Source organism: Tursiops truncatus, chromosome 3, assembly GCF_011762595.2.
Source record: "Tursiops truncatus isolate mTurTru1 chromosome 3, mTurTru1.mat.Y, whole genome shotgun sequence".
Lineage (NCBI taxonomy): Eukaryota > Metazoa > Chordata > Mammalia > Artiodactyla > Delphinidae > Tursiops > Tursiops truncatus.
This window is the reverse complement of record NC_047036.1, coordinates 56,391,873-56,536,051: the sequence shown is the minus strand read 5'-3', so window position 1 is coordinate 56,536,051 and position 144,179 is coordinate 56,391,873. Positions and strand designations below refer to the sequence as shown.

The 144,179-nt window shown below is 43.3% G+C and overlaps 1 protein-coding gene and 2 long non-coding RNA genes across 5 annotated transcripts; 1 reads left to right on the top strand and 2 right to left on the bottom strand.

Annotated features, from left to right (window-relative positions):
* Positions 1-44,125: 44,125 nt before the first annotated feature.
* Positions 44,126-52,922, bottom strand: LOC141278288 (uncharacterized). Its single transcript, XR_012330726.1, has 3 exons — positions 52,787-52,922; positions 44,595-45,376; positions 44,126-44,360 (listed from the first exon to the last, which is right to left on the bottom strand). It is a non-coding gene; the product is annotated as an uncharacterized lncRNA (long non-coding RNA).
* Positions 52,923-55,182: 2,260 nt separating this feature from the next.
* ZNF366 (zinc finger protein 366) lies at positions 55,183-121,736 on the top strand. 3 transcript variants are annotated; one of them, XM_073802202.1, is made up of 6 exons: positions 55,183-55,473; positions 57,081-57,195; positions 99,842-101,199; positions 104,355-104,546; positions 114,321-114,495; positions 117,468-121,736. In XM_073802202.1, the coding sequence occupies exons 3-6, from the start codon at positions 99,856-99,858 to the stop codon at positions 117,992-117,994; spliced, it is 2,238 nt and encodes a 745-aa protein (XP_073658303.1). In that variant the 5' UTR covers positions 55,183-55,473; positions 57,081-57,195; positions 99,842-99,855; the 3' UTR covers positions 117,995-121,736. The 3 variants fall into 3 exon arrangements, with proteins under 3 accessions (XP_073658303.1, XP_073658304.1, XP_033708821.1); XM_073802203.1 differs by having other exon boundaries at positions 57,081-57,296; XM_033852930.2 differs by lacking the exon at positions 57,081-57,195 and having other exon boundaries at positions 55,185-55,473.
* LOC141278287 (uncharacterized) lies at positions 56,295-102,204 on the bottom strand. The gene is made up of 3 exons (XR_012330725.1): positions 101,852-102,204; positions 101,310-101,410; positions 56,295-56,786 (listed from the first exon to the last, which is right to left on the bottom strand). It is a non-coding gene; the product is annotated as an uncharacterized lncRNA (long non-coding RNA).
* Positions 121,737-144,179: the final 22,443 nt, after the last annotated feature.

The window sequence follows — 144,179 nt, the reverse complement described above, 5'->3', positions numbered from 1 at the left end:
GTGAGCAGGCAGGTGGGGCAGGCACCGGGGCAGCAGGCAGGTGGGGCAGGCACCGGGGCAGCAGGCAGGTGGGGCAGGCACCGGGGCAGCAGGCAGGTGGGGCAGGCACCGGGGCAGCAGGCAGGTGCAGCAAGTTCCCAAGAGCCCAGCTAAGTGCGCAGGCAGTCTGGTTAAAAACCTGGGACCAAACGAACAGAGAGCTCTTATTCCTCACACGGTAGAGTGAGGTGTTGAGAAGCCTTACCAGTCTCAGTGTCTCTTTACTCACCCCCTCAGGAAAGCGAGGCCAGTACCATGTTTCTAAAGTCTGAAAGGCCCTCACATAACAGCCTGTGCCGAAAAACACCCCCCTACGCCCCCAGCTCCCCCCCACCCCAGCCCAACATACACATATACCTCTGGGATGGGAAGTAAAGAGCTTTCATGTTTTCAGGCCCCTTGAGGAAGTTTAAACTGGGTACTCCCTCTGGAGGAGTTAAGGTTGATAGAGGATAGGTCTTGAGTCAGGGATGTAGAAGTGGCTGGACCCAAAAGGGATTGCTGAGGGAATTCCCTGAGCCTGGGAAGATGGAGAAGAAGCAGACAGGGGACCACAGCATGAGAAAGTGGACTGGATTTGCACTTGATCACGTGATCAGCCAGCCAGCCAGCCCTCCTCCCCTTACCGAGGCGTCCACATTCCATTCCTCAATAACCTTTCTCTGACCTCTCACCCAGTATTCTGTCTCCTCAATTCAGAACTTAGTGAAATGGCCATGATCTCAGGAACACAGAGGCTTAAAACAATCTTCTAACCATTGCTTTGTCCAGACTATGCAAATTCTGCTTTGGCATCTAAGTGTCAAGACCCAAGAACCCTTTTAAAAGGTAGCCATCCTTTGGAATTAAACCTCTCTTAACTTTTTAAATTGAAGATAGATTCCAGGGTCAACATAAAAAACAACCAGAGGGGCTTCCCTGGTGGCGCAGTGGTTGAGAGTCCGCCTGCCGATGCAGGGGACACGGGTTCGCACCCCGGTCCGGAAGATCCCACATGCCGCGGAGCGGCTGGGCCCGTGAGCCATGGCCGCTGAGCCTGCGCGTCTGGAGCCTGTGCTCTGCAACGGGAGAGGCCACAGCAGTGAGAGGCCCACGTACCGCAAAAAAAAAAAAAAAAACCAGAGAAAAGCCTAATCTCCATTGTTTAGCATTTTCCAAAGTTCTTTTCCTTTTTTTGCCTTTGCACTATATATGTGTGTTTATGTACCCAGAAATAGTCTACATTAAATTATGGATTAAGTTTGTTTTCAGCAATAATGCAAATGTATGAAAGTCTTCAGACTCTGCAACAGCTAACGTCTTTCTTTTTGCTATTCATACATAAAAAAGTAAATTTTACTTAATGCTGTTTTGAGTTCTCATCATAAGAACTGTCCTCTCAGTTGATTGGCTAAAGTGGAAAACTAAATGTTTGTTGATTTTCAAAGCAAGGTTTTGAGTTCGCTTTGTTCACATGTGATCCCTTGCTTGCTGTGAACTTATATCCAAAAAGAAAATCTCTACTCATTGGATTAACACTAAAAGATAATGTGTAGCCATAGTAACCTCCTAGACATCACTTTATTAGCCACAAAGCTTAGAATAATTGTTTCTGCATCTATTTATTAAGTGTACACCTCTACTTCCACAAAGGATCTGAAGCAGCCCATTGGAATATCAATAAACATCTATCTCCAGGTCACACATATAACAATAGCTCACAGTAGTACTTATATGTTTTCATTTTTAAAATATTTAATGATTAATTAAATATTAATTAAATAAAATTAATTAAAAATAAAAAATTAAAATTAAAAATAATAAATTTAATATTTAATATTTAATATATAAATATAATTATATATTATATATATAATTTATATATATATAATATATATAAATAATATAATTATATATTATATATAATATATATAATATATATAATTTATTATATATAAATAATAAATTAAATATTAAATAAATTAAATATTAAATAATAATAAATTTAATAAATTAAAAAAATAAAATTAATTAATTAAATAAAATATTTAATATTAAGGATTTTGTCAAAAGCTTAAAAATAATACATTTTTATATATTTTATATTATTTAAGATAACTGTAATTTTGTACATTTCCGTGTTCCTGAATAATGTAACCCTATGGAACTTGAAATTCACGTTATCACGAACAAGTCAACCATGGCTCAGTTATTATGTGAAGGCCAGCCAGAAGACCCAAGGTCCCCACACTTCTCCCTGTTGTCTTGGACCAGCAGCAGGTACCATACTGGTTCTCACTCATCAGTATCAAGTATTGGGGAGAATCTTATCAGTTCTCTTTTTACTCAGCTAGTTGGCATGATTCCTTCTTTAATTGAAACTCCATTATTGCATATTCTGTAAACCACCTTTCTTTCTTATCCCCCTTCCCTTTTTTGGGTATCTTCCTCAAACTTATCTTTAGCCCAACTATCTCTTTCTGTGACAAAAATGAAATTTTGTCACAGTTTTCCACCGTAGCTTCCAAGGTCATTTGAAACCTGGGTGCTAGTAACAATTACCAGTCTGCTGTCATGTTAGAGCAAAGGCAGAAATTGTAATTCATTTTATACTGGCTTTTCTCAAACTATATTCCACAGAACACCAGTTCATCCAAATGTCAATGTATGTTATGAGAAAAGGCTCCATGGTGAGTATGGTTTGTGAAACACTGGTGGTTATATCACACATTAGCATTTTAAAGACTCCAAGAAGTCCTACAGTCAAGAAATTTGCTTAATTTGACTCTTCCCACATTTACTTGCCACAGACACCCCCACTAATACCGCTTTTGTGAAATACAATTTGGGACGTAAATACTCACGGTTCTTACAGACTACTGGGGTGGACAGTAATTATCCAGGTGAGGCAGAGGAAGATATATTTACAAACTGAGATAATTACTCTTAAGACCCTGACTTAGGCTGGAGGTTGGAGAATATCTTTTCAAGGATGTCACTCTTTGCTCAAGACCTGATTGGTGAGTAGGAGCTAGCGAGGAGCCTTCCTCAGGTCATGTGGTCCATTTGTCTGTCTCAGTGGAATGGCTCCTAGGCTTCTAGGTCAGCTCAGAAGACACAGGCTGGGAAAAGATATTTCCTTCTCTGTGACATGTGGCCATCCATTTTAGTCCCTGATTGAGATTTAGTTGAGATTCCCTTAGAGAGGGAAAGGGAAAGAACAGAGAAGCCACGGAAGCTTTTTGGGGAAACAAGAACCCTCATAGGATTAGGAGACAGCTGGGATGTGGGAGTGGTAGCTGGAGGGAGGAAAGAGGGAGATGCCAAAGATAGCATCCATTTTTATAAGACTTAAGTTATTTTTACAAATGATCGTACAGACCGTTCAACTGTGGTCTGTGAAACATAGACTGTCACTCGTCAGTAGTTACAGGATATTCTGTAGTACAAACCTCAAGAGTTTAGCATATTTTCCATTGTACACTTGTTACTTGAATGCTGAAATTATCCACCTTTACCGACAAATGGACTAAATTTAGTATTTAAAGGATTGAGACCAAGTGCAGGAGGCATTCACAATTAGGGAAGCAATTATGGGTTTATTTGAAGACCATAAAGTTGAGAATTCTTTCTTTGATTTTTTTTTTTTTCAGGGAAGATGATCTGAACATTCTGCTCCCTCTGACAGGGTATCTAGTTTTGAGAAATTTGATATTCACCTATTTCTAGTCTCCCCTAAATGCAATACAGTACAGCAAGGCAGACCTTAGTGCAACGTTAAACAGATAGATGGTGGTTGCTTGTCAGGAGTAATGAGGTTCTTGATGACTGACCAACAGAGGACTATTGATACATGATTTACCTTAGCAGGTAAGTTCTGGCCTGGGAGATCAGATGGTCAGAAATCCAGGAATCTAGCAGAGAGTGACGGAGAGAAAGAGAGAGAGAGAATGAGAAGAAACAAAATACTTAGACCAAATAGGGAGTGCAAGTAGGACAGATTTTCATGAAAGGTTAGGGTCTCCAAGGGTTGAAGCTTAGGAGGGGGGCAAGAAACTAAGAGTGTTAGGAAGGGACTGTATTGCTCTCAAGCAGTACAAACCTACTGCACAACATGAGATTTAAGCCTGCCTCAATGGTGCGCACTCAGTGCTGTGAGAACTCCTCTTCTGGCAGCAAATCCAGAGCTACTAGACTGGCCCTGAGGGTTTAGGGAACAGAATCAGAACAGAACAGGGTAAAGAGTTGTGGTACCAGAGGCAGCCCTTAGAAATGAACTCTTCCAGCCGCATTTTGATTTTTGGGTTGGTGGCATTGTAAAGTTAGCATGTGACTGTGGGTAGTAAAAACACAAAGTGAGAAGCCCTCTCTACAAGCTTCCTCTGGAGGAAACCTCACCAGTTTGTAGTTGAAGTCCAGAGAAATCTGTCTGTCATTTAATTGTCAATGTTATGTGTTCTTCAGAGTGTGGGTTCTGGAATCAAACGGACTGAACCTCGAATCCTCACTTAGCCACTCAGTAACTGCTGTATCAGTCAGGGTCCCTTCAGGAAAACAGAGCCGTGCCAGTTACCAGATGAGACTTAATACAGAAAACAAATTACAAATGGAATGAAAGAAATAAAAAGCTAAACAGGAGACAATGAGAACACCCAAAGAATAGCAAAAGTAGGAGCCTAAAGAGTCAAAGGGAGGATGGGAGCTGGGAACATGGAAGAAAGGCACTCTTGTGGGATCTGGGACATGAAGAAGATGCAGTTATTGCCAGAGATGCTACCCAAAGCACGGGGAGAAAATATCCTGGCTTCTCCTTTCCTTCAGCTCTTCAATTTCTTGCCAGTGAACCTCTTTGTGAGCCAGAAGCCAGTTGGTAAGGGAACCTAGGAAATAATACAGTTGCACAGCCAGCAAAGCAGAGGAAAGCCAGGAAATAAGTATGAGAGCAAACAGGCAAATGACCAGCCCAGGAGCTATGTGATCCATCTGTTTAATGTTTATAGCCTCAGTTTCCTCATTTGTAAAATGGGAATATTATTCCTACCTCTTATGGTGTTGGGATGATTACATGACTTAACATATGTTTCGGTTGAATTTTCTTGGTTGTAAGGAATAGTCTCACACACAGAACTTCAAGTAGTTGGAGGGACAGAAGGGAGACAGCTGAAAGCTATGCATGAAAGCAGGGAAGTAGAGGTCCAAGCGCAGGGCCAAGCTTCATAGTAACCAAGGTGGAGCCAAACAAGCAGCCTCTGGGAGAAAGGGCAGAAATGACCGCAGAGCTGTGTCTCCTGGAGGCTGAAATCAGAAAGACCTTGGCAATCGCCAGCACTCCTCTGGATCTCTGTGGTGCAAGTTGTAGAATTTTGCTTTCTTTCCTACATTATCATGACTCCAAATTTCTCTATGGGTTTGGTTTCCTCTTTCAGCTATCAAGTTGCATCTTCATCTTCCACTCTAAAGCTTGTAAGTTTTGTGATCTCAGGGTTTCTACTTCCTTATGATTTTGGCTTGATGTGATCCATCAGAGCACTTTTGTCTCCTCTCTGTCTCAGGATCTTTCAGCTTTAGTTCGCACTGAAAATTGTTTACCTCTTCACGTATTTCCCAATTTAACTTCATTGAATCAAGAATCTTATAGGGCCAGTTCCTTTTCGTTTGGTGAAACTTTTCATTCCATGGCCCCTCATAGGAGCCCTATGGCTTGGATGCCTTTGGGTAAGGAGCCCACCATTGGTCCAGTCAGCAGTTTTGGAGGGAGTAGGGCAGGGTGATATGGTCCAAAATACGGCTTCCTAGCACTGTCCCTTTAGAAGGGGCTATGGATTGGTAACCAGCAGGGGGCCTCGCTTCTGTCCCTATGTTCTCAGGGGTATTTTGGTTCCTGTTATCCCACAGGAGCTAGAACTCCTGGCCACTTCTGCTCACTTATGGTTCAGACCTCAGTGGTCCCACTTTCCACTTTTTCTCCTCTGATTATAGCTCATAGAGATAATTATCTTGTTTTGGAACATGGCCATGCTTTTTTTTTTAAATTATTTATTTATTTATGGCTGTGTTGGGTCTTCGTTGCTGCACACTGGCTTTCTCTAGTTGCGTTGAGCAGGGGCTACTCATCGTTGCAGTGCATGGGTTTCTCATCAGCGTGGCTTCTCTTCTTGTGGAGCACGGGCTCTAGGCACAAGGGCTTCAGTAGTTGCAGCGTGTGGGCTCAGTAGTTGTAGATTGTGGACTTAGTTGCTCTGCGGCATGTGGGATCTTTCTGGACCAGAGCTTGAACTGTGTCCCCTGCATTGGCAGGCGGTTTCTTAACCACTGTGCCACCAGGGAAGTCCCAGCCATGCTTTTCTATTTCCTTTTTTTCTATTTTATGTATCACAACAATGCCTTTGGAGCAAAACAAAGCCTCAGATCTTGAACTTACAACACCATCTTGACTGGAGTTCATGCCAATAATTTCTAAAATTTATGACTAATACAAAGGGAAGTTATCAAAATTAAGTTCTTATGAGAAACTCTCTTAAGAAGAATGGGTGACCAAGTGGAGAAAAGAAGAAAGAGATAAAGATAATCTTAGCTCACAGATTGAGGGAACACGATGTTGATACCAGTGAAGGTACCTAAAAAACTAGAGTGTTGTGAAGAATATAACTTCAGGCATAGGCAGTTTTGGAGACTGAGGTCTCCTTATCTTAAAATCAATAACTCTCTTACATTAACAAAACAAAAACCCATAAACAACAATAACAATAAAATCAACAAACAACTGAAAGACTGGTATTGGTGAGTGGATGACTCCAGTGATAAAGGGAAAATGAGCTCAAAGACAATTTTAGAGATTGAGATGAGGGTGAGACACTTTGTCTTAAAAGCCATCAAATCCTCCTTGCCTCCTCCTAACACACTGGCCCAAAATCCCAAGCCAACCAATAAAAAATCAAGAATAGACTGGGACTTAGATAGTATATGAAACCATGTGAAAAAAGTGAATGGCACATGGGGTTTGTTGTTGAGTGAACAGAGTTTCTAGGGAGAAAAGGATTATAGCAAAGGATTTCTCAGCCCATCTCGGTTTCTGCCATACAGGTGGACAGAAAGGAGGGGAAGGCAGAACTAACCAGCTCAACTCTGTCCGCCAAACTCCAGGGTCTGTGTGGGTCCAGGGCACTGCCCTAGACTGGCTGTGAATGAGGACTCTGTGTTTCCTCAACTTCTGTATGGCCTGTCAGGACCTACACCTATTGTTTTCTTCACCAAAGCATTTGGGGGAGTCCTCTCACCTTCTGGAGTCGGGGGTAGGGCAAAAGAGGACTAAGAATGTTCTGGCCTCGGCATCTCAGGGAGAGAAAAGCAAGGCTTTCTGAGGATTAGGATGTACACTGTGGGGCTTTTCACTGCCTTTCAGACTTACAGAGTGAACCCAGGTTGATTAAGGAGTGAAAGAACTGTCTTCAGAGATGGGACACTTCCTGGTTGGAAATTTTCTGGCTGGACTTACTGATTGGAGAAAGGAAGGCTCGTTTAGTGCTGCCAGAAAAGAAAGGTCTGGCTGACAACTGCGGGGTTGTTCTTGTCTTCAGAATAGACAGGATATTGACTAGCTGCCTCCTGGATGATTGTATTGGGGCTGAAAAGTGGATCAGGCCCTGGAGAGTCAGAGGGGGTAAGTCCAAAGTGAGATGAATCTGACATGGAGGAGTGGAGGGTTAGCAGGGCAGTCGAGCGACCTGAGACCCCTTCTGGTTCCTGAGACCCTCTCACAGTGTGGCCTGGACTTTTCTTTCCTCTTCAACAAAAAGGAGGATTGCACAAGATTATTTTCAAAGTCCCTCCAGCTCTAATACTCATTCATATAGGTTGGGTAGCGGGATGAGGGCACACAGGGCATACAGAATGGTTCAGTTGGAAGCCGAGGGTACAGTTTGCCTTTAAACATCAAAATGGCAAAAATGGTAAAGAGAAGAAAGGACCCAGTTTCTCTCTTCTCAGAAAGATCAGGAGATTTTAGATTTGATTTCATCAAAGTTTTGTCTTTTTTCTCTAAAAAAAAAAAAGATCATACTGTATTTTACACATAATCCCTTCTAATGACTTCAGTACTTCACGAGCCTCTGTGTAGCTACTGGTTTTCACATTTAAGGTGGGAGATCTTCATTTAAGGATCTTAAAAGTTTGGATATGAAGCTCGCTCATGGCCACACTCTGGGAAATTACAGAGGTTGTGTCTAATGTTTTTGTTCCTTTACTGTTTATTCAGGTCCATCCCTCGCCTTTTCTTCCAGATAGAAGAGTCCAGAGGAAATGCGTCTTTAGATTCATTCACTATATATCCAATATTTGTTGAGAGCTGCTAGGTGTTGAGACCTAGCCCTGAGATAGATGCTGGTGACAAAGGAGGAAACAGACAGATGTGATCCCTGGCTTCTTGGTAGCTTCAGACAGGTGTGCATGTGGAGGGGCACAGCCTGGAAACAAGAAAGCAGAAAATAAGTTATGTGATTATGTACTGTGATGAGAGCTATGAAGTACACAAAGGGCTGAGGGAGGGGAAATGGTCGGGTGAAGGTGAAGCCATCTGGGTGTGGGGCAGGGGTAAGAGGAACTCTTCTGTATGGGCAGAGGTGTCTTTGCAGAGGTCACACTTCCTCTAAAAGTTGATAAGGAAAAGCAGTTATGCCAAGAATGCAGACCTGATTCTGGGCAGAGCAAAACTGCTGTGGACTCTGGCACGCAAGAGTGACTAGTGAAAGGAATTGATGGATCCCCAGAGCACTGGGAAGTGAATGCACCTGCTCTTTTCTACACACTATCATATATGGAATTTTAATTTGTAAGGTTTAGTTTAGCTATCAAGAATACCTTCGTAAGTTTACATATATGAAACACCGGCAAAGGTTCTTTAAGATGAGTCTGGAACTGCTCAGCCAGCCTGAACTTCTTCAGCACAGGACCTGTCAGAAGTGGGCTCAGCATGTTGTCTCTTTCCGTGTGAAGACCAAACAGGGATACCTGTTTGCAAAGTTTGGGAGTGGAAAAATCTCCACTTTTTTTTTTTTTTAAATTGTTCCATCAGTGGAAGCCCAAAGAAAGGAAAATGAATTCAAATGATAATAGTTAACCTTTATTGAACCTAATCTTTGCCAAGCTCTTAGTAATTGTTTTACATGTTTATTTTAAGCTTCATCTTTATGAGGTAAGAGTTATCATTATCCCAGTTTTACACATAAAGGCAAGTACAAAGAGGTCCATCTGACCGAAGACTCCAAGGCAGTAGGACTCCAGACCCTACTCCCTTAACCATTAGGCAACACTGCTTGAGGCATCAGTTTCCCATAAGGAATTTGGCTTACACAACATTAGAAAGGAGGTGTGGAGTTTCTCTCTGTTTCTAGAGTTCTTTAAAAGAATGTCAATTTTCCATCCAGGAGTGAGATTTGTGGAACTCAGGAATTTGTGCTTTTAGATTGTTGTCTAGTTGATTCTAAATGCTATTGGCTAATGTTTGAAAAACACACACAGGGACATTCACAAGTATGGAGCCAAGAGGCTGGATGGACTCTGAATTCCTTCAATAATAACCGTAACAGTAATAATAGTAGTAGTATTAAGCAGTAGTAGTAGTAGTAGTAGTAGTAGTAATGTCATTTCTTGAGTGCCTTCTCTGGGCCAGACATTATATGTGTTTCCATGTGTGATTTTATTTAATCCTGATAACTCTGCAAGGAGCATATGATTTTACAAATGAGGAAATCAACTCAGAGACAAGTAACTTGTCTAAAGCCATGCAGACAGTGAGTTGCAAAACTGATGTTCAAACCCCATCTGCCTGTTCATGTTCCACAGCATCATACCTGGTATCTATCATTCTGTAGGGTCATTTTTAGGATCCTGGGTGGCCAGATCAATCTCATTTTTTTTCTTGTCTCATCTCAAAGCATAGCCAAATAATTAAATGAAATCTTTCTAGATACCTGGCCTTTGGCAAATTGTTTAGCCTCTGATTACCTTATTTGCAAAATGGGAAAGAAAAAGGTAGTTCCTGCCTCATATATTTGTTGTAAGGATTAAATGAGATAGTCTATGTAAAGCATTTAAAGAAGTACCCAGCATTCAGTAAACACTCGATGAATGTAAGCTACTATTACTATTACTGCCATTATACCGACCAGATCTTCCTCAAATGAATTTGTACAGTTGTCCCATGATCAGAATTTCTGACAACCAAGATTGATTGCTGGTTTCCTCTTGACCCTCGTGAACCAGGAAAAATCAGCCTACTCCTTAAAAAGCAAAAGCAAAGAGTCCTCAGATGTCTTTGACCATCCCTCACAAGATATAAATCATGGCATAACATTTCTCAGCTCAGTGCCCTCCAGTGGAACTGGAGCTCTAGTTGTGCATCTGCAAGTTCATCTTCTTGTTCCTGCTGCTTTCCCTTTGTCAGGTAAACTTATACTTTTCACTAATCATTAACATCCTCTCCATCCATCCATCCATCCATCCATCCATCCATCCGCCAACCCATCCATCCATCCATCTAGCAAATGATTGTTGAGGACCTAATCTACACCACGCACTCACTCTTCCAGGCACTGTAGATGCAGCAGTGAACAAAACAAAGATCCCTGCCATCTTGGAGCTTACACTCTAGTGGGGGCTGAGAGATTAACATAAACAAATAAGGCAAGCATAAAATATGATAGAAGCTGATAAGTTCTATGGAGGAAACTAAAGCAGGGAAAGGGTATAAGGAATGCCAGGGGGGTGCAGTTGCTTTTTGAAGAGTGTTTTCAAGGAAGCCTTCACCAAGAAGGCATATTTCAGCAAAGGCTTAAAGGAGATGAGGGAGTGAGTCATGTGGATTTCTGGGGGAAGAACTTTCCAGGGAGAATTTCAGCAAGTGAACAGTCCTTGAGGCAAGCATATTTGAGTGGGAGAGACCGTAATGACAGTATAGTCAGAGGGGCCACGTAGAACATTTTAAGCCACTCTAAGTCTTTGGCTTTTACTCTGAGTGACAGGGGATGCCATTGGAGGGTTCTGAGCTGAGAAATATTATGATTGACGTTTTCATGGGAACACTCTAGCTCCTCCATTGAGAATAGGTTACAGAGGGCAAGGATTGAGATAGAGTGGCAATTACATGACTGCAGTAATGCAAGGTCACTTAAGGAAAAAAGAAAAATTTTATTAAAAGAATATTGGGTAGCTTATCAAATGTCTGAGAGGTCTAAAAGCCAGCTCTGTCATAGTGTAGAACTGGCCCTGTGATGTCTCTCCACTGCCAGCACTGCCGCCTCAATGTTGTAGCCTGTGCTTCAAAGGCCATTGAGGCTGGACCCGTCTGCTAAAAACCACTGCCTAATGTCATCATATGTCACTTCTGATCACTGGGCTTCTAATTCTAGGTCTGGAGGTAACCTGTGATTGGTGGGGCCTGGGTCAGGTAGCTATGCCCATGCTCTAGCTACAAGGGCAGGAAGCAAAATAAGAGTCTGACACTCTCAACTTCTATAGCGGGAGATGGCTGATTCCCAACCACAGGGACACGGATTTAAAATGTTAATTGGCCATAAACGAATGACAAGGATCCACAACTGGTGGGTTCCTTCTGTTCCTTAGCCCTTGCACTTCTGCCTGGCTGTGTACCAAACGGCAGTTTGGGGTAAGTCTTCTCATGGTTTTTCCACAACGGCAGCAGCAGTAGAATACAGTTGTTCTCATAGTTATCCACACAGCTGTCCACACCGCACCTTCACAATGTTGGTGATTCAGGTACACAATGTGAGTCATGCTGAGATGTTGCTTCCATTGTTCTATAGCATTTTACCTCTTCCCTCATTGAAGGCATATTGATCCCCTCCTCCTGCTCCCTTCATACCACTGTAATTGACAGTTCAGCCTGGTGAATACACAGGGAAATCTATTGAAAAGAGATATGTGAAGTCAGGGATGAGTAATGAACACCCTGGTATCCTCACAGCTGTCAAGATATTTATCTCAATCACTTTGTCAAAAGGTGGCTTGTGGGCTTCCCTGGTGGTGCAGTGGTTGAGAGTCCGCCTGCCGATGCAGGGGACACAGGTTCGTGCCCCGGTCTGGGAAGATCCCACATGCTGCGGAGCAGCTGGGCCCGTGAGCCATGGCCGCTGAGCCTGCACGTCTGGAGCCTGTGCTCCTCAACGGGAGAGGCCACAACAGTAACAGTGAGAGGCCCGCGTACTGCAAAAAAAAAAAAAGGTGGCTTCTTATTGAATGAACCAAACATTTGAGATAAACAGAATTTACAATCTGCCATTCCTCACTTATCTTAGACTAGACAACCAGGCATTGTGTCACATCCTGTAAAAAGACTCCTTCTCCCCCCCTGCCCATTTTCGATTTAAATTCAATATTAATAGGTACACAACGACCAAGAAGAATTCACATTTCAAACCCAGAAGCTGAAATGGCCCTAAAAGCCTAATTCATTGTCCCTATTTGCAAAATTGTTAACTCAAACGTTAATATTTGCAGATAGTTGTTAGAGACTGGGAGTATATTACCCTCCTCCACTCTTGTTTGATCTTATGCTTTCAATTTTTACTCCTTGCTTAAAACTTTCAGTGTTATTAAGTAAAACCTTGATGGGATTTTAGAAGACAGTTCCCCTGCTGAAGTAAACTGGGGAGCTGTTAAAAATGCCTATATCTGGGCTCACTCACGACTAATTAAATCAGACTCTCCAAGGCCCAGCCTCCCACCCTCCTTCATTCTGCAGCCAGCAGCTGAAAACCACTGGTCTAGGCCTTGGAAGCATTTGAATTTGAATCAAAGAACATCCAGGTGGTGGCTCAGCTGGTAACAGAACTTGACTCAGACTAGACAAGGCAGTGTAGCAGGTAGTCTAAAGATAGTGTAGGCTTTATAACAGGGAGGGATAAGGTACTAACTTAGGGCTGTGAGGGAGTAAAGTGGTGAGGTTGCAGGAAAAACTGGTGCTTCCTGCCAAGGTCACACTGTTCTATTCTTGAAGAATTTGAATTTCATCCAAGGGTAGAATCAGCCTTAACAACAAGATGGAGGAGAATGGGTTGGAGAGGGTGGGCCTTGCCAGGACCAGAGAGAGATCTTCAGGAATGATAACAGAGGGAACAAGAGACTTTGGTTTGGAAGGCATGGCTGCAGCGAAGGCGGTATCCTGAGAAGTGTAGCTCTCAGAAGCAGCGATATCAGAAGCCTTAATGAGGCACTGCAGGCTTCGGACTAGTCAAGCGATGGGGCGTGGGCATCTCCCGGGAGCACTGGTAGTGTTATTTGGGAAGCCTTCCCGGTTTCATTGCCTCCAGGCCTTCCTAGAGATTGTGGTCCTTCTGCATGTCTTAATAAACTGCTGCTGTGATTAAGGCAACTGGGGTTAGCCCGTGTTTCAATGCAGAACTCTGAATGATACACAAACATGCTTACTTAAGATTCGCTCAAATCAACAAGACAGAAGATATTATTCCTACTGAATAGAAAGAAAGTGGGAATCAGAGAAGTTAAGAAGCTTCTCCAAGGCCAGACAGCCAAAAAAAGAGCAAAACTGAAGTCAAGTTCCCATGTGATTATCGCAGAGCCATGCCTTGTGCTCTGTGCAGAGCCTGGTAAGGGGCCAATAGGCTGTTGGGGGGAAGTTTGAGTATCTTTGGCTTGGCATCCTTCTCCTTCATGGTTCAGCTGAGGGCAATGACATGGGGCTCAAGGTTGCCTAACGTTTGCTAACAATTGTTTGGCTTCTATCAAAGTTATTCAAAGAATGTGGGCTCTGACTGGATGCTTCCATGGTGTTGTGTTTTTGTACCTCATAATTTCCTAGCAAAAAGCCTTTCTGAAAAATTTCTTCCTTTTCAGCATAGAACTTACAGGAGAAGGGATTTTTCCTACCCCTCCGTCAGTATCAAAGTGGTCTCATGCGTGTGGCCTGGGGACCGCGTTTTAGAAGAGCTGGGTAGATAGTGAGTGGCCAGGAGAGAAGCCAGGAGACACTGTGGGTTCCTCTTCCTGGTGGCCACTCACAGATGCCACCCACCCGTAACCTCCAGAAACAAAACATTTGGACCCCAAACCACTGTAGCCAGAGCAGCTCTATCCGGTAAACCAACTCTAGTTCTCCTTGGGAAGTCCATGAATTTAAAAGCTGGAAGGGACCTTAACAATCTCATTTTGCACATGAGAAAACCATTCCAGAAGGATTTTCCTGAAGTCACGCAATTAGAGGCCTGTGAGGGCCATTGCTTTGTGTTGAGCACAACAGGAACTAGAGAAGCACTTTATAATCGGAAAAAAAGAAAGCTTAAGAAAGAAAGAGCATATGGCTGTTTATGTGTTTTATAATTTAACTGGGGAGACATATAACATACTGAGAGATGAATGACCGTGTGAACTGTGAAAACGCTGCAGGAATTCAGGGACGGGGGAGCCACGAAGGGCGGGGTGGGCAGACCGGCGTATGCGGAGGGGCCGCCGGGGAGCCGGGCAGCCGGCCGAGGCACGGAGAAGGGCGGAGAGCGCAGCGGCGCCTCTGCGGCCGGGTCCAGCCAGGGGAGCCCGCGCCCCCATCCAGCCCGCTCTAGCGCCCTGGGTCCCGGAGCAAAACTGGGAAAAGCCTCGGAGACGCCTCTGCAGAGTGAGTCCTCGCCTTGCCAGCGAGGGCAGAGAGCCCTCGGGTAGGGAGCGGCTTTGCCATCCCCGGCTCCCCGCGGCCTCTCCATCCGCTTCCTTGGTCGCCTGCTGCCGCTTTAAGCCGCGACGACCCACCGCGGGCGGCACAGCACACCCGGCCTTTTCCAGCTAACTGGGGTGGGGACACGTGCGGAGCCGGCGCTCCCCTCTTCTCCCCACTCCGCCTCCTGCCTCTGCCCTCGCCCTGCACTCCAAGGCCTGGGACCACATCCCTGCGCGCAGCCCCACCCGCCTCCGCTCTGCAATCCGTCCTCTTAAGAACGAGATCCCGCAACTGAAGGTGCAGCTTTCAAATCCCGGTTTCAATATATTTGTGTTTCCCGTCTACCGAATCCCACTAACTGCTAGTCATGCTTCGCGGGGGGGGGGGGGTGGGGGGGTGGTGGTGGTGGTGGGTGCTTTCATCCTTCTTCAGTGTATTTATTCACAGTAGCCATGATGTGGAAAGAACAGGCACGCAGTATAAAATCCAGGAATAGGGCTGTCAAGAGAATGGGAGCAAGACAAGCAGGTAACACAGCCACTATTCCAGAAAGCGGGAAAGACCTTGCCCTCCCTTCGCTGCCTTGGCCTCCTCTGCAAGGGAGAAGGGGAGAGGGGCTGGGGGACACCCTCCTCCACCCCATCTTTGCTTTCCTGTTTGCAAGAAAGAGTCGCAGTCAGTTGTCCAAGTTTTGGTTGATTTTGCTTTTTGGAGCCTTCGCTAAGGGCCACAAGGTCCTTCCAGGACCGATAGAAAGCTTTTTCCTCTGAAGTTTTCATTCATTCATTCCACAAATATTTACTGAGTGCCTAATACGTGCCAGGCACGGCCCCAATGAACAAACCTAACACCTTTGCCCTCATAAGAATTTACATTCTCATGGAGGAAAAAGAAAATAAAGAACATACCTAATAAATAAGTGAGTTACATGTTAGAAGATATTTTAAACACGTAAATCACAGGGGGGAATCAGAGTGTGATAGGTTCCTATATAAAATCAAGTGGCCTAGGTAAGCCCGGGTAGGACCACACGATGGAAAGGTGCCAGGAAGGAATGAGACCATCTGCAGATTTGTTACCCCTGCCCCAGGGCAGTCCCTTAGGAGTGCTTCTTTGTGTCCACAGATTTGCACTGAGCGAGACCCTTGAAGTGGGTGGCTGTCTTTCTCTTCTAGAATAGGATGGGAGGTGAAGCATCAATAATTCATATTTTAATAGAGCATTATAGCTCTGACTTCCCCAGCTTCCATTCCTAACCGCTGGAGAACTGGGAAAAGGGTTGTGATTCTTGAAAACAGGTAGGAAGCTGGGGGAGGGGAAAGATAATAAAATCCAAGGAGTTTTGTGCTCTGAGTCCTGGCAACAAGAGTCCTGTGGTTGGCTTCTGAGAAAGCTAGTGCAAGGTGGTTCCAGCTTTAGGGTAGGAAACAGCTATACGTGGCATGAAGTCAAAGGCCATATTTTAATAATAATGACAATAATTAAAATAGCTGGTGTTTATTGAGAGCTTACTATGGCATTGTGCACAGGTTTCACAGGTAGCCTCTTAGTCTCTGTCTTTTCTTCAACTGGGATGTCTTCAACTCTGCTGCGGGCCTTACAGTGAGATGCCGTGGAGGTTTTAGGCCCTTTATATTCTTCAGAGAGTGGCAAACATAATGATGTACCTTTTTATTCTTATAGTTAACTGTTCTGCAAATGACTCTAGGCCTTCTTAGAGTGCTTTTTCTTCTCTTTACCATGCTTACCACGGGTAGGGGAAGAAAAGGTGAAACGGAAGCTGTGCCCCCTAAAGAAACAGAAACTGATGGTGAAGAGGAATCCTTGAGCTTGTCTTGCAGAGCAACAGATAGGGGAACAGTTTGTTAAAACCCCTCTGCTTGTAACCTGATTAAGCTCACTTAAGTTATTTTGTTTTTCTTTGTCTTCTCTTTAACTGCATTCCCTCCCAGCTTCACATAGACCAGTAGTTTTACAGGAATACGGAATCAGCTCCTGCCCAGTGTGAGCTGGCTAAGGCTGCTTGGGGCCACCCACCCTCAAACTGGGCCTGTACAGGTGTCCAGGTGAATGGCCTTTTGACGTCAGAGGGCTGGAAAACTCCACCCTCAGATCGTGCTAAGCGTCTCCATTTTGAATAAACAGAGCATGTAACCCAGAGGTGCCTGCACACAACACCAATGACCGCGCTTTTTCCCTACCTCCCTACCTGCCCTGCTTATCCCATAAATACCCCAGCCCTCTCACCTTCACGGAGGTGGATCTGAGACCTATTCTCTCATCTTCTTGCTTGGCTGCCTTGTGGGTAAACTCATTTCTGGCTGTAAACCTCAGCTTCTCAGCATTTGGCAAGCTGCTCATCTGGCAAACAGACCAGGTTTGGTAACAAAGGGAGAGGATGGAGGGGAAAGAAAACCTTATCTTGCCATTTATCCATTACCTCATTTCGTTCTTACAACACCTATTTTACAGAAGAGGAACTGAGACAAGTACAGTAGTTACCAAGGCCTTGTGGCAAGTTAATGCCAAGGAGCTTCGGACTCCAGAGCTGTACCCTTACCTGTCACAGTAGCTGGGAGGACAGAGAACACATGTCATTATTTGGATTGTCTCCACCGTCCTGCTTACCCCACCTCCAGGGGTAGGGCGGTATTTAGGGCAGTTTCCTTGCTCTTTAAGGGACTTTAAAAGCATGCCAAATCCTTTAACAATTAATTCAAAGCAAGAGACTATGTTATTTTATTTCTTGGAACCAACAGCGAACTGGGTTGAGTTCACTATTACTTATGCTTGGCTCAGTGCTTGAAGAGTATTCGGCCTCCTCAGGATAACTTAGGAGCAGGGTTTATGTTATCACCGTTTGGCCTGTTTACCTCCTCCGAGGTTGTCAAGGAACAAGGGTCCATTAATACCTGTTATGTACTTGGTGCTAAGCAAGTCACTGAGTGGGGAGCAGCGGGAAGGATGAACATTGCAGCAGAAATCCTCCTACCCAATCTGACTGTAGTGATGCTTGACAGTTACTGTGGAAAATAATTAAAAAATGATACTACCGAAAATTTTTTATTTTAATTGTATGTATACATGTAAATTAGTAGATGCACACATGAATTCATATAAATACCTATAAATGTAAATTCACTTGCCGTCTTTTCATGTAAGGCTAAGACCTTTGCTTTGATTATGGATTGGCTGATTGGAGTTCTGTATTGTCTTTCTGGAATAAATGACACCCATGGTGAGTCACCTACCATTTCCAGTTTGGGTTTCTTTCAAGTGAATCAACAACCTAAAGACAATTTTCAGGTAAGCTGAGTACAGAACACTTCTAGAGTTTTGGGATATTTCTCCCTAATTTTTTTTTTTTTTTTTTTTTTTTTTTTTTGGCGGTACGTGGGCCTCTCACTGTTGTGGCCTCTCCCGTTGCAGAGCACAGGCTCCGGACACGCAGGCTCAGTGGCCATGGCTCACGGGCCCAGCCACTCCGTGGCATGTGGGATCTTCCCAGACCGGGGCACGAACCCGTGTCCCCTGTATCGGCAGGCGGACTCTCAACCACTGCGCCACTAGGGAAGCCCCTCCCTAATCTTTTAGACTTGTCTTTATCACAATCTAATTTGATAGTGAGGTTTCTGTGTGTGTGAGATTCAACTTTATGAGTCTTTTCAAAGCATTCAAATTAGTTTTTGTAGAAACAGTTCTTTTTTTCTCTTTTTACATGCCTTGAGTTTACCTATCAATTAATTAAATTATGTAATTATAATAATAACGCTCCTGGTATAGACGGATATGGGAACAGACATATACTTGTCAGGCTGATCTTTGGCAAACTGAGTGACATAAACGTTGGGGCTGAAGACTCCTTGAAGGTCTGTAAGTAAGCTCAGCTATAAGGAAGCAGTAACCATGAAGAAGCAGATAAAAAGTTAACTGAGGGAGGGTTAAGGAGCCTATATGCAGAGAGAAGCAGGGTCTCTGGGGATACTGTGATCCAGGAAGAGGGGGGAATAGCCAACTGCTTGAGCCATCTTACTTCCTGATGGCATTCTGGTTCTAAATTGTGTTGTGATACACATGGATTATTTCAGTACCTTCCTTTTTTTCTGGGCTCATCAGTGGATCTCTGTTCCTTGAAGCTCAAAGGACAGAAATGGAACAAGGACCCTTACTGTATTATGTACAGGTCCTGATGGCAGGAGGGTCAACAGTGAAGGTTTCCAGTCTGCTCGGCTCTTTGGGCTGCTACTGTTTTTCCTATGTTGTCTTCTGGGTTTCCCTAAGTCCCTTCTCCTCACCCTTGGGGACTCTCTTTCCTCCTGAATCATCAACATTTCTAGCTTTGCTCTGGCTTCTCTTTTTTGCCACTTGCTTCTCATTTTTCATCACGTTTTTCTGCTAATTCTGTTTTGCTCCCACTTCTGTTTTTCTCCCACTTAACTCTCCTGGGCTTTTGAGTTTTGACATTTCCGTGGCTGCCTTTTATAGCCTTCAGAGGTCCTTCTCTCCTGGGTGTGCTCTATTGTCTGGGGGAAGAACTGATTGTCTTATGTCTTCTGTAACCTTCAAGGTTTGAATCTTCCCAGAGTGCTCACTCCCAGAGGCTTTTGGAAATATTTTCAGGTTTGCAGCTGTAGTGGAGAATAGGGGGTGCCAGATGTCAGAGTAATATCAGTTGTCTCAATGCATTATTATTATTAAGAATAATAATGTTATTTTTTATTTTTTAAAATAAAATTAAAAATATTTTTAATTTTAAAATAAAATTAATTAAATTTTATTTTTTAATTAATTATTTTTAATTAATTAAAAATATTTTTAATTTATTAAAATTAATTTATTAAAATTAATTATTTTTTAATTATTCTTATTATTATTAAGAATAATAATATCAGTTGTCTCAATGCATTATTATTATTAAGAATCTTCCCTTTGGAGTCCTTTGCTTATTTTAGAGTTAGTTTGCATTCCACTGGCTCAAACTAGTTGAGCACCGGAGGGCAAATGAGCCAAGGTGTTTGTTGTGCTAAATTTCAGGAAAAAAATCAACCTGAATTAAAAACTGACCTCAGTAATGAACGCAATAAATATTGTTATATAATTAAGAACTGATGATACTGCTGATTCTAGTACTATCTAGAAAACACCTGAACATAGTAAGCAAATATCCTATCAGGAAATCTCTGAGTCCATTTTCTTAAGAGATTGGAAAACCTATCCTTTGACTAGTTTGCGAAGTCCCATGGGTCTTTTACATCTCCAATAAAGCTGGAAATAGGGATCACAGCTTGGCCTAATACCAAGAGAAAGTAAAATGATCCAACATCTTTAAAACACCACTTTCTCCTCTGCATGATTATAGAAAGAAAATACGAAACAAATTGGTTCAGAGCACCGCTTTCCCCCTTTCCCTTGTCCCACTTTAAAGGGTAGAAAAACAGATTTCTCATCCACCCTGGACCTTACTGGGGAGCATTATTACCCTGAAGTGTAAAAGCCTTCTGAGCACCAAACAAATAAACATCCAAGAATGCATCCCTTCTGAGAGTCACATGAAAGCAAAGCAAAGGGAGCTTTGGGAGGAAATACTGAAGGTGTGGCACTTTGTTTCATTCAGGGGAAAAGGTCATGGGGAGTTTCCAAGGCTCCACCCATGCCTTCATCCCTCCCTCCATCCATCCATACATGTAGTTTAGGATTAAAGTTTAGATGTAATTTTTGCCAAGGGATGTGTATTAACATATTTATTTGAAATGATAAAAATTTTAAAACACAGAAAGCCATATCTGAATGAAAGTAAATCTGACTTTGCTAATTAATTTTCAATGAAGACAGCTTTGCCAATTATGTAACATGGTGGACCATTTTCTATAAATTGTATGAGCTAAGCTTGTAGTTTTTTTTTTTTTTTTTTTTGGCAGAACAACCTGTTTATTGACAATAATGATTCTTCCAGGGAATATATTGGAATAACTAAGGTTCAAGGCAATATTCCACACATTCTAGAATGAATTCCATGGAGGAATAAATTGCATCTCACTGACTCAGAACCTATACATATTTTTCAAGTAATATCTACACAGGACGTTGAATTACAAAGAACTTTTGAAAACCACTAATCATTCACATTCTTCCCCAAATGTCACAGAGTAAAACTGACGGATCTTTTGTGACCTGATGACATTTGTCTCCATTTCTGTAGGTATTATAATGGAAATACAATCTTCTATCATCCTGCTACAGTTAGTATAAAGCCACTAGATACTTTCTGTTTCCTGCATTTTATTTATTTTAAGCTTGTAGTTTTAAAATTTTTAAAAGTTAAAATATTGATTTAAAACATGGTGGAAATTCTACTCTTTACATTTATTTAAACTGATGATAAATTTTTTAGATGCCAGCTTAAAAATGTGTGAATGGGTATAGAGTTTTCCAAAAATATTTTACCCTGGGGATATCAAAGCCAAAGAAGAGAGTACAATTGCTGTAGAGAATTGTTAAGGGAGCAATGATATTTTAGTTACAGAAGATGAAGAGAGGCGAGAATTGCTGCTGGTGTGTGTGTGGCGGGGGGATTGTTCTCAGAGAATTCAGTGCAGTTGAACAAATGTTGTAATGACTTGCCCTGCGCAGGACAAGGTGCAATGGGCACACAGAAATGAGTGAATGCTGATGACATTGCTATGTCCTTAAACTAGGTTAATTCTTATTTTAAAAAGTCTATACAGTACACCATTTGGGGAGGAAGTAGATGCCCTAATGAAATAAAAAATAGGGTATCATAACTCCAAAAATGTTGTGAACCTTGAGAGTGAACCATCTTCCTGGTAGAAAGGGTCAGAGCAACAGTAGGCAGCACTGCATCAAACTTTTAAAATATGATCTGACATGTGCAGGATGTTCATGGCAACACTCTGCATGCCATGGCAAACCTAAGTCAAACGTCCTCTCCCGTAGACTGGCTATACGCATCCTGTACGTTTAAGCAACCGAATACTTTTACAACAACCATCGAAAGAGTCAACAAACTACAACTACACACAGCAAGATCGAATCTCACAAACACAAGGTTGAGTAACAAAAATGACAGTGAAGAGGATGCAGCGTGTGACTCTTAAGTCCAGAAAAAGGCAAAACGAATCCTCATGGTCAGAAGTCAGTCAGGGTCATAGTTATCCCTGAGGAGGCAGTTGCTGAAAGGGACTTGAGGAGGCTTCTGGGTGCTGACCATGTTCTATCTCTGGACCTGGCTGGGTATAAAAGCTGACTACTTATGATCTGGGTGTTTTTGTGTATAAATGTTAGGCTTAAAAAATTAGATAAACAAACAAGAAACAATAGTAGTCTGGTGTTAAATCAGTCTTGGATTGAATGGCCAGGCTTGCTAGTCTGAAAAATTGGACCTGAAATAGGAAATAGAAATAAAGTTACCCCAGATGGTGGGCAGCCATTTGAGTGAGTTTAGGATTTGGGAGTGCACATTCAGAGTTCTGCTGGTACTGCTTCCACCCCATCAGTTGTGAACCATAGTCCTTCTCCTCCTTATTGCATGCCAGCTCAAGGCTCTCAGACCTCTGGCTCTTATTTAAACTGTAAATCGCACACAACGTGAAGCTCACCTGTTGGGTCAGAGGCCCGGCCATAGTCCAATTCTACACAAGCCTTTCCTCAGTTGTCTGCAGTACAAACATCCATTCCCTTCACTTTCCTTCAGAATCTGAATAAATCCTGAGATGGCTGGAGAGGAAGCTTCACCAGCCTGAGTGACCTGATGAGGAATCTCTCCCGTGAAACCTGATGGGAGGGACTTAGGAATTTCAGCTTCTAGACACCCAGTGGGTGATTTTACAGGTAGTAGGGGATCATCTTTGTATGATTGGCAGAGCAGGGAAAGAGGGAGAAGCCGTTCTATGCATCTCACAGGAGGGTTACAACGAGCTCTATGAATGGAACAGCTGGGCACAGGCAGGGCTGAGAATCCCTTTTGAAAAACCGTGGCTGACTTACCTAAGACCCATGCTGCTTCCCAGTATTTTGAAAACACTAGAAATCACCTTCCAGCTTTTCCAGAGGTGAAGTCACAAGCTCCCCGCTGGATGCAGCTCCACGACATCAAAGCCGTCCAGCTCGGATGGCACATGTCCCCATCCAGGCTGTCCTTGGGCGGGTCCGCTGGCTTGGAGAAAACAACACGCCTCAACGTGACAGTCCCCACATTCTGCAGACTTGAAAGGGAAATCCTCTGGATTCTGACTGGGCTCCTGGGGCTCAGCCCTGGCTCTGCCCCGAGGCTGCAAGAGGAATACGAACAAGGAAAGGGCTGCGTGTTGCTGTCATCGCTTCTCCAGGTGATCAGACACGTTTGCAGCCCGATCTTCTTTGGTCTTCACGTCCCCTCTTTGCCTCCGCTGACTGGTGCCTCAGACACCCAGCCCAGCATTTCCCCCCTTCTCCTCACTCACCCTCACCTCCCTCCCACCTACTTCCACTTTTTATTGTACATTTCAGCAGAGCGCTTCTTAAACCTCACAGTTACTCAAAGGTTTGCCCCCAGTGTCGCTGTTGTTCTACAAGAATCGATTCCTATCCCTCCCCGAAGCCATTCTTTTATGTTGTTCTCTTGCTTTCACAGATTTTCATTTTTGTGTTCTTTTCCATTTCTACAAAGGCAGGATATAGAGGAAGGCCAGCAGAGGGCAAAGAGCACCGGAGCTGAATCAGGAGAGAGATGAGCATTTTGGTTTTAGTCACTGTGTGTGTGACTTCGGGCAAACAGTACAGAGTCTTCTCTGGGCGTTAGTTTTTTCATCTGTAGATGGGGTTGGATCACCCATGGCAGAAATCCAATGCCATGTGTTGCGCCAGTATTGGTGCCACGGGAATGCAAAGAGTAAAACTCTGTCCTGGCTCTTACAAACTTACTGAATAACATTACATTTTTTCTGACACACACACACACACACACACACACACACACACACACACACACACACACACACACACACACACACACACACACACAGAGAGTTAGAGCCTGAATCATAGTAGCTCCTTGCTGTCAGGTGTAACTTAACACCACATTTTATTTTTCAAACTTTGGTGAAATGGAGACAATTCATGGCTGGTTTTCTTTTGCTGCCACAGATGTCCACATAATTGCTGAATCCTCTTAGTGGAGAAAATGGTCTTTGTCCTTACTCAAGGCAGACAAGGACATGACAGCCAAATCCAGAGAGATGGAGTAGACAAAGCAAATCAGAGCTTTATAGAGCGGAGTCTGGCAGAACCAGAAATAGAATTATACTAGGGAAGAGCACTGGCTTATATCTGAATTTTTGCAGAATCCACTTAACCCACTTCCTACTTGATTCCTTATAGCTTCCACTAACCCTCGTCCTCAAAGGGGCAATCTTCTTTTGATTAACCAAACCCAGATTCTTCCTGTATTTGCACCGACTCTGATAATGATGTGAGCGTATTTTGATTACCTTCAAATATCAAGGATTAATTAGAATAAATATTTCTCACTTTCTAAACAATTTACATGGAGGTGGGGTTTTGTTTGGGACTAGGAAATGAATGTACACGGGGATTTCTCTATGAATACTCAAAACCTAAGCCAAAGAGACTGTCAAGTTTATTCTGGACTCAATACTGCTATATGACCTAAGGATTAAATTTCTATCAGAATATGAAACATGTTGCTTTCCATTAGGAAGGAGAAGAAAATAAATATATCTCAGTGCCTGCTGCGTGCTAGGCACTTTATATTGATATATGTTAATTTATTTGATCCTGATCATAAATCTCCAAGGAGATATTTTATTCTCTTTTACAAATGAATAAACGTGAAGAGCACACACAGCAGCTATAGAGCCAAAGCCAGAATTGTAACCCACAGTCCAAAGCCACTGTTCCATGTGGTCTTGTCAAATCACATCTGCTATCTTCTTTCACCACATTCAATTTAGTTTTAATTCATTTTGTTCCCGGTACTTTGCTAGTGGTGTGGCAAATACAAAAGAACAAGATGAACCCTTTTTTGGAGAGGTTACTAATTTGAGAGAAATTAGAGCCACAGAAATGAAGTGATTAGAGCATATTATGTATATAATCAACTTGTAGGAAGATGTTGCGTTAATGAGTAAATGAAATTCAACCGAGTGAAAGTAGATGGATGTTAAATGAGGTCCTATTAGGGAATCCATCCTAGAAGAGATATAAAAGGTGTCGTGGGAGAGGTGGCACTAGGCACTGAAAGATAAAGTTGACAAGATGAGCAAGGAGGTGTGGGCTTACTGGTTTGGGTTAAGAAATTCAGTCCTCTGCAGTGTTGTGTAAGTTCTTTTTTCCTTTGGCTAGACTGTCAGAGATTGAAGGCAAGAATTGAGGCATCTTCTGTTAATTACCATAATCCAGCACTGGTCACACAGTAAGAATAATTGAATACTAGTTAGTTGGTTCACTCATGCAATGTATGAAAGTATATATACACCTGCAGGTCCTTTAAACTTAAATAAGAAGTTGAAGAAGGAAACGTAAGTCACAGGTCATCTCCACCATGACTTTCTCGCTTACTCAGATGATTTTGCAACCGTGTCAGGCTGTATAGTTTATAAAGCATCTTCAAATGTGATGCTTATTTCATCCTCACAGTAGACTTTTGAGTATAGAAGGCAGGGATTAGATCTCCATTTCACAGCTGAGGAAACCAAGGGTAAGGAATTTCCACATGGTTATAGGGTAGCATGTTGTGGAGCCAGAACTAGAGCATAGCCTTTCAAATCAATTTTCTTCCATAAAGATCTTACTACAACCAGTGCTGTGTATAAAACTGGAGTTCGGTTTAAAGTAAATTTAACATATATTCTTGAGCATTATCATCTTCCACTTTTATGACCAGCCTTAAATAAGCCCGGCAAAGTTGGCAATTTTAGCTTCTTTTGCTTAATGCTTTAGATACTGTTGTCAGCCTGCCCAGACCTCACCACTGAAGCTCTATAAGTTTCAGTTTGCCCAACTCTAAGATTGAGATAATAATTATACCTACCTCATAAGCTCTTTGCCAAGGTCGAATGAGGAAACATATAGCAAAAAATGAGCATAGTGTCTCTTTAAATATTAGCAGTATTACTTCACTACTCCTTTGTAATTTTTTCTTTTTGCCTTTCTTGGAAATCATTAGCCAGTTTTGAAACTTTATTGGCTAAGCTCTTTTTTAAAAAAAACTTTATTGAGATATAATTTACATATAATAAAATGTACCCAGCAGCAAGATGTCAGAGTTTTAGCTGCTCCATATCCTTACCAATCCTCCTCCTCTTCATTTTAGCTGTTCTAGAGGTTTTGTAATTATATCTCATCGTGGCGTTTCCCTGATGATCAGTGATGTTGAGCATCTTTTCCTGTGCTTTTTTGCCATTTGTATGTCTTTTGTGAAGTGAATGCCCAAATCTGTCTATTTTTAATTGATTACTTGTCTTATTATTGAGTTGTAAGAGTTCTCTATATATTCTGGTACTTCATCAGATATACGTATCATGAATATTTTTTCCCAGTCTGTGTCTTGTCTTTTCATTTTCTTAATGGTATTTTCCAAGGAACTTAAAGTTTTAATTTTGATGAAGTCCAATTTGATAAATTTTTCCTTTATGGTTTGTGTTTTTGTGTCCTATCTAAGAAACCTTTACTTACTCCAAGCTTGCAAAGGCTTTTGCCTAGGGATATCCAATTGTTTCACTGACATTTATTAAAAAGATTATCCTTTCCTCATCAAATTGCTGTGGCACCTTTTAAAAAAAACTACTGTCTATGTGTGGGCCTATGTCTGGACTCTCCACTGATCTATACATATGCTTATTGTTCCACTGATACCAGACAGTCTTGATTACTCTAGTGTTATAGTAAATCTTGAAATAAGGCAGTGTAAATCCTCCAGCTGTGTTCTTTTTCAAAATTCTTTTGGTTCATCTAGGTTCTTTGTATTCTCATATATGTTACAGAACCAGCTTGTCAATTTCTATCAAAAAAAAGCCTGCTGAAAGTTTGAAAGGACTTGCATTGAATCTATATATCAATTTGGGCAGAATTCACATCTTAATATCTAGTTTCTCAATATAGAGTACAGCATATTGCTACATTTATTTAGGTCTTTAATTTTTCTCAGCAATATTTTCTAGATTTCAGTGTAGGAGTATTGCAAAAACTTCGTTAAATTTACCCCATTTCGTGTTTTTAGATGAACTTATAAATTGAATTTTTAAAATTTAATTAGCTAATTCTTAATTGTAATATATGAGTATAGATGATTTTTTTTACCTTATATGGCCTTGCTAAATTCACTTATTAATTTGTAGATTTCTTAGGATTTTCTGTTTACAGCTATGTTTTCTGCAAATGAAGCCAAATTTACTTTTCCCTTGCCAATCATTTATTTATTTATTTATTTTTGCGGTACGCGGGCCTCTCACTGTTGTGGCCTCTCCCGTTGCGGAGCACAGGCTCCGGATGCGCAGGCTCAGCGGCCATGGCTCACGGGCCCAGCCGCTCCGCGGCATGTGGGATCTTCCCGGACTGGGGCACGAACCCGTGTCCCCTGCATCGGCAGGCGGACTCCCAACCACCGCACCACCAGGGAAGCCCCAATCATTTATTTTTATTGTGCGTATTTGTTTGTGTATTATGTATTGTGTAGTTTGTTCCTTTTGTTGTTGAGTATTCTATTGTATGGAAATACCTCAAGTTTTTCATCCAGTTACCTAGTAATTGATATTTGGATTATTTTCAGTTTTGAGGTATTACAAATAAAGCTACTATGATCATTGGTTTACAATTCTCAGTGTGGACATGGGCTTTAACTTCTCTTTGGTAAATACCAAGGAGTAGAATGGCTGGCTCATGTTATAGGTATACACTTACCTTTGTGACAAAATGCCAGACTACTTTCCAAAGTAATTGTACTATTTTACATTTTCACTAGCAGAAAATTCTATGAATTTCTTTATTGGTATGTGTTTCCTGTCTGGCAAGTTAAGACTCAGCTCTCATTTTGTCACTTTTTGTAATGGACATTTTCTTCCTTTTAATACATTACATCTTTAAATGCCTCTCTATGCTCCAGCCACATGGTCCCCTCTAAGGGGCTTAAACACACAGAACTACTTCCTGCCTTATAACCTCTGTACAAGTTGTTTCCTCTCCTTTGAACACTCGTCCTTTGGCTCTTCATGCATGGTCAATTTCTTGTTGTTGAGGTCTCATGTTGTCTATCACTGCCTCTGAGAGACCTTTCCTAACTGCTCTATCTAGTTAGCCTCCCATCCCACACCATTCGTCTCTATTGCTTCTTTTTTTGTAGCACTACTTGAAATTATATTATTATTTGTTTATTTACCTGGTTGTGTCTGCTTCTCTCACTAAATAATAAGTTCAGTGAGAGCAGTCTTATCTATCATATATTTGCAAGTGCCTAGATTAGAATGTAGTAAGTGCTCAATTAATGTTTGTCAAGTGAATAAATGAGCTCCTCCCCTGGGAGAACCTCAGAGTCCTTGCCATATCCATGGCCTCTGTTCTATACTTGATTGACAGGCTTTGTGCCACCTGCCACCCTTGTTGACTCACAAGGCACACTCCCATGTTGAAGGCTCTGAAAGGCCTTGGCAGAAAAAACAGATCTGTTTAACTCAGTATTTCTCAAAAGCATCTAATCATTAAACCCTTTCTTTGTGACTTATGTTTTGACCTCCTATACAAAGTGTACTCTAGAATCTTTATTTGGGAAATGCTAGTTAAATTCATAGTTAAGACCCAACTCAGTTAAGCAGAATTGAGTATATGGAATAATGGTCATCACAACTGACTTAAAAAGTTACCCTCAAAAGTTAGCTCTAGGAAAATGCCATTAAATCTGCCATATCTCTGAGGCTTTCTAGTTTTAATTGGGGAGATGGTTTAAAGAAGATGGAACTCTTTCACTATTTCTACTCCAAGTACTTGTTTTCCTTTATAATAATTAGTGGCATATGGTTTTATTAAAAAGGATTGAAACTGTACACATCACAAATAAGACTCAGTAATTGTTAATACTGGGATGCATACATGGCGTTTTGATATGGCCTAGAGAAAAAAGATTAAACTTTCAGCTTTAAAAATAATTCAGGTAATTTGTTCATTTGTCTCCAGTTTTATTCCTGAATTAATAATTAAGCTTTCTATGCTTTTTAAACCATTTTTAAAAATTAAGTCTAGTTAATTTACAGTGTTGTGTAGTTTCAGGTATACAGCAAAGTGATTCAGATATATGTGTGTGTGTGTGTATATATATATATATATATATATATATATATATATATGACTCTCCTATTAATGATTGCTGGAAGACAGTTGTTTGAAAACACAGTTTAACTTTGTGAACAGGATTAAACAAGGAAGGTTCTTATATTTCTATAAAAAAGAAGCTTAGAGAGTTTAGGAAAGGCAATCCAGTTAGAAGATTGATGCCAGGGGGGCGTGTCTTAAAGCTGCACTTGCCAGAGAGTTGACTGATTTAGGGGGATCTGAGGGAGGTGACAATGGAGATTATGGAGATGCTAAAAAAATCCTCAACTTTCGTCAGTGCCCCATATTCCCTTAATTTTCCACCCTTCTCTGGAAAAGATAGCTCTTTTTAAAAAAATTTTTATTGAGGTATAGTTAATATATTACAGTGTTGTGTTAGTTTCAAGTGTACAGCAAACTGATTCAGTTATACATATATATGTGTGTATATATATGTTCAGTTATATACATATATATGTATAACTATATGTATATAAATATATGAATGTTCTTTTTCAAGTTCTTTTCCATTATAGGTTATTACAAAATATTGAATATAGTTCCCTGTGCTATACAGTAGGTCCTTGTTTTTTATCTATTTTATATATAGTAGTGTGAATATGTTAATCCCAAACTCCTAATTTATCTCTCCCTCCAACCTCCCACCATCCCAGTGCTGCAATTTATGTCAAAGAGTGTTCTTCCTATGTTTTCCTCTAAGCGTTTTATAGTGTCTGGTCTTACATTTAGGTCTCTAATCCATTTTGAGTTTATTTTTATATGGTGTTAGGGAGTGTTCTAATTTCATTCTTTTACATGTAGCTGTCCAATTTTCCCAGCACCACTTGTTGAAGACATTTTCTTTTCTCCATTATATATCCTTGCCTCTTTGTCATAGATTAGTTGACCATAGGTGCATGGGTTTATCTCTGGGCTTTCTATCCTGTTCCATTGATCTATATTTCTGTTTTTGTGCCAGTACCATACAGTTTTGATTACTGTAGCTTTGTAGTATAGTCTGAAGTCAGGGAGTCTGATTCCTCCAACTCCGTTTTTTTCCCCCAAGATTACTTTGGCTATTCGGGGTCTTTTGTGTCTCCATACAAATTTTAAGATTTTTCTAGTTTTGTAAAAAAATGCCATTGGTAATTTGATAGGGATTGCATTGCATCTGTAGATTGCTTTGGGTAGTATAATCATTTTCACAATATTGATTCTTCCAATCCAAGAACATGGTATATCTCTCCATCTGTTTGTATCATCTTTAATTTCTTTTATCAGTGTCTTATAGTTTTCTGCATACAGATCTTTTGTCTCCCTAGGTAGGTTTATTCCTAGGTATTTTATTCTTTTTGTTGCAGTGGTAAATGGGAGTGTTTCCTTAATTTCTCTTTCATATTTTTCATCATTAGTATATAGGAATGCAAGAGATTTCTGTGCATTAATTTTGTATCCTGCTACTTTACCAAATTCATTGATTAGCTCTAGTGGTTTTCTGGTAGCATCTTTAGGATTCTCTATGTATAGTATCATGTCACCTGCAAACAGTGACAGCTTTACTTCTTCTTTTCCAATTTGTATTCCTTTTATTTCTTTTTCTTCTCTGATTGCTGTGGCTAAGACTTCCAAAACTATGCTGAATAATAGAGGTGAGAGTGGACATCCTTGTCTCATTTCTGATCTTAGAGGAAATGCTTTCAGTTTTTCACCATTGAGAATGATGTTTGCTGTGGGTTTGTTGTATATGGCCTTTATTATATTGAGGTAAGTTCCCTCTGTGCTCACTTTCTGGAGAGTTTTTTATCATTAATGCGTGTTGAATTTTGTCAAAAGTTTTTCTGCATCTATTGAGATGATCATATGGTTTTTCTTCTTCAATTTGTTAATATGGTGTATCACATTGATTGATTTGCATATAGTGAAGAATCCTTGCATCCCTGGGATAAATCCCACTTGATCATGGTGTATGATCCTTTTAATGTGTTTTTGGATTCTGTTTGCTAGTATTTTGTTGAGGATTTTTGCATCTATATTCATCAGTGATATCAGTCTGTAACTTTCTTTTTTTTGTGATATCATTGTCTGGTTTTGGTATCAGGGTGATGATTGCCTCATAGAATGAGTTTGGGAGTATTCCTTCCTCTGCAAATTTTTGGACAAGTTTATTGTAGAGCTCCTTTTTCATTTCTAATTTTATTGATTTGAGTCCTCTCCCTGTTTTTCTTGATGAGTCTGGCTAATGGTTTATCAATTTGTTTGTCTCCTCAAAGAACCAGCTTTTAGTTTTATTGATCTTTGCTATTGTTTTCTTTGTTTCTATTTCATTTATTTCTGCTCTGATCTTTATGATTTCTTTCCTTCTGCTAACTTTGGGTTTAGTTTGTTCTTCTTTCTCTAGTTCCTTTAGGTGTAAGGTTAGATTGTTTACTTGTGATTTTTCTTGTTTCTTGAGGTAGGCTTTTATTGCTATAAACTTCCCTCTTAGAACTGCTTTTGCTGCATCCCATAGGTTTTGGATCGTTTTGTTTTCACTGTAATTTGTCTCTAGGTATCTTTTGATTTCCTCTTTGATTTCTTCAGTAATCTCTTGGTTATTTAGTAACATATTGTTTAGCCTCCATGTGTTTGTGTTTTTCACGGTTTTTTCCCTGTAATTGATTCTAATCTCATAGCGTTGTTGTCAGAAAAGATACTTGATATGATTTCAATTTTCTTAAATTTACCAAGGCTTGATTTGTGAGCCAAGATGGATCTATCCTGGAGAATGTTCTGTGTGCACTTGAGAAGAAAGTGTAATCTGCTGGTTTTGGATGGAATGTCCTATAAATATCAATTAAATCTATCTTGTCTATTGTGTCATTTAAAGCTTGTGTTTCCTTATTAATTTTCTGTCTGGATGATCTGTCCATTGGTGTAAGTGAGGTGTTAAAGTCCCCCACTATTACTGTGTTACTGTTGATTTCCTCTTTTATAGCTGTTAGCAGTTGCCTTAGGTATTGAGGTGCTCCTATGTTGTGTGCATATATACTTATAATTGTTATATCTTCTTCTTGGATTGATCCCTTGATCATTATGTAGTGTCCTGCCTTGTCTCTTGTAACATTCTTTATTTTAAACTCTATTTTTTCTGATATGAGTATTGCTACTCCAGCTTTCTTTTGATTTCCATTTGCATGGAATATCTTTTTCCATCCCCTCACTTTCAGTCTGTATGTGTCCCTAGGTCTGAAATGAGTCTCTTGTAGACAACATATATATGGATCTTGTTTTTGTATCCATTCAGTGAGCCTGTGTCTTTTGGTTGGAGCATTTAATCCATTCACATTTAAGGTAATTACTGATATGTATATTCATATGACCATTTCCTTAATTTGGGGGGCTTTGTTTTTGTAGGTCCTTTTCTTCTCTTGTGTTTCTCACTTAGAGAAGTTCCTTTAGCATTTGTTGTAGAGCTGGTTTGGTGGTGCTGAATTCTCTTACCTTTTGCTTGTCTGTAAAGCTTTTGATTTCTCTATTGAATCTGAATGAGATCCTTGCTGGGTAGAATAATCTTGGTTGTAGGTTCTTCCCTTTCATCACTTTAAATATATCCTGCTACTCCCTTCTGGCTTGTAGAGTTTCTGCTGAGAAATCAACTGTTAGCCTTATGGGAGTTCCCTTGTATGTTATTTGTCATTTCTCCCTTGTTTCTTTCAATAATTTTTCTTTGTCTTTTTGTCAGTTTGATTACTATGTGTCTCGGCATATTTCTCCTTGGATTTATCCTGCCTGGGACTCTCTGTGCTTCCTGGACTTGGGTGGGTATTTCCTTTCCTGTGTTAGGAAAGTTTTGGGCTATAATTTCTTCAAATACTTTCTCACGTTCTTTCTCTCTTTTCCTTCTGGGACACCTATAATGTGAATGTTGTTGCATTTAATGTTGTCCCAGAGGTCTCTTAAACTGTCTTTATTTCTTTTCATTCTTTTTTCTTTATTCTGTTCCTTGGCAGTGAATTCCACTATTCTGTCTTCCAGGTCACTTATCCATTCCTCTGCCTCAGTTATTCTGCTAGTGATTCCTTCTAGTGTATTTTTCATTTCAGTTATTGTATTGTTCATCTCTATTTGTTTGTTCTTTAATTCTTCTAGGTGTTTGTTCTATAATTCTTCTAGGTCTTTGTTAAACATTTCTTGCATCTTCTCGATCTTTGCTTCCATTCTTTATCTGAGGTCCTGGATCATCTTCACTATCATTATTCTGAATTCTTTTTCTGGACGGTTTCCTATCTCCACTTCATTTAGTTGTTTTTCTTGGGTTTTAGCTTGTTCCTTCATCTGGTACATAGCCCTCTGCCTTTTCATCTTGTCTGTCTTTCTTTGAATGTGGTTTTTGTTCCATGGGCTGCAGGATTGTAGTTCTTCTTGCTTCTGCTGTCTGCCTTCTGGTGGATGAGGCTATCTAGGAGGCTTGTGCAAGTTTCCTGATGGGAGGGACTTGTGGTGGGTAGAACTGGGTGTTGCTCTGGTGGACAGAGCTCAGTAAAACTTTAATCTGCTTGTCTGTTGATCTGTGGGGCTGGGTTCCCTCCCTGTTGGTTGTGTGGCCTGGGGTGACTCAACACTGGAGCCTACCTGGCTCTTTGGTGGGGCTAATGGTGGACTCTGGGAGGGCTCACTCCAAGGAGTACTTCCCAGAACTTCTGCTGCCAGCATCCTTGTCTTCACACTGAGACACAGCCACCCCCCCACCTCTGCAGGAGACCCTCCAACACTAGCAGGTAGGTCTGGTTCAGTCTCCTATGGAGTCACTGCTCCTTCCCCTGGGTCCCCATGCCCACACTACTTTGTGTGTGCCCTCCAAGAGTGGAGTCTCTGTTTCTCCCAGTCCTGTTAGAGTCCTGCAATCAAATCCCACTAGCCTTCAAAGTCTGATTCTCTAGTAATTCCTCCTCCCGTTGCCAGACCCCCAGGTTGGGAAGCCTGACGTGGGGCTCAGAACTTTCATGCCAGTGGGTGGACTTCTGTGGTATAAGTGTTCTCCAGTTTGTGAGTCACCCACCCAGCAGTTATGGGAATTGATTTTATTGTGATTGTGCCCCTCCTACCATCTCATTGTGGCTTCTCCTTTGTCTTTGGATGTGGGGTATCTTTTTTGGTGAGTTCCAGTGTCTTCCTGTCGATGATTGTTCAGCAGTTAGTTGTGATTCTGGTGCTCTTGCAATAGGGAGTGAGCACACATCCTTCTACTCTGCCATCTTGAACTAATCTCATGTAAAATAATTTTTTATCCTATCCTCGACATTATGAGCAAATGTTATAGGGAATCTTGATTCTGTTATGTTTCTCCAAAGAACATAGATTTTTTTTTTTTAAGCAGGAAGAACCCGAGTCTAAAACATCAGTTCAGTGCTTTAGTCTTAGCAGCTGGGCTGCTTGGAGTTGGCCCTGCACATGAACAATTCAGAGGTCAGCCAGAAACGTAAGCAGAGTTTATAAGCAGTTTATAAGGGCTTCTCTTCTCTGACTCGGCCTCTGAAATTTCTCCTCTCCCTTTCAAGATGCTACAGTTGCCCTGAACTCGGCCCCCTGGTTCTTCAAGCATAAGATTACAGGTTTCTATGAGCTGCAGATTGGGGACTGGGTCTGCCCTCAGGCTAAAATTTGTAAAACAAAACAAAACAAAAGGGACGTCCCTCGTGGCTCAGTGGTTAAGAATCCGCCTGCCAGTGCAGGGGATATGGGTTCGAGCTCTGGTCCAGGAAGATGCCACAGAGCAACTAAGCCTGTGCACCACAACTACTGAGCCGGTTCTCTGCAACAAGAGAAACCACTGCAACGAGAAGCACGCACACCGCAACGAAGAGTAGCCCCTGCTCGCCGTAGCTAGAGAAAGCCCACGTGCAGCAATGAAGATCCAGCACAGCCAAAAATAAAAATAAATTAATTAATTAATTAAAAAACAAGACAAAACAAAAAATAGGATGCTCACCCAGTGGCCTTCCCTTCTTCCAGATTTTATACCCTCTCCAACATCTGCCTGCTTTTTCTTACTCTTCAATGCTTTTAGGTAGTGGGTTCTTAATACCCTGTTACACGTTTATAGTTGTTATTTTCAGGGAGGTTGATTCAATAAGAGTGCCTCAGATATTGCTGGAAGTGGGCCCTGTCCTTGTGGGAGGTGTCCAGTTCCTATAACAATTCAAAGAAGATCAAAGGGGAGAAGAGATATAAATATAGGCTTTCTTATAGATCATATGATAACTCATGTATATGTGAGTCTCTGGAATGGCTTTCCCTGGGGGTTTTTTTTGTTGTTTTTTTTTTAAGACTGCCTTACATTTAAACAAGTTAAAGTTAATTTCCTCTCAGAGGCCATTTGCCAGGACTTCTTGCCTACTTGCAGGAGAGTGCTCACAGAATCCTCCCACAGGCTAGGACTGGGTATGGAGAGCCAGCCTCCAGAACAACAGTCCTTTAGAAATGTGTCCCCGGAGGCAAACACAGACCAGGGACCTGCCTCCTCTATGTGCTGGACTGGACTCTCCAGTGGCTGCCCCGCTCCCCGGGAATCCTGCCTCTCTGGGCACGTTTTGAGTGACTGATAATTGGTTCACCCAGCATCCAAAGTCACTCCGAGTGGCAGGAGTTCAAAACAGCTCTCCTGCTCAAAGAATGTTACCAGGCATCACAGACCCAGATTGGGACAGGAAGGACAAAGCGAATAGAGCCAATAGTGCCCCTCCCTGGGAGCACATGTTTTTCTCGGAACCCTGTACACAACTTGGTGACTGGTTCTTATGCACAATATCATTAGACTGGAAAGAACCCTACTGGCATCTTTCCACCCACACTGAACAATGTAACACTTTCTTCTCCTCACCTTCTCCTCTGTTCTGCTGCAGGAGTATTACTTGGTTTTTCCAAAGGTCAGGCCTCAGCAAGTACACGGAGGGATGTTATCCCCATTCCCAGCATGTAATCCCCAATCCTTCCACCCCTACCACAAAGGAAAGACCCATCATGATTTACTCTTTGAAGCACAAGGCCACAATGAGGGCTCTATTGGAAAACAAGAAGTGGGAAGAATTGTTGAGCAAACAGTCAACAGCACCAACTTCACCTGGATATTTTGTATTAAACCTATTTAATGTTTTGAAGTCGTTGTTAAAAGGGACACCATGGATTTCATAATTTACTTGTTCTCAAACCTCACCGCACAAAGCGATCACGTAAGGGAGCTTTAGAAAATGTGATGCCAGGGTCCTTCCTCCAGAGATTCTGGGTTAATTGGTCTGGGGCACAGCCTGGGCATGGGAATTTTTAAAAGCTCTCCAGATGATTCTAAAAACAGGAAAATCTGAGAAACATCATCATAGTACGTCATTATTTTACACATTCTACATAAAAAACAGAACTAGATATGTAGTTGCAGTTAAAAGCTAATGTCAATAACTACAGACGGTCAATATCTGGTGTTTCTTATCTGCTGTAATTGTATGGACTGCCATGTGTATAAACAAGGTTAAAACTCAATTTTAGTGTTCAGAATAATCATGTGAGCCTCCCCACACACACCCCCCAACCAGCACTAATTCATAGGAAACCCTACATCCCTCTCTAGACCTCCCCCTCATTCTGACCTTGGAATTGTCCAAGAAAACCTCTGCAGCTTACTCAGTCCAAAGGGCCATTCTGATTCTAAGCATCTCACAGAGAAAGAGATGTAGAATTTGTTCCCTTCTCCAGCAGGTCCTCTATCTTTTCCTGCCGTTCCTTCTGTTACTGCCACATGACACCCATTGTTTAAGATAGGTTGATGCACTGTCTTTGGCTACCTTTGCTGGAAGCAACCAGCTCTAGCTCTTCAGCTATTAGAAAAATAATAAAGTTACACTTCATCAGGCACCTACTGTGTCTATTTATCTACGCTTCCAAATCTCTAACTGAAAGAAAACATGAAAGGTTTTCTTGTTTGTTTTTTCAGTTTTGTTTTGTTAGCTGCTTAGATGGAACTTGAGCAGAAATGCTTCCTTTTAAAAGTAGCTACCGATTTCTTTGCCTGCCTGGGACTTAAGTGTCCCCTCTCAATTATCCAAACATAAGATGAATTGGGACTTAATGCCCTGGAAGGTAAAATGACATTTATGGCCTAAAAAACAAGTTTCTGCCCACCCCAGTGGCCCTTGTTATGAAGAGGTGGCCCATAAATTGTTAAAAAAAAATTGTAAGGTGGGAGATGAAGAAACTTACTGGGAAGAGAGATGTAAGATCTTTTCTGTTTTGAAGTCCAGTGTGATCCTGACTGAAGTACACACCAGCAGGAAAAGACATCGAGGGCTCTCTCAGGAAAGCCCACAGGGAAGGAGGAGGGTCTGGTTGGTGACCTGGGCTGAGTATCAGGTCTAGATGTCCTTGTGAAGAGACCTGGTCTAGGTCAGCACGTGGCTGAAGTTAGAACACATCCCCAGCTTCCCAGGTATAATGGACTCAACCAAAATGCTTATCTCGGGAGCCCCAGCAGGGGTCCCCACTTAGTCCATTTCCAATCCTGAATGCCCCAGTGAGAGAGTCAACCCAGTCCCCAGCGCAGCCTGTTGGAGAACCTAGATCAGCAGCCACTAGTCACACATGGTTTTGTTTTTTTTTTTTTTTTAATTTATTCTATTGAAGTATAGCTGATTTACAATGTTGTATTTCTACTGCACAGCAAAGTGATTCAGTTATGCCTATATACGTTCTTTTTCATATTCTTTTCCATTATGATGGCTTTTGAACTCTTAAAATGTGGGTAGTCTGAATAAAGATATGTGCTATAAGTGTAAAATGCAAACTGGATTTTGAAGACAATACAAAAAAAGATTGTAAGATATCTCAATAATTTTTATGTTGACTACATGTAGAAATGATAAATTTTTACATACATTTGGTAAAAAATACATTATTGAAGTTAATTTCATCCTAATGTGGCCACTAAAAAATGTTCAATGACATACATGGCCCATACTTGTGGCTTGCATTGTATTCAATATTTCTATTGGGCAGTGCTGGTCTAGATGATCCTGTTCTCAAGGCTGGAGCCATTTGGAAGCAGGAATTATCAGTTAGGATGCTTCAGTGTTCAAGTAGTAGCAACCTCAACTCAAAGTGATGTAAATAATAATGCGAAAACAGTCCAGGGCTGGGAAGCGCTGGGGTTGATTGTTGTTTTTCTTTTTCCTAAATTTATTTATTTTTGGCTGCGTTGGGTCTTCGTTGCTGTGCGCGGGCTTTCTCTAGTTGCAGCGAGTGGGGGCTACTCTTCGTTGCAGTGCACGGGCTTCTCACCACGGTGGCTCTTCTTGTCGCAGAGCACAGGCTCTAGGCATGCAGGCTTCAGTAGTTGTAGCACGTGAGCTCAGCAGCTGTGGCTCACAGGCTCTAGAGTGCAGGCTTAGTAGTTGTGGTGCACAGGCTTAGTTGCTCCGCGGCATGTGGGATCTTTCTGGACCAGGGCTTGAACCTGTGTCCCCTGCACTGGCAGGTGGATTCTTAACCACTGTGCCGCCGGGGAAGCCCCAGCACTGGGATTGCTAACACAGTAGCTCAGTGGCATCATTAGGACCTGGTGCTTCTCACTTTTCCACTTTACTCTGACCTGGCTCAGCTCAAGGGGGATATATCTATGGAAGCCCCAAAAGTCACATGCAGACATCTTTAGTGTCCAGAGGAAACAAAAGGGGAGGGGGGTGGTTACCTGTCTTATCTCTCTTCTTAGGAGTGAGGAAGTCTTCTCCAGATGTGCCCTCCCTTCCCACCTCCCCCCTTGCCCTCTTATCTAATGGGCCAGAATTGGGTCACATAGTTCATGCTAAGCCACTCACCAGCTCAGTAATCGGATACTGCATGGCTTGAAGTAATCTGGAGTGAGACATCTGTTGGAAAGAGAACCAGGACCATGACAGGAAGAATGGCTATCTTGGACTAAACAACCCCTGACATTCTTGGACAATTCGGGGAGAGGGCACATGTCTCGCAGGGTCATTACACATTCTGCTATCCCAGCTGAGCTGATTTAGCTTGAAATACAATAGAGCTGCTATTTTATTTGATCCCCAGGCTACTGAAGCTTAATAAATATGTTTACATAAATAGACCAACAAAGCAAATAAAATCCCATAGCTCAATGTGGTGGAAAGGAGAGAGCACGGTATCCTAATCAAGAGACCTGACTTTAATAACACCTTGCTGTGGCACCTGTGAAGGCTCAACGACCCTGTCTGGGCTTCAACTTGTTAACCTTCCAAATCAATGTTCAAAGATTTTGAGTCAAGATAGCAAAATAATCACATGAATATTTCTCCCTACTTTAATACATAGGAATGGTGATATAAATGGAATACAAAACATTAAAAAATATGTCATACCAAAACATTCAGGACCCAATTTTAATGTGGAGGGGGACACAGGGGATGGTTTCCACACACCACCAGGCAATTTTGGGGACACCAGCTTAGTGTCCTGCACTCAATTCTGACACTGTGTACCTGAAGATAGTGTCAGATCCCACCAGTTAAGGGCTCAGTCCCACAAGACTGTCCACACCCCACTCGTGTCAGACACCACCTGAAAGTCCGAGTTGTCACCTGTGCTTCTGACCAAACTGCTAAGGCTCAGAGGTTCCCACCACCCCCTATTCAGGTTCCACTGATTTGCTAGAGTGACTCACAGAACTCAGGAAACCAGTTTACTTACTAGATTACTGGTTTATTATAAAAGGGCCTAAATCAGGAACAGCCAGATGGAAGAGACACATAGGACAAAGGTATGGGAAGAGTTTGAGGAGCTTCCCTGAATCTCAGTGTGTTCCTCAACTCGGAAGCTCTCCAAACCCTGGACTTCTGGGTTTTTACGGAGGCTTTATTACATAGGTATGATTGTTTAAGTCATTGGCCATTGGTGACTGATTCAACCTCCAGTGTCTTCCCTCCCTGGGAGTGGGACTGAAAGTTCCAGCCCTCTCACCACATGGTTGGCTTTACTGGCAACCAGCCCCCATCCTTAGGTGCCTCCAAAAGTCAAATCCTTAACATAACAAAAGACACCTTTCCGCTCACACCACTTCGGAAATTCCAAGGGTTTTAGGAGCTCTGTGTCAGAAACAGTGGAGGAAGACCAAATGTACATATTTCTTATTACAAATCACAATATCACTCATACTCAGAAACTAAAGGAAAAATCTCATTTTAAAATTAAAAATAGCAAATGTTTGGAAAGTTGAAGTCATGGAGCACGTGGAAAGTAGGTTCTGTCAGAGTTCCGCTGGAAATGGGGCTAAGTGGACTGTATGCATCATGGTGGACCAGGTTTTCTGAGTTAAGCTGGGTGCTGAGACAGCACATCCACAAGGGAACTGGGACTGAAATAACCCTGCCTGACCACCCAGCAATGGCTAGACATGTTCCACTTGCCTAGAGGAGCCAGACTGGAACTGGAGTCTCTGTGTGGCTTCAGAGCCACTACACCACAGTGCTCACCCCTTCTGGTGGAAGGACCTGTGGCTACTCAGTTCCCAGGTAGCCCTAGGATTCATGTCATTCTCAAGGTCAGCCCCAGGGATCTGGGTTTTAACTAGCCCTGGGGTCTCCAGATTTCTCTGTGTAGTGCCCACTCCCTACCCCCACCCCACCTCCAAAATATCTGTTTACTAATTATACACACAAACAATCATATTAGCTTATTATAAAACAAATGCAAAAGAAATTTTAAAAGGATGGGAAAAATTGTAATAAATCATACTTTAAGGTTTCCTGCTCACTGCAGTGGCCCTATTCGATCATGAGCGGCTATCAGCTGATATTAGTTGAGGTTTTCCTTATTGACATAAGGTATAAATCTGTATTTCAAAAAGCTTTCTTGATAGTATTTTCAGCAGGCCTCTTTGCAGATCTGAATAATTATTTTGTTTTTACTTTGTAATGTGGATGAAGGCGCAGGAAAAAGGTCAGCTCTGCCATTTTCTTGCTCTTTGCTTAAGCTTGTACTATTAATATTCTATTCAGTTTGTAATTTTTTGGCAGGAATATTTTTAAGCCAATTGTTCAAATTGTTAGTTGGCAACATACAAGCTGTATTATGTTACAATACACTGAAAGCCGATGAAGGAATGATGGTATTCGGGTGAACCCCTTTCCATTGTGGAATTCCCAGTTTTCCCTCAGGATAACTCCAGCTCTGTTTGTGACCTGTGACAATCTTACATATGAACCAAGTGAGGGCACCAGTGTGATTAGGTATACTAAATGTTGATAAATCTAAATTTCTTATGGAGGAGGATGAATATAAGTTTCTTTGGGAGTTCTGCCCAGCCTTCTTTAGAGACCAATGAGTTGCATCGTTCATTTGCTAACTCAAGTTGGAGATTCTGTCAAGAGTATGAACAGTCATTTAAAGGGTGTTTATGCTACCTTTAACTAAGGCCTCTCCACCTCTAAATATACCATTTCCGTATGCCATCTCAGATATCTTCTTGCCCAGTAGCTGACAAGGGCTTAAGAGAATTCAATTTTATCTCAGCAGAGGGCGTCCCTTCCTTCTAGGAATGTAGCAAGCCCTTAGCAACAGGAGGCTGTCTTAAGACCTAGGACCTATGAAAAGGTCATGAAAGCAGTCTCTACATCTGTAAGGGCTGAATGAAGCTCACTCTCTATTCATTATTCATTTCTTGGGGGAACCGAAGTCCAGAGAACTGCTCAGAATTCCATGGCTAGCTGATAACTAAACCAGCACCTGAATCCAAGCTTCCCACACTCTGACCAGTGCGCTCTCTAATATTCTTCACAGCCCTCTCATGTGTACTTGTTAAGCAATAGCAATGCCAGCCCATTTTCATTTAATGTAATTACTGATATATTTGAGTTTTAATCTATCATCTTATTTCATGATTTCACTATGTCCAACCTCTTCTATGATTCTTTGTCTTTTGTTTTCTGACTCCTTTTGGATTGACCAAGATTTATTATTATTTTTTCTTATTTACTATTTTGGAAGATTTACACTAGTTACCTCTTCTTTCAGTGTTAAAAGCTTAGAAACTACTTTTTTAATATTTATTATTTTATTTTTAACCTTGCATTGTTAACTTATCTAAGTCTAGTATAAATATTGATCTTTATCACTGGCCTATACAATTCAGAAACATAAGCGCACTTTATCCCCATTTACCCGCATCCTAACTCATTTGCTATTGTTGTCAAAATTTTAAATTCTATATAATTTTAAAACTCCATAGATACTTTAATTGTTTTTTTGTTCTTCATATTTTTCTGTATCCCAAACTTTCCATCTGGATCATTTTTTAGAATTCTAACATACATCTTTTAGAATTTCCCAAACTCTCTCTTTTAAAAAAGTCTTCATTCATCTTTATTATTGAGTGCTCCCTCTCTCTCTCTCTCTCTCTCTCTCTCTCTCTCTCTATATATATATATATATATATATATGAAATAGAATGCTAAGCAGGCTATTGTTTTCTTTCTGCCTGTTGATGAGTCCATTTTACTATCTTGTGACTTCCATTATTGATTTTCAGAAGTCAGCTGTCAATTTAACTTTACATCTTTGAAGGCATTATGTCCTTTTCCCTATGGCTACTTTTAACGTATGGTATATATACAGTTCCGTTTCTTTGGCTTGCTATGGTTTTACTCTGATGTGTCTGGAAGTGCTGAGTGGATACAAGGTGTAGAAACAATTAGGCTTCTTGAATCTATGGATTGATGTCTTTCATCAGTTCTGAATATTCTCAGTTATTATATCTTAAAAAATTATTACCTTTGGCTCTCTCTCTTCCTCAAGCATAAAACCTTCTTTAAACAAAAGTCTCCCTCTTGCTCTCTTCTTCAAACATAGCAAGGTGGTTTTATAGTTTGTGGCTAATGATATCAACAGATATTAACTCCAGTGCTTATGAGCCTATTTTAATTTTCTGTTTTTTCTGCTGGTTCTTGCTCAATGTATTTTGTTTCCCTGTATGACTATTGATTTTTGATAGTGGTTGGACCTTGTACTTCAAAAATCATTTGTAAGAATAATTTGAGGCTTAGTATTATAGCATCTTCTTCCAAACAGGATTTTCATTTGCCTCTGCCAGACACCTGAGGTCCTACCAGTCTGGATCCGTCTCAAACCAAGTTCAAGGCTGAGGTTCCTTGGACCACCCAGATAACATGAAGCCAGAAGGAAATTATGTGCAAGGATTGGTTTACTCATGATTCACCTTACCTGAAGCTGCAACTCTTTGGGACCCCAGTTTAAAGTGGAGGTAGTTTATTAGAATTTCTACCTCTGGTAGGTTGCATGTCTTGCCTTTTGCTCCCTGGCCCCAGAAATTTGTCGAAAGTATAGCTCAGTTTTGCAGCTGTTTCTTTAGGACTGGCAAATGCTCTTAGGGAGAAATTAGATTTGAATATCAGTCCTGTTCTCTGAGTTCTTAACTTCCAGATTTTGGCTTTTAAGCTCCTCACTACTTGGTTAACATTTTGATGCTTTTAAGTAAATATTTTTTATATTTTATACAGTTTTTTAGGTTTCCTTAGTGGGAGGGTTGGTCTAAATTTCCTAGTCATCAATTATAGGGAGTAAAAGTTACAATTTATATATTCATCAGAGGAAAGAAAATTTTTCATAGTCTTCTATCTCTACTTCATGCTTACCAGTTTGTTAGTTCCTATAAAGCACTTTACACATGCCAAGGATGTAATATATTCTGTAGAACCAAAATTACAATGTAGGACTCATCAAATCCTTTAAAAGAACCCAATCTGGTATGAAATAAAATAGTTCATAAAACAATTTGACTACTTCTGGCCTTTGAAATTCTGTATGATAAACTTGTGCCCCACCAACTCATAAGAATATAATGGAAGATCCAGTGATCCATATATAACATATGCACAAAATATATACTTATTGAGGGCACTTGATCTTCCCACTGAATGAAAATCTTTCCCCCTTACCTTGCCTCTTTCAGATATTTCCTCTATCCTTACCTTCTCAATGAAGCCTTCCCTAAACATCTCATTTGAAATTGAGAACTCCCCCCATTCCCACACTTCTTTTTTTTAAATATAAATTTATTTATTTATTTTTGGCGATGTTGGGTCTTTGTTGCTGCGCGTGGGCTTTCTTTAGTTGTCGCAAAGGGGGCTACTCTTTCGTTGCAGTGGGTGGGCTTCTCATTGTGGTGGTTTCTCTTGTTGCAGAGCACAGGCTCCAGGTGTGTGGGCTTCAGTAGTTGTGGCACGCAGGCTCAATAGTTGTGGTGCACGGGCTTAGTTGCTCTGCGGCATGTGGGATCTTTCCAGACCAGGGCTCGAACCTGCGTCCCCTGCAATGGCAGGCAGATTCTTAACCACTGTGCCACCAGGGAAGTCCCTATTCCTACACTTCTTAATCTCTTCCTGTCCTGTTCTTCTCTCCATCACCCTCCACCATATTACATACTATATATTATATATCCTGGCTCTATTTATCACTGCCTCTACAATCTTGATAAATCTGCTTAACCTCTCAATTCTTTGATTTTTATAGATGTAAAATTGAACTAAGAAAATTATCTCACCATTCTTCGTATGGATGTTTCACGGATGAGTATGGTGATAGATCAGAAAATGATTCTTAAAAAACTATTTAAAAAAATGAAAATTCTAGAACTGAAAATTGCAATATCCAAAAAAAAAATTTACTGGTTGTGCTTAACAGTAAATTAGAGAGAAAAGAAAAAAAATCAGTGCACTTTAAAAATAGTTCAATAGAAACGATCCAATATGAAGAACAGACAGAAGAGAGATTAAAAAAAAAATGAGCAGATCCACAGGGACCTGTGGACAGTATCAAAAGGTCTAATATATGTGCAATTGGAGTTTCTGAGGGAGAACAGAAAAAAAATGGTACAGCAAAGAATATTAAAAAAAAAAAGAATAGATAAAAAATGTACAAATTTGGAGAACGAGATGAATTTATGGACTTAGGAAGGAGAGCAGACTTCTCACAGGATAGATTTAAAAACACACACACACATGCCCAGGCCTATCGGAGTCAAACTGCTAAAAACCAAAGTTTAGGAGAAAAATCTTGAAGAACCCAAAGGATTTTGTTACAGACTCATTCCACACCAAGTAAAATACTGCAGCTAACGTTTAGTGGACTTGGAGTACTGAGAGGAATATTTCAGGGGAGGAGAAATTGCTGCTTTTCTCTACAGCACATCCTTTATGTGAGAAGTTCATTGACGATGAGTGCCAGGTAGGATGGAGGTTGGTGGCTGGAAAAGAGATTAGCAGCCCTTCATTTCGATTTTGGTTGGGTAAGGTCTTCTGGAGGGAGCAGGATGCTGCAGGCTCTCTGGAAGACATAAAGATTTTGACCCAAATGACTCTAAAATCAGGGAAAGAGAAGTGAGATCCTCATGGTAAACTTGTGAATGGTCTGAACAGAAAGTCTAGAGCTTCTTGGAGCCAGGGGAATTTTTGAAGTGGAGTTAGAGAAAAGAAATTTGGGGCAAATGGGAAAGACCCAGAAGATTTTGATTATTTGACAGCATTTGTTCCCTTAGCGTGATTTTCTTCCTTTCTCTCACAATTTAGTCTAACCCTTCTTGGGGCGGGTAGGTCTCATGAGCAAGCGCTTTGAAAATACGAAGGCAGATTCCTTCCCTTCCCTTCCACAAATAAATCATGCAGTTCTGGAAGTAGCTGTAGAGAAATCAGTTTTCTGGGGCAGAATTTTGGCCCTGTTTTGGCAAATGTGGTCCCTTTAGTTCATGAAGGATGATTTTAATGACCGAAAACAAATAAGACCCCCAAATGTAAACCCAAGGTTTGCTGCTTGTTATAATTGTATTTTCCATACTAGACTGGAAATAAAGTCATGGTGTTTTTGTTTGTAATGTAAGCCTCTTTTTCTCTTTTTGTTCCCCTTTTCCGGTCCTATCGGCCATCCCTCACTGTCTCTCTGCTTTAGGATCAGTATCCCTGAGGGAAGGGAGGAATAGGTGAAGTTCAAGAAATAGCTGAAGGCGGGTTGCCTGATGTGGAGGCAAGGACCCAGTGTCGGTCCCGGGGCTGTGCATGGCGGGGAAGGTGCATCTCCGCAGCGTCGTGGCAAGTCTTCCAGACCTGTCTGCAGCTCTTCCTGTAACCAAGAGGCCTTTTCCTGTGTTTGAACTCACCACCAATGGCTGTCCTACCAAAGGTAAACAGCTGCTCTTTTTCCAAAAGAAAGCTTTTAACTTTTCTTCTGGAGGAGACAGAAGAGGGTTGTTTGAGGACTGGGCGGAGGAGGAGCATCGGGCGGGGAGGTGGGGGTGGTGGTGAGACCAGAGGAAGCCCAAGTGACCCCAAGCCCTGCCCTGCCTTTCTTTGTTTCTTCCTTTCTTCCTCCCCTTCTTTCTTTCTTTCTTTCTTTCTTTCTTTCTCTCTCTCTCTCTCTTTCTTTCTCTCTCTCTCTCTCGCTCGCTCACTCGCTCTTTCTTTCTTTCTCTCGCTCGCTCACTCGCTCTTTCTTTCTCTCTCTCTCTTTCTTTCTCTCCTCTCTCTCTCTCTTTTCCTTTCTCTCTCTCTCTCTCTTTCTTTCTCTTTCTTTCCTTCTTTCCTTCTTTCTTTTTTCTCTTCACCTCCCTCATTATTTTTGGCTAGCTCCTTTGTGCAGGCCGCCTTCTGTTCACCGACAGCTGCTTTGAGCATCCGTCAGAGCAGCTCATCTGCCAGGCTGTGCGCCTCTGGTCACATCGCTCTGAGGCCTCCTGTTTGTCAGCTTCAAAGTGCCTCACAAGTGGTGACTTGCCTCCTTCCGGGTGGATGTCAAAAGAAGGGGAAGCCTGGACATACTCATGACACCGCTGGAATTAAGGCTGGAAGCTTCTATCTCATTTTGCAGAAGAAGCAATCAGGACCAAAGAAGAGCGGTTGAAAACCACTGCCGGGCCTTGTGGCCAGTAAGTGGAAGAACGGGGGGCCCAGGTCTGCTCGCGTTTAGTTCCAAGGGGTTCTTGCCAGGCCTCCCATTTAGAACTGTGTTTCTCAGGCAGTCAGCCTGCCTCAAAAGCACCTCAGTGATGGTGACATCTGAGAGGGGATGGGGGAAGGGAGGAGAATACTTACTGGATGGAACTCCACCCTCCTCCTTCAATGGAGTCTCTTCTCTTTGGTCTCATCCACTCATTCACTCATTCATTCATTTAACAAATGTCTGTTGAGCAGCTTCCATGTGCCAGTGACTTCCAGACACTGGAGATACAGCAAGGAACCACCGAAGCCTGGGTTCCCACGAAACTTATATTCTGTTTTCTGTATTAGTTTCTAAGTAAGATTACTTTTTGGTCAAAGGGTTCTGTCCATTTTTTTTTTCTTTTAAAGCAAATAAAATCTTTCCAATATCTAGCTTTCGAAGCATTAACTGGTACCTATCAAACACTCACAACATTAAGTAGAGATTTTGCCACTACATAAAACAAATCAGCTGCTGATCTTCCAGACTGTGACAGTTTAAAATCTATCAAAAAAAGACACCTAAAAAGAAAACTTGCCCAAGACAGTATCACTCACTGACAAATGTGAGAGTGAAATAAAGAAACAAATTGATGGTATAGATGTTGAGCTGAACTCTTATAGTCCATTATATTGGTACCAGGGGTCACTAGTACATTCTCTTCTCAAGAATTCCATGTAGAATAGGATAAGCATGTGATCCTTTAAAGTTGACCCCCTTTGTTTGGTGGTGAGTGGAGGTGGATGTAACAGTTAACAGCCTTGTTGAGTTTCAGAGTCAAACTGTGATTGCCACCAGCAAATATTCCTACCTGGGAGTTTTGGTTTGAAAAGGTTAAGGCCAAAAGTCGTAAACTAAGCAGGCTTCCTGATGCTAATGTATTAATTATCTTTTGGGGTATAACAAATTACTCCAAAGCCTAGTGGCTTAAAAAAACAAACGTTTATTATCTCACAGTTTCTACGGGTCAGGAGTTGAGGGACAGCTTAGCTAGGTGGTTTGGCTTAGGATCTCTGGTGAGGTTGCCGTCAGAATGTGGCAGGGCCTTCAGTCATCTGAAGACTCGATTGGACTGGATGATCCATTGCTGAGATCACAGCAGGAGGCCTCCGTCCCTGTCTATGTGGCCCTTTCCACAGGTTGCTTAAGGGTCTTCATGGCATGGCAGCTGACCTCCCCCAGAGCAAGTAATCTGAGAGTGAGGGAAAAGAAAGCCTTAGTGCCTTTTGTGCCCTGGTCTCCTAAGTCACTCCACATCACTTCTGCCTTATTCTAGTGTCGGGAACAAATCACGAAGTCTAAGTGGTTAGAATTAGACTCTGTCTTTCAAAGAGAAGAGTAAAGAATCTGTGGGCATAGTTTAAAACCGTCAAATTTAGACTGCCTTCAGATTTAAATTTTACTTTTTCATGTAGAGTCTTAAACAAATCACATTTCATTTGTGAATACTTCACTGTATATTTAAAAAGCAAACCACCACACCATTATCACACCCCAAATGATGAATAATAATTCCTTAATTTCTTTTAAAAATAGTCTCTTTTCAATTCTAAAATTTTAAAATCAAGAAATTCCACGTTAGAAGTTCAGATGTTCAGCTTATTTTTTAAAAAATAAGATGGTCTGGGTCACACTAGGCCTATGTTCTCACATGGTCACAAACAACTCTAGGTGGGATATGAACTCTTCGATTTGCCTTGATCCCCACCATACCCTATTGCATTACACATGGGGCACTGGTTAAATGAACCTGCTTGGTTCATTTAACATTTGAGTTTACCCCTGGTCTAGGTCCAAGGAGGCTGAAACGTGTGGCAATGGGGTTGAAGAAGGGGGTAGCTTGACCCCTGGTGTGAGTTGGATCCGAGAAGATTAGGAAAGAAGACAGGTTGCAGCAACCTTGGGTCTCATCTATGTAGGGTTGTAAAGATGACAAGGATAACCATAGAGATCTGGTCAATATGGCCTCGGAAGTTTGGGTGGACGTTCCTGTGACTGCACTTGGCACTGAGGGTGTAGAGGCACGAGCAGAGCCAGCCACCTCTGAGGGGACCATGAATCAGCCAACATGGATCAAGCCTCAGTGCTATTTTCTTAGGGCTGTGAAAGTCCTGGGTCTGGTACAACCTAAGGAAGAGTGTGAGAGTCATGAAAAATAATGATATAGAACTGTTAGCCAACTTTACCAAGGAGGGGGAACTTTAATCACACTTCATGTAATGTATAAAAATAAAGTTATTTCTTGTCTCTTGTGTGTCACTGAAACATAGGGTCTTAGGGTGCTTGGAGAGAGCCTGTAAGTAGAAGAAAAGGCCTTTATGACCACTCTGGAGGAAGACTGTGGAAAAATGAGCCCTACTGAATAATGGAAGTGAGTACTGGAGGAGGATGCTTGCTCACCTCTGGCCTGACAAGAAACCCACAGGTGCTTTTTAATACAACTACTGCCATTCCCCAACTTAAAAATCCTCATTTGCTTCTATCAGATATTTGGAGCTCAGAATACATTTTCCTGTAGAAACCATGTGTTCCTTGGTGATTAAGTCCACAGGCCAGTTCTTAAGATTTAGTCCTGTAACTAAATCATAACCCTATCCATCTACCACATCTAACAGACTTTCCTTAGAGAATTTCAGCCCGGGTCCTAACATGGAATACCTAGAGTACATTTTCCCCAACCCTACTAGTTCAAACCCTGAGTTCCGCTCTATCCCTCAGACTCATCCCTCCTGGGCCATCTTTGAGAACGCTACCAGCTTTTCAGGAGCAGCATGGGTGTGTGCTGGAGAAAAGGGAGCTCTGTTGGGTGAGTATTAAGTAATGCAGGCACAGGATACACGTGAGGACAGTGACAGTAAGGCAAGCCGACCAAGAGGCTAGGGTGGAGCAAAGGCGGGTAGGTACTCAGGTTTGGAATCTCTGGAGATTGGGGGTGGGGGTGGGTACATGGTAGAAGGTGCTGCTGTTCAAAAGTGTGAATCTTTCATGAGCCAGCTGTTTGCGTGCCAGGCACTGCCTATATTCACTCTCCAGTAAACCCTTGCCACACAGTGTATGAGGGTGGCGCTCAGACTTTACCACCCACGACCTCTCTAGGCACCAACACGTCCACCTGCAGCTCCTGACGGCCCTTCTCGACACAACCAGATTTAGGCTAGACTTTACAACTCTTCATCTGTTTCCATTCTTGCCCCTCCACAAGCCATTCTTTGCACAGTGACCAACACAGGCTTTCTGAAATGCAAATCTGATCATGTCCTTCTTCTGTGTAAAATCTTTAATGATTTCCCAACCATCTTAGGATCAAGTTCAGAATCTGAACTCGGACCCCCCCAGCTGCCTGTTGCAGGAGCTGCTGCCTGCCCTCCTTGCCTGGCACATGCCTGCTCATTCTTCAGGTCTCAGTTTATGTTTCATTTTCTTAAGAAGACTTTCCCTGACCTTTTGTACAGATTTGGTACCTGACTATATGCTCTCCTAACTCTTAGGTTTCCTTCTCAGAGCAGTGACTGCAATTGTAATTGTTCAGATACCCAAGCATGATTTATTTAATTGAAAGTGTCTCTCTCTGCCAGGAAGTAAAATTCATAAGTGCCTTGCCCACTCCTAGCATGGAGCCGTCTGGTCCATGAGACATGCTCACTAAATGGTTGCAGAATGCGCCTCTGTGCTGTACACTTTTACCTTTTATATTATACAGCATGTTCTCCAATTCTAGGGACCAGTTTTTACTGTGCGACAGGCAGTGTTTGTTAGCTTTTGGTTGAAATAGAGCTCTGAGCCAGAATTCCCTGGGTTTGGAATCTTACTAATTGTGTAATACTGGGAAGTAGTGTAACGTCTCCATGCTTCAGTTTCCTCATCTATTAAAAGAGGAGGAGATAAAGGGCAAAAATAGCACCTACTTCAGAGGACTGTTGTGACGATTAAATAAGTTGTGACATGTAGTATGTTTAGAACAGTGCCTCACATATGGTAAGTGTATGAAAGATTTTAGCTCCTCTTCTTCTTTACTCCTAAGAATATGAAAAATAGATGTTATGTTATTATCCCCACTTGTCAGATGAGGAAACTAGATGCATAAAACAGGCTTTCTTTAGTAACTTGTTTATAATCCTTCATATCGTTTTTTCATGCTAAAAAAAAAAACTAAAAAGAAAGAAAGAAATGAATGTTCTCACGTTTTGGGAGTTGGGACTTGGAGGATATTAGGGCCTGGCAAGATGAAGAGAATAAATCAAAGAAACAAAGGAAGTTTCAAAGCTGTTTCAGGCCCAGGACTTGGCCCTCTCCTTGCACGTTAGTCTAATGCGTGAGAAGCCTACACGAGGGAGGGGAGACCCAACTGGCACAGAGTCTGGAAGGGAGTTGGCGAGTCCATGGAGAGTGACTCAGAGCAGCAGGGACCAGCATCTCCAGGTCATAGCAGGAAGTGAGAGCCGTGGCTCCCAATCCATTCTGAAACGACTCAGGAACTCTGCCAGGGTCTCCAAAGGCATCAACCATGTCCTCAAACCAAATCCACTTGAATTAAAGAAAAAAAAAACTATGCCATGCATCCCATGTGAGAGGAAGTAGGTGCAAAGAAACCAAACAAAAGGTTGTGAATCACTGGAGTGGACAATCTTCCTGGAGAGAGGGGAGTCCTGCACCAGGCTTTAAAAAGACATCTGGCAGCGACAGGAATATTCCTGGCAGCCTGTTGTTAATGGCCCCGAAATAGAAACAACCCAAATATCATCTTCAGTAGAGTGGATATGTAAATTGTGGTACAGTCACAGAATGAAGTATTCTCCAGCGATGACAGTGATTGAGCCATAAGTACACTCAACAGTAGGGGCGAATCTTACAACACAAAACAGAAAGTACAATTTGGTGCCATTTGTTATGTAAACCAGGTAATATCATCTACGTCAGGTTCGAGAATTTAGGACCATGTGACCCTTGAGGAGAGGTAGAAGGCTGGAGGGCCACAGGGTGTCTCCTCTTAGGTTTCTGTTATTCAGATGTGTTGGTTTTATAAAAATTCACTGATGTATACACTTACATTTTTGTGCACTGCTCTGAACATATGTTATATTTCAATTCATTCTTCACTTCCCCGCCCTCCATGGCCAGGGGTCAAATTAGTCCTGGGTGAACACATAGCCCTAGAGCTCTGGATATTCAGAAGTGGGAGACGTACCAGTCAGGACGCTTCAGAAGTGGGAAGCGTTCTGAGTAGAGCTAATGTTTCTGCAGTGCTGGTTCTGAGTCTTGGGTCACTGCTTTTGCCTCACTGAATTTTAACCTTGGTGTTTCTCCTTGTCCCCTGATCTTGTAGCCCTCTCTTTCTAATCAAATGATCTCTATAATATCGAGTGCAATGTGGAGCTCACCTGTTGGGTCAGAGGCCCGGCCATAGTCCAGTTCTACACGAGCCTTTCCTCAGTTGTCTGCAGTACAAACATCCATTCCCTTCACTTTCCTTCAGAATCTGAATAAATCCTGAGATGGCTGGAGAGGAAGCTTCATCAGCCTGAGTGACCTGATGAGGAATCTCTCCCGTGAAACCTGATGGGAGGGACTTAGGAATTTCAGCTTCTAGACACCCAGTGGGTGATTTTACAGGTAGTAGGGGATCATCTTCGTATGATTGGCAGAGCAGGGAAAGAGGGAGAAGCCGTTCTATGCATCTCACAGGAGGGTTACAACGAGCTCTGTGAATGGAACAGCTGGGCACAGGCAGGGCTGAGAATCCCTTTTGAAAAACCGTGGCTGACTTACCTAAGACCCATGCTGCTTCCCAGTATTTTGAAAACACTAGAAATCACCTTCCAGCTTTTCCAGAGGTGAAGTCACAAGCTCCCCGCTGGATGCAGCTCCACGACATCAAAGCCGTCCAGCTCGGATGGCACATGTCCCCATCCAGGCTGTCCTTGGGCGGGTCCGCTGGCTTGGAGAAAACAACACGCCTCAACGTGACAGTCCCCACATTCTGCAGACTTGAAAGGGAAATCCTCTGGATTCTGACTGGGCTCCTGGGGCTCAGCCCTGGCTCTGCCCCGAGGCTGCAAGAGGAATACGAACAAGGAAAGGGCTGCGTGTTGCTGTCATCGCTTCTCCAGGTGATCAGACACGTTTGCAGCCCGATCTTCTTTGGTCTTCACGTCCCCTCTTTGCCTCCGCTGACTGGTGCCTCAGACACCCAGCCCAGCATTTCCCCCCTTCTCCTCACTCACCCTCACCTCCCTCCCACCTACTTCCACTTTTTATTGTACATTTCAGCAGAGCGCTTCTTAAACCTCACAGTTACTCAAAGGTTTGCCCCCAGTATCGCTGTTGTTCTACAAGAATCGATTCCTATCCCTCCCCGAAGCCATTCTTTTATGGTGTTCTCTTGCTTTCACAGATTTTCATTTTTGTGTTCTTTTCCATTTCTACAAAGGCAGGATATAGAGGAAGGCCAGCAGAGGGCAAAGAGCACCGGAGCTGAATCAGGAGAGAGATGAGCATTTTGGTTTTAGTCACTGTGTGTGTGACTTCGGGCAAACAGTAGAGTCTTCTCTGGGTGTTAGTGTTTTCATCTGTAGATGGGGTTGGATCACCCATGGCAGAAATCCAATACCATGTGTTGCGCCAGTATTGGTGCCACGGGAATGCAAAGAGTAAGACTGTTCTGGCTCTTACAAACTTACCGAATGACATTATATTCTCTATGATACACACACAGACACATACATATGCATACACACACATATTCAGGTAGAGAGATAAATTGATAGATAACTACTGGTGGAAGAAAACTGGATAAATGAATGATCTCATAGTCCATTGAATCCCATAACAGTCTTACAGAGAGACTGAATCAGAATCATTCTTTTCCCGAACTCCCTTGACTTGCACCTCGTGCTCAGGTGTGACTCTCCACCCCATTTTTTCATAATTGGTTGAAATAAGGAAGTACTTAAAGTTGTTTCTTCTTTTGCTGCCACAAAGATCTGCATAACTGCTGGTTCCTGTTCGTGGTGAAAAATGGTCTTAACCAGATGAATGAAGGGCATAAGACACAACAACACAAATCAGAGAATTTTAAACCATGCTTATTCCTAAGCGAAACAAACCCTAAACAGAGCTCATGCCTGCCCACTGAACTCCTAGGGCCCCTAACTTGGTAAAGGATATTCCCTCCATTTTCTAGCTCTTTGTATTCAACCTCCCTATCCGTTTTCAAACACTGTGGCTCATAGCACAGGGAGATCAGCTCAGTGCTTTGTGTCCACCTAGAGGGGTGGGATAGGGAGGGTGGGAGGGAGGGAGACGCAAGAGGGAGGAGATATGGAGATGTATGTATATGTATAGCTGATTCACTTTGTTATAAAGCAGAAACTAACTGTAAAGCAATTATACCCCAATAAAGATGTTAAAAAATAAATAAAATAAAAAAATAAATGTTAAAAAATCTACATATTGCTGAAAACCCCCACAAACTGTGGCTGACTTATCTAAGACCTGTGCAATATTAGAAAACAAATTAGAAATCACCTTCCAGTTTTTCCAGAGGAGACCAAATCCAAGAAACATTAAGAATGTAAAGGATAGGACAATGTAAACAACAGTTCTGAGATAACTATGTCCAACAGCAGTGTGGCAAGTTGTTTTTTTTTCTTTCTTTCTTTTTCATCCACCAGCAGAGATGGAAGCTTGCTGTAGTCTATTGTCTTGGTCCATGGCAGGGACCAGTGCATAAATCTGTTATTTGATCTGGGAAGAACTATAAGGCTCTAGAGTCAGGCTGAAGAACTGCAGCAACACTGGTGTTTCAAAGAGCCTAGGAAGAACCATGCATTCTGGCTGACCTGCACGCTGCCTGGCCTCACAGGCTGCCGCTTTGCCTCAGTTAGCATGACAGACCAAACTTTCCCTTGCTCAGAGTGGACAAGACATGATTTGTTCCCCTTTGGCTGTGTCAGTTCTGCAAACTAGATACCAGAGGCTGCAAGCTCAGGAGAGCCTGACTTTCTGGAACACCATTTGTTTGGACAGGCCAAGCCAGTAAGGCTTTTCATCTCTTTAAAGCTCCCAGGGCAGAGAGCATATTTGAGGAATTCCTTTTTTCAAAGTTTTTTTTTTTTTTTTTTTTTTTTTTGCCCCTTCCAACATTTTGTTTAAGAGAAAATGAGATGTCTATCTTCTGTTTCCTTATTTTTTTTCAGGAAAGCAAAGGGTTGTTGACTTCCTCCCTCTCCCCTCCCTTCCTTCCTTCTTCCCGAAGGTACTCATCTGAGAAAAAGAGAACGAAGTATTGTTCCTGTTCTCTTTCTTAAGTCATTTGAACACTGTCCCTGCGAGTTCTTTAAGTTCCCTGCAATCTGTACACAAGACAAGGAGGGAGAGAGAGAGGGAGAGAGACAGAGAGGCAAGGGATCAGGTAAAGCACGGGGGCTGCTGCAGCCATTGAGACTCAGGAGCTGGTAAGTTACCCATGCAATCCTTTCTACCTCCATTTCACTGTCCCTGGGATGAATATTGCTGTGGGCATCTTCAACAGAAAATGCTTTACTGGGTGTAATCCTTAATCAAAGCGTACAACTGAAGGATGGCCCAGCATTTAAGCTTATATATTTTTTTAAGAGAATACTGATGTTTTGCAGAGCTGAGGCTGGCAGAACTGGGCATAGAATTGCATTGGGCTAAGGAGGACATTGTGTTAAATCTGAATTTTGGCACAGATAAGATGGCCGGGTTAACCAGGAGCCACTGGAGTATGTGATGTGTCTCACTGGGGAATTCACTCTTCCTCAGCGCTGTGTCCTGAGAACCTTATCAGGGTGTCTGCTAAGAACTGAGGTTTGCTGTGGGGATTTTGTTACCCATTGTCTAGATTGAGGTGCCTTCTCTTGTTCCTTTCTTTTCATTCAGCATCCCCCGCAAAGAGAACTGTTAATTTATGATTGTTATTCTGCATCACTGAGGTAGGAGGAAAAAAAGAAGGGAATGTCACTTCAAATTGTACTTCATGGCGGGGGGGGGGCTTATGTGTTCAGGTTCCACATGTGGGCTGAATGTAAATTTATTATCCACTGTCAGTGGAAGATGTCATCTGCCACACAAAAGAAGTCAAAGATTTTGGGGCATGTAGCTTTAGTTTTGGAAAACAACATGCCACTAACAGGAAGATTGAGATTGATCTCTTGTGATCAGGAGTGAAAAACCAAGCTAAATGTTGAAAAATACTTAGCCCGCGCCTGGCTTTCGAAGCACCAAATAGAATACAGCAAACTAGTCAAGATTACACACACAACTAGTTTTTAGAAGTCTAACTTACTTCAATTAAATTCGGCAGAAAGTATAATGTTTTGAAGAACTCATCATGGCAAGCCACAAGGAAGCCAAGATCACATCGTCAGAAACAGGCCAGTAAGGTCACTCTGAAAGACCGTGTATATTTACTAATATTAATCATTCAACTCAGAGAGGTGTTGAATGGGTGAAAGACAAAGGACAGGCAGAGGTTTTTTCATATATTCATTTCTATGAAATTTACTGATTGAAGTCATCTGGGATGTGAAGAGTGTGATAAAAATAGCTGTTCTCTCATTTATAAATTAACTTGGCCAGACTATGCATTAACCACAATCAAGTACTTAATCTTTATTCGAAACCGAGCCATCATCTTAATAAGAATAAGAAAATATGATAGAACTGGACGGTTATGTGGGTTTTGTTCCATTAGTCAGACTTCTTTTTTCTTCTCCTTTTTTTCAAGAGGCTTTCCTTAGGAGCACTATAAAACGAGCAATGGAAAAGAGATGTGATTAGCGTTTGCCTGCTGAGGAGGCAAAATCATGCTAATAACAGTTGAAAGTGTTCTCCAGCTCCCCTACCACTTACCCAGCCACCCCATTGCATAGATCTTCAGGTCAAAAGGGAGCCGGGACTGATCAGCTTGGGCACTTCTTTTATTTTGCATCTTTTATCAGCAAATGTGACCCCAGTAGAAAACTTAGGGCTGCGAGTTTTCTTGCTTCTTTCAGTTTCATTTTTCCTTGATAATGTATTTGATTTTACGTCCAATTAGAACAACATCAGAGAACACTCTCTCATTCGGGTTATTGAATAAAAGCATCAGATGCAACACAGTATGAATAAAAGGACAGCAGAGTCACACTGACCAAAGACAAGTAAGGCAAAAGGTGGGTATGCCAATGGCGCAGAAAACAGCCTCGAGCGTGTGTCTCCACTATGGCCCAAGATTAAGGAGCTCAGGATAGATTCTTTTCTTTAAAAGAAAAAAGTATGTATTCAGTATTTCCATTTGAGTCGTTAAGTCATTGCCATGAGAATATTTGTTGGATACTGGGGGGAAAAATCAGCTCCCTAAAGAAGAAAGCCGTTGACTCGTTTAGGCTACTTGCTACCAATCTGTCTTCACTCAACTCCAAGGAGTGAGTTGGCATTTGTGGAAACTTCCAGTGTGTGATTCTTCTTTGGGGTCATCAGAGGCTCTTCTGTGATAACATTAGGGGAACTCCAGCTTGGAATGAGCCATAATTTGACACACAGAGGTTGTGTTAATTAATTTGTGCCAAACTGTACATATAACTAAATTATAAATTTGTCACATAAATGTTAAATTATGTTAGGATGTGTCCTATAGGTCTGTGTGCTGGGACGTGAATCAAATGAGAGCAAGCAGAACATCAAAAGCACAGGCCTTGTTGTTATACAAATCTGGGTTTGAATTCCAGCTTTTTGTTGCTTACTGTGTGACACTTACTTCGGCCAGGTAATTAACCTCTCTAAGCCTCAGTTTCCCCTAATGTAAAATTGCATCTACGTTATAATAGAGTTGTTGTGAGGATTAAATAAGATTATTTATGTAACACGATTAACACAAAGCATGGCAAGTAATAGGAGTCAACCAATGTCAGTTGTAATTTTTTTATGTTAATACTTAGGGGTACTGTCTCTTTGGAATGTAGAGAGTAGACTATATCCCCATAATTTGTGACATTATCCTTGATCAATACTGTACCAAGGGTCTGTCAGAACAAAAATCATGCCTCATAGCTTTGGAGTTGGGCACACATTGAGTGAAGCTCAATTCTTTTAAAACAAAGGAAAGCAGAGCTTAATATTTTGATGTTCATCTTCACTAATGGCAGAAACGCCAGATTTAGCCTCATTAAAATGCCAGCTGTGTTCAATAGAGGGGCGAGTAGGGAAGAGTTCGTCTTGGGATAAAAGTCTTGAACTTAGATGAATGTTTGAAGAGACTACATGATATTGTAGATGTTTCATTCTCCCTTTCACCCACTTCCCCAAGCTCTCGAGCTCTGTGCTCTTGGTGACCTTTTCCCTAGCAGTGGAGGGCTGGAGGCTTTCTTTTGGAGACCATGGTGGCAGTGACTCAGCCAAAGAGAGGAGGACTTGAAGTGACATGTTCTCCCCACAGTGAAGGCTAACAGATCCCTCTCCTCAAATATTTTAGCAGTAAGCCACTTACTTTATCACTGATGAATAGAATACCAGTATCACCACTTGTGTGTGTGTGTGTGTGTGTGTGTGAGATCCAACTGCTATTTTTCTCTCACTCTAACCTTTAAAACCTACATCCTGGTTAGTCTGTTAAGTAATAATGATACTTTAACTTAGGTCTTAGTTAAACTTCCCTCTCCATCTTCCAAAAGCAAAACACACAACCAGAGCAACAACCAAAATCTACCACCAATAACCCAAAACTTTGAGGTTCTTTTGTTAGAATAAGAGGCTCTGATACAATAGAGACTTGTTTGGACAACTTAACCCTCAGAGAGCAAAGTGAAGCTGGGGTTTTCTACCCTAATGTGCAAAAAATGTGTCTTCTAAGGTGGCTTAGAGCAGGGGAACAAAGACCAGTTTGGGAGTGAGAACACTTCTGCTCTGTTTTGTCCAACCTCTGCTGCCCCCTATACGTGTGACCTGATAGGTTTCTTCACTTGCTTGGACCTCAGTTTTCTCTGTAAAATGATGAGGTTGGACCAAATCAGTGACTCTCAAAGTGGCCTGTGTGAGTGCGTATCAGAATTCACCTGGGCCTTGTTTACACTCTTCTCCCCTGCCCACTGCACTAGACGATCTATGAGATTCTTATGCTGACATCCTGTGATTCTCTAAAACAGATGGTCACTGTCTTGCTCTGTCTTCTTCAGGATTGCATTGACATTAAACTAAAACATATGTTTTAAGGGCCATACTTTTAAGCATAATTCCTATTCGGCATTTGATGTTCTCTCCAGAAATTAGTTTGGACGTATCAATTGTTATTCTAGAAGCTGTTAGCATTATGGAGTAAGGAATATGCAACCAATCGGATGAGATTGATGAATGTTCTATAACAATATATGTATCATAAAGGAGCAATTACTTAGAATTATAAATATTGTAATTCTGTATGAATAGCACTCTTCGATTTATGCATTTATATATTATTTGCATCTTACATTAAGATACAAATGCATTCTTTCTTTAATCAAGGAAAACACAGATACTATTTTTTTCTGTTCACTTTAAAAAAATATTTGTAGATTCAATCTCATAAGTTTTTTGGTTTTGTTTTTACCTGTTTACAGTGTGTGTTGTGCTGAGCCTATTTTAGAAGTTAGATCCTTGTCCCTAAGTTAATACTGACATGGAAAGGCAAAAGATTGATAATGGTGTTTGAAAAACTGGCACCCACAAGTCCTGTTAAATCTGCTTTAATCATAAGAAAAATCTGTAGCTTAGAGAAAAATTTCTGATTTCCCTAATTTCATTTCTACCCAAATCTCTTGAATATTTTTCTCACATGTTTATATGGCTAATAAGTAGAGCAGCAGTGGACACAGGTCTCCACCTGACAGAAGCAGAGAGGCAGCAAATATTTTGATGTGCACTCACAGAAACAGCTAGCCTAATGATGGCTGTTCTTTTTAACCATTCAAATATCAAATACATTTAGATAAAACAATGACATATAGATAAAAGAATAAGAACATGTCTTCATCAGAAGTTATGTGTAATACATAAACTCACTAGACAGTAAGCACCATGAGGACAGAGCCTTTGTTCGTTCACTGCTATACGCCTAGGGCCTAGAATAGTGCATGGCATAAGATAGATGCACAATAAATATTTGTGGACTAGATGACAATAAATAAGTGGGCTGTAGAGTGAAATATGCTATCTTAATATAATGCTAAATACAGCAGTTAGTAAGTTGAAAATTAGTCAAAGTTTCTGGGGTTCTGGACAGTGCCAAACTGCCAGCTTGACATGTTTATTCCCACCTGAATTGACTGGAGTTATGGCTTGTTCCACCATGACATGCATGGGGCTGTTACATGTATATTAATGTGTCATCTTGGCAAGGAACCCACCCACTTGCTTCTGGGAGATAAACATATATCAGATACACAGCAAAGACTTTGGTTGCATTTCATTTTGCATTCGTTTTCTGGGCAGATGATGGGTTAGCACATTGTTTTTGGCGAGAGAGAGAGACAGAGAGAGAGTGGTCATTTGTTTCTCCTTGACTAAAAGAGTTGTGAGCCAGGATTTAGCCTTGTAGGAAATGCTCAGTGCTCTCAGGTTTTTTATAGGCAGGGCTGTAAATCCAAGTTAAAGGGATGCCACTGAGTTTACACAAACACGAAGGAGTGAATTCAGGGAGGGAAATGTGATATCCTTGTCGCACACAATACCTTTTCCTTTATATAATTAGGCACTGGAGACAGCCAAAATGAACAAATCCTGGATTGAGGCAGTTTCACACTTATTTGGCAAATTTAAAGTGGTAAATATAAGTATGAATATAACAACATTGGGGTCTTAGGTTTCCATTATCCATAGTAGGAACGGAGAAACCTCTCTTTGTTCACATTGATAAAGCCTGTCTCTTTAGTGCCAAATACCAGGGCCACACAAAGGAATTCTGACCCCTTCTCCAATTTTCCTATGATCTGCTACGGCCCCGCTTTGACCTCATTCTGTGACGGCCACTGGTATTAATGGGAGAATGAGATAACCACAGGATCACCACCACTCGCAACATTTATGGAGGAGTCATGACGAAGTTTGGGGACCGCCAAGAACTTTACATACATTATTTCACTTAACCCTCCCATTCTAAGAAATAGGTGCTTTATTCTCCCCATTTCAGAGATGAGGAAAGGCAACCACCTTGTTTAACAGATAGGCTAGAAAAAGTTAAGTGATTTACTCAAGGTCACTGAATTGATGTTCCTTGTTTTCAGGTTTCTCATTAAGGAGGAAGCAGCTAATAATTATTATTTTTTAATTAAGTATCCCTTAAGGCAGTGTTCCTCAAGTGTAGTCCAAGAACCAACAGCATGGCATCACCTGGGGGTCTGTTAGAAAAGCGGAATCTCAGGCTGCACCCCAGACCCCCTGAATCAGAATCAGCATTTTAACATAATCTCCGTATGATTCAGGAGCACATTCAAGTTTGAGCAACACTGCCTTAGGGTTTGGATCTGTTGTATACACAGATTGATTTCAGAATGTAGGTCCCTGTTCTACAGAGTCCTTTTGTAAACTTTGAACTTGTCCAGGACAACATAACTCCCTCTTGGATAATGGTGTTACTGGACAAGCCTCTGAGCAGCATTAGGCATGATTTTTGTGGTCTCACCTAGCAAGTTAACGCGGTACCAAGGTACCCTAATAATCTCAGAGAGTAAAGGTCTGGGGTATTGTTCTTCAAGTGTCTTTTGAGAACCAAACATCAGAATCACCTGGGGCCGATTACTAGGCCTTTCCCAGCTCTAACGTATCTGGGGAGGGGCCTAAGGCTCTGACTGTCCCACAGGCTACTGGCTCAAGGTAAGGAAGACCCAGCAGGGGCAGTGACAAGTTTTGGGAACATCATTCCAAAAAGGTGTCCAGCTTTTTCAGCGGTTTGAAAAAATATTTAAAAGCAACAGTATGAGAGAGTATCTCAGAGCCCTTCTGGGAAGAAGAGGTACGCTGCCAGCTTCTCCCTTTGAATGCTAGAGAATGGGGACAAGAAACCCTGCTACCTGCCTCTGGGAGAAGGTTGGGGGGCGGGTCCCCAGCATCACCGCCAAGGAGCAGATGCCAGTACACACCCCTCACTCTTCCCAGTTCGAAAGAATCCTTAGAGCTTCCTTTGCACTGGGGACTCACCGTTCTCACTTAGAACAGAAATCAAGAGGGGCTATTGTTGGAGGGGTGGGGGAAAGGAAGCAGGGCCGGAAGAGAGTGAGGGAGAGGACCGGAATAACCTCTGGTTTGCTTCAGCCTGGACACAAGGCCTTTGCCTGGATGGAGACGGTGGCTTCTCCCCCTTAATGGAGGCCCTCTGGCCTTCCTCACGGGAAGTGCAGGGAGAGAAAGAACTCTGTGTTTTCAACGTTGTTTTATGGAACACCCACCACAAAAGCCACTGCTTGTCTCTTACTGTTTTTCTAATTCAGGCAGTTTTCTTCCCCACAGCATAGTGGAGCTCCCTCCCCTCCCCTCCACCCCAGATAGCTTTTTCAGTTAAAAAAATGTACGAAAGGGGATCTTTCAGCATTATCCTGAAAAATGTATACATTGAAGACTTTTAAGGTGCGAAGGAGCACCGTACCTAATCCACCAAGGTGGGGTTCCTGAACTACTAGAACTTGAAATCTTAGGGTGAAGAATATGCAAAAAGCTCTACAAGGTTACTCCTAGGTATATCCAGAATCCTGCCTCCCACCGGATTTTTTAAGAGTTGTGGGGAATTCCCTGGCGGTCCAGTGGTTAGGACTCTGCGCGCTCATGCAGCGCAGCCAGAAAAAAAAAAAAAGAGAGAGTTGGGCAAGCACCATCTTTCTTAACACTCAGGAGATATTCAGTATGCAATGCAACAAGCAAGTCTGCGTCTCCTCCAACATCATCCAGAGCTCTCCTGCATCCCAGTCACATCAGCACCAACCCCTGTCTCTGGATCCCCAGGGATGGAGAGTTCTTATCTCCTAGCTGTAGCCTGAGTCGTGAGTCTTAAAGAGGATGTTGGAGAAGGAGTAGAGAGCCTAGTGTTTGGAAAAGAAGGTGCAGCTCAATATTACATCATTTTGGTTTGTCTTTACAACCTTTAAGTGCTCAGACATTCCATACTTTACCCTGGCTCCTTGGGCTCTTTCTGAGCCTCCTAGGAGAGGGATTTTGGCATCACATATTCGGTACCTGCAGTGAGGAAGGACAATCTGCTGTGAGCAGATCCTATCCCAGAAGGATTAGGACATAAAGTGCTAAATTTATTTGCTTTTCAACCACTATGGATTTGGGGGGAGGGGGAGTTGGTTTACTTAATAAAGTGCTATCTCTCCTGTACATGGCACATGTGCCTTACACACGTGTGTATAAGCACACACACACACAGACTATCCAAAATCATTGGCTCTTATGGAAGGAAACTGTGGATTAGCCCCAAACTGTTTATTTGACTCAAGAATGTAGTACCTGATTCTTAGTCCCCTATACTTTCAAACAGATTTACTATCATAATTATATTTTTCTTAGATATAATAAAAAAGCTTGAATTTTGTTAGCTAGTGGCAGTAGCGGAGAAGGAGAGAGGACTTAAGTGTTACTGCAAAAAATTCATAAAGGGTTCCATTCACTTATTGTGTGTTGTTTTGAAAATATAAGTAATGCAGAAGAGAAGGCTAAACTTGGAGTCAGAGATAGAGGCTTGAGTGTGCTCGCTGACACATGAATAGAAGGCAAGTCAGTGAACCCAAAAGCATATGGAAATTTAGTATATGACAAAAATAGCATTGCATATCAGAGAGGAAAGTTGGATTATGTAGTTAATGGTGTTGGCATACCTAGGTAGCTATTTGGGAAAAACAAACATATCTCTTCCTTATTTCTTAAGTTAAAATTCCGGATAGATCAAAGATTTAAAATGTTAAAAATAAAAGCATAAAAATAATAGGAAAATGGCAGATTTATTTTTTTTGAATCTCAGGGTAGGAAAAGTCTTTCTAGTTTTATCTAGAAGCCTTAACATTTATTATACATTAAAATTAAAAGGCTTCTGTAGGGCCCAAACTCAATAAGCAAGGTGAAAAAGGCAAACAAAAAGCTGGGGGAAACATTTTAAACATGTATCACAAAGAACTTAATATGAGCAGAAAATGGACAAATGACATGAAACACATTTCACATAAAATGAAATATATTTGGTTCTTAAACATGTAAAAAATACTCAACCTACTTCATAAAAATGGATGCAAATTAAAACTATGAGATACCATTTTTTACCTACTTGATGAAACAAAAGATAAAACATTTATTAACGTATTTGTTTCTGGGGATCTGGAGAGTACTGTCATATATTGATGGTAGAATAGTGAATTAGTAAAACTTTACTATAGAGAGCAATTTGTGAGTGTCTATCAAAATGTAAAAGTGACTCCTCTCGGAAATTATATTACAAATATACCTGTAAGATGTAAAAAGACATACCTACAATGCAAGACAAGAAAAAAGAAAAAACAGATTAGGTATAGCATAATTGTCCAATAAGGGATTGGCTCAATTAAGTACAGTACATATATATAATGAAAATGCTTCTGATTTTATGTTCCATGCTCTGATAATTTCTTTAAGGATGATCATTTCACATCCATCTACATTCCTCTTGTCCTTTCCCTGCCCGCATGTCACTAAATGCCACATACAAAGTCACAACCAAAAGCTCTGTTCCTCCTCCTTCAGTTGACTCTCAAATCGTAGGGTCCCCATTCCCTTGGCAACGTGTAAAATATGGGTGTCAACCAGGGTGAGAAAGCAGCCCAGAAAGCCGAGTTTGAGAGGGGAGTGGCAAGGCAGTATAGAGGAGTGGTTACAACCCATGTTCTGGGGGCAGCTGCTTGAGATCAAGTCCCCGCGCACCTGCTTGCCAGCGGTGTGCTCATGAGTAGTTTAATTTCTTCATCTGCATGACAGGTATAAAAGAGCACCATCCTCTTAGGGTTTGTTGTGAGGATTAAGAGTGATAATGCATGCAACTGCTTAGCACAGTGCCTGCCTTATAGTCATATTCAATAAATATTAGCCCTTTTAGTTATTTATCTGAAGTCTCCCTGCTCATGGGATCTGGAGCTTTCCTGGGGAAGTGGGGAAGAGCATCTAAGTCATCAAGCTGTGTACTCATTAGCACCATGAACTGAGAGTCCTGGGGTGATTCAAAGGCTTTTTTTTTCCCCAATCCAACAACACAAAGGGAGAGACTGGAGTAATTTCTGCTGCCCCCAAGCTAGTATCATTCAGGGAAACTACTTCCACAATTCTATCCCCTGGAGTCAATTATATCCTGAAAACGTGATAAAGGCAGGCTGGAAAATTGCAAGATTGTGACATTATGCGGGGGGTTGTGCCAGTTAAGTTAAGCAGCAAGTTTCCATTTGCATGAAAAATGTTCCTTAAATCACATTTGGATCAAAATATCATTAAATATTAATATTAGGGCCATTGTATAACTTCCTCCCCATGGTAGTCATTTAATAAATATGAGTTGCAGCTTCAAACCAAACCAAACCAGACCAAAAGCCTTCCATCACCATGACGTGCATATGCCCGTGTTTCCCAGCTTCAGTCTCAGTGCAGCCCAGCAAGGGATGTATCTGTGCGCCCCTGTAACTTCAAGTGTCTCAGCCATGGATAGCAGCCCTCCAGCAAAAACAATAAAAAATATTTGACAGCTTTTAAGTGAATTGAATTTTCCTTCTGTGTGTAAGGTGATAGTGAACCCTCTTTGCATACACTTAAATATTATCAGATCACATTCTAGAACTAGATTCCAGAAGGCATAGTTTAGCTTAGTGGGTTGCCCTGCCTACTAATTCTTTCACGTGTGTCTGTTCTCCCTAACTACATTGGAACTGTATTTGTCAGAGGCTGTTTTTAACTATTTTTATACTCTCTCAGACAAGAGCCCTCCAAATTCTTGTTGGTCTCACATTAAAGCTCTTATTATCCCCACTTTAGAGATGAGTAAACCGAGACTCAGAGAAGATAGGCGATTCGGCAGAAGTCATAAGTTCTGTGAATCTCCAGGGCCTGTGGAGTTATTGCAAGGAGTCAAGGGGTCTGTATTTGGATGTCAAGTACCTACTGTTTGCACACTGACTAAATAATGTTTTGAAAGTACACGTACCTCTGCTTTCAAATCTTGTTATATAGTGGTAATTAATAAAATATAAATTAATTTCAAATGTTGCTGAATTAAAAATAGCTTTTGGTTATTTTGTATTTTTTCAAACTTTCTGGGGATTTGCAAAATGTGTTTATTTATGAAATTTTCAAAGGGCATCATGCTGAAAAACCTGGGAACCACTGTCTGTAGAGCAAAGCTGGTGTTCACTAATAAATTACAGGGCGGTATTTTGAATAATCTAGGTCTTCTGGTGGCAGTGAGATTTTCTACTCTTAAACTGCTACCTATACCTATATTTGATAGAAAGTGTCTGGAAGTAGTCATCATTATTGTTTAATTTCTTCCTTCGTCTAACAGCTGTCTCCCTAAAGATTCCCTTCTGACCTGTGTGACATTGGGCAATCGGCTTCACCTATTTGCGTACTAGTTTCCTTATTGGCAAAATGGGGAAAAGGGTAGAGCCTACCTCATAGGGTGCTGTGACGGTCACGTGAGTGAATGCACGTGATGCCTTAACACATTCTTGTCACATAGGAAAGAGCAAATGTGCTCTTGTTGTGTTAGGCACCACTTGCTGCCCCACTTTTTGTCACATAGTTGGAACTTGACAGACATTTGGGGGATAAATTTATGAATAAGTGAAAATGTGGAATAGGAAGAAAGGGCAATTCTAGATATGTAATTCCTCATCTACGTTTCCTTAGTCACAGGCAGGCAGTTAGGACAGCGGCTTTTATGAAGATACTGTGTTTGGGAGTATTTGCTTCAATGAGCTCGAGCTAGAGAGACGATGATGTTTCTATATATTCTGGTCCAGTAGCTGTTACAAATCTATCAACTTTATGTCATCAAAATATGCATTTATAGATCAGGCAGGAAGAGTTTGGGCTTGGAGCAGATGTCAAGGCTTTATTCCTCCTTAGAAACCATGAGAGGAAACAAGACCAATAAACCATCTAGATAGGAGGAGAGAAGCAATGCTTTCTTGCCACAAACCAAAATGCTGAGGATCACAGTTATGAGAGGGTCAAAGGAAGTCAGAATGACCTTTCACAGCAGGCTCAATGTTTATGTAGCTTAAAATTTCACTTCCAGATCATCCCATGATAGTTATTTAGCTTTATGCCATGAACAACCTTTGAGCCCGACAGAAACTTTTTTTTTTCAGTGTTTGCAAAGTGAGTTGTTTAAGGTAGAAAAAAAGAACCTGTTGCTAGACTTTTAAAAATGGGCTGCCCTGAGTGTCACTACTGCCTGACATAATTGTTTCTAACAAAGGTCTCAGGCTGATGGGCCGATGAAGAGATAATCAGCTTCTCCAAACTGGCTGCTTTTCCCAAGACCAGGCAGTAATAATCGTAGCAGCTACTCATCGTTGGCTGTACCACGTGGGCAAGGCTCTGTGCTGGTGCTGTGGGCACTACATGAATAAAACCCAGTTCGAGCTTTCCAGAAGTTTCCAGTAAATTAATGGTTATACTGAATGGAGGTGAATATGCTTCCCTGTCACCTCCATCCATTGACACTGTTTCTACTCACTGGGACCACACAGAACAAATCCAGTCCTTGCAAGTATCGGCCCTTTGAAGTATTCATGTACAAGCTATCAAATCCCCAGACCTCCAACACGCCTCCTTCTTAACACTCCAGGTTCCGTCAGCCATCTCAGTAAGGTGTGGTTTTGCATCTCCTCACCAGCAGGTTGCACTCCTCTGTGTGCTCTCCAGTGTGTCCCTGTCCGTAAGTTTTGATCCAGAATGCCCCCCCCCACCCCGCATCCCAATGGTTTGGCCAGTGCACAGTAGAGAGAGGGGCTCTCTGAGGCCCATTTTCAGAGCTGCAGCAATTGCTGAGATTTTCCCTCAAAAGGTCCAGATGAAAAGGCCTGCAGTAACAAACTAGGAACTTGGAATGAGCATTATTGATTTGTCTTGTTATTTTTCTAGATCTCTAGCCCTAATCTTGTTTCAGGTCTTCCTCCTTCCTCTTTACAACCACGAGAATCTCTTCTTACTAGTATTGTTAGGAAGCCAAAAATACTAGTATAGTTATATTTATTGAGGGCTTTTTTTTCTGTCAAGTGTTTTGTATACCTTATTTTATGAAGTCTCATAATTAACCCCGTGAGGTGGTTTTCTTTTTTTTGTTTGTTTCAAGATGAGGAACCTGAGGCTCGGAGATTAAGTAGCTGGTCACAGTTGGTAGGTGAGAGACCTACAATTTAAACCCTGGGCTGCCTAACTTCTCAGCTTATGCTCCTTCTACCTCACTCAGCCTCTCTGTGATATAGCACATTGGAACATTTCTAGTGCTTTATCTGACCATACTAGGCACTCAATAAATGTTAGTTTCCCTTTCTCTTATCAGCCTTTCTCGTCCTCCAACTAATGCAACCTAAAAATGAGGAAGAAGGTTGTGAGTTGCCAGAAGTATGTGCCAGGCCCCTGAGGTGGCCGTGCAACATCAGTGCCCACATGATGGACCTTTAGCCCTCTAAGCTCCTTCCAAGGAGCTGTGGGCCAGCTCTAAAGGGCCCCTGTTAATCTACTAGCCGACTAGCTTACTATTGAGGGATGTCTAGCGGTTCTTGCTAACCAATCCGCACCCCTTATAGTTTCCTCCTCTTCAAATAATTCTATCCATTCCCGAAACTTCAAGGAAATTCAGAGTATCTTCAGAGCCACCAGCACCTCAAACCTAGTCCTGCCTCCTTTGGAACTTCGGATCTGTAAACCAGGGCAAGATGTAGAGAGCAAGTTTCATCTCAGGGTGAGCCTCTCTTTGGCTCCTCCTCTCACTGGGGTCCTTTATGCCCCTTTGAGAGCTCTCTAATGTAGCACCGTCAACAACTACCATACTCAAGTTCAGTAGTTCTCAACTGGGGACAGTAGAGTCCGCCCCGGAGGCATTTGGAAACAGGGAGATTATCACAATGACCAGGGGGCACTATTGGCATCTAGTGGTTGGGGGTGGGCAGGGATGATAAAGTTCTGCCGTGAACCCACACAAAATACCAATAGTGTCCTCTCCCCTTGAGAAAGTCAGGACCATGACTTTTCTCACCATTGTCCATCCATGCCCAGCACAGCACCTATCCTTCCACAGATGCTTAATACAAATCTCTGAATGAACGTTCTCCTTTGTCACCTTTCCTATTTTTCTGCATGTCTCGTCTCTCACTGGAGGCTCTGAAATAGAGCTGTCTTGCTTGCCTCTAATTTCTGGAAGTGACTGCAAAAGTGGAGGACTTATTAAGCTCTGTCTCATATATATTCCCTTCCTCTTTCCTTCTCTTATGCTTGAAATTTTCAACAGTTTAGAGAACAACAGCCCTAATGAATGCCTTCTAAATTGATCAACAAACATTTACCCTTTGAATGGATCTCAAAGACATGGCTTTCTAGAGTAAATTTAGGTAGGAAATTTTTCCCTCCAACGTGGAGCTAAACACCCTAAAAAAGTATTAGGTTGATGGACTAATTCAATGAGTTGTTAATGATTAAGTCTAAGTGATTTGGCTAAAGCAGCAGCAGTGGCCCATCGGCTTCCCCTCTCAGACCCATGAAGCTACAGCCTGGATTGGGTAGAGAAACGGAGAGGCCTCTTAAGAAGCCAGTGAGGAAAAAGCTGAAAGTCTGAGGTCTGACCATCTTCATCATTCTTACTGAAATGTCATAAAAGCAGGTACTAAGTAGATCAGGGACGCCACCTCCCTCCAGGACAGAGAGCCTGTTAAAGGAGGGTCAGAACCGGATCCCCATGAAAGGTCTGTGCTCCCAGCTCCATGATAGAGGCATGTTGCTGTAGGGTGGACCGTTCTCTGTGGTTGGAAATTTTCAGAGTTCACTGGTTTTACTTTCTGGCTGATTTCCTTGATAAGACACTTAGCTCCTTTCTCTTTTATAAATTTCAGAGAGGAGGTTCTCTTCCCATCATGGGAGTTCCCAGTCTGCTCCACTCAAGGGCTCTCTCATTTTCTTAAAGTGTATGAAGGAATACTTTAAAAAGTCTTAAAACGAAGATTTTCATTCTTCTCAAATTGAAAACAGCCATCTGAAGAGCAGCATAGCTCAGGGCTGATAAGGAAGGGCTGGGAAGGATCACAAAGCAGAGAAATTCAGTAATGGAGGAAAGAACTAGCATTTATTTAGCACTTGCTGTGCGCCATGCAGGTACATAGCAATAGTAACAACTATTAGGTATCTCGTTTTAATCTTTCCCCAGATCCATGAAGTAGTGTATTAGTCAGGATAGACTAGGTAACGTTTCAGTGACAAGCACACTCTAAATCCCCACGGCTTAAAAAAATAAAGAAAAAAGAAAGAAAACAAGGATTTATATCTCCCTCCCATTACATATCCATTTCGTAAATCAACAGTGGCTTTGACCCAGGTCACCTTAGCTTTAGGACCTAGGCTGACAGAAGAGCTATACTGGAAATGTTTCAGGTTGCTATGGTAGAGGGAAAGAAAATTATGGTAACCATGGACTGATTCTCAAAGATTCCACAAGGAAATGACACGTCCCTTGTGCTCGCATTTTGTTGGCCAAAGCAAGTCACACGGCAATGCCTCCAAGTAAAGGGAATAGAGAAGTGCAATCTGACTATGTGCTCAGAAGAAGAGCTAGAAATATTTGATAAAGTGTTATTATCCTGTTATTACAGTTAAGGAAAGGGAGGCTTAGGAAAGTTAGTAGGTCGGGGAGCTGGGATTCTGACTCTGTGTCCTGAGCTCTTTGCTCTTCTATAACAAGTGCATTCTACAGGCATGTTACATGCATGGCGCTATACCTTATCTCCACATGCTGTGATGAGCTTAAGTATCCTTGGGGCTTGAGGTTATGTGCACCTCAGTGTGGACAGGTTAAAGCCAAATCCAAGTAATCGTGACTTAGCTTTTATTTCACATATTTCCATTCTCTTTAAAGGTCTTCAACACATTCAGTGTGAAATCAGTTTGTAACAGAAATTTCATCCTTGAACACATGCCAGATGTTTCTTTTTAATCATAGTCTCAGGTATGATAGGTTTCCTTGCGTATTTCTTTTATTTGTTGAATAATGAGAAAAAGGCCACTCTGCCCTCAGTTTGGTAAGGCTGCTGCCTGGTGGATGTTCAAGATCCAGAGGAAAGGATGCCCCAGCTTCCCTCCATTACCTTCAAGACAGTCCCCAGAAAAAGCATTCCTTGCTCAAAGGCACAATACAATAACAAGACTGATTCTACCAGCCCTTAGAAAATCGATCCTGATATTTCACCTCCATGGAGCTCAGAGGAAGTGCCATGTTATATCAGTTCTTCTCAGACTTTTCTAATCCAAGTACTGCTAATGGGAGAGAAAAATCTAGAAAAGAAATCCTAAGTCATCTGCTTAGGTAGAATTTCAGCCTTCAGCCTGTCCTAGTGTTTGCATTCTGCTCCATAACATATCCATATTTGTTTGCATTTAAAATGTTTTAAATTACTCACCACTAAAACTGATAAGCCAGGAAGATATTATACAACTTATTCTTTGGTTTTCTCCACCCTTTGGAACTTGACTTCAAGCCTTCGTAATCTATTAATGACAATATGCTTATCTCCTGAAAGTAGGTCCCAGAGAAACAGGGATAAGGGTAACTGTCAGGTTGGGGATATGGTGGGTTCCTCCTGGCAGCTAGAGTATCCCAGACCCAACAGAGAATAAAGATGAGGAAGAGGAGGAAGGGCAGGGGTTGGGGACAAAGAAGAAGAGGAACATGGAATTGTATCTGGAGACATGGAGGAGCTAGTACAGCCAAGAAAGAACTCCAAACAGGGCCTTAAAAAAACACACAGAACTCAAAACTAATTTACTGATCATGACAGTTGCTAAATAACTACAATTTGTATTAGTGATATTTTCCTTATCTATTAAAAAAGGCAAAGTACTTTGTCCAAAGCACAGCTAGTTGTGGCCTTAGGCAAGTTAACCTTGCTGGGTTCTCAGCCATAAAGCATGAACGCTGCTCAGCTTAATAGAGTGTAAAGTTTGCAAAACCCTTTGAAGGCAGAGAGTGCAATTTAAGTATTACGTATTATTAAATAAAATGCCTATTTAGGAAAGGAACTCTCTATTAGCGTTACCTTAACTAGTAGTCAACACCCAGGAGAGCTCCTTGTCAAAATTTTTATGACAGAAGGGATCCAGGTGTCCATCACTTAAAATGGAAAATCCAAGAACAAAGAAACAAGCCCAGACAGTAATGAATGGAATGCACCATTAAGGCATTGGCTTGGTTCAGAGATAGATTCCTGAGCTAAAGAAGGCCTCATTTACTGGAATGGAAAAATATAGGGCCAGGAAATTGCTCAGAGGTCTCCTGTCTTTTCCTGTGCACATGGAGATGCACTGTGTGTTGGCTACTGTTTTGGATCAGAATCTCAGTTTTAGAAATAGCCTGAGTTGTGTCCTTGGAAAGGGAGACGGTTGTGTGGTATATTTGTGTGTGGTGGGGATGGAGGAGGGGGAGGTGGGGAGGATGTTAGGGGGAGCCATTTAGATGCTCTCTGGAACCATATTTCTTCCTTGGCCTCACAGACAGTTACCAGAACTGAGCTAGGACATTGGGCAGCTGACCTGGGCTTAGAGAGCCTCCAAGTCTCCTGAACTAGCTCTGAGGTAGAGCCAAGCTGGCCCTGCTGACAACACAGGCCAGTTCTGCCTGGTCACGCTGGATGGCTGGTTGCAAGCCTGCCTGTTTTTCAGCAGACATTTATCTGGCAACAACCTCTTGATAGACAGTGTTTTAGGCACCTCTTGATAGACAGTGTTTTAGGCACTTTAGAGAGATCTGATAGATCTCTCTAAATGTAGAGATCTGAGAGGTATTTTGAAGGTAGAACTTGCTTTTAGATCGGCCATGAGTTAGGGGATATAACAGGAAACAGAAGACAAACATCCCTGTCCTCATGGAGCCTGCATTCTAGCAGAGGGAAGTGGACAATGAATAAAATAAATAAGTTATATAATATGTTAGAAGATATGGAGAAAAATAAAACAAGGGGGCTTCCCTGGTGGCGCAGTGGTTAAGAATCTGCCTGGCAATGCAGGGGACACGGGTTCGAGCCCTGGACCGGGAAGATCCCACATGCCGCGGAGCAACTAAGCCTGTGTGCCACAACTACTGAGCCTGTGCTCTAGAGCCCATGCTCCACAAGAGAAGGCACTGCAATGAGAAGCCCATGCACCGCAACTAAGAGTAGCCCCTACTCTCTGCAACTAGAGAAAGCCTGCGTGCAGCAACGAAGACCCAACACAGCCAAAAAATAAATAAATTTTTAAAAAAGTAAATGAATAAAACAAGGAGGAGAAAGAATAGGGAGTGCGGGGGTGGGGAGCAGGGCGGGGTTAGGGTGGCCTCGTTGAAAAGGTGATATTGAACAAAAACTTAAAGGAGGCAAAGAGAGAATCATGTAGGTATCCAGAGGAAGGGCTGTCCAGGCAGAAAGGGCAGCAGGTGCAAAGGCCCTGAGGTGGGAGAAAGCCTGGTGTGTGTGAGAAAAACCAGAGGTCATTGGGATTGGAGTGGAGTAAGCCAGGGAGAGTGTGGTAGGGTATGAGGTCAGCGGGGTAACGACATCATGGAGATACTTGCAGACCACAGGGTGGACTCTGGCTGTACTCTAAAATAGAAGACTGTTGGAGAGTTTTAGGCAGGAGAGTAAGAAGATCTGACTTACACTTTAATATAATCAGTTTGACTATTGTGTTGCGTAGGCTACAAGGAGCCAAATGTGGAAGTAAGGAGAAGAGTTAAGAGGCTATTAGAAAACAATTTTCCATTATTTCAGAGTAAAGGTCAAAGTTCCTAGAAGAAACCTGTGGCTTGGACCACGGTAGAGGCAGTGGAGGTGGTGAGAAGTGGCTGGATTATGGATAGACACTGACAATAGAGCCCATAGAATTTGCTAATCCATAACTGGGATACTCAGGTAGTCTGTCCAGGAATAAGTTAACGAGCTGTGAAGGAATGGTGATGAGGGCTGTTCCTCTCCACTCGAGAGTAGTAAAGAAAGAAGAGCCAGGATTCTTTTTTTTTTTTAATTTCTTTATTTTTGGCTGTGTTGGGTCTTTGTTGCTGTGCATGGGCTTTCTCTAGTTGCGGCGAGCAGGGGCTACCTTTCATTGTGGCACACGGGCTTCTCATTGCAGTGGCTTCTCTTGTTGTGGAGCACAGGCTCTAGGTGCACAGGCTTCAGTAGTTGCAGCACGCGGGCTTCAGTAGTTGTGGCTCACGGGCTCTTGAGCACAGGTCCAGTAGTTATGGTGCATGGGCTTAGTTGCTTCATGGCATGTGGGATCTTCCTGGACCAGGGCTCGAACCCGTGTCCCCTACATTGGCAGGCGGCTTCTCAACCACTGAGCCACTAGGGAAGCCCAAGACAGGATTCTTGTTGGTACAACCACCTCGCCTTTCTTCCTTTGTCCTTCCCGTTAATTGAGGGCCTATTACGTGCCAGGAACTGTGCTGGGATACAATAGTGAATGTGAACTAATGAGCTCACTACAATTATGGAGCAAACAATTTACAAAGGGAGTTAGACATTAAGTGAATAATCACACAGATAAGTGAAAATGACCACTCTGATCTGTGCTGAGTGTTGAAATTAGTATACCTGCTCTGGTCAGGAAGTGCTGAGGAAGGGATGCTTTGAGCTGGATCTGAATAAATATGTATTGATTAGACAGAGGTAGATGGAGGGAGGGGAAGAGTTTTCAGGCAATAGAAATGACATGTGTGGAGATTCTGAAAGGAGGAGCAGCACGGTATGGATAAGGAACTGAGAGAAGGCCAATATGAGTAAACTGCAGAGAGCTTGGGGAACGTGGTCAAGATGCAGCCGAAGAAATGGATCAGACCATACTGGGCTTGAAGACCATGTTCAGATTTTGAATTTTATCCTGAAATAAATGGGGAGCTACTGGAGACCTTCAAGGAGGGGAATGACATGGTCATGTGTGCTCTCTGAGAAGCCACTGCCCTGCTTCGTGGAGAATGGATTACAAGAGTGGAGTAAGAATGGTGTGGAAGACTAATTATGAGACTAACGCCGCAGCTAAGGTGAGATCGTTGTTGCTTGGACCATGCAGTTGGTTGGGGAGGTCACGACGAGGATAAATGTAGAGATCTGAGAGGTATTTTGAAAGTAGAACTTGCTTTTAGATTGGCCATGAGGGTTGATGGAGGGAGAGTTCAAGAATAATTCCTAGTGCTTTGTTTAAATTACTTGCACAAGTAGATGTATGACTCTCCTACTTGTAGAACTCACCTACTTATATTAGGCAAAGCCACGGGAAGTTAGAAGTCTTATTTTTCTACAAATATTTAAAAATAAGATTTACGGTAGGGTGGTTTAGTTAGTTTCCAGCCTTAGTGGTAAGAGACGGGTAGGATAGATGACCTCCCCCAGCCCTCTCCAGCCCCAAGGCCTGGTTGTGTAATGAGTTGATGGAATCCTGCCTGGATCAAAAACACAATCTCTAAACCAGCATTGTCCAACAGAAACATAATAGAATGTAAGACACAAATGCAATTTTATATTTTCTAGCAGCCATACTAAAAAAGTAAAAAGAAACAGGTGAACTTAATTTGAACAAATCTATTTTATTTTACCCAGTAACTCAAAAATGTTATTTTAACATTAATCAATAAAATAACAATTAATGAGATATTTTACCTTTCCTTTGCCAAATTTTTGAAATCCAGCATATATTTTACATGCATAGCATGTCTCAAATCAGATCAGTCATATTTCATGTGCTCATGAGCCACGTATAGCTGATTAGCACTGAGTAGGACAGCACAGCTCTAAACTGTCAAAGCAGCCACACAGACCTTAAATCCATGCACAAAGCCCTGGAAATAGAGGTCCTTCTAAAACAACTTTAAAAACAAAATAAGTAGTATCTTAAATAGAGCCTCTTAAATTTTAAAATTGAATACTTTGTCGTTAATTCGCTGTGTGAATTTGAGGAAGTCAGTTTACTCCTCTGTGCCTCAGCTTACAACAAGGAAGTGTGGTGGAGCTGGATAATGTGTAACAACCTTTTCAGTCTCAACACTCATTGACATCGGGTTAAGGAAGTCCAAGTAGTTCTTCCTTCTCTTTATCTTCATTATCAGAGCTCCCCAAAGGAGCTTTCTTTTCAACCTTTCAAACTCTTCTATGATATCTGAAAGGTGGAAAACTGGCTAGTTTACTAGTAAACTGACACAATTCCAAGAATGTTTTTCATTCCAAGGGAAAAAATTGGATTTTCTAGTGAAATTTGAATACTGATTGGATATTTAATGATTAAGGAAACGACTGATTTATTTTAGATATTACATATAGTAGTGTAGCTATGTTTTAAGAAAAAAGTGCTTATGTTTAAGAGATACATTCTAAAATAGGTATGGATGGAATAATAAGATGTCATGGATCTGCTTCAAAATCATCCTAGTTGGGAGGTAAGGGAGTGAATGGGTATAGGTGGAATAAGCTTGGTCATAATGGAAACTTGGAATGAGACATGGGGATTCATTATATTATTCTCTTTACTTTTATAGTTTGAATTTTTCCACAATAAAACTTTTTTTAAAAGATAGATTTCCAGACTTTCTTAGGTTCTACTACTGGTAGGATTTTCAAACGTTCCCCTTAAATACTGTATATCCTTTCCAGTACAGATGTAAAAGCCTGCTTCAGCTTTGAGAACACACCATTCTTATTTAATACTGCAGCAGAACGAAGCCCCGGGCACAAAATTCCCATCATAGTTCAAATATGTCTGGTGGTTTTAGGAGTAATGTGACCTTGCCCTCTTGTCCTTCCCTTTAGTATGGGTTTTGGATCAATATTTATAAGCAAAAGGCTGTGCCCCCTGTGTGTCAGGGAGAGCCCCAGACTCTGCCCAAGCCATAGAGGGGCCCAGGCAGCATAGTGATATAAATACATAGGCAAAGCACATTGCAAATCCAGAACAGTGCAGATGCTTGAACCATAGGCATAAAGATGTACTTCCGGTTGGCACCATGGAGGCCATATGCTGCAGAGGCAGGTAGGGGCAGAGGAGCAACTCAGAGGGAGTGTGACCTCAAAGGTCACAAGGCCCACCAGCTGGGACGCACAAGGGAATGTGTGAGTATAGGTCACTTGTTGCCCTGGGTTGCCAGAGCATTGTCTAAATTTCTGGTGTCATCATGCCCTCTCTAAGTTCAGTGAAAGATTTCTGGGCTCCTCCTCTCCCCCTTGCCCTCTTGAACTTAATGATGGTGGATGAGTCTGGAGTCTACCTCCAAGTTTCTGCCAAGGCACTGTCTGGAGCTGAATAGTAAACTGAGAACACAGGACTATCTTACAGGGCCAATACCTTGAGGTTCCCTTGCCTTACAAGCTGGATCCCTGGCTTCCATGCCTTTGGGTGTTTGACCTCTCACCAAGAATTACAGAGCAGGCACTCATCATTTTCTCTCCCAAAGATAATTGCTAATGTCTACAGAAAACATTGTCTACAAAGAAAGAGAACAGCACTCAGTCTGAGAATGTTTTCCTTTTGCATTTTCATCAGCCAAAGTAGTATTGATTTTAGGGCACCAACATATGGCATGAATGTTAATTTTAAGGAAAATCTGGTACACTCAACGTGCTAAACCGTGCTACATTCTATACACACGATACTTGGCTTCCGTGGTGGCAATACAGCACCAGATTTTCTTAAATGTCAGGCATTTTAAGAAGTGGTTCCTCCGAATTTAAAATTACACACACACAAAATAAACGGAAATGCTATGGAGATGTTTTTAAATAAAATAAATTTGACCCCTGGGGGAAAACAAAGCAACAACTGACCAGAGACCATGATAGACCATTGGTTGGTCATCAAACATCAGCAGAGTGCTGTTTTAACTTCTATGCAGTATGTTGTAATCCACACTGATTTAGGCAGATGATAATCTGTAAAGAATGTCCAAATATTTGGGGTGGAAGGAGGCTTGATGTTTCCTCTTGAGGATTCTTCCTGTCTGTTGACAAAACTCACCTATGCTACTTAAATCACGTGAGCAGGTGAGAATTACTAGTGGAAACAATTCCCTCTGAGTCTCTGCATACTCCAGCTCTCAGCAGTCCTCATGGTCAGAACAGTACAGTACTAAAATAGGTTGAGCTTGGAGCTCTAAACTTGTTCTCACTAAGTTTCCCTTGCCCACTTTGGTTTATCAAGTTCACCCCAAGTTCAGACCTCTCTCAAGTCCATTGGCTCATTTTCATCTACATACTCTTGGGGATACTTTTCTAGGTCATCATCCACATCATAGATAAAGTGCTTGTTTCAAGTTTGCTCTGTCTCTGCTTATGAGTCTCAGTCCAGATTTCCAATTATTTGCATATCCCTATAATAAGGAGAGATTGAATGGTGTAGTTCCCAATGCATTGATAAAACAGTGCAGAAGGAGGAGGAAATTGGGAGTGCCACAAAGCCTTACATGGACCAGTATAAAGTCAAGGTCATCCAGTGGGAAGGTGATATATGAACTGAGATTCCAAACACTTAGGCTCTAGAACTTTAAAAGTCTCATATCCTCCCTGTGCCTTTGTCAGATGGAAACATTAATAAAATCTGAACAAGATAATGCCTGAAACCCTCTCCCAAAGCTTAAAACATTCTCTAATTAATTCTATTCACCTCATGGGATTTTTTGTGGGGACTAAATGTAATAACGGGTATGAAAGTATTTGAGAAAGTTGAGAATTATCTCAGTATAAGTTACAACAGAATCACAAAATAGTTCTCTCAATAAACCTGGATTTGTTTTTTATTCCTATTACAATATTGAGCCAAGTTTAGGAGATTATTTAATTTCAAGGGGAAAATAAAAGGCTCCACAGAAGGTAAAAAGATGCATTTAAAGAAATGGATAATTTAAGAATAAGTTAGGTTGACCTTCCCAGAAATCAATTTAGTGATACGTGTTAAGACCTGAAAATTCATATCTTTTTTTTATTGGAATATAGTTGCTTTACAATGCTGTGTTAGTTTCTGCTGTACAACAAAGTGAATCAGCTATATGTATACATATATCCCCCAATCTTGGGCCTCCCTGCCCCCCATCCCATTCATCTAGGTCACCACAGAGCACTGAGCTGAACTCCCTGTGCTATACAGCAGGTTCCCGCTAGCTAGCTATTTTACACGTGGTAGTGTATATATGTCAATGCTACTCTCCCAATTCGTCCCACCCTCCCCTTCCCCCCGTGTCCACGTGTCCGAAATTCATATCTTTTGACTCCGTAATTCTATTTCTAGAGAATTTAATCTAAGGAAGTGACAGACACTCAACCAAGATTTACATACAAAGTTGTCTACTACAGAGTTAATTGTATATTGCATAGAGGTATATAGTAAATAATCGGTGTTGTAAAAGAAAATGTATTCATGCATAGTAAAAGACTTGAAAGAAACAAACCAAAATATTAACACAGTTACTCTTGGTGGTGGTATTATTGATTATTTTCATTTTCTTCTTTTTTTTTTTTTAAATTTATTTAGTTTTGGCTGCGTTGGGTCTTGCTGCGCGCGGGCTTTCTCTAGTTGCGGCGAGTGGACTTCTCATTGTGGTGGCTTCTCTTGTTTCGGGGCACCATGGGCTCTAGGCGCACAGGCTTAGTTGTGGCTCTCGGGCTGTAGAGCGCAGGCTCAGTAGCTGTGGCACACGGGCTTAGCTGCTCTGCGGCATGTGGGATCTTCCTGGAACAGGGAACGAACCCGTGTCCCCTGCATTGGCAGGCAGATTCTTAACCACTGCACCACCAGGGTTAAGAATTTAAACATTGCAGTATTAAATTTAAAAATGGTAATGAATTTATATTATTTAAAGGTCATTAAAAATAAAGTGTGTAGAGTTGCTCATCTTAATCTATTTCTGGTGCCAACTCATTTTGTCTTTTAATCCATCTTGATCAATAGCCAGTTTATCTCAACTGCTTTCATGACTTTCTTCCAGTTTTTCTGCTAACCACGACACCGTATGGGCTTTGTATTACGCCTGTCATTTGCCAGCAGCCTAGATAGTGCCAAGAGAGCTGAGTCACCTGTCAATTTTAAGGTGTCCACATATGGTGCTCACTCCTTCTTTGAATATCCCACACACTCTTCACATGAAGTTCAGAAAACATGAATTGGCCCAGGACTCGTTTCTTCTAGAATAAGATATACCAAGGGTCACTCTTACATTGTGGTTTGCTTGATTCTCCCTAAGAAGTTCTAAGGCAGGAATGTTCTCTCATGTTGAATTTCCTGTCAATCCTTACAGAATAGCTGAAACTCAAAGATTTTCAAAATATAGGCAATTCCCTAACCTCTAGATTGGATTTGTTCATATTTTTATCATTAAATGGACCCAAATGAGCTACCTCTTACCAGGTGAGACCCTCAGTAGAAAGGTGCTTACTTCTGTCTTAAGTTAGCCTCACCAGTTCTTCAACCAGGACAAATGAAGATGAACACTTTGAAAGGGGCCATTTCTCAAGCGCCCCATTAAATGATGTTATCAAATGCACTCTTTTTATAAGAAAGAGAAAGTTAATGATCTAATAGAATCAGCCTGTTATTGGAGGGGGCAAGGGGAGTCAGCCTGTTGGTGGTAATGGAGGGGGAGTGAGAGAGAGACAGAGAGAGAGAGAGAGAGAGAGAATGAGAGAGAGCGATTGAGATCATCAAAACCAATCATTCCCAACCACTCAAAGTCAAAAAGCTCTAAAGGACAGAAAATAGGCTTTGGGAAAGCACTTAAAAGAACTCTTTCTTTTGCTAACCCTTCCAAGGAAACATCTTTACCCAGAATCTTCTAGATTCGGTCTTGTAGCATTCAGATTCTCTTGACAGGCCCATCAGTACCTTAATTGGCTTTTCCTCACCACCTCATCGATTTGTCACACAATTCTTATTCCATTTAGATCCAGCTATTTCTGCACACTTTTACATTGATTTAGAAAATGTCCTTCACACTAGTTTCAGTCTCTACTCATGAAATGTCATTTACATTAGGATGACTTAGCTTCATGAATGGATTTCTCTCCAGTGTGATTTTGCCTTAGATGGAGCCTCAGGCCTTATATACTTCATTCCAGACACTGTTGCAAAACAAGAGTTTATGAGGCTGCTTCCTCCCTAAACATATCTGCTTCTTTCTCCCTTTGTCAAAATTCTCAGAGTTGAAATCCTGTCTATGTTTGTATATGTGGTTTTCATAAGTTTTAAATCTGACATTCAGTCCAATCATCGTCTCCAATATCACTCTCTTCAGTCATCCAAATTGGCTCAGGCAGGTGTAGGTTTATACAGAGAGATTACACACACCCGTGTGAGTGCACACACACACACACACACACACACACACACACACAATTTAAATATGCCGGTGTTATCCTGTATGTTTTGTCTAAACGTTTCCTTTATTGATGCTTCCATAAGAATTGGATATCTGGTGTTACTTCAAACTAGGCAAAAAGTTTTTTTTAATTTGTCTTTAGAATTGGTCTTGTGCATTGCCTTTTGATGGCTTTTTCCCAGTTTTCCCACTTTAAGTAGTCGCTTTTGTGATTGATTCGTAGAAGATCTTAGATACCGAGTGATACTAGTTCTGTGTCCTGTGTTGCAAATATTTTTCCAGTTTGCCATTTCCTTTTGAATGTTATGTGCTTTTTGACATACAGACATTTTTTTCCTTATATAATCAAGCTATTCCACTTCTCTAGTTTCTAACTTTCAGCCAAGAGTTTTGAAACGTCACAGCTTTGAGGCAAAGACCCATGAAAGCCGTCTCACACCACGTTCCTTACCACATCGTTGAAACAACTGGGCAGAGGTTAGAGCTGCGAGAAAGGGTTGGATTTATACGTATCCTGAAGAGAAAGAGCCCTTTTGAAACTAGAGGAATAGAAGTAGGAGGAGGGTCCCTTGGGAGGAAGGCGGTGTGGGGAGGGATGGTGATGACACTATGAGTGCCTTCGTAAGAGTCATTTATGTGAATAGAAATTGGATGACAATTCCATTACGTTTTCCAAGTTCCTGAGCTTTGGGCTGACTTCAGGGGATTCTAGGGGGCCAATTCCTCTCCAGACTTGGGCAATCTGAATGATTCAGTGGCCCAGGGTCCCCTGGGGGCAGGGGAACCCTTGCAGTAGCCAGCAGTGTGGTGAGGGGGTGGAAGCTGCTGCCTCACGGCAACTCTGACCAGTTCTCTGGCACATGCCACCGTGGCACCTTGGCAGAGTTCCACACTTTGCAAGGATCTTTCACGGACTCTACCTCGCTTGACTATCTTAGCAACTATGTCAAGCGAGTAGGATACACCAAGGTTTCCTATCCTCGTTTTTACAGAGTGGAAGCAAACAGAATTTCAAATTGAACTGACTTTCCAAACTCATTCAGTGATTGAGTTATGAAGTAAGGTGAGGCGTGCAGTCCACTACAAAGGGGCATTGTAGCCAATCGGAAGGTGTACAGGCAAAGAAACTGGGCACGTCTGGGGTGAAATGCTCAGCCACTTACTCACTCTCTGACCTCAGGCAAGTAACTTCCCTTCTGAGCTTCTATTTCTCACCTATAAAATGGAATAATGGTGCCTGTCTTGCAGGATTGATGTGGGGATTAAATGATACAGTACTCCATCTTCTTCAGTTCTTTTATCTTGTTGGTGTTGTGTGTTTTTGAGGGCCTCCTTGAAGCCTGTATGGAAAGAGTGGTATATAGACATTCTGAGGACATGGAGAGCATGAAGAGCCTCTGCACAGGGCCTGGCACAGAGCGGATGCTGCAAAACCGAGCTCCTCTCCCACCGTGCCAGCTTACAAGCTCCTGAGAGCTAAGATGCACACGGAGGCTTTCCTCTGAAGAGTCCTGGTTGGCTTATAATCCCACTCATCCAGAAGCTCTTTCCTGTAACATTTAGAGTGCTGCTGGCATTAAAGAATGTGACTTATTAAAAAATCACAATTATTTGCTCAGTAGGTCATCGTGTAAGTAGGCTCAATGGCGCATACGTAAATGTAAAAGATCTTGAAAGAGGATTATTGAAATAAAAGAGTCCAGCAACAGACCTCAAAACAGAGCTTAGCATCTTGGCTAAAAGCAGGAGTTAGCAAACTACTGCCCCGGGGCCAAATCCAGCCCACCACCTGCTTATTTATTTATTCTTTTTTAACATCTTTACTGGAGTATAATTGCTTTACAATGGTGTGTTAGTTTCTGCTTTATAACAAAGTGAATCAGCTATACATATACATATATCCCCATATCTCCTCCCTCTTGCGTCTCCCTCCCACCCTACCTATCCCACCTCTCTAGGTGGTCACAAAGCACCGAGCTGATCTCCCTGTGCTATGCGACTGCTTCCCACTAGCTATCTATTTTACATTTGGTAGTGTATATATGTGCATGCCACTTTGTCCCAGCTTACCCTTCCCACTCCCCACGTCCTCAAGTCCATTCTCTACGTCTGCGTCGTTATTCCTGTCCTGCCCCTAGGTTCTTCAGAACCTTTTTTTTTAGGGTCCATATATATGTGTTAGCATATGGTATTTGTTTTTCTCTTTCTGACTTACTTCACTCTGTATCACAGACTCTAGGTCCATCCACCTCACTACAAATAGCTCAATTTCGTTTATGTTTATGGCTGAGTAATATTCCATTGTATATATGTGCCACATCTTCTTTATCTATTCATCTGTCGATGGACACTTAGGTTGCTTCCATGTCCTGGCTATTGCAAACAGAGCTGCAATGAACATTGTGGTACATGACTCTTTTTTTTTTAAATTTATTTATTTATTTTTGGCTGCATTGGGTTTTTGTTGCTGTGTGTGGGCTTTCTCTAGTTGCGGCGAGCGGGGGTTACTCTTCGTTGCAGTGCGTGGTCTTCTCATTACGGTGGCTTCTCTTATTGCAGAGCACGGGCTCTAGGCACACGGGCTTCAGTAGTTGTGGCTCACAGGCTTTAGTAGTTGTGACTCACGGGCTCTAGAGCGCACGCTCAGTAGTTGTGGCACATGGACTTAGTTGCTCCACGGCATGTGGGATCTTCCCGAACCAGGGCTCGAACCCGTGTCCCTTGCGTTGGCAGGTGGATTCTTAACCACTGTGCCACCAGGGAAGTCCAACTCTTTTTGAATTACGGTTTTCTCAGGGTATATGCCCAGTAGTGGGATTGCTGGGTTGTATGGTAGTTCTATTTGTAGTTTTTTAAGGAACCTCCATACTGTTCTCCATAGTGGCTGTATCAATTTACATTCCCACCAACAGTGTATGAGGGTTCCCTTTTCTCCACACCCTCTCCAGCATTTATTGTTTGTAGATTTTTTGATGATGGCCATTCTGACTGGTGTGAGGTGATACCTCATTGTAGTTTTGATTTGCATTTCTCTAATGATTAGTGATGTTGAGCATCCTTTCATGCGTTTGTTGGCAATCTGTATATCTTCTTTGGAGAAATGTCTATTTAGGTCTTCTGCCCTATTTGGATTGGGTTGTTTGTTTTTCTTGATGTTGAGTTGCATGAGCTGCTTGTAAATTTTGGAGATTAATCCTTTGTCAGTTGCTTCATTTGCAAATATTTTCTCCCATTCTGAGGGTTGTCTTTTCATCTTGTTTATGTTTTCCTTTGCTATGCAAAAGCTTTTAAGTTTCACTAGGTCCCATTTGTTTTTTTTTTGTTTTATTTACATTTCTCTAGGAGGTGGGTCAAAAAGGATATTGCTGTGATTTATGTCATAGAGTGTTCTGCCTATGTTTTCCTCTAAGAGTTTTATAGTGTCTGGCCTTACATTTAGGTCTTTAATCTATTTTGAGTTTATTTTTGTATATGGTGTTAGGGAGTGTTCTAATTTCATTCTTTTACATGTAGCTGTCCAGTTTTCCCAGCACCACTTATTGAAGAGGCAGTCTTTTCTACATTGTATATTCTTGCCTCCTTTATCAAAAATAAGGTGACCATATGTGCATGGGTTTATCTCTGGGCTTTCTATCCTGTTCCACTGATCTATATTTCTGTTTTTGTGCCAGTACCATACTGTTTTGATTACTGTAGCTTTGTAGTATAGTCTGAAGTCAGGGAGCCTGATTTCTCCAGCTCCGTTTTTCTCTCTCAAGATTGCCTTGGCTATCCAGGGTCTTTTTTGTTTTCATACAAATTGTGGAATTTTTTGTTCTAGTTCTGTGAAAAATGCCATTGGTAGTTTGATACGGATTGCACTGAATCTGTAGATTACTTTTGGTAGTATAGTCATTTTCACAATATTGATTCTTCCAATCCAAGAACATGGTATATCTCTCCATTTGTTTGTATCATCTTTAATTTCTTTTACCAGTGTCTTATAGTTTTCTGCATACAGGTCTTTTGTCTCCTTAAGTAGGTTTATTCCTAGGTATTTTATTCTTTTTGTTGCAGTGGTAAATGGGAGTGTTTTCTTAATTTCTCTTTCATATTTTTCATCATTAGTGTATAGGAATGCAAGAGATTTCTGTGCATTAATTTTGTATCCTGATACTTTACCAAATTCATTGATTAGCTCTAGTGATTTTCTGGTAGCATCTTTAGGAGTCTCTATGTATAGTATCTTGTCATCTGTAAACAGTGACAGCTTTAATTCTTCTTTTCCAATTTGGATTCCTTTTGTTTCTTTTTCTTCTCTCATTGCTGTGGCTAAAACTTCCAAAACTATGTTGAATACTAGTGGTGAGAGTGGACATCCTTGTCTCATTCCTGATCTTAGAGGAAATGGTTTCAGTTTTTCACCATTGAGAATGATGTAGGCTGCCACCACCTGCTTTTGTTTTAAAGGATTTTTTTCAAATATACAGTACAGTAGCCTTTAAAATTTAATTTCATAATTTTAAATTTATTTATTCTTTGAACTTTTCTTCCAGTTTTATTGAGATATAGTTCTCTCTCTCTCCCTCTCTCTCTCTCTCTCTCTCTCTCTCTCTCTCTCTCCCATTTATACACCTATCTCCAGTAAAGTTTTTTTGGTTTTTTTTTTGCAGTACGCAGGCCTCTCACTGTTGTGGCCTCTCCCGTTGTGGAGCACAGGCTCCAGATGCGCAGGCTCAGTGGCCATGGCTCACGGGCGCAGCCGTTCCACGACATGTGGGATCTTCCCAGACCGGGGCACGAACCCATGTCCCCTGCATCAGCAGGCAGACTCTCAACCACTGCACCACCAGGGAAGCCCTCCAGTAAAGTTTTACTGGAACACAGCCACTCCCATTTATTCACCTGGTGACTATAGCTGCTTTCGTTACAACAGCAGGGTTGAGTAGTTGCAATGGAGTCTGTAGGCTTCACAAAGCCAAAAAAGTTTACTCTTTGACCCTTTACAGTAAAAGTGTGCCAACCCCTGGCTATGAGCTACTACTTCCAGGCTATGTGACCTTAGACAAATTATTTATACTCATTATGCCTCAAATTCCTTATCTATAAAATAGGGATAATTATAGTAGTGATTGAACAAGATAATCTATGTAAAAGCCTTGCATACAGTGAGTCCTCAGTTAACAATACCTATCATTATTAATACTTAAACCATTGATTTACAGCAAAGCTCCTTGGGTAAAACACTCACTCAGACTCAGGAACAAAAACCTGTGTGTTTACCCTAGTTTCAAAGGTTCCCCATGCAGATATCAACAGCAGCTAAAATAGTCACCCTTTCTTGCCACAAGCATGTTTTCCTAAGATCAGACATTTCAATGCCATTAGCTCAGTTTCCAGGATATTAAAAGCATACTCTACCTTTTCTCCACACTTAATGTGGACACTTGGATCAGTGTCATTGAATATTTTCCAATTGCCTGTATACCCTATCTGGGAGAGGGGAAATTGAATGAGGCATTTTGTTGGAATTAAACATCGAGTACCAGCTGCTTCCTTCTGAAATTATGAGCTAGATATTCCAAAAGGTGTGAACCACCAATCAAAGTACAAGGGAAGATTTTACATCTAGTTGTTCATTGTTAGAAAATTTAAAAAAAAATTTTTTTTAGTAAATCAACCTTGACAAATAGCATTGAAAGCCATTAAGGAAGCTGAAAAAATAGCAGTTCCACTTGTCTCCTAAATATAGAGGGAAATGCTTTCTCAGTGTAAAGAAGAAGTCTTATCCTACAGTCCAGTCAGCATATGGAGGTGATTTCCAGGAGAGAAGTGAAAAAAAAAAAAAATCCCACAGCTCAACCTTTCAGAAGTATCGTAATCATGTAGGGAGAAGATCTTCTCGTACCTCTTCCTTATTGTCAACCTTTGCAGGTTAAAAGAGCCAAGAAGAGCCATCCCTGTGGTGGGGCGTTAAGGGTGGGTGCAAACCTCCAGCTCAACTTCTTGCAAGGTGGCTAGGCAGGGCCCTGGGGTGGGTTGGAGGCCTGGGAGGAGGAAAAGGGCTCAGGAGGGTTCTCCAGTCTAGGACTTGTATGTGTGCAAACAGTGCACTGTGGGGCCCTCCCTCTCACCAGGTACAGCATGACCTCTCCAGGATGCTTTCCTTTGTGGATTACCTGGACCCCAAAGTGGCCACTGCCATGGGCTATGCTTCATCAACTCAGCCTTGGCATAGAGAAGAATCTTCTCCTCACCCTCACACCCCATCACTAGGAGCCTGGGTGGGAGGCGGAAAGGCAGGGATGACTGCAAGTCACAGGGAGTCTTCCATCAGAATCCCTCCTTTACCGCCACCCTCATGCCCGCTCGTGCTTCCCTAATTGTGTAGGCTCTGTATCGAGCACCTCCCTAATGTAGTTCTTAACCTTGAATAGCCATGAGGATCAACTACAGAGCTCTTAAAAAACACCAGTGCCTTACCTAGAGCCCCACCCCCAGATATCCTGATGTAATACAGGTCTGGGGAGGGGTCTAGGCATTGCATTTATTTTAGGTGTGTGTGTGTGGGGGGTGTTACATGTTTAAGACTTCCCAAATGATCCTAATGTGTCGACCTACTATGTGCTAGGCACTCTTCTAGGTGGGTAAAACAGTGAAGAACATAGGCGAGATACCTGGTCTCACAAAATTTATGGCCCAGTGGGGCAAGACAGACAATAAATAAATGAATGGCCAAGATATATTCTAATCGTTCTGCCAGGAAAGTAAAGCTGGGGCTGTGAAAGAGAGGTGGAAGGTGGGGAGATCTGTAACGTTAGATTACATAACTTTAGATTGACTTAGGTTGTTTTCATACCTTGGCTATTGTGAATTATGCGGTGACAAACATGGGAGTACAGATACCTCTTTGAGATAATAGTTTTGTTTTCTTTGGATATGTACCCAGCAGTGGAACTGCTGAATTGTATGGTAGTTCTACTTTTAATTTCTTAGGGAATCTCCAGGGCTCCAGGAGATGATGCAGTAGGATTTATCTTCTTGGGAGAGATAATTGGGCATAAGAGTAGGGAAAAAAGTTTCCAGAAAGAAGCTGAATCTAAGTTCAGTCTGGAAGAAGAGGTGGGTCAATAGAAAGAATATTCCTGGATGACCAACCAATCTAAGTAAGGGCAAAGAGGTAGGAATTAGTTTGCCCCATGTAGAGAATAGTGAAGGCCTGGTCTCACTGGGGTTGAGAGAATTTTAGAGAAAAAGGGAATTGAGCTGGACCTGCTTATAAAGGACTTGGAAGGTCAGGGAGAGATATTTACATTTGATTTGCTCTGTGTATCAGATGGGGAATGTGTTTAGTTACAAACCGCAGAAATCTGAATACATTTTCTTAAGCAAGTAAAGGATTCATTTTCTCAGAAAGCAAGAAGACTAGCACCAAGTGGGTTCAAGAGTTCCACAATGACACTTTCCCTCTTCCCCTCTGCCACGATTTGTGGAAGGCATTGTCATTAACTTTATTGCTTCACGGTTCCAATATGACTGCTCCACCTCCAGCCTTATAACCACATTTTAGGCAGAAAAAAGAGACAGGAAAGGATAAAGTGGGTGGTTTCTGTATTAGGAATGCAAAGGCTTTCTCAGGAATTCCTAGCAGCCTTCTGCTTACATCTGTATTGGCCAGAACTGTGGCACTAGGTACCCTAACTGAAAGAATGTCTGGGAAGTTTAGTGTTTTTGCTGGGCACATTGTCACCACAAGCAAAATCAGGGTTCCATTTCTCAAGGAAGGGGGAATGGATATTGGAGCAGCAATTAGCAATCTCTACACACGATTGTTGTAGGATCCTGAACAGAGAGTTGTCTTAGGAAAAATGATGAATTTTCAGGGAATTCCCTGGCGGTCCAGTGGTTAGGACCCTGAGCTCCTACTGCAAGGGGCCTTGGTTCAACCCCTGGTCAGGGAACTAAGATCCTGCAAGCGTGCAGTGCAGCCAAAAAAATATTGAAAATTGATGAATTTTCAGACGATGGAATTGGCATTGGTATTCAAGGGATTTGGAAGGAAGGAGAAGGAAGATCTGGAAGAGTGGATGGAAACTGTTGAAAGTAACCCTACACTGATGTGGTGGGCACTTGAACTAGAACACTAGGTATGGGAATGGGAAGAAGGTGAGAAGCTAATAGTCATGTCCAAGGAACAACGAACAGGATTTTGTAAAGACCACCCAAGAATGAATGGTCAGGATGGAAGGTGTTGGCAAACTGACTTCTTGGTCCTTTTTTCTATGTAGAAAGTTAACATTTGGGGTGGATGAGACAGAACTTATTAGAAAGGAGAAATTGATAAAGAAAAATCCCAGAATCAGAGACATGCTGAAGCAATAACAAGTCCTAGAGTATCTTACATTATATATTATTACATATAAAAACAGAATGAAATCATTTTAAGACTAGAAAATTATTGCGATTTGAAAATGTATCACTTAAAAATGTTAGTAAGTACCAGTCATTGTACAAGTCAGCGAAGACACAGAAAAGTCTGGGAATTAGTCCCGACCGCAAGGGGACCACAGTGTGTTGCGGAGGCAGATGGCTGCAATACTCCAGGCGGAGGCTACCTCAGGGGCGTGGGTACAGACTCGGGGGCTGAGAGGAAGGAGGGGCTAATCCCATCTGAGGGCTGGAGCATGCTTTGCGCTTTGACATTTCATGATTCTGCAGTGGCATAAATACGATCCTACTTCTATCCTTAACTACCTTGAGGCCCGGGGGGAGGAGCTGACATTGCCCCCAATCCAACAATCTCATCCTTAGCATCTTAGTGTTCCCTCTCAGCACTGGGGAAGGAGCCAAGGAGAAACTCAGGGGTGGGTAGAATGGAGAAACCGGATTAGTCACATTTGCAGTGTGATTCTGTAATTATTGTGAATCTTCAAGTCAGACTCATCTTTATCTTAACTTCCAAGGTTGAATGTAGTTTATTTGTGACTTATACACACCTGACTTTCTTCATGCGGTCTTTGTGGCTGCTTATACGTATTTCCTTGTTGATATAAGCCTGGGTCATAAAGCTGCATGCCCAAAGTATAAACCAGGGTAAACTCTGCCAGGGGCAGAAAAATGGAGAGTCCAAAGAAACGCTTCAAGAGAATTGTTCAGCATTCAAAAGGAAGGGGCTTTCAAGACTAATTTTGTCTGAATGTTTGCTGTTTGAAAGACAATATGCATTTTTATATTTTAAATGCAAGTATGTGAATAGCTAAGGCAGTCACAGTGTACAAAAATATAAGTTGAAAGGGTATACATGTAAAGGTCTCCTCTCTGCCCAGGGAGCTGTACAACTGAGCGGCACCTTCCTACAGACTCTGATGGGACTGGTCCCTCCTAAAGTGGGTAACCTGGCTGCTAGATAGACTCCCAAGCCTTCCACCCCGAGCCATACAGTCTTTCTCCCCAGAGGCAACTAATATTACAAGATTCCTGTGTTTCTTGCCAAAGATAGGTTATGGGTACAAGTACATGAGGAGATAAGTCTATATATTTTGTAAGTATATATATTTTCCAAGAATGATTTTAGTGAGCAGAATCAATAGAAAAGTCAACAGAAAGCAGATCAGTGAGAAGATTTTGAACTAAAAAGTATAAGGGAAAAAAAGAAGAGTAATTGTTCATCAGAAGGCAGAAAAAGAACAGGAATCCTACGCATGTAAAAATAAAAAGAAAGGGTGAGGTCACAGATCCACTTGCCCATTAGGATGGGTGTTTCCACAAAGCTCATGAGCATTTGCCAGGAGAGCACGGGGCACTTGGAGTTGTCGAGTAAGTGAGAGAAATGGTGGTGGCCTGCCCTCCCGGGATATTGTTTGCTAGAACGTGGGCATGTTGTACTCTACGGTGACACGTTCCCTGGGAGACTCAGTGGCGTGTGATCACTGTGCCCTCGGGCATTTCCAGAGCCCTCCCACAATCATTCATATTACTTCAGTGTAATAAGACATTCCATCTTCCAGGTCAAAGGAATACAGCACATACTGGCCAAAGATTCTGAGCCAGGATAAAGCAGAGGGGGCCATGTTTTCTGAAAAGCACAACCCTAGTCATTGCTATACCTTCACTAAACCCCTCTCCTCACTGGAGATGTTCTTGGCAGTTTATTGATGTGAAGTTGGCTCAGGATGAATTGGGACAGGCCAGGTAAAGCAGTTATTCCTTCTTTCATGTAACACAAAATTCTGCTTGGGATCATGGAGCAAGAGCAAGCTAGAACATGGCATTTGTCAAATAAATTCCCAAGTAATGATTAGATCCCAACAATATATAAGGCAACAGGAAAGTTTCTGACTTTCTACCAGATTCTGTTAGAAATATAAGCTACCCACCCACACAGAAAGGTGACTAGCAGCACAGGACCCACTCATGAGTGGAACATCAAACAAATGTGATAGACTTCAGAGAAGTGAGGAATTTTCTTCCAGTTCTGGTGGAATGGAAAGTTTCACCTCTAAGTCTCCATAAAGCCACCAGTCGGTGAGGTTCTTTCCACCTCCTGCCCTGTAGAAACTTGGGACAGTCTGGCTAATATATTCAGTGAAAGGTATCAGAGAAAGAAGGCAGCTGGCTGCTCAGGTAGACTTCATGGGGTAGCGGCTCCTGGTGGGGCTGACATGACTCAGGATTTGGTCAGTGGGTTTGGAGAGTCATGAGTTCCATTTTGTAAGAGCACTCAGTTCATCAGTCTCAGGGTAAATGATTCATTCATAAGAGTGATCTATGGACCTAACTGTCAATATCACCCTATTAATTGACAAGGGGTAGGAGTATATTTTCTAGTCACCAGAATGATCTTATCCACTAATAGCAGACTACTTTACGTTCAAAGAGTGTTGGAGGAATTAAAGACTATTTGCTGAACATCCAAGAAGGGCCAAAGATTAGAAGACCTTGAAGTATAACTTAATGCACAATCCCTGCCTCCCAATGTTCTTATTGAATAGAATACATGCAAAAAAAAAAAAAAAAAAGCTAGTATCTGCCATATATAAAGTCTCCCCTTTGGATAGAGCAGGAATTTAGATCATCAAATTTTTAAAACCCAGTACCCCTCTTTATATACCATATGCATATTATTGGATGCATTCCAAAGATATGAATTGATTAGAGAGTAGAATCTGGTCACCTTAACTGTTGTTGGATATTTCCCAAATATCCTCAATTACTCCTTTTATAATGTACAGAGTAACATTTGTTGTATGTTTCTTTTATATTTTTTAACTTATTTGAGTTTATATACAGTAAAATTCATTTTTTGTGTTCTATTTGAGTTGTGTAAACACTACCACAATCATGATACAAAACAGTTTTTTACTCCCCTCCCCACAAAAATATTGCCTTGAGTGACATTTTTAAATAGGTTCCTTCCACAGATGGCTAACCTCATCTATTATGTGTTGATTCTTACTACTTTTGCTTGCCAGACATCATATTTTCTGGTATTATCTACCAATTCTAAGGCCCACTAGACCGTATATGCAGGCATCCTCAGAGACAGACAAAATGAAGCTTTGGAACATGCATGTGTCTGTTTGCTTGTCTAGGAGTGGGTGTATCAAGTTTACTTGATCTGTGAACATAAAACAACAACGAAATTGAGATATATTCTAAGGACATTACTCCAAAGAAATTAGGAGAAAAATTCTAACATTCCAGTTGAAGCTCCATCCCCAAGAGATGTATTAGCTCTGAGAGATGGGAGAGAGAACTGCTAAGTCATATCTCCAGTTCATTTCCTTCCTTTAAATGGGTCATGAGGGCAGTGATAACCCCAACATGCTAGCAACTGTTCCAGGGCTCAAGTAATTATATTTATCCCTGCTTTTCAGACACTAGACCTAGGCATTAAGCACTTTCCTAAATGAAACCCATATCCATTTAACCTATGCAAGTTAGTAGCTGAATTTCTTGTCGCTGTCTTAATAAGGCTCTTTACAACATATATCTATATGTAAATGGTACATATGCATGCTCATTGTGGACAATTTAAACAATGGAAAACTAAACTTGACTTTATGTTATGTCTTGGCGGTATTTAGGAACTTAAAAAAAATAATATATGAGTTCAGTTGACTATTTCACATGTGAACAGGTCTCATCACCAAGTAATATTTTCTGACCAACCTAGAAAAGTCAGCTCATGCCATAGCTGACAGATTACATTTTATAACAAAGCGCAAGGAATTCAGGTTTATACATTAAACAGGGGCCACAGGGGCATCCAGAAAGGCTCTGAGATCAGGCTACCAGGCTTCTGGTTCCCTCTTCTTGACTCTGCCTCTAACCCAGGGAGTGACAAGGCAGACCATTTATCTCTTTAGAACATATTGCTCTACCTGCCAGATGCATATGGAGATCCTTCTATTCCTGCCAATATCAGGGATGCAAGACTGAATCATTACTTGCCAAAACACCTGCAGATGAAGAACTCAACAGTACAACTACATATATATTAAAACAATTATGCTGAATCATTAGAATGTTTAATTCTACGGCTCAAAGTCTCTTTCTGTAGTCACAAATTCAGAAAGAACCAGGTGATCCAATAAAATCCCACTTTGGAGGAGCCTTATAACAGGATCCCTTTGTACGAACAGAGAGAGGTTGGCAATTAGTCCATACATTTCCCATCCTGCCCTTCTGGTATCCTCCCACAACTCTCCACCCTTCGCTGCTCTCAGCACTGCTTCTTATTCTTAAGCTTCTCCTCCACTTGCACCTCCTCACTGCCTCCGTCTTTGTTGAGGGCAGAGCTCCAGGGCCGACCACGTAAGTAAAGTGCTATTCTCTCAAAGCAAAAGGGAAGTCATTGTCTCCAGTAGTAAAATGTAATGTTTTCCAATGAAACACTGGAAACGTTCAAGGAATAAAGAATGTGAGAGAATATATTCTTTCATGAATTTCAGAATGAAGAGAAATCAGTGTTGTAGAGTGGGGATAAATAGATCTGCCCCTGGGATGCTGACTCACAGTGACTCTTCTAATAGCATTTACTGGACTGACCTCCGATTCCAATGAGAACCACAAAATACCAGTAATTTTATCTGGGGGATATTTATATTTTGGTGCAGTAGGTGAATTCCCAATTAAAGGGCATTATTAGAAGAATTTTTTCCCCAAACTAAAAGTAGTTTCATCTTGGTTAAGCCTTGCATTTCTAATTGGTATTTATGGTTCAAAGAGATTTTGTTTTTGTTTTTAAAATCCATTCATTCCCCATTTCCTCATAACTAACTCTTATGCATAATACCTGTTACAGAAGACATCCTGAGTCCCTTTTTCCTTTAACACGGATCAACCGAATATTTTCCTCCTCAAACCATTTGCTTCCTGACTTACAGCCTATTGGGTTTGGCGATTGAGTGTATATGGAAGAAAGCCAGGAACCTTAGAACATTGTCTGACTCTAGCAATGAAGATCCATGATTATTCAGAGGCCTCTCCCTCTCCACCCCACATTAGTACAAGGGGTAGATGCTACCAACTTCCCAAACATTTCCTTGGGGTGGAAGAGTGCAGGGTGACCACCCACTCTTGGTTTACGTTTCAGTTTCAGTCCAGGGGTCTTTCTATCTTCTGCCTATTGGACTTTTCAGGCATCTGTTTTCTGACTGAGTTGCAGAATCTTATATCCTAGCATTAGTATAGTCAGGATTTAGGGCTTACCCTAAACCTGAGGGTCAATTCAGAGAGTGGTAACCTTGGGAACGGAGCCAAGCAAGAGCACACACAAGGTGTGTAAATCAGGTTCTTCCCACAATAACTACCCGAGAATGTATGAGTGTGCTCATGATCTGATTAGGGATGTCCCTCAAAAGTCACCTGCAGTCTAGATAATGTAAGATAAAATTAAACATTTAAAGTTCCATATGGAGACTTTAAAAACAAGAACCATTCATTCCTTCTCTCATCCCACAGCAGTTTACTGAGCATCTACTTTGCATCAGGCATCATGCTGGGGACTGGAAACCCAGCAGTGAATCAAACAGACCCAGTCTCTGCCCTCACAGTCTCGCAGGCATTGCAAGAGCTGGTTTGCCAGTGTTGACCTAGCACTGTCCCAGTGTCTGAGACTTTGGGTTTGACAAACAGGTCCTCTTGTCTCTTGGAAGGTGACCTCTGATATTAAAATAGGAACAATTCCTCAGCTTCCCACAGACTGGCTAAAATAGCTCATGAGACCACCCAGTCCCCTTTGTCCCCACCCAATCCCCAATCCCTTTTGTAACCAAAGTCATCTGTTACAAATGCAGGCTCAAAGATATGTCCGTTAAGAGGAAAGAGCCATAGAGAAGGGACGGGAGAGTATTCTTATACTAGAAGGTTGATCTCCACACTGAATAAATAAACTCATCCTGGCTTTACCCATTGGCCTTTTTTAGTGTGGTTCACATTCACTGCTGAGATAAGACCAGCTCGGGCTAAATGGGTAAAGCCTTGGTTTTGAGGAGGCCCAGATGCCAGCCACTGTTGACCAAGAGCTTCCGCTTGGAAAACAGAGAAGAGGTCAGTCAGCTTCAATCCACTGGTCATCACCCCAACCCTCCTCTCGTGTCTATTCTTTCTTACCACTCAAGAGCACTACCATATTGTCCAGTGTTAATAAACTTTCACATACACATCTATTTTAAGTCTCCAACAACCCCATGGGGACAGCCCAACCCCTATTTCATGGATGAGAAAATCAAACCTCCAAATTAATTCGCTCATGTTCCCACAGCTGCTAACACAAAGCCAGCATTCATGCCCAGATCCTCAGGCTCTGCACTCTCCTATAGCTGTCTACCTTGACAATTTCAGTTCTTTATTTTTGCACATTATTTCAGCACATCCTGGTGACGAATGGTCTTCTAACCTGCTGGTTTTCTGGGAGCAGCCACAGATTACTGGCCAGGGGAGGGGCTGTGGTTCCCCCACCCCCTATGCTGCCCCCAAGACTCTCTTGCCTCCTACATAGGAATCCCGCATCTGTCCTGGATGCCTGCGGAGCTATTTTTAGAGACAGAGGGGAGCGTGCGGTGGCACACATTCAGGTTTTCTAGGAATCTGTTAATATTTTTGCAGAGGCCGTTCAGAGTTTTAAGTTGACTGATAAATGACCTCCAGAGGAAGACATCCTTTCCCTGCTCGTCCCTTCAACGCTCCCCATCCCTGATATGGATGTGTTTTGGGGTGTAATTCTTTTACCCACCCCCCAGGGCTCTCCTTGGCACCCTGGACTCAAAAGACATCGGTATTAATAACTAGCAGCAGCTACAGCTGGCTTATGTCTCAAGAAGGTCGGGAGGAAGCAGATCTAGTTCTCCTTGACCTCTGTAGGGATTGGCAGTGCTCCTTCAGATCTTTATGCAGAAAGGGGCTGCTGTTTACAGGTCTGGGAAAATGTCCATGGATGGATCTCAATGCTTTCTGAAACCTCCTGAGTTACTGATTTTATTCTAGAGCAGGCAGACTACTATTTTAGAGGTGGGGTATGTATATGCACATGTCAGAAACTGGGTAAAAATGTTTACCGTATTAAAATAGGGAGGAAATTAAAACGTACATATGTAAAATCTCTGGATTTGGGAGACTAATTCTGCCGTTTATGTTAAAAATCACATCAGCTCTGTTCAACAATGTTTCTTTGCTTTACTAAGTCAATGGTGACAAAATAAAAATGTAAACACTGAAAATAAATATGCTTTTGAACTTAACATTAGAAGTGTCACTCCTAATATATTAAAATGAGTGAATTAGTAGACTATGTCACAACTAAAAACAAAAGTATTAAACAAAGACCATAATAATGTGTACAAACCAAAATAACTTCAGTTTCAAAATTAGTGATAACACTCCTTTCCAAGTAAGTAACATTCTGGTATGATACAGCGCATTAGCCATGCACTTTCAAATAGCCTTTTAACGATAAAATACACAAAAAAACTCAATAAGTTAAGGCCCATGTTCTGATATGTGTCTATTTTACCAATTCTCCAATCAAGCTCTCTAATATGACATAGGAACCATTGCCACTTTTAACCGGATAAGAATAAAACAGAACCTGTTTGCATTTGGATGGGCTCTGCTGTGGGTTGCCCTAGTCACTGCAACCTGGAACAGTTCTCTCCAGTCTGAGCAGTCTTTTTGCAAATAGGATCTCCTATACAACCAACTGTGGCCAAAATGAAATTCCAGAGAAAGAAGCTGCCACTTTTCCCCCTCTATTTCAATGGGACATATTAGCTTTGTCTGAAAGCCAATTATTTTCATAGATGCAACAAGTTCATGGGCCAGGGCCACCCCCTTGTTAGCTGTGTGTGAATCCAGGGCTCCGGACCTGATGAATTAGGCAAGAGATGATCTAGGAAATGATCCAAGAGCCTCTGCCCTCTCCATCCTTGTCCTGGTCCTTTCACAGCAGCTGCACTACTCCCCTCATTTTGATGGCGTCCCCACACCCCTCCTGGACTCACAAAGCTAGACATTGCATTCTCGTACTGCTCTCATCACTTCCTACAAGTACGTGGTCCTTGAGGCAGCAGTGGTAGAAGACCTAGCATTTCAGTAAGAATTTTAGGAAGAAGCAAAAAAAGGATGGGGCACAGGCTGGACAGTCAAACTCCCCCTCTTAATTACTAAGCCCCAAACCCACAGAAAGAAGACAAGTCAGGGCTATCTTCCCACTCACAGAAACACAAAGCAAAGCTAATTGACATTATGCTTTAGTTCTCTAACACTTTCACGTAACAGTTTTAAAGAATGTCCAAATATTCATATAATAAGGGCACATATTTTTTCCCTCTGTTGGATTTCTGTGTATGAATTGGTAATCCAACATAAAAAGACCCTTTTCTGTTCTAATTGTGCTGTGGTTCTCAAACCTCTCATAAAGACACACATGTGATTTGGGAATATCCAGGTACTTGTAAAAACTGCATTTGCCTCACGAGGGACTACAGAAAATCACTGGTCCTTTCACCCCTGGAACCCTCACCCTGCACTGCTCAGCATGTAGTCATTCCCGGGGCCAGAGAGCTGAGTTAGTCCAGAACCTATCCCAGCCCTGTCTTCAGTGGCTTGAGGCCAGACCTGACACCTGACCAGGCTGACTGGTTCTGTGGGAGCCTCTGCTGAGCAAAGGGGACCAATCCCATTCAAGCTCAGAGGATCTAGGTAGAAAGGGCTTCACTGGAAATGTGAAGTCAGCCACTTGGCTCTTTCCACTTGTATCCAAGTGAGGAGGATAGAAAACTGCCAAGGAGACGTGTGAAAGGAAGCATGGCCCCTGGTTTAGATTCTGGCCCTACGGGCTCTCCTAGACATACCTGATGCTGTCACCAGGACACAGTAACTGGTTCAGCAGGGAAATGACAGGCACCACAGGAGTCACCAACACCAAAGGCCAAGCTTTATTCTGAATGACACCAACGTGAAGGAAGAGACACAAGTGCAGTTTTAGAGACTCACGATCTTGGAATTTTTTCCCTGAAGTTGCTTCAGGTGGAGGATTCGAATTCATGAATTGCCAGGATGACTCTGTAACATTGGATTATATGCTTTTCTTAATCACATTGATTTCATCTGCTCCATATATCCCAGCAGCACACTTTGCTGGGGGTGGATACTCAGAAAGCCTGACATCTGAGTTAAGCAGTAAAGTCCCTTCTCCTGTGTGGCCTTCAGTATCCCCATCCTCCAGAAGCCAAGGCCCCTAGACAGGGAGAGGCAGTGGAAATCAATTCACTTAGAGAAGAACTGCCCCTAAAAGACATTTAAAGCGCCATCTGGCAGATGCAATTCCATCTCAGGCTGCAAAGTCGCAGAAGAATGTGTTCCAGTTCTGACTCCTGCCCTGAGTGGCTGTGGGACTCAAGCATGTTGTTTCATCTCTCTGGGCCTTGGTACCCTCATCTCATATGGGGACAATGGCCAGATGAGTTCTCAGGTTTCCTCCCAATCCAGCCCACTCTCATACCTCCCCTCCTCCGCCCCCAGCTACGGTTTTGTGGCTGTGATTTACACAGGAGCCCTAGGGTCCCACTCCAGGAGGTCAGTGCTTTCCATATTAGTAACCGGGTTTGCAAGGGGGAAAATATGATATTTTAAACAGCCTTCGGATAAATGGGGAGCGGTATTAAACAAACATTACTCTTCATAAATTAGTACCGACATCTAGCCACAACTCTTTATGGAAAAAGGGATTTTTTTTTTTTTTTTAACGATAAGTTTCTTTCTCTTTAAAGGAAAATTGCCAAGGATGCAGAAGGAAATGAAGATGGTCAAAGACGAGGGTGTGCATTTCAGTTTGGGTGCAAAGAGGGCCCCCTCCTTCCCCCACGGCCTGCAGCCAGTGGTTTCCCGAGGAAGAGCTCCTCCAAGACACCCATTCCCGGAAGCTCTCCGGGGGCCATTTTCCCAGTTCCGGTATGAGCCTCCTCCGGGAGACCTAGACGGATTCCCGGGGGTCTTTGAAGGAGGAGGGTCTCGCAAACGGAAGAGCATGCCCACCAAGATGCCCTATAACCACCCCTCGGAAGAAGCGGCTCTTGCCCTGCACCCGGAGGAGAGCAAGAACCCCGGGCCCCCGGAACTCCGCCTGCTTTTCCCGCCGCCGCCGCCACCGCCGCCGCCGCCACGGCCCAAGTACGACTCGCGGATGATCGACCTGTGCAACGTGGGCTTTCAGTTCTACCGCAGCCTGGAGCACCTGGGGGGCAAGGCCGTCAAGCAGGAGCCCGTGAAGCCCAGCGCCACGTGGGCCGCGCCCCCTCCGTTCCTGCCCACGCCCTACCCCTATTACCCCAAAGTGCCCCCGGGCCTCGTGTTCCCCTTCTTCGTGCCCTCGGCCTCGCCCTTCCCCTTCAGCCGGCACACCTTCCTGCCCAAGCGGCCCCCGGAGCCGCTGCTGCCCCGCAAAGCCGAGCCGCGGGAGAGCGAGGAGACCAAGCAGAAGGTGGAGAGGGTGGACGTGAACGTGCAGATCGACGACAGCTACTACGTGGACGTGGGCGGCGCGCAGAAGCGCTGGCAGTGCCCCACCTGCGAGAAGTCCTACACCTCCAAGTACAACCTCGTGACCCACATCCTGGGCCACAGCGGCATCAAGCCGCACGCGTGCAGCCGCTGCGGGAAGCTCTTCAAGCAGCTCAGCCACCTGCACACGCACATGCTGACCCACCAGGGCACGCGGCCCCACAAATGCCAGGTGTGCCACAAGGCCTTCACCCAGACCAGCCACCTGAAGCGCCACATGATGCAGCACAGCGAGGTGAAGCCGCACAACTGCCGCGTGTGCGGCCGGGGCTTCGCCTACCCCAGCGAGCTCAAGGCCCACGAGGCCAAGCACGCCAGTGGGCGGGAGAACATCTGCGTGGAGTGCGGCCTCGACTTCCCCACCCTGGCCCAGCTGAAGAGGCACCTCACCACGCACCGCGGCCCCATCCAGTACAGCTGCTCCGAATGCGACAAGACCTTTCAGTACCCGAGTCAGCTGCAGAACCACATGATGAAGCACAAGGACATCCGGCCCTACATCTGCTCCGAGTGCGGCATGGAGTTCGTGCAGCCCCACCACCTCAAGCAGCACTCCCTCACGCACAAGGTACTGCGGGGCCCCAGGGGAGGGGAGCGAGTCCCGGGCCGAGGGCCCAGGAGACCCACGCTGCTTCCCACCCCTGACACGTGTAACCCTAGGCAGGAGGCGTCCCTTACCTGAGCCCAGACGTTCTTCTTCCTCACCTTGAAATGGGGGAGAATGAGGAGACTAGCCATCAAGCCCTTTCCCATCTCGACTTCTGGAGTCTCGGGCGGTCCTAGAAAGAAAGAGTGCAGTTTGGAGAGGAGGGTGCGGAAGGATGAAGGAAGCAGCTGGTGCTTGGGCTGTTGCTTATTCGCTTCCCAGAATCCCTAAAATTTTATTTCTGGAAACTTCATCCGGGGTGCTAGCATGAGGGTGCATCAGTCCCTATCTACCCAAGACCAGCTTTGTGCCTGGGATACATGAATCGGAGCCTTCTAGAAAACTCTAGAACATTCTCTTGGTCTTTTTCTGCTAAAGTTGTGGCTACCTTTTGCTTTATTTTCTCCCTCAACTGCTTCATTTGCAGGTGGCTTTGAGGGGAGCAGAGCCTGGCCTGGGTCCAGCCGGGTCTGTGCTTCCTCCATTGAGCTTCTGCCTAGTTGGTGGCAGTGCTCTGTGGCTTGTATTATAGGAGGCATGAGAGAGCATTCTTCTCTGTTGGGTTTGGTTTTACCTTCCCCAGCCTCAGGTCTTCAAGGAGAAATATAGGCCTGCATGTCTAAGTTCAGCCTAGTTTGCAGACAAAGCCCTGGAGTCATTCTGGATGAACTAAAACAAGGCCCCGGTGCGTTCCTGAAATCTTACCCAGCCAAGCTAACTTGGGTCTGCTTTGAGCTTCCAAGAGGGGAAGTTTGCCCCACTGAACTCTACTCTCACACCCTTGACCTCAAATGGTTTTCTTGGCAGAAGAAACTTCTAGCAAGCCAGAGTTTCTAAAACATTCTTTCATTCTGAAAGGTCAGGGGAGGACTTTGCTCAGCCAAGATAATATTTCTGCTGTGGCATTGTGGGTTTCATTTGATAGGTTAGGACCAAATATGGACAAAATGCATGACTGCCTTGTGGGCTCTGCACAAACAGCTGCCCTGCAAAAGGCACCTTAGATGCATCCAGAGAGGAGGTGCCTGCCTAGTGCAGGAGCCATCAACAAGGAGCCTGAGCTGAGAGTCAGCCACCAGGAGGGCCATGTGCTCATTTCAGGGACTCCTACATGTGTGGAAGAGGAATCAGAAATGCATTTTAGAACACATAAAAATTCTGTAAGATGGTAGAAAATGAACTCAAAATGGAGGAAACAGCCTAGTATCTGAAATAGGTCTTGTTTGAATTAGGAAGCAAAATGCATTTTAATTAAAAGAGTCAGCAAACAGTGAGAGGTAGTATTTACTGAGCACTTGCTAAGTGCCAGGTACTGTACTTCTCATTTAATCCTCTTCAACAACTGTAAGAGCTACCTATGGGTATCGTTACTCCAGATTTGCAGATGAAGACACCAAGCCATGGGAAGTCACCCAGCATCTCTGTCTCTAGCACCTGAGCTCTTGAACACAACTATCAAGACTACTCCCTCTTTCCCTTCACCCAGCAGCTCCGCAGGTCCCCTCTCTGAGATTTCATTGATCTTATTAAAGACACAGCAGCTTCCTTTGTCCCCTAAGCTGTGTCCAGTCTCTCATTTACTTGAGGTCTAGGCCAGCCCACATGTGAATTTTACTTTGTTCACAGAATTCTCTTTAGAGAATTCCAAAAACAGTGATAAGTAGGTGCTAACTAGATCATAACCAAGTATAGGGACAATCTTGAGAAGAAAGATGCTGAAGTAAATTTTAAACCCATCAAGAAAATAGTTTTTATTAATTTAATACTTTTAAACTCAGTTTGAATACGCAACACATTTTAAAAATTCATCTTCTTAGGAGGACATTAAAATTTAGATCTCTTCATTAGCATAAATCCATACTCATCTGCAATCATCTGGACTAGACAGTATTCCAGTTAGAAAGAGCCCCCGGGTTCTCATGTCCCAGCACTTCAACTTGAGATGAGGAAGCCTTCGCCAGGAAAGGCTGCGGGACTCATCTAAGGTTATGCAGCCAGTAAGCAGCTGGACAGAGACCCAAACTCACCCTTTAGTGCCATGGGCTCACCTAAACTGAGGAGTGGTACTCTCTTACCATGTCCCAAATTAAAGAAATGAAAATATAGGCAGAGGGAACCTTGGAGCCCCTCCTGCCTTAGGTCACTATGACTATCAGGCCATATGGGTTTTATAAGATACAGTTTTTAGCTAAATGACTTGTTCTACACCTGTAATAACCTAGTTTTAATACCATGGTTCTGGGTCCTTCCAAAAGTCATTCTGGGTCAAGATTTCTTGCAACGGCCATTTCAGACAAGCACTGGTTAGTCAGGATTAGGTAATACTCTCCTCACGCCGAGAGTCCCCAGAAGTGCTTTCAGTTGAGGGCATTGATGCTTAAGTACTAAAACACTTCACAAACAGCAAGGGAACTAGAAAATCTTCTTCTTTCCCCTTTTCTAATTCAGAAAGCTCTCCTCTGCCGAATTGCTCTATCAGACAGAAGCCGGCTTGGAGGCTCCGTAGCCAAATCACAGAGGCCACTGTGGCCCGTGGGAGCCCAGGGGACCATCTCAAGAGGCGATTATCGAGTTGTAATTTTTTGAAGTGTGGATGTGAGTTGTTCTTCTTGGATTTTCAAATCCATTAATGAGAACTCAAGAGGACATTGGTTTTCATATGGGAAATGATATTATCAGTTTAGGGGGTTTTGTTTTTTCATTATCATGAAAGCCGGATTAGACTCATTTCACATACCATTCATTCCACGGTGCTCTTACCAAAGTCTTATTAATCCCTGAGAACTGTTACCATAGAATTAACCCCAGCAGCAAGCAGGAACAACAAAACCAGTAGCTTTCTTTTCCTGTAGCAGTCTGGCTAGTTTATGGTTTTTAGAAGAAAAAAAGGATTACGTAATCAACACTTTTCAAGAAAATAGTGGTTTAACAAGGCTACAGGCACACCATTTGGAACTCAACATCTTTCACCAAATCCTTCGTGGATTTATGTGGCAGAGAGAAAAGCAAAGGCTACTGTCCTGATGAAAGTCTGCTACCTGCTAACCACGGTTCTTTTGCGTCTTGACCCCTCCCAGGGCGTGAAGGAGCACAAATGCGGGATCTGCGGGCGGGAGTTCACTCTGCTGGCCAACATGAAGAGACACGTGCTAATCCACACCAACATCCGCGCCTACCAGTGTCACCTGTGCTACAAGAGTTTCGTGCAGAAACAGACCCTCAAGGCGCACATGATCGTCCACTCGGATGTGAAGCCCTTCAAATGCAAGGTGGGCGGCTGCCCGGGGGGAGCATGGAGAGGGAGGGCTCAGAGGGCTGTGCAGGTGCGCAGGAAGACTCTCCAGGGAACCTTCTACTCAGTCTCATCAGAGGGACCTCTGCGGCTCAGAGAGGTCTGCGGCCAAGCCCAGGCCTGTCTGCTGCTCTGTGCCTCTCTCCACCGCAGCTGTGCTCAGCTGAGCCCTAGGAGCTGCCCTGTGTGTCTCGCTGTGGAATCGATGCACAGGGCGTGGAGACAGCCAGTGCAGGGAGCGCTGAGGGTGGAAGGCCCATTTGAGGAATGAGGTCGTTAAAGGATGAAGGCGGTGTGAGAGCTGGTGCTCTAGAAAGCAGCAGTCAGGTGTCGCCCTCTTCCCCTTACAAGCCAGTGAGTAGAACACAGAGAGGAGTCAGAGAAGCTTCCAGCCCTGTCCCCTTCCCTTCCCACTCCCCCCTGCCACCCCGCTCCTGCCCTCCGCACACTTGGACTGAGCACTGTAATTTGAAGGCAGGTCTCCCGGAGGGGATGGAAGAGATTCCAAGGCTAGCCCCTCAGGTGGCCTCAGAGATGCTTGCGTGGGCAGAGGAACAACTGTGTGCAAGGTCAGCTGAGGTGCTTCTCGTTTATTCCTGAATATGATGGAGCATCTTCGTTACAATCTCTGTGTCACGTTAACTTGGTGGGGCTTTTATTTCATGCGCTAAGGTAAAGTGTGAGCTGGAGACGTGTAAAGCCCAAGGTGCTGACGGGTACGCCGCAGAAATGCTCAGGCTTCCCAGCCTGGCTCCCCTGCCCCCATTGTTTCTCTCCTCCACTTCTAAGGTGAGAAGGAATCTTGCTCAGGATTGGGCAGTTTAATTCAAGGAAGGTACTGGCAAGTGACACCTCAGTCACAGGAGAGGGCTGAGGGGGAAGCAGAGGGAAATCGCCACGTTCAGATATCGTTAGAGCCGTTCTGTTTGACATGGATTTGCCTTCTCTCTGTCCTGCGTGTCTGATGGGGTCCCAATGATATTCTTTGTCAATGCCTGTTCCTGGAGTAGGGTTCCCTGCTTCCAGGGGCTGTTCCTGCCTTAATCCCTCAGCAGCATGTGCCCCCACTTGAAGGAACCCCCTGTGAAGCTGACTTCTTTCCTGTGCTGGCCACTCCTGGACGGGGTGAGAGGGGTCAGGAGCCAGAGCTTCCCTAGACCTGTGTGGGCATTCTCCGGAGGTGGGGGAGGGAGGGGTCTCCCTCCAGCCCTTTTCCTGCCACCCACTTGTGTTTCCCCTCCTTTCCTTCAAGTTCCCAGTGGTTTGAAAGTCAATTTATGTCCATCTTGAGTGATCTGAGCTGAAGGGGGAGGAAGCTGCCTGCAGGATGGTGTACGTACTTCGCAGGGCCTGGTGGAAAATGACCACGGGGCCCCCTTGTTCAGATGCTATGCAGAATTTCAAGATGATGAAAGCAGAGTGTAAACACCAAACCCAGGACACTTCTGAGTTCAGGGCCTTGTGTGACCACATAGGCCACATACCCGTCAAGCCAGGCCTGACTGCGGGACCCTGTGGACTCTACAGACCAGCTCTTCTGTCTCCCTTTAGACACGCCTTTGGTCTCCCTTTCGCCTCGCTGAGTCCCTTGAACGCTTCACTTTTTACAGAGCTGTTCCCGCCTGCCAGGGATTTACTGTCTCCTACAGTAGAGGTGCTATCAGCGGCTCATCGCCCCTCTTCATTCCTTCTGTTGAGTTTACTCTTGGGCTTCGAGCATGGACTGTATTTTTATGAGCTGGTGGTGGGGCGCATAAAGTCGTTAAAATACTCAGGAGCCATTGCATAGTTCGTAGTCCCCCCAAAATCCACGTCCATCCAGACCAGCCAGCTCCCTCCTCCACCTCACCAATTCAGGGCCAGCAGTAGTGGTTAAACCAGGCAGAAAACATCCCTGAAACAGAGGGATACGTCAGGGCAGAGCCAATGCAGGAAAAGGACTTGCCAGCTGTGTGTGATTTGGGGGCACAGAAGCAGTTCTGTTTCTCTACCTCAAGGGCCTCAGAGGGGCCTGGAGGATCTTGGACCAAGTGGTCCTTGAGGATTTAGAGTGTTCTCTCTGGTACCAGTGCATAGAGACGGGACATGATGGGACATGATGGGCCCAGTGATGCCAGGCCTCCCTTCACCCCAATGATAGCACACCACACATGGTTCAAAGGGTGTCTGCTGGTCAACTATACAGTTCAGAAACTCAATCTGACATCTCCTTGAGGGTGGATAAGGCTCCAGATATCTGGTCATACCATGAAACCCCATAAGAGAGGGGCTTGTAGCAGGAAATGCCAGCTGTGATAGAATACAGTTTAACTCTCCAGTGGGAGTTGGGCCTGGCACAGGAATTGGACTGGTCATCTGCACAGGTCACTTCTTCCTGATGAGCAGGTTCTCTCAGGAGACCACGGGAGGTCGGAGGCTGCCTAGAAGGCAGTATGTGTCATTTGAACAAAAAGAACTGGATGTTAAAGTGTATGTTGGTCAAACTTAGGTGGCCCTTCTCCATTCTTAGACATTCCTGAAATAAGAACAGGTGTCAGTCACCTCGATCAAGAGCCTCTGTCCCCTGGCGAGTGCCAGAACATACTGCCAGGTTCTTCCTCTCTTCGTCCCCGTCTCCCTGCACAGTGCCACCTGCTTGGTGTCCTCTTCATACCATCACCCTTCTTCATTTCAAAGGAATTTCAGAGCATGTCTGAATTTGCAGATTATGTAATGGGGCCCTGTGTATTTATAAACTAGCTCCAGATCCCACTGTGGGATAGGCCATCTCCAGATGGTGTCCTGGGGACTTTGCTTCTTACTCACGTTGTGCTGTATTCTTGGAAATCTGGCCCTGGGTAGGGGTTGCTGGGGTCTGAGAGTTGGGAGAGGAACAGAGGGCCATTTGCCCATCACCATGCAGTTCACAGCCCTCAGAGAAGAGTGGATGGCTGGCTACACGGTGATGCTGGAGAACAGGCCCAGACAACTACACCCGAGCTCTGTTGCGGTAATGGGGAAGGGTTATTCCATGTATGGGACTGACACGGCTGGAAAAAAGAGGCAGACCTTGCTCCAGCCATATTCCAAGAGTTGGCTCCATCTCCTGTACCCCAAAACTTGCCAAAAAAAAAGGGAGACTCTTTAAGTAACAGATTCTAATTTCCTGGGATTCTCACCACTAAAAATTCTTCCTAACATAAATCCCTCCCGCTGTGGCCACATGAACTGGTTCTCTCTGGCCCTGGCTCAGTGGAAACAGCTGTCCACAGCAAACAGAAACATTCGTTTACTGCGGGATTAGGCATTAACAATAGGATGGAAAATTCGAGGAGGAAAGGTTTCTGGTTTTTTTTTCTTCTTATAAAAAAATTACTGCCCTTCTGGGTTCTTTTGCTATTGGCTCGACTTCTGGACTCCTTGCTTCTTGGAGCCAGCTGGAGTTTCTCCAGAGACCTGCGCCTGTAGACTTAAGCCACGTTTCAGAAATACGCTTCCCAGATTCTGCGCAAGCACGCAGGGGTTGACTTGGATGCTCTCCTCGTAGCAGCCACACTCCATAATAGCAAAGAACCAGCTGCTGTCTTTGGGAAACCTGTCCAGGAAAAGCAGTCATCCAGAATTTCCGGGACAAATTCTCCTTTGAGATGGGTGAAGCCGGGAGCTGCCGATGTTATGAATCACCAGGTCATCTGCAGCCTGGCCCAAAGCAGAGGGCTGAAGGCTGAGGCAAGAACACATGGAAAAGGATGAGGTCTCCCTGAAAAGGGTCCCTGCCGCCTCCGCCAAACTGGCTCCATCTCCCCCTCCAGCTCTTGGATGCTCCATCGGGGAGAAACCCAGTGGGGACTTGCAGGGGCCCAGTGCTTGGGATCAGGGTTCTCAGGCTGGCATCGAGGGGGTTAAGGCAGTGACCAGATAGCAGCCTTTTGGCAGCAAAGCCCTCCTCAGCAGAAGGAAGGATATAGCTGTATGAACTGCCTGCTTAACAATGCCCCGCATGTCCCCAGGGGCCCGCCTGCAAATAGATTTCATCTTGCTTTCTCTTGTACTTTTCAAAGCTTCCTGTTTTCTCACGGTCCTTTTGGACAGTTTACAGTCTCTCTCTCCCTCCCTCCCTCTCTCTCCCTTTGAGGAAAGGAACACCCTTCTTATTAAAAGAGAGAGAGAGAGAGAAGGATGTAAGGGAAGGGCAGTTTAGCGGAGGCCATTCTCCGAGGCTGCAGGCTGCAGCTCTTTGACCTTTCCTCTCAGAATAGGGAAACACAGGCTTCCTGGTGCATCGCAGTCTCAGTAGTGTGCCTCTTTTTGGCTTTGTGGGCCTCTGGCCCCAGCCCAGTGGTTGCCCACTGCCATCACTCTGCCTCTGTGCACAGCGACTTCTCTGTGACTCTGGCTGTCAGCGCTGTCTCTGGGACTCACAGGAAGTTGCCTGGACCCGGGAGGGAAGGGGCGTCAGGAGGCCAGAATTAGGAGCTTCTATAAAGATAAGGGGACAGGGCCTCTGCCAGCTGTTTAAAGGGCTGACGGAGGATCAGAGAGCCAGATAATAGGCTCCCCAAAGCCTGCAATCTAGGATGAATCTTCTCTTTCCATCCACATTCCCAGAGCTGCCTCAGCCACACCTGCTTACATTTCTCTTATGCCTCAAGTAACCTGGCAGGTATTTACTCAATACCTTAATATTGAGATCCTTCCTCAATATTCCTTCCACATAATTTGGTTTAAAAAGACAGTACCCTTATCCACAAAGAACTTACCATTTCTAGAATGTAGAATGTACATGATAATGATAGTCTAAGAGCTAATATTTATTGAGCTCTTACTATTTGCCAATCTCTTTACCTGAATCAAAAACCTTCATAGGAGGGGCTTCCCTGGTGGCTCAGTCGTTAAGAATCCGTCTGCCAATGCAGGGGACACGGGTTCGAGCCCTGGTCCAGGAAGATCCCACATGCCGCGGTGCAACTAAGCCCATGTGCCACAACTACTGAGCATGCGCTCTAGAGCCCACGAGCCACAACTACTGAAGCCCGCATGCCTAGAGCCCGTGCTCCACAACAAGAGAAGCCACTGCAGTGAGAAGCCCGCGCACCGCAATGAAGAGTAGCCCCCTCTCACTGAAACTAGAGGAAGCCCGTGTGCAGCAACGAAGACCCAATGCAGCCAAAAATAAATAAATTTATTTTTTTGAAAAAAGCCTTCATGGGAAACTAAGATTATCATCGACATTTTACAGAAGAGAAAGTGGAGCAAGTTCTGTATCCCTCTGGGGTTTCACCACTGCCTCTCTGTTCTGCCATCTCAAAGCCCAGTGATCCATGCAACCCATTTTAAAAGGACAGTTCAAAACATTTGTTCCCATTTCCTATTACATCTTGAGGTCCGTCTCTCTATATATATTTATTTATTTATTTTGGGCTGCATTGGGTCTTTGTTGCTGTGTGTAGGCTTTCTTTAGTTGCGGTGAGCAGGGGCTACTCTTCGTTGTGGTGTGCGGGGGCTTCTCATCGCGGTGGCTTCTCTTGTTGTGGAGCACAGGCTCTAGGCGCAGGGGCTTCAGTAGTTGTGGCGCACGGGCTCAGTAGTTGTGGCTTGCGGGCTCAGTAGTTGTGGCTTGCGGGCTCTAGAGTACAGGCTCAGTAGTTGTGGCACATGGGCTGAGTTGCTCCGCGGCATGTGGGATCTTCCCGGACCAGTGGTCCATCCCGTGTCCCCTGCATTGGCAGGCATATTCTTAACCACTGTGCCACCAGGGAAGTAAGCAACAGACTTCCACCTCTCTCTTTAAAAGTAGGTATGAAAGTGGGTATTGGTGGAAAAACTGATATTTAATGTCAGAAGCACACTAATACTGCTCATTAGAGCAACTGAGAGTTCAAAAGGGCTGGACTGGTTGAGATGACCACCTGCAAGATGACATCTGACTCCTTATCACTGCAGCAGCTTCCTGTACCAATACTGTGCCTTTCATCTCCACAGACTTTGGCAGCAGGTGATTCAGCAAGTCTTGACTTGGGCAAGCTCTTAGCCTCATGTCTCATGATGAAAGCGGGCCTTGTAGATGACTGCTTTTCCCAGGAGAAGAAACTAGAGTTTTGATGCTCCCTCCCAACTTTTCTTCCTTCCTGTCTACTCGTCTCCTCTCCTGCAAGGATTCTGCTTAGAGCTCACTCACACTCAAACCCCACCTGAGGGTGCCGTCTTTAATTGCCCCAGTCCTCCTTCTGTGGCCCCTCTTCACTCGTGGTGACTGAGAGACCTCTCCAAATTTCACAGACACAAAATATATCCATTCATTTGTGTATAGTTATGTGAGGACAATCCTCTGAGAAGGATGAAGAGGCCAGGTGTTCTGGATAAGGACCGAAGGGCTTTGTGGAAGGGTCAGAGGCTGAGAGGAAGAAGCTAAGGGTCCCAACCGCTGAGATGTGAGTGGTGTCCAAGTACTTCAGGTCCTGAGTTAATTGTTTCTGTCCTCCTGCCACTGAGGATTTTGGTTTGCAAACTAACGTGTATAGCTTTAAAGGGGGTGCAAGAGAGAGTTGGCGATGGCTGCTTTGTGGAATTTTTGCGTAAGGACGTGATATTTTTCCTGACTTGGTTGTTTATTTCCTAACCATATACTTAGATATTCATTAAGTGTTACTACGTGTGTAGCCCTGTGCTTGATACTGGGGTTGGCCTCAGAGAAGAGGAAGGTAGTTCTTACGTTTCTGAATACTACCTGGGACACCTTTTAGTGCCCTAAACATCTCTCAGAGTTGACACATTATTGCTTAGCCCTGGGAAAGCTCTCCATTGGCTATCAGTAGGCTACCATAAACCATGAAGGGTAACTCTGGTATATAAAAATTAAATTTTATCCACAGCAACAAAATTAGTCTTCTTTACCAATCACACATCAGATAATATAGCTGACCAGCCACGTTCCACAGTGCATCTTCTTCCCTGAGGCTGTAGGCCTTGATTTCAGGAGACAATATCATTTATTAAAATGATAAAACATCCTAATGTCCCCATATACCACTAAAATGTCCCAGGAAGTTCAGTACTGAATGAATTGATCCAGAAAAGCATTAGAGTAGAAAACACACACTCAGCTATGATGATCATAAAAGGTTGCTTTTCTGAGGCTGCAGAAGAATCTGGAAAATACCCAGCAGTAGCCCTCTTCATGTGTGCACACGTGTGTTGGGTGGAGGTAGGGTGACGGGGGAAGGGAGCTGCGACCTCAGGCAGGTGAATTACAGGATCTGCTCCAACCCCAGAGTTACAGCAGTTGCAGCAGCAACAAGCAGTGGATCATTACCACAATAGTAATAGTTACTGTGCCTGTAGTTTAAGGTTGATTGAAGTGTCTGAACATATTTAATGAGGAGACTTTATTCTTGTGTCAAAACAAAATCAAAAGGCACTCCACATATTCTTCAAGGTTAGGCTAAAATTTCATCTCCTTTATAAAACCCATTCAGACCAATCCAGCTTCTAATACCTCAGCAACCACAGATGATAACTAAAAGTGGAGTATCACCCTCCATGGAAGTCATTGAAGGAAAGAGGAACCCATTTCTTCCTTCAGTTCTCTCCGTCTGGCCTATAGGACCATGAGACCCATCCAGGCTTGGACTACTGCAGTGGCCTTCCAATCTCTATCTCCGCTCCACCTACATGTCTTGTGCTTAACTACCCATGGCTTTTGCTGTTTTCAGATCTTCTGCTACGATGTGCCTCACCCCTTCACTCACTCAACAGAGGCTTACTAAGGAACTATCATGGGTCAAGCCTGGTGCTAGGCAGGGATTATAACCAAAAGGCAGGCAGAGCCTTCAGAGATGCTGCGGTCTGAAGGACAGTTCAGCTCAGCAAGTCCAGCAGCAGCATTGCCCCAAACAATCAGAACTGTCCCATGAACCAAATGAGATATATCTGTTCTAGAATGACCCATGACTGGAAATACCTAATGTAGAAGCTCTAGGTTCAATTTTTTTTTTTTTTCTTAGCCAGGATGGAGAACTGGATAAACTAAGCTAATAAAGAGAACTCTACCAGAACTCTCACACATGGGCAAAACAGCCACAGGCTGATATATCTTTATAAATTGTCCCGGTTGAGAATAAAGAGAAAGCCGGTATCCATACTTTCCCCTAAATTAGACCCACTGTCTCAGCTTTTCCCCTCTTGGGTCACCTTTTCCAAATGAATGTGGTGAGGGGTGCTCTGAATACTGAGTGTGGGGTACCAGTATGCTGAGTTCATTCTCGCTAGTAAGGAAGTAAAAAGGGAAAATACGTAACACCCCCAAATAGGAATCATTTAAAAACACAGAACCAGCCGTTTATTATTCATGCATGGATTATCTGTGACAAATCTGTAATCCCAGGATGGCTTCCTCTTCCTGCCCCGCATTCCTTTAGGCTAATCTCCCAAGGTCACAGTTGTTAGGTGTACCCATTCTTCCAAGGCCAGCTCAGCTCTCACCTCCATAGCCACCTGAAGAAAACACTGTCTTCATTAATAAAAGTTCACCCCAGAACCTCCACAATGGCCTGAAAACATCTCTCGGTGAGAAAGGAAGACGGGTGTCAGCTTCGGAGGATGCCGTACCCCGCATCCTCTCTCTGGGCACCTCTTGCCTCATATCACTACCCTCACGACATGAGCCTCTGAGGGTGGGAAGGGAAAAGGGAAGGAGAATGTTCCTCCCTTAATGCTCTGGTCCCAGCACAGACACAGAATCCTTTGCATTCCTCACAGCACAGTCAAGGAAGGGCTGGAGCTTCCACACCCTGCTGTGCTGAAGCTTGGGGACAAGAAAAGCAAGGAAAGCACCCCAGAGCAACTGCTTCTGTCTTACACCATCTGCATCTGCACACATTGCCTTTGAAAAGGCAGTTCTGTTCTTCCCAAAGGAGCTGGAGAACTGCTGTGGTCCATCATGTATTTGCAATTTGATGGAAATAGAAATTTTTAAAAAGTGAATAAAATGTGTTTGCTTTTTGTATACCTAGGATGATATTTTCAGTACTTCAGATCTCTACCCAGAGAAAAGACACACTCCTTCCTTTTACCTCTGAAATCCATCCCCAAAGTTAGCAAATTTAAAAATTAGAAAAGCATTGCCTGATATAGTCTAACAGAAGAGTTATACTGGGGGGACACAGTATGATGTGGTGATTGACGGTGTGGCCTCTGGTGTCCGAGGACCTGAGTTTATTATCCCAGCTCCAGCTGTGAGCCTTGGCCAGTCTTTACTCTTAATCCCTCAGTTTGTCCATCTGTAAAATAGGAATGAGAACAGCACCCATCTCATAGGACTGATGTGGGTTAAATGAGATATTCCATGGCAGACTTGGGACAGTGCCTTCCATATTGTAAACACTCCATAAATATTAAACAAGTCATCGTATCCTTATCGTTCAAGCGAAGCACACTTTGAGCAATTGCTTTCAGAGCAGCTTTTCTCCTTTCCAAAAGGTTGCGTTCAAAAGAAGCTTTAATAGCTTTGCAATTTTTACCTTGAGTTTAAAAATCCCAATACAACAGGAGTAAAATCTCGTGAATCCAACCCTACCTGTTCTACCTCTGAGCCTGGGCTCGATCCAGCCCCTCCTTGACTTCCATGGGGACAGTTTCTTTGGAAGCAACTTAAAAATGCTAAGATCCGGACAAAGTAGCGACACATCCGTCCTCACACAGGCCTGGGTGTGGTCGCCTGGGCAGGGTCCCCGCCTTTGAGTAACCTGTGTCCTCTTCATCACTGTCTTCGCAGCTGTGTGGGAAGGAATTCAACCGGATGCACAACCTAATGGGCCACATGCACCTGCACTCTGACAGCAAACCCTTCAAGTGCCTCTACTGCCCCAGCAAGTTCACCCTGAAGGGGAACCTGACACGCCACATGAAAGTGAAGCATGGGGTCATGGAGCGGGGCCTCCACTCTCAAGGTAATCACCCTTCCAGGCCAGTGAGGAACAAATGGGAGCTGAACTTGTCTTTAGGGAGCTTTACTTTGGGGGGTTATTCTTACCGTCATAAAAGGGAGCATAATTCTCAAGACCACAGCAGAGTAGCGGGAGCAGGTTGTCAGTGTTGCTGTAACACACGTAAAGCTGGTATCTGAAGGTAGTAAGTAAAAGTGAATTTTAGGAGGTAGATTAGAATATCATAGTGATACCACTCGGTACCACTATTAGTTCTTTGTTCCAGACCCTGCAGCAGGTGCTTGGTCTCTGTGAATCTTTATAGTAACTCCAGGGTGGAGGAACTTCTGTTATGAGGCTTTGAAACATTAACTTGCTCAACTGAAAAGTAGCAGACCGAGAATTTGAACACAGACCTTTCTGACTCTAAAGCCTTATTGTATCCTCTTTATCGCACTGCCGTTAAGGGGCAGGTCTGCTAGTTCTGCTGTCAGCAGAAGTGTGTCTGTAGCAGGCTAGGTCTCGTCTATCTGTTCACAACCAGAAACTCGCAAGGACAGTTTTCCTGCTTGGTAGGGCTGATTGGCCCATAGGCAGAGTAGTGAGTCTCCCTAGCTGAGCCCTAACTGAACTGATGAAAGTTTCTGCCTCCTTCATCTTCTTGGTCCCTTCCTTAGCAGTGAGGAGTTTATGTTCCACACGTACTGGGTTCAGTAGATTGTCCTTCAATAAATGGGCAGTAAATGCTTTCTGTCCAGTGCAGTGTGCTGTATGCCATGGCAGATACGAGGGGAATGAGACCACCTTCATTCGCCCTCTGGGAGGCCTGTGTGTGGGGAGAGAAGACACACATATACGTAACTTACAATATCATGCTAACTGGCCGATATGTTCTGATTCACATATGATCCAAGCACAGGGTGACGCACTTAGATTTTATTGCTCATCCCCAATATTCCACAAAGTAGACTGTGTAATTCTCATTTTATGTAAATGGAGACCAAGGCCAAGAGGTGTTACATAAACTGCTCAAGGTCAAACAGCAAGTCTGAAGGCAGAACTGAGATTCTAACTCAAGAATTTCTGGCTCAAGCCAGTGCTTACTGCACTGAGTAAAAACATGGGGGGGGGGTGTTCACGTTTGCTGCTTCTCCTACCCCTTTACAAAAGAGGTGGTCAACTAGGCACCCGTATTCATGAATAGGATGCACGTGTGCACACCCAGCGTGAAACAAAATGATGGTAGCTTTCAGATTTCTCAAACACCCACTGAGTTTACGGTGACTCCTGGTTGAGAGGAAACTGTGATCATCATAAAACAAGGCCTGGAGTTTGTACAAAAGCCCTGAAAAAAATTCTGGTTAAAAAACAAAAGCACTTTATTTCCCTGAGAATGTTCTTTTTCTGAATCATTCTTTGCATCTCTGCTTGCCTGAGCTACTTCCCAAGCTAGGCCTGGATTCTTCCAGAATAGGTGAAGTATGCTCAGTCACCAGGGCTAGAGACATAGGAGGTGATGAGGAGACAGTCCTCCGTCTGAAAGCCTGACTTGGTCACCAGGACGTACCCCATACAGATACTCATATCCTAACAGGCAACTAAAGACTGTCATTCTTCTGGACAAATCAAGAGCATCACCATATATAAGAGAGTTGCTTTGAAAGTTTTTAACAGACTTTCAACAATTTTAATGTTTTCAACTACAAAAGGTGTTAGCATTTCTTCACTCTAGGTTTTGAAATGGCTCAAAAATCAAGACCCAGATTAAAAAGATCCTCCCTGTGCCCCTGACAAGATTAAAGCTACAGACAGCTTCATCGCCTGACCACACCATAAAGCAGGCAGCATTGGACCTCGGCTTCCTTTGTGCATCCCCGCCCCAGAAGCCTGCTTCCCCCTGTGCAGCAGGGTCTGGCCGCACCCCAGCCCCCTCCCTCCCATCCCTCTCTTCAGTCCTCCCCGCCTGGTCCTCAGGGCCTGGCTGCTGGCTTGCCACGGGCAGACACCTCCAAGATCAAATCAGGTGGAGCGCTACCACATGCCTGTTGGCTGCTGAAAAGTCCATCCCTACAAGGGCCTTCAAACTGAAACTAAAAATGAGACCGTCTTACATCACTGTGCCCAAAAGCAAGGACCCTTGTGGTGGGACACAAGGGCTTTTGAGCTCCTCAGAGGACCTTCCTGCACCCTCCCTACCTACTCTGTCTGTGCTCAGGGGTCCCAGTTATGGGGTGGCCCCCTTGGTCCCAAATGGAATATCTGGGTTTTTTTTCAAGTTGAAAATATCTCTATTATTGTTTTATTTTTTTTCTTATGGTAAAATGTGTGCTCACTGTTAAAATAAAAGGAAATATATTTGAAGTGAAAAGGAAAATGTAAAAATCACCTCATAGTTAATCATTTTTGAGATTTTGGCATATGTCCTTCCAGATAGTTTTCGATATATAAAATAGAATCTACACTATTAATATATATGATAAATAATGTATATGATAAATATATATTTCTTTTACTTAAAGGATATAGAGAATACCTTTTATGATCAGTAATAGGTCTCTGCATCTTCTACACATAGAAGTACCTTCTACACACGTCATACCTTCATTGTATGGAGGTACTATTATTTATTTAAACAAACCTCTATCGTTAAATTGATAATTGTTTTCACAGTCTCACTATTAGAAGCGTGGTGATGAGCATCCTTACATATACATCTTGTGCACCTGCCAGACTGTTCTCATAGTTTAAATTCTCAGTAGTGTAACTGCTGAGTCAAAGGTGTGCTTATTTTTAAAGCTTTTCTTGCTTGTCGCCAAATTCCCCTGGAAGGAGTCATACCGATGTAGACTCCATCTGTGACAGGGCCCATCTCTCTACAGCCTTCCTGGGGATTTCTCTGCTTTTCAAATGCAAAAGCAAGCTACACTAACCGGCCCTGGGTTCCGCCCAGCGACCTGAACGTTTCCCGGGGCCTGAACGTGCCTTTGCTCCGGCAGGTTTTGGAAGGGGGAGAGTTGCCGGGGCGCAGACGGCGGGGGGCCTGAGGAGCCTGCAGCAGGAGGAACCCTTCGACCTGTCCCAGAGGCGTCGGGCCAAGGGGCCAGCCTTCCAGCCGGATGTGGAGAGCGCCAGGGGCAGCTCCTGCCACGAGGAGGACGACGACGACAACTGCTGCGAGGCGGGGCGGGACAGCCCGGGCCTCGGCCCCCGCAGCCCCCCGCTCTGCGCGCCGCAGGACCTGTCCGCCAAGGCCGACCCGGGCCCCAGGGCGGAGGCGCAGGCGGGGGAGGACGCGCCGCAAGGGGACCTCCAGCCGAAGAGCCGGGCCAGCCCCGGGCCCGAGGGCGTCCGGGAGAGAGGGTTTGCCCGCAGAGACGAGTGTCCCGGCCTCCTCCGGGCCCTGCAGAGCGCTCGGCGGGGCCCCTCCTTTTCTGATTACTTGTACTTCAAGCACAGAGATGAGAGTTTAAAAGAATTACTGGAGAGGAAAATGGAAAACCAAGCAGTGCTTTTAGGGATCTAAGTGGACGGTTTAAAAATTACACTTGGAGAATGAGCACTAGGCTGTGCAAGTACAGCTTTCCGCATGAGCTCTCGTTTGCTGGAGGCGGAGAAGGGCACGAATCTTTACAAATGGCTCAGACTAAGTGAGCAGGGATGTCCTCACTCACGTAAATGCTTCTCAGGTCATTCATTGGGCCCTTGATTTTTAACACACATGCAAGGTCTTCTTCAGTGTTATTTCGTGGATCTCCAGTGTAATAAACTGTACATATTCTTCTAGACATCTAACTGTAAGCTGATGCCGAGGTGCTTTTAGAAATTATATCTTCCATTGACTAATACGGTAAATTTCTTTCTAGTTGCAAAAATATGGTGCTTGACATGTTACCTTATTAATGACTCTTTAGTTGAATGTGTAAAAGGTATAATATTTTTCCAGATAGATGAAAATATGAGTAGTTGTATATAGTTTAAAATTTGCTATATTAAATAATCAAAAAACGCCAGAAATGACACAGGAGGGTGAGTTATTGAAGAGGACGTTCTCAAGTAGTTGCTGCAGATATAAGATAACATTTCAAGAGAATAAGAATAATTTTGACTAAGGAAAAAAAACAGCAATACTTAGATTCCTGCCTGGGTCTGCCTCATTTGGCTTCTGCTAACCTTCATCAGATGTGGCATTTGGAGCATATTTTCAGATAGCCCGCCAGTGCTCAGCGTCTGCAGGCTAACCCCGTGTCCTGAGCAGAGCTCCCTCCTGGAGACCTTGCTCGAGGCTTCATGCCCCGTAAAGCAGCTGCAGGAAGAGTTGTCACCCCATGAGCAGTGGATTCCTCCTCAGTGCTGGAGCTGGGTGGGGGGGAGGAACTCTCCCTGAAATTTAAGCTCTAACTTATTTAGAGTATTAGAATAACCATAGGCTAATCACTAGTAAAGGATTTTCGGGGCTGTATTCTCAATGCTACCTGAACATTAGAATCATCTCAGGGAGCCTTTTAAAACATACCAACGCTGGGGCCTGACGCCCTGAGGTCCTGATTTAATTGGTCTAGGGTGGAGCTCTAGCACTGGTTATTTTCCAAGTTGCCCCAGATGACTCTTCTGTGCAGCCAGGGTTGAGAAAGATTGACTAGGCTGAAATAGTGGCTCCCAAGACCCCCTCCCAGGCACTCCATAAATATTTCAGCTTCTGGCTTTAGACTCATTAAGATAGAAAGCAGGAAACCTTGAAATCATACTGCTGACTTAGGCCTTTTTACCTGTTCTGTAAGAGCCTCACGAGAGGAAACACACACACACACACACACACACACACTGTATAAACACACACTTTTTGTACTAGAAATGATGCCTGTGTTGCTTATGGTCACTTAATGTTTAAAAATACATAGCCAGCCTATAGTGACTAATTATTTCTTCCTAGATGTGTGAATCGTGAGTCCAGTGAGTGGCAGTGACTGTCAAGGGTGGGTCGAGCCCCACAGGTAGGCTTCCCTTAGGCACCGGCGTCTGACGAATAAAGCAGTGCTGACAGGATGTCACATATGTGTGACTGACCATAAGCAGTGACCCTCTGGTACTGTGTCTGTGTTTATGTAAAAACTGTCCCTTGGTAGTTTCAACTCGTATTTGTAGAGCTAGGTACTGTTTATTATTTGCTTCTTCTCCTCCCAAAGTTACCAGTACATTTCTTTAGACGACCTGGCCCATCTCTGCCTGTGGAATGCTGGCTTTTTCTCTTGGCCAAGGTGCTTCCCCGTCAGCCTCATCTAGTTCTTGTCAGTCACACGTGCGCTTTGTCAATCCCTGATGCGTTCCTCCCGCTGCCTTGCTTAAGCCTCCTTCGCCCAGCCTCACCACCACTACAACGTGCCAAAGCTGCTTGTGTTGGCTACTGCCATCTATGCCCCAAGGTCAGAGCACCTGCAAAGGGGATGGTGAAGGGAAGAGAGTGGTTTTCTGCGGTTACCAGCACAACTCTGGGCCAAGAATCCATCCAGATCTTCATAGGGGCAATTTGCCTTCCATCCATTATTTTTAATACAGCTCATCAGTGCCTCAGATGACATCACTCAGAGGCTGGCAGAGTGTTCTGTGAGGCCTCCTCCTAGGGTCCTGTTACATATTCATTCTTTCAGCAGCAAGGTGTTGAGGACCTGCTACAAAGGCTGCAGATTTCCAGTTTGTTCTGGGTGTGCGGAGCTGGAATAGGAACTAGAAAAACTAGAATAGCAAGCTGTAGACTTTTCCACCCAAAACGAATCACGTGGGAGTGTTTGAGGAACAAGTTAATGTTGGGATGGAAAGAGTATGGTCTAGAATGCTGGTTTCCACATTGTGTGCTGAGAAGCAAGAGGTCCCTCTTAGGCCCTTCTAGAGCTGCCAGGGGAGGGAAAATTCTCAACCCATATCCCCACTTCACTCAGAGCGGCTCAAATTCCATCTGTTTTATGTGTTAGGCTTCCAAGTAAAATTTCATTTGGAGGAAGAGAAAAGGGTCTAGGAAAAGTCATAAAAAATTGTTATGGAATGTATTCTAAAGCCTGTTTTTCATTCTTGACTCTGGATATGAGAGACTTAATTAGATATAACCCACTGGTTCATATGCACTGACCTTCTGAGAACCAAGGCTAAAACCTTGGTTTTGTATGTGACCAACATCCTGGTTGGCCTGGGACAACCCGGGCTTATACCTGTTGTCCCCAGGTAGTTACTAAGAGTGTCACCTTAACTCTCAAAAGTGTTCCAGTTTAGGGGCTTCCCTGGTGGCGCAGTGGTTGAGAGTCCGCCTGCCGATGCAGGGGACACGGGTTCGTGCCCCGGTCCGGGAAGATCCCACATGCCGCGGAGCGGCTGGACCCGTGAGCCATGGCCGCTGAGCCTGCGCGTCTGGAGCCTGTACTCCGCAATGGGAGAGGCCACAACAGTGAGAGGCCCGCGTACCGCAAAAAAAAAAAAAAAAAAAAAAAAAGGCACCCTATGCATTAAGTGCAGAGCTAAGGGAAGGGTTGGCCAACCTTGCCTAGAGCTAATTAACCAGGATGCAAGTCTGAAAGAGAAGCCATGAGGCCATCCTCAAGAGAATTAAGGGAGGAAACCATCCAAGGTCATCAGCAATCCCAGGACCAGGATAGCATGAAATCCATCACATTGTGACACTCTGAAAATAGGTCACTACCAAATGCTTTCCAGGCTTTTGACCACTGTCTTTGAACCAACCAACTGACCCAGCCAACTGGCATATTTTTCTTTTATCCTTCTTATTCCGGCCTATGATTACCCCCTGTTGCTGCCTTTCAACTCATTCTCTCTTTTTAAAAATTTGACTCCCCACTGGCCATGAGACTGAGGCTGACTTTCCATGACCCCAGAAGGGTAACTGGTATATTTGTATGTGAGTAGTTACATGAGACAACCCAATGTGCATACTGTATTTATTAAGCCCTGAGGGCATTCAATAAAATATTAACATCGTGTTTTGAATTACGATCTTTGTCTGCTTTGCTGGAACAAAATGTAACAGAGCTAACATTTAAAATCCTTCACATATTTGGACAACATTACACCAGATGTTGATTTTGTACAGAATTCTGGCTTGCTATTTAAAAATAAAACTCAGTGTGTAGCAACCCAAGTTGTGAATATTGCTTTCTGCTTCAGTGAAAAAGCAGTTTACCTGAACATAGCATGTAACCTATATTTTGTTAATTTAAGCAAATAAAGACGTGTTGAAAAAACTGAGTTAATTATTTGTGAATACCTGAAATTTTGCAAGGAAGCTGCCACTGTCAATGTCTTACTCCTGCCCTCAGATGATCTGCCAGAGCAGTTCCTACAGGTGGGCGTCTTGGCCCCAGGGAGACACGGGTGATGTCTCCCTCCCTTAAGGCTTCAAAAGGATTAATAAACTTCAGCTCAGCAGCAGGCAGGTGACATCTTCCTCATCCTCTTCTCTCCTATTCAGAAAAATTAGTTCTGGAAGGGTGTCATGGAGAAGTGGGAGGCTAGAGGCAGGATTACTTTATTCTGCGTCGAGTTCTTTGTACAGTGTATGTTCTCGTGGGCAAGAGCACAAATTCTGGTGCCAGGTTCCTGGATTCAAAGCCCAGCTCTCTCACTTCCAGTCTTTGGGACCTGAGATGAATTTGTGAGCATCTCTCTGTGCCTCAGTCTCCTCATCTGTAAAATGGGACCCAGAACAGCACCTTCTCACCAGATGGTTTTGTGAGTTAATATACGAAGACACTCCTGTGCCTCGCTCACAGTGTATGCCTTGTAAGACTTAGCCATTATTATTACCATCAGTGAATTGGCCAGAAAACTGAACACTCAGCTGTCTCCCTTCACCAGAGCACTCACAAAGCTGTGTCAGCATGGGAAGCTGTCCATTTCTCAGGAAACCTCCCTTTTAAACGTTATATGCTGTTACTTGCCAAGCACTGTGCCAGGTGACTTATACACTCAATCTCATTTAAGCCTCATGCAACCCTGAGAGGCAAAGGTTATTATCTCCATTTTACTGATGAGGAACTGGAGGGTCAGGAGAGTGAAATGACTTGCTCCAAATTACTTGGTTAGCAAGTTCCTCCTTTGCCCTCCAAGCATATAGCCTGTAGCAGGTTGGGTTCTCTGGAAGTAGATGCTGAGACAGATTTGGGTGTAAGATGTTTATAGGGATCAGTACCAGTGAAAAGAAGGGGGAGGAGAGAAGATTGAGCAAAGAGAATCCAGACTGTAATGCATGCCTGACCAAGCCTCACCCAACATGGTGGGCAGCCCCGGGGCAAGGTCTGCCCGTTGGAGCTGTGCCACACTGGGCAGAGGCGTCCAGGCCTTTGCGCACCCGCCTTGCTCAGTCCCCAGATGTGAGCTGTCCAGGAAGAGCGTGACCTCAGGAAGGTGTGACCCTGCAGCAGGGACAGACCCTGAGGGGCTCAGGGAGCTGCTGGCTGGAGGCGTCTGCTGACTGCATTGCCCACAGCTTAGCACAAGGCCGTCTCTGAAGAGAGACCGGGTCACTCATCTCTGCGTCTGCCGCAGCCCACCTCTTGCATCACTCCAATCCACTTCTTCACATACACTCACAGAATATCTTCTCCAGGATTCCAGTGGGCCTCTCTCCCTGAGGGAGAACTAAGAAAAGGGAGAGTAGTGGGTAAACTTCAGCCCCATCGCTGCCATTAGTCTAGGAGACACGCTGATGTTCATTTTCTCCTTCCCCCATTACCTGTCTAGATCCCTCTCTGCCAGGCTCAGTGGCTTTCCAGGTGGCTTGACCCAGACCCTCATCTCCAAAGGGTCTGAGCCTTGGTCATCATGTTGCCCTGGACCGAATGGCTTTGTCCTTCCCACCCTCTGTGCCCCTTAAGCCTTAACCCCTAGTGAGATGGTATTTGGAGGTAGGACTCTTGGGAAATAATTAGGTTTAGATAAATTCATGAGGATGGGACCCCCATGATGGGATCAGTGCTAAGATCAGAGTCTTCTCTCTCTACAACGTAAGGACACAGCAAGAAGGTGGCCATCTGCAAACTAGGAGGAGGGTCCTCACCAGACACAGGAGCTGCCGGCACCTCGTCTTGGACTTCCCAACCTCCAGAACTGTGAGAAATCAACGTTTGTTGTGTAAGCCACTCAGTCTGTGCCCAAACAGACTAAGACAGATGTCCTTCTCAGAATGGAGTTGCTGTACCTGTTCATTTACAGTCACAGGTGGGGAAGGAAATGCCAAATTAACCCTAGGTGGGTTCCGTACGCATTCTTCCCTGACCCCTTGTGTAACAACAGCCTTACTCTCTCCTGCTGATCAGGTGGTTTACCTCTGCCAAGATGGTGACTCCTTTCCTTATCTGCTGGTCCCTGGAAACAAGGAATAAAAAGTGCCCCGGCGACAGACATGGCTTATCATTCAGTGGTTCTCTTGCTATGCCCCAGGTGGAAATGTACCCTCTTTGAGGAGAAGAATTGCTAACCCTGCAGAGCTCAGTGTCACAGGGACGAGAAATACTAAGTCTCCCAGCATGTCACATGAGTGAAGGGAAGTAGGGCCACTCCTGCTTCCACCCTTTATCCCTGGACCCAGGCATTCTTCCTGTTGAGGACATAGGACCATATAAAAGTCTTTGATTCAATGAATGCACTGGAGGATGACACCCCATCCTTGTGGGGTATTTCCTCCAAGAAGAGCTCTAGGGAGCTAACCACTTCTGGGTGGTGTGTATGTGATATGACCAATAGATCCTGTGGTCATAGGCCCACCTCTCACCTCATTTACTGTAATGTGAATTCTATGGTTTGATGTGATATTATATAGAACAAACACTCCATAACCCTACCCCTTGCAAAGCAGTGCTGGCTGAGGTCCTACCAGCAGAAAGGGCAAACCTACATCTGAAGTACTGTGCATCTATTCCTGAGGCAAAGAACTACTGGCTCTTCAAGTCAAAAGGGACTCGGTATAGTCAACTTCTCACCAAGTGACCAATTGGTCTTCTTGAGCAATGGTGCCATATTGCAAGCTCAGCATCAGTCTTCATTGCTGGTATGTTGGATGTTCAGCGATAGATCAGCCTTGGTCAATGCAATTCATGCTGTTGTGCTCATGTGTAGCCTGCACCTCTACCACTGTGGCCCATTCATTCCTATGCTCTTTGTTACAGCACTGGAGTGGCTGTTGACAGAGGGCTGAAGTCAACTGGCAAGGTCACTTGTCTGCCTCACTATTTAATGTTCATCCGTGGTGGATGCTATCTGATGGGTGTTAGCATGTGATACAAAGATTTTCATACTTTGTGTTCACTCCCATATGTCTATCCACACACCTCTACTCTAGATAGACAATAATAGTGAATATCTACTTTAATTAGAGTGGTCAGGGAGTGACGTTTAATTTGAGAACTGAAGGATGGAAAGACCCAGCCATGGAGAAAACAAAGGCAAGAGCATTTCAGGCAGAGCAGACAGCATCTGCAAAGGTCTGTGATTGAAGGGGACGTGGCCAAGGAAAGAAGGACAGTGCGGAGAACACAGCAGGAGAGGGAGGGTGATGCAAGGTGAGGCTGACACGGCAAGCCACTGAGCATGGGGGTGAAATAATGAGATTTACATTTTCTAAAGCTCATTCTGACTATCGTGTGAAGGGTGGGTTGGAAGGAAGCCAGGATGATGCTGGGAGACCATTAAGAGGCAGGGGTTTTTGCCCATGTCAAAGAGCTTTATTCCTATGTTTTCTAATAGAAGTTTCATGGTTTCAGGTCTTACATTTAATTCTGTTTTTTTTAACATCTTTATTGGAGTATAATTGCTTTACAATGGTGTGTTAGTTTCTGCTTTATAACAAAGTGAATCAGCTATACATATACATATATCCCCATATCTCCTCCCTCTTGTGTCTCCCTCCCTCCCACCCTCCCTATCCCACCCCTCTAGGTGGTCACAAACCACCGAGCTGATCTCCCTGTGCTATGCGGCTGATTCCCACTAGCTATCTATTTTACGTTTGGTAGTGCATATATGTCCATGCTACTCTCTCACTTCATCCCAGCTTACCCTTCCCCCTCCCCGTGTCCTCAAGTCCACTCTCTACGTCTGCGTAAGAGGCAGTTTTAATAGTCTGTAGAAGATAATACTGGCCTGGATTTAAAAGGTAGCAAAGAGGAAGTTAGAAATGGATGCTTCCAAATCTGTTTTGGAGGTCCCATCGACTTGTTCTGCTTAAAGCAAATTTTAATAACAAGATAAATACATATTTTTCTAAGTACAAAGTAGAATGCCACTTGATATAAAGTCCATCTCCTCACATAATGACAGAAAGGATGAATTAGATTTTTATAGCTATCATAAAACCCACGCTCTTTACTCTCTTGGCAAGAGCATGTTTGCCAAGTAATATACGTAAAAGTAAGTCCATCTGGTTTCTCTCAATTTTGTTCTGGGTTATGATTGGCGAAAAAGAAAATAGTTGAGACTGAAAAAGACAGTGAACCTTATTACACGGATCCTGGGAAGAAATGGCAGCAGTGAAGAGAAAGGGACACAGAGTTAGAACTCAGTAAACCAAGGGAAGGAGGCTAGAACTCCAAGACTGTAAGGTGAGGCTCAAAGAGTCCTTTTCGTCTCCCCAGGCCCTGGAGACATCTCTGATCCAGCCAGTAAAATAATACATGTTCATGATAATGGACTTGCACAGTCAAAGAACAGTTCATCCTCTCTACCATATTTACTAACTAAATGTACTCCAAATCCATTTTCATTTTAAACTATTCAATTCTCAAAGGGTGACAGTCCAGTTATCTGGAAAATTTTATCCAGTGCACACATTATTTTGCAACACTGCAGAATGAACAAGATGTTGTCATGTTTTGCGTCCCAAAGTGAATTGGTCCACGGCACCACAGACAGTAAGTACCTTAAGAAGAAATAAAAAACAAAAATGTGTGGCAGGAGTCTGTCCCTGCCCTTAAGGAACACACAGTTCTTACAGGCCTATGGAGGGTGGCAGGAACACGGTTTTTCAAATCTCCTTATCCGAATCTCCAAAGCCTTAAAGCTAAACACTGTCCTCCTTGTAAAATCCCAGGTGCGAACGCAGCCTGGTCCCCTGAAGCACCATGGCATTTCATTTTTGCACAGCAGCCCTGAGCCAAGAGTAACTTCCAGCCCCATTAGGAACTTGCTCTGCAAGTGGAGAAAGAGGAGCTCATCTGAGAGCTGGGGAGTGACCCTTACAGGGTCTCTGGGGACCCAGTATCAGTGGCGCTCACTGTTTCCTCTTCCCTGGATGCAACAATGTATTAAGAGAGAAAAAAAGGAGGTTGGCTCTTTTCATGATTTTCCTTTTTAATTTTTGTTGAAAATGGAACTGTGTTCTCTTGATCCTTCAAACAAACGAGGGGAAGTGGAAGCCCAAAAGTTTCTCTTAGGTTCCCCGGAGAGGGTGTCTGTGTTTGTAGTGTGATGTGGGAAAAGTCCTTGTGTATCTGCTGCATTGTCACGTCGTACCAGAGTGATTTGCAGTAGGAAGTGTGGGATGAATACCATTTCAATGTAAGAGAAAGTGATGGAGCCACAGTCTTTGAATCAAAGATCTCAATTTGCCCTTCATCTCCAAGATGTACTTCCCCTGACCTCTGCCCCCCATCTTTATTAGATGATGAAAGAAACACAAGAACACTCTCTGAACTTGACCCAAACAATAAGTGCAGCCAGAAATCCTTGCTATTCAGCATGCACGTGGGCAGGGAGGGGGAAAGGGGGAGGGTGCTTGGAAGGACATGCCGGAGATCACAGAGGCAATGGGAAGGGGGGGCTCTTAGTTTCTGGCAGCGTACCTGAAGAATCATTTTAAATTGATGTTTGAAATATGCATTACAAGTCTCTTCACTGGGCAGATCTTAATAAACAAATGGCCTTTGGAAGGAAAATGGAGAGATACATTAAGAGAAATCTAAAGGGGTTACTTCGTTCGTTTTAGCAATTCATCACATTGAGCACGCCGGAAGATAATTTTATTTCTTCTTCTAGAAAGTAGTAATAATGAAACTGGTCTCCAACCTGTGTGAGATGAGGGAATAGATGAGGTAAAATCTATCAATCATTCTGGACTTGCAGACACGGTGGCTGTGTCATTTGCCGCTGTTGAAGGGCAGTTTCCCTTCCAACCTGTAGCAAGCCTGGTGAAGAAAACACCTTCACTTTGAGTGGCAGTTTATCCAAGTCAGAATATTATTTAATACCCTCAGCTGTGGTTCTGCAAGACTGCATGTATAGAACATTGAGTCAGCTACCTCTTCTCACTCTTTAAAAACCAACTAAACATAAAAGAAGTATGAAATCCCCAGCAACAGCCACATCTTTACAGGAAGAGAAAGCACAAATCGAAACAAGGTTATCCAGAGCCTTAGAAACAGATAATGACAATGTCACTCTCCCAGGGGACATTCGATAAACATTCATCAAATGTGATGATGCGTCTCTGTGAAGCAAGCACCGCAGACAGGGTCTAATCCCTTCAGAAGTCACTCTGAGTGCCTATCTGAAGAACACAGGTGATTCTGTGGATTTCAAACGGCTTGTCTTTCCAAAAGCTCTGTGTGCCTCCAAGATGCTAATCCTCTTACCTTCCTGCAGGGACACTTCACTTTTGATCTCAGATTTATCTAATCAGATGCTTCTCCTTATTCAGACTGTTAGCTCTCTGAGCCAAGGACTTGGCCACCACTGCACCACCTCCAGCAGGGTTTTAGACAGACTTGAGATTGGATGTGGCCATTATCTCTGCTTCTCCTTGGAATACTGTAAGAAGGGTATACAATCGACACATGAACTTACCAGGAGTATCCTTCAAGGGGACCTGTACAAAATGCTGCTATTCAAACATATGCACCTTTCCATTATGGTTAAAACTCTGTGGCGAAGGAGGGGGCTCCCAGAACAGCGGTGTGAGGATCCCAGTGCAACCTCACTCCCAGAGAGACCTTTATTAAACTGGTAAAAACTAGCAAAGATAACCATTCAAAATCTCTGGAGATGGACCAAAGAACTTACAATTTCAGGAACGTGTATTCAACAAAATCTGCAGAAACTCAGTAGGAACAGTGGTAGGCATGTCTGCACCGCCCCTGCCCCCCACCTGCCCAGATCCATGTTGTGCAAGACTGTTGCCATGGGCTTGACAGCCAGGTAGTAATTCCCATCTCCCCAGCTCCGTGCAGAAGACCTATCCTGGGTGGGTGACCAGGCGGTGGTGTCAGTTCCCCCCACCCAAACCTTTGCTCACTAAGGAGGAGCTGAGCGGGGCAGTGGTGAGCCCAGTCCCTCCTTCCCCACAGCCCTACGTTGTGCAAGAGCTATTCCAGGGGATTTAGAAGCCGAGGGGCAGCTCCCATTTCCCCCGGTTCCTGGTGCAGGAAAATGATTCTAGGCCAGCCGAGTATCCAGTGAACCTCAGCAGATCCCATTTCGCCTGACTCTGTGTTATGGAACACCTCCTCTGGGGGAGGTGGTGATGTTTGTACGATATTGTGAAGATACTTGAAATATTCACAGGTTTTACAATATATTCTTTTTTATTGTGGTAAGAGATGTGTGGCATAAAACTGGTCATATTAACCATTCTTAAGTGTGCAATTTAGTGGTACTAAGCACTTTCATAATGTTGTACAACATCACCACTATTCATTTCCAAAAAATTTTCATCATCCCAAACAGAAACTTTGTACCCACTAAACAATAAGTATCCCCTCTCCTTCGCCCCTGGTAACCTATATTCTAGTTTCTGGCTCTATGAATTTGACTACTCCAGATAACTTCATATAAGTGTAATCACACAATATTTGTCCTTTGTGTCTGTCTTATTTTACTTAGCAATGTTTTCAAGGTTCATCCATGTTGTAGCGCATATCAAAATTTCATTCCCTTTTAAGACTGAATTGTATGATAAACGTTTTGTTTATCCATTCATCTGTCTTGTAATGAATGTAGTGTTGTTTCTATCTCTTGGCTATTGTGAACAATGCTGCTCTGAACATTAGTGTAGAAATATCTGTTTGAGTCCCTACTTTTATTTATTTTGGATATATACCTAAAAGTGGAATTGCTGGGTCGTATGGTAATTTTATGTATACATTTTTGAAGAACTGCCAAACTGTTTCCTACAGTGTCTGCACCATTTTACATTCCCATCAGCAATGCACAAAGCTTCCAACTTCTCCACATCCTCTCCAATACTTGTAATTTTCCATTTTTTGGATAAGAGCCATCCTAATAGGTGTGAAATGGTATCTCATCGTGATCATAATTTTTTATTTAAATTCCTTTATCTGTTCAGCTGTTAATGCTGAGATCCATAATTCATTTTATAATCTACTTGTTTGTTTCTCATGAATATAAAAATAGAAAGTAAAAGATGGACTAGAGCTTTTTCCTTGTAAACAGAAAGTGGATGCTCCAGTGATTTATATGGGGTTTATTCCTGTTGTCGTGCTGTTTTTCGGTACCTCCTATCCTTCCAAGGACAATGACTCTGCTTGAGTGTTGAAAAGAAGTCTTTATCCCAGTTGCTTTATTCTGTTTTACTAGTCCATTTTCTTTTTTGTTCCCTGATCCTATTGTCCCTTGACCCTGAATTGCCAGGTGAGCTAATAACTACAGTAAGCTGGATATACCTTGGGTTGGCCCTTGTAAAATTTGTACCAAAAAGATTGAGGTTAGTCTTTGCTGGGACTTGTCTGTGAATAGTGGGTAGAGCTGCCCCTTCCATTTGGGTGAGCCTGGAGGATGGTGACACCCATGCACACGGAAGCAGTAGAACCTGCATCCAACCAGGAGCCAAGTTGCTGGGAACTGTCTATCCCCTTGTCCAAGCCTACAATTTTACACTGTAAAAACTTTAACAAAAAACCTCTATGAGACTTTTGTTTGTTTGTTTAGAGAGAAAGAACGTGTTTGGCTAGTTTAGTACTAATATGAGTCATTTAGTGATCAAAGTCTATACTTAGCCTCTAAAACTAGGGAACAGTATCCATTCATCAAAACCTTGATCCTTACTCTTAAAATTAAAAATCTGTCTGTAGTATTACCAACCATTATTTTCCCATTTGAAATTTTAAAAAGGGGCATCAGCAACTTCATTTATTCATTCAATGAATGTTTACTGAGTGCCTGCTATGTGACAGACACGGTGCTGGGAGGCTCTGGAGATACCAGAATGAGCATCACATAGTCACCATCCCCTCTGACCTCGGAGGCCATTTTATAAAAAGGCGACTGACAACTCTAGATGTGAGTGTTGGCTGGAAGGGAGGGCCCCTGGGTTCCCTCCTCTGTGCCCTGACAGTGATCCCTGAGCAACCCTGGACCTGTCACCCAGCCCTTCTGGGCTTCACACTCCTTCTCTGCAAAGGGACGGGTTGCCTTGAGCAGAAAGGATGCAAACACTGACTCCTGCAGGGTCAGGCAAGTAGCATAAAATCAGAATTGGGGCTTGTGTGAGATAATGTAGAGCTGGGGGAACTGTGGTGAAGTGGGAACTACATCCCCACCTAACATCATTTAAATTCAATTTTTTTTTAAATCAATTTTTAAAAAAATTTATTTTATTAAAGTATAGTTGATTTACAATGTTGTGTTAGTTTCTGGCATACAGCAAAGTGATTCTGTTATATATACATATATATTATAACATATATACATTCTTTTCCATATTCTTTTCCATTATGGTTTATCGCAGGATATTGAATATAGTTCCCTGTACTATACAGTAGGACCTTGTTGTTTATCCATTCTCTCTATATAATAGTTTGCAGCTGTTAATCCCAAACGCTCAATCCTTCCCTTCCTCTATCCCCCTCCCCTTTGGCAAGTCTGTTCTCTGTGTCTGTGAGTCTGTTTTTGTTTCATAGATAAGTTCATTTGTGTCATATTTTAGATTCCACATATAAGTGATATCATATGGTTAAAAAAATTTTTTTAAATAAATAAATAAAAAGACCATTGATGTGAGTGCCCTAATAAACAACTATACATCAGTTGTATAGAAAGTTCTCAAATTACGAGTAGAATAATTAAGTTCCTGTTGAGGGGATGATTCTAGAATTCTACTCGTGTAAATTAACTATGTGTAATATTAACAACTATTACTCAAATGCCTTCAGTGGAATTGGTAGAGGTTACCTATCTAGACACCTCTCCCTTCCCCCACGTTTTAAATGTCTTCCCTGGCATTAGAAATTCCTTTTCTGGGGCTTTAGAAGGTAACAGTGAAGAAAGACTTGAGTACTCAGTATTCTAAGAACCAAGCAGCATGGCTCCTGCCCTGCAGTGATCTGTTTCTATTTATCTAAGCAATGAAGTATAATATTTCTCTTGGCCTCTCAGAAGGTGCCTGGTTTAAGACGGAATTTTAAGTCAAGGCTTTAGATTGAGTTGAAAAATTTTCAAAGCCATCACAACTTTACGTTTGACCCTTAGGGAGCTCAGAAATGTCCATGAGCTTGCGCAGCTATTTGTCTGAAGACACGGGATGATTCATCTGAGACTTGCCCCCTTCCGCCCCCCGCCCAGCCATCTTATGGAGAATCAAGAGCAGTGTCCACGTTTCTCAGTAGCAGCCCTGGAGTTGGTCCACCCAACCACATTCATGCTTGCATTCCTGGAAGAACCGCATTTCCCCTTAGATTATTCCAGGTCACTGTGGGCTTGGGATGCAGCAGTGCCGGGTGGTTCTATTAGAAGAACATGGTGTCAAGGCAGACTCCATGTGAATCCTGGCTGTGTCACCTCGACAGGTGTGACCTTGGGCAGACTACTTAACCTTTCTGAGCTGGTTTCCTATCTGCCAAATAGAGATGATGCGTATCAGTGGTGACACGCACAGGCTCTGGGCTCGGACACACCTGGGCTCTGGTCCTGGTTCCATCTTACACCAGTGATGTAACCTGGAGGAAGTGATTCTCCCCCTTGAAGCCTCAGTTTTCTCTCTGCAGAGTTAGGAATCACATAGCATCTGCCTCATAGAATTGTGAGATTTAAGAGGGATAATGCTTATAGATACCTAAAGCAAAATAAGCACTCAATACAGTTAGCTCCTATTACACTTACTACAGTGACCACATGAGAATGTGCCTGGCCAAGGGCCTGACACCCAGGTGACTGACAAACCATGTCGGTTTCTCTCCCCCATCCTCCTGAACTGACCTGAACACAAATGTGGCATCATTTATACTGCTCTGGGGGTGATAGCATATGGTTAGGGAGAATTCTCCCACACCTGCACCCCTTTCCTTGCTTCTCATTTTACTCCATTGCCTGGCTTCCCCTTACAAGAAATCACTCTTGCGAGTGACAGAGACATGCACGTGCCTCTCTCTGCCACGGAGCCAGTCAGGGAGACAGATTCTTGGCCCAGGCCGACTAGCATTTGCATTCTCTTCATTTGAGCTGCATCAAAGGGCATCTAGAGGGATGCCCCAACTGTGACAGAGAGACAAGCAGAACGGCAGAGCCAGGTGCACTTACTGATATTCCCAGCACCGGCACCAAATTACAGCACATTAATGCCAACTTCTGAGAAAGGCGGATTTATGTTGCTTCCTGTACATTTAACGAGGATGACTTTTAACTTTTAAAGAAAGAACAATTTAGCGAGCAGACAGCACAGGCTTTTAAGGCTCTTATCACACAAGACAAACACCTGAGTTTTACCCCAGGCCTGTGGTGTGCCCTGTTTTTCAAACTACAGATCTTGACCCATGAGTGAGTCATGAAATCAAGTGGGTTGAGACCAGCATTTTTACAAAATGGAATAGACTAGAATTGAAAATATCTGAGAGTCTTATGCACAATAAAGCTAAATGCTTTTGGTGGTTGCTACTTGTTTTTAGATATACGTAGGTGGATAGATTGCGTTGTAAATGTTTTTATTATCATTGGTCATAGTCAAAATAGTTTGAAAGCCACTGAAATACTAGATGTACAGAAATACATATGTGCATTTTATCAAAACAAATGAAAATACCCACTCCGGAGTAAAGAATTATATGCAGAGAATGGGAAACCCAAATCATTCAGCTAGTGTCTTGTTTTGTTTTTGTGTACTTTATCACAAAAAGTGTGTGTGTGTGTGAGTGAGAGAGAGAGAGGGCAGGTGAGAGGGAGGGAAAGACCACCACAGAGTGTGGTCTTTCAGTGACCTCAGGGCAGCCTCTCCCCTGGGAACTGGAACTGCCTCAGTGAGGGAGAAAACCCAGCTGATTGGATGCAGCTCTTCTGGGTCCCACTGAGTGGGTAGATTGATCTTCAGCTCCTGAAGTCTTTTCTTTCTTTTGGCTGTCTCACGGTGTCCTAGCACAGAAGGTGTTTGAGAACTTTGTATTGACCTGAAAGTCTGTGCAGGACACAGCGGAGGACTTGTTGAGACAGTTCTCTTTTAATGTCTTTGTATAATGCACCCATAAGGTTGTCCGGCATCCCCTCTGAGCTCACATGAAGTGCCCCTTGTGTGATGGGTACAGTGGGGTCTGTAGGCAGTTCCCAGGTCACAACTCCTATAGATCAGTACTGGACCGTGAGTGAGAAACCTGCATATCAGCAATTCCAGTTCTAGGGTTTTGTTCTGTGCTTTGACCTGTGCTTGTGCATGGAAAGGACTGTGTACGTATGTACTGTGAAGCATGCTTTGAAATATCAGAACAATCTAAACGCCTACCAATAGGGGATTTCCTAAATAGGTGATGGTACCTACCTCCACATGGTGGAATACTATATAGCTGTGGAAAAGAATAAGGAAGCCATTTATCTACTTCCATGGAGCAGGTGAAAAAATAAAATGGCTATGATTTTAAAAAAGAAAACATGTTACTCTAAAGGGTCATGCCAGCTTCAGGAATTCTCACAGGGACAGCTAAGGCTCTCACAGCTCAACTGCTCCCCCTGCCTGGACCCATCTCCCTCCCTCCTGCCCCACAGGTTGCTGTTTTGGTTCTCTGTGTGTGTAATGAATCACCCCCAAACTTAGCATCTTAAACAACAATGTGAACTGTTTCCCTGTAGGTCAGGAATTCAGGCAGAGACTGGTGACAGCGGCGGGGTGTGTTTGGTTGAGGTGTTCGGTTGAGGTGAGCTTACCACGCCCGAGGCAGTGAGGATGTGTGTGAGGGGCAGGGACTGCAACTAAGCCGGAAGCCATGTTAAAACAAGAGCATCCCCTCTGCTCTAAAGAGGTCCCGAGGAGGAAATTCTACTACCAGGTCAATGTCCCCTCTGGCTATGGCTGCAGTCTGTTTGCTTTTATTATGTGTACCCTGACGTCACGGAGGATACGTGCTCATTATTTACCCAACATCCCCTTTTGACTTACTCATGAACACTTTCTCTCTCTTTTCCTTGATATGATGAAATAATCTCATTCCTATGATATCTTTTTCCTTCACCATCTTTTTCATTGTGTTCCTATTTGCATGAGTGAAAATATAGACTGGAAATCTGAATTGTATTCCCTTACAATCATTGGGTAGTTAAATTATTGGGGTCAGACGGTATCATTGTGTGTCCCGTTCTCCACCACCATCACTGCTCCCCAAGAACATCTCTTCCACAGTTCTCTGCACCTTTCACATGCCTTAATCATCAGTGGGGTAAGCTAGTCTGATGAAAGGAAGTGGTTCCAAGAGGTGGTTTGAGGACTGTGGCCTCTCCAGAGCCATCAGCCCTCATTTCCATCAACTTTAGAGCTGACCCCAAATAAATACACAATCTGACTCAATCTAGCTTCAATGAAGCCTCCTAGCCCCGCCTCCCAACAACGTTTGCATCCCGAGGCTGTCCTACACCGTTCAGGGGTGGCTGCTGGTTTGGGTACCCTGTGTGACAAACCATGCCGTTGATGTTTCAGCTTCTATTGATAAGGGGATCAGCTGCGTGGCTGGCATTCTAGGAGAAAGTCTCTTGATTTTTACTTTGCTGTCAGGTTAAGAGAATGAAGGGTATTTCTTTCTTTGAAAACAGGGGTTCTTATTCAGTCTGCCCAGTACCTTTAACCCAGGCTGCCCTATCCACACCCCAGAGGGTCAGTCCTATAAAGAGAGAGAGCTCCAGTCTCCCAGACCCACTCAGGACAAAATGGTCTTTCCTTATTCCTGCTTTTTCTCCTCTCTTCTAGTGTTGTTCTTGAATCCCTGGACCATGAACCTGGCTTCCCCCATTTGACGCTTAGCATTCTTTTAGACAAACGTTGTTTCACTCTCAGCTCCCTTCACATCTCAGTACTCCCAAAGGCTACTTTGCCCAGTGAGTGCCAGAGCCTAGGCTCCATCCATATCTGGTTGTTTAGCCATTGCCAGATCTCGGGACTTCATTAAAGACAGTTGAAAGGAAAGGAAACTGAGTCATGGGCAAGTTTCAAATTTCCAGATTAGTGTGTCCTTGAAACTAAAAGGGCATCCCAATGACAGGTCCCAATACAAAATCTTCACAGGGCGCTCAGCGTGTCTTGGCTCAAGTCACCAACCTCTCTCATAAAGCCCGAGCCTTTCTGGGGTTGATGACACCTGTGTATGACTTGTAGACTATTTGTGTGCCCTTCCTTCAAATACAGTCCCTGGAAGTATGAAGTTTTAAATATAATCTCCCAGTTCTACTGTCATTCTGATTTGTGAGGCAGGAGGAGATCTCCAGGATGATATGAGAAAAACTCGTCAAGGAAGTTTGCTGTTCTACTACCCCGTTACTCCCTTAATCTCATTCTTCCACCCACTATCATTATCTTGTAAGATTTTGCCTCTGAATCAATGATTCTAAGAATTGCTTACTCCTCCAATATCTATGTGCTCAATGATTTTCCAGGCGAAGGTGTCTTGTGGAGCTTTTCCGTGGTGAGGGATAAGGAGATGACTGTAGCTGACATGTCCTGGTCAATTTAGAGCTGGGTTATCTGTTTGGAGGGTGTTTGAAAAGGAAAGCCTGTCATAAGTCACCTGCCACATGGGAGCAAATGGTAAAATTAGAAGAAACTTGCATATCTAGATAGGATTCTAGATAGGAAACTGAGAAGAGCTAAGCATCACAATATTTTTTTATTCCTTCTTGTTGAATATTCTCTCCTTAAAGGAAGACAGTCATGAGAAATGAATGGCTACACACATGACTGGCAGAAGTTCCTGGCAAAAGTTGAGGACCACTTATAAAGCCTGGAAAGAACACATTTAATAGGTTAACAATAAATGACATTCCTGAAACAGTGATGAGGGGAAAAAAAGTCTAAGAAAAAAAAGTAACATCGAATATTATGAAGGGTACAGGAATGAAAGAAAGATGAAACAGAGTGTCAGGAGGTCCATATTCAGCACCATATGAAAAGGGTTATTAATGTTATTAAAAGGACAAGTAATAATTTTGAGGAAGAAATAATGGGAAAGGTTCAGGAGCAACATTTATGTGTCTACATAATAAGCCCAAACTATGGTTGTAATTTAGTATTTTAATATGAGGTAAATGCATTTGTTTGTTGATCCTCTTTTCTAGAAGATTTGGGAGCACAAGGGAAATAGAATCTCAGAGATATTATTAACATTGGCAGAGATTACTGGTATTCCTAGGATTTCCTTCCACTATTCAGATACCTGTGGGAAGTCTCTCCTTGCTCAAAACAGAGCATCTCATAAATTCCAAATGCCCCTTGCTAACAACATCTTTTTTTCAGAAGCAGATAAAATCAATGCTGACCAATGCTTAATTTTGAGAAAAAAGCTAGATCCTATTGGTAAAGTAGAAGTGAGATTATCCTTGGGAGATGGTGGCTAGTGGACATTTGTTATTCTTCAGCACTCTATTCACCCCACTACACGTAATTGCACCCCATGGGGAGTGATTCCCTCCCCCCGCATTGCATGCAGTCTTTTGGGGCATGTCAGTCAGGGTTTCCTGCCTTCCCCTAGCCAAGGGATGGCTGTCGTACCTAGCTAGGCCAATCAGATGCACTGTCTCTCCTAAGACTTTTTTTTTTTTTTTTTTTTTTTTTTGCTGTACGCGGGCCTCTCGCTGTTGTGGCCTCTCCCGTTGCGGAGCACAGGCTCCGGATGCGCAGGCTCAGCGGCCATGGCTCACGGGCCCAGCCGCTCCGCGGCACGTGGGATCTTCCCGGACCGGGGCATGAGCCCGTGTCCCCTGCATTGGCAGGCGGACTCTCAACCACTGCACCACCAGGGAAGCCCTCTCCTAAGTCTTTTTGTTGTTGTTGTTTTTGCCGTACGCGGGCCTCTCACTGTTGTGGCCTCTCCCGTTGCGGAGCACAGGCTCCGGACGCGCAGGCTCAGCGGCCATGGCTCACGGGCCCAGCTGCTCCACAGCACGTGGGATCCTCCCGGACCGGGGCACGAACCCGTGTCCCCTGCATCGGCAGGAGGACGCTCAACCACTGTGCCACCAGGGAAGCCCTCTCCTAAGACTTTTAAGTGGATTGACACAAGGAGAGAATAATTCCTGGTAAGTGAACTTCTGGAGCCATCCTTGTTCTGTCAGTTTCAGAGCCTGGCTCCAAACCTTCTTATTAGTCTGTGAGCTTCCTGATAACCCTCCCAACAAATTCCATTGTTGTTTAACTTAGCCAGAGTCTGTTTCTGCTGCTACTAACCTAATAACCATATTGAATATGACATCCATACACTCTTTATTCAATATTATACTCTATACCATCCTTGTGATAGCCCAGAGGAAAACAGAGGGCATGAATGAGGCATCTATCTGATATTTCAAAACCTCAAAGAGATAGATATGTTGGTACATCTAGAGCCTATAAAGGGGGAAGTGGCTTAAGACTATAAAGAAATAAATCTGAAAAAATGATTTTAAAAAATGATCTTGGTGTGAAGGAAAAGAGAGAGGAATATAGGAAGCAAATGGGCCACTTCAATGAAATCAGATTGTAAAAGAACACACACACACTCACACACACACTCTCACAAGATCAGAGAACAATGCATTACTAAGGGGAAAAAGAAAGATTGGTGTAAAAGAGTAAAAAATGTAGCTGGAAGGCTGAAGCCAAGAAAACAATTTTTTTATGGAAAAATCTGGGTCATCAAAATGGTCTTTTGTTGGATATGATGAGAACGCAAATGGCCAGGATTGTGTACTGAGGCTAATGTCCTAAGGCCAGTGGATGACAGGAGGGGAAAAGAATTTCTTCACAACCCCTAATTGGCTTCCATCTTCTCAATAAAAGAGAAAGATCTTCAGACCTGACTGTGTGGAATAAGCATGGTTAGGGGGTCATAGACGTCCAAGATAGGAGCCAAGATAGTAAGAGAACAGAATGTCTCTCTGTAAAAGACTGCAGTCTCCAGACCTGAATGAATTCTATCCCAAGGGGCTGAGAGAACTAACCAAAGTAACTGCAGAGTTATTGCCAGTAATTTTTGGAAAATCAAGAAGAATAAAAAAGGTGCCTGAAAATTAGAAATGGAATGGAAAAGGTGCCTGAAAGGAGGTAGGATAGTATAATATTGGGGTTTTGTAATCTACGAATAGTCTACTTAATATGAAGGCTGGTGTTTTGGGAATTACAAGACTTAGATCACACCTGTGGGCTATGTAGTGATTATCACAACTTAGGTGAATCTCCTCACGCCTTCTATCAGAATAAGATGGAAAACTGGATTAAAAGTACTAACACGTGGATTTCTAACTGGTTGAAAACTGCTATACAAAACATGTTGAATGATGAATCAACAGTCTTCTGGAGGGCAGGATCTTGGACTATGCTGCAGGAGTCTGTTCTTGCCTATCTTATACAATATATTTTTTATAAATTTATTTATTTTTATTTATTTATTTTTGGCTGTGCTGGGTCTTCGTTTCTGTGTGAGGGCTTTCTCTAGTTGTGGCGAGCGGGGGCCACTCTTCATCGCGGTGTGCAGGCCTCTCACTGTCGCGGCCTCTCTTGTTGCGGAGCACAGGCTCCAGACGCGCAGGCTCAGTAGTTGTGGCTCACGGGCCCAGTTGCCCCATGGCACGTGGGATCTTCACAGACCAGGTCTCGAACCCGTGTCCCCTTCATTGGCAGGCAGATTCTCAACCACTGTGCCACCAGGGAAGCCCCGTATACAATATTTTTTGACAACTTATACCAAAACAGAGAAGTCACTTTGTGACTGACTTAGAGCTAGAATAGATATATACTAAATATACTGGATGTAAGAATGAATCTAAAAATGATCTCTATTGGTCATTTATGTACAGAAGTTTATTTATGGATAATTTGGAAAGATGTTTGTTAAGGGTCTGGAAAGATATACACCAAGGTATTCATAATGATTAACTCTGGGTGGGTGGCGTAATAAAAGTTTGAATGTTCTTCTTTTAGATTATCTATATTTTATGACTTTTTTTGGTAATGAACAAGTATTTCTTTCATAATAAGAAAAATAATAAAGGGACATTTCAAAAAGAAAAAAATTCCATTGTCTGGAACAATATAAAAAACAAACCAGATGAAAGTTAACAAGGATAACTATACAGTGTTGTGTTAAGGTAAAAAAAATACATAAGCATAAAATGGGAAAAAGATGGGCCTGAGAACAGTTTATTCGCAAAATATTTGGAAGTCTTGGGCTCAAAGTCTATATGTGCCAAAAGGGTAGATGAATGCAATCATAGGCAGTATTAATAAAATAGAAGAGTCTGGGAGAAGGGAAGTGGTGGTTCCAATGAATTCTGGTCGGATCCCATAGGAGCATTGTTCTGAGCTCCACACACTAAAGACAGGCATTGATGGCCTAGAGAACGGTCAGAGGAGGGTCATGTGAACAGTGACAGATCTTGAAGACCATGTCACTTGAGAACACAGGACCTAGGTTAATTGTTCTAGGTCAGAGAAAAGTTAAAGGTTATGGGACAGTTGTCAGCCACAGCTCGGTCAGTCGTAGGACAGGACAGAGTAGAATCCACAGACCAGATAAACCTACCACAGAGTGGCTATGATTGGGGAAGTTTCTAGCATCTGAAAGCCCAGGAAGGTGGATGGAAACGGGCACATCTTGCAGATGACAGAACACAGGCAGAGGTCCAGGAAAGCAGGTAGTATCAGGGGCGTCTGACAGCAGAGAGAGGAGACCCAGCCGTATTCTGGTACTTGGAGCTGTCCAGTTCCTGAGGAGCTGGGATACCAGGCAGGCATCAAAGTGGGGATCAAGAGAAAGAGTCAGTTAGCACCAACTAGTGGTTCTCAGGCCAGCAGCATCAGTATCACCCAGGCACTAGTTAGAAATGCAAATTCTCACGCCCACCCCAGCCCTACTGAATTAGAAACACCCAGCAATCTATGTTTGAATAGGCCCTCTGTGCTTCTAATGCGTGCTCACACTTGAGAACCATTGGCTTGGTGATTAAGCACAGGAACTCTAGAGCCAGAATGCCAGAGTTTAAATCCCAGCTCTGCCAGTAACTAGCTGTGTGATCTCAATTTCCTCATCTATAAAATGGTGATAAAAATAGTACTCACCTCATAGGGTAGTTGTGAGGATTAAATCTCTCACGTACACAAACACACATGCAAAAGGCACTTACACCAGCGACTCTGGCATATTTAAGCCTTGCGAACATTGCTCTTAACATGAGTCACTAGAACTAGGGTATATTGGTGAAGTAGAACAAACCATCTTACTGCTTGACGGGAAGCACAGAGGCAGAACTTCAAGGCTGCTTTTCTCTGGGTCTCTAACTGGCCTGCAGTAAGGAGGAAGCAGTTCCAGCTGTGGAAGCAGGGGCGTCAGGGAGCCAGGTGGGTTAGGGTGATAACTGACTTTCAGCCTTCAAGCTGTGCTGCCTGCATTACTCCTGAAAAGCAAAACGAAGGCTAAGGGATGAAATTTAGAATGTTTTGATTTAAGACAAGGAATAAACCTCCTCCAAAAGAAGAAAAAGCCCTTTCCTACTATGTGTAGATAGTCTGAGACTAGGTCATCACTTGCAAGGGGTATCATGAAATTGGTTTTGAAATGGGGAGGGAAGCTGTGTCTCAATGATTCCTTCCACTTTTTAGAATCTAGGAGCCTAGATCTTTGAGCGTTTAGGCCCTGCCCCCTCTCGCTGTAAACGCCTTTTCTACTGACATAAATTCTCCCACCACTCCAGTATTTTCTTCTGGCTCACATTTATTTCAGCTTTGGAATCCAGATGTAACCTGATTTTGAGTCTGGAATGAATTAATATGTAACAAGATGAATTCTTATAATATGAATTGTTGCCTTTTTGTTTGTTTTTCTCTTCCTTACTCTAGACATTTGGAAAGAAACAAAGGGAATTTTACCCCCTTCTCTCCACTAAGAAAGGCTAGGCAGTTAACCCTTTATTCTAACCTTCAAGGAGGAGTTAACAGTGGTTTTGTAAATTTTATATGTGATGCTACATACACACACACACACACACACAGCCCGAAGGAAAACTGCCAGACACCCCCAAAGAGGCTTTACTCTCAAAGTGTTGCCTTGCATGGAGAATTGCCTTTTGTACTTTGAAGATAAAAGAGAGCACCTTTTCTTATTTTGGTCGTTGGTTTCCAGGATACCAGGAGAGAGGCAGGGCGTGTGTTCCTCGTGGGCAGGGTCTGACCAGCAGGACCTGTGTGATGCCTACAGAGGCCAGATGCCAAATGACTCTGCTGGCCTTCAGAGGTGAGCTGGGCCCTTATACCCAGACCTCTAGCGAAGGCGGAGATCTGCTGAAACAGGGGCCAGTTAGCAGCAGCAGTGTGCAGCAAAGGCGGAGTGATGCCGAGGGTAACTGGTGTGAAATGATAACCAGACGCCTTTCCTGTCCCCTGTACACACACAATCACACAATAACACACATCTTTGGAGACACACCTGTAAGGAGCCAGTGTCCAGGTGCGAGCCAAAGGAAAGGGAAGATATGGGAAATGACAGATATTACACTGACATTGGCCTGATATTGACTGATGCCCCCAAATGGGATATTAGGGTCCGAATTTGGTTTAGACAGGCTAAGTACTCAATAAATATGTGAGGAAAGAATGAATTGTCTAGTTTAAGACTTCGTTTTGTGAAAGGAACTCTTCTTACATTTTCTTAATTCTTAAAAATCTTTCAGGGTAGTGGGATAAGGCAATGTTTGAATGAGGCAGAGCAAGGAAAAAGAGCTATAGCCCCTTCCCCTGGGAGAAGGTCCACTGCAGAGATGCTGGCGTGAGGGGGGGCACGGAGCAGTGGAACCCAGCTAGGATGTGGCCCAGGACTTCCAGTCTGTGCTGGGGCCTTTTAGCCTAGGCATCGATAGCTAATGCTTCCCATTGAACAGTTTGGCTTAAAAATGGAAGGAAGGAAAAACTACTTTTGAGGAGCAGCTAGCCCTAGACCACTTAAGGAAGATGAACTCGATCCCATGGCAATCCCAGACAAGAAGAGCCAAGGGTGTCTGAGGCGCGAATGGCCCTCGCTCCCCCTCTCCTACTTGGGGGCAGCCACACTTCTGCAACCCTTGTGTCTAGATTCTAGTTCCCTTTGCCTAGCCGTGTTCTCCTGGGTCCCCCATGAAACACCTGGATTAGACCTAACACACCATAAGGCATCCCTCTTCAGCTTCCTTCATAACTCACAGCCTCGTCTGACATGACACCAGCATCATGGTGAACTACGCCTGTCTCTTTTGGGAAAGAGGGTCTGGAAATTATTTCAAGGACTCAACAAAGTTGCAAAATGCCTATCTTTTATGGGGCCTGTGGGGCCTTTCTGTCATCACTTTAGTAATGTAGGGGAAGTAGAATACAAAGCAGCGTCCAGTGATGAGAACTTAAAGGCAGGCTCTGCCTTTGATATGCCTGAGCCTCTGATATTGTGAGCGGAGGGCTGGGAGCCGGGACAAGCTGCTGTCTCTACCTCATCTGTCCATAAGTGAATGTAAGCAAACTGTTTCCTCTCTTTCTGCAGGTCCTATAGGCTTTTATTTACTTAAGTCTGCATTGTCTCTGGTCTGAACCCTGGATGTGTTCATGGATTGCCTGATTTGAAATCTGGTCAGACAATAGACCTGGGGAAGCTGCCTCGGCCGAGGAAGAGTGAACTCTAGCACCTATGGCATATTTCATAGCCTGAGACACATCTCCCTCATTTCTGAGAACACGGCCAGAGGCAGTAATCATACTATGTTATTCTGTGAGAAAAGTATTCCCTATCTTACTTTTCGGTACGCGGGCCTCTCACTGTTGTGGCCTCTCCCGTTGCGGAGCACAGGTTCCGGACGCGCAGGCTCAGCGGCCATGGCTCACGGGCCCAGCCGCTCCGCGGCACGTGGGATCTTCCCAGACCGGGGCATGAACCCGTGTCCCCTGCATCGGCAGGTGGACTCTCAACCACTGCGCCACCAGGGAAGCCCTTCCTATCTTACTTTTGAGTTTGTATAAGGCTGATTGTGCTGATGTGGTTGATTTTAAAGAAGGTACTGGTGTACTCATTCTCTCATCATTAAACACACACATACTCATTTATATATAGGGTACCTACTATGAGCCTCACACTGGGCTGGACTTGGGGATAGGAAGCTGAGAAGGAAAGGTCAGAATGTTTGCCATCCAGCAAGATGAATTACTAAACCAAGGATTAGAAGGCAGAATCTCTGGGGTTCCTTGCTGGATGTTTGAGTTGCATCATACTGCATATTTTAACAGTGATGTAAGCTCAGGAATTCAGGAGCGC

Bases quoted from the DNA above. Each gene is read 5' to 3' on its own strand.
- ZNF366 (XM_073802202.1), top strand. From the start codon at position 99,856: ATGCAGAAGGAAATGAAGATGGTCAAAGACGAGGGTGTGCATTTCAGT. The intron at 104,547-114,320 runs GTGGGCGGCTGC...CTGTCTTCGCAG, and splicing joins TGAAGCCCTTCAAATGCAAG to CTGTGTGGGAAGGAATTCAA. The intron at 114,496-117,467 runs GTAATCACCCTT...TTGCTCCGGCAG, and splicing joins GCGGGGCCTCCACTCTCAAG to GTTTTGGAAGGGGGAGAGTT.